Here is a 144,179-nt window from a genome sequence, read left to right as displayed (position 1 = left end):
CATTCGGTCCCTAGTCTGTAGCAGTGCATGGGATTCTTCTGTCCTAAGTGCAGGACTCTGCACTTGTCCTTGTTGAACTTCATCACATTTCTTTTGGCCCAATCCTCTAATTTGTCTAGGTCCCTCTGTATCCTATCCCTACCCTCCAGAGTATCTACCACTCCTCCCGGTTTAGTGTCACCTGCAAACTTGCTGAGGGTGCAGTCCATGCCATCCTCCAGATCATTAATGAAGATATTGAACAAAACCAGCCCCAGGACCGACCCTTGGGCCACTCCGCTTGATTCTGGCTGCCAACTAGACATGGAGCCATTGATCACTAACCGTTGAGCCCAACAATCTAGCCAGCTTTCTATCCACCTTATAGTCCATTTATCTAGCCCATACTTCTTTAACTTGCTGGCAAGAATACTGTGGGAGACCATATCAAAAGCTTTGCATAAGTCAAGGAATAACACATCCACTGCTTTCCCCTCATCCACAGAGCCAGTTATCTCATCATAGAAGGCAATTAGGTAGTCAGACATGACTTGCCCTTGGTGAATCCATGCTGACTGTTCCTGATCACTTGCCTCTCCTTGAAGTGCTTCATAATTGATTCTTTGAGGACCTGCTCCATGATTTTTCCAGGGACTGAGGTGAGGCTGACTGGCCCATAGTTCCCCAGATCCTCCTCCTTCCCTTTTTTAAAGATGGGCACTACATTAGCCCTTTTCCAGTCATCCGGGACCTCCCCCAATCACCATGAGTTTTCAAAGATAATGGCTAATGGCTCTGCAATCACAGCTGCCAACTCCTTTTGCACCCTTGGATGCAGTGCATCCGGCCCCATGGACTTGTGCTCGTCCAGCTTTTCTAAATAGTCCTGAACCACTTCTTGCTCCACAGAGGGCTGGTCATCAAATAAAGAGGAAATTCTAGTCATTTGGATAATCTTTTATTTTTATTTTTTTTTAACAGGGCATGTTTAATAATTATGACTGTCACCCATGTTTTCTTGTTACATTACATTCCATACGGAGTGGTGCACAGTTCCTGCAGTCTCTGCTGCCCATTGGAATTATGGGTTAAGCTCTCAATGCCTAATGGGGCAAAAACATTGTCGCAAGTGGTTTTGGGTACATGTTGTCACTCTCCCCTCCCTCCCTCTCTCCGTGAAAGCAACTGCAGACAATCATTTTGCACCTTTTTTCCTGCGTTACCCGTGCAGACGCCATACCACAGCAAGCATGGAGTCCGCTCAGCTCACCATCACCACTGCTGTTGTGAGCATTGTAAATACCCCACACATTATCCTGGAGTATATGCAGAACCAGGCTAAGAGATGCCAACCTGAGGATGATTGTGATGAGGACATGGACACAGACGTTCCTGAAAGCACGGGCTGTGGCAATTGGGACATCATCACGGCAGTGGGGCTGGTTATACAGTGGAACGCCGATTCTGAGCCAGGCAAACAAGCACAGACTGGTGGGACTGCATAGTGTTGCAGGTATGGGATGATTCACAGTGGTTGTGAAACTTTCGCATGCGTAAGGCCATTTTCCTAGAACTCTGTGAGTTGCTTTCCCCCGCCCTGAAGCACGGGAATACCAAGATGAGAGCTGCCCTGACAGTTGAGAAGTGAGTGGTGATAGTGGAAGCTTGCAATGCCTGACTGCTACCGGTAAGTTGGGAATCAATTTGGAGTGGGCAAATGTATTGTGGGGACTGCTGTGATTCAAGTAGCCAATGCAATCACTGACATTCTGCTATCAAGGATAATGACTCTGGGAAATGTGAGGTCATAGTAGATGGCTTTGCTGCAATGGGGTTCCCTAACTGTGGGGGGGTGACAGATGGAACGCATATCCCTATCTTGGCACCAGACCACCTTGCCAACCAGTATTTAAACCACAAGGGGTACTTCTCAATGGTGCTGCAAGCACTGGTGGATCACAAGGGACGTTTCACCGACATCAATGTGGGATGACTGGGAAAGATGCATGAAGCGCGCATCTTTAGGAACTCCAGGCTGTTTGACCAGCTGCAAGAAGGGACTTACTTCCCAGACCAGAAAATTACTGTTGAGGATGTTGAAATGCCAATAGTTATCCTTGGAGACCCAGCCTACCCTTTGCTCCCATGGCTCATGAAGCCATACACAGGCAAACTGCACAGTAGTAAGGAGCAGTTCAACTATAGGCTGAGCAAGTGCAGAATTGTGGTAGAATGTGCTTTTGGACATTTAAAAGTTCGCTGGCACTGTTTGCTGACTAGGCTAGACGTCAGCGCAACCAATATTCCCATTGTTATTACTGCTTGCTGTGTGCTCCATAATATCTGTGAGAGTAAGGGGGAGAAGTTTATGGTGGGGTGGGAGGTTAAGGCAAATCACTTGGCTGCCAATTTTGAACAGCCAGACACCAGGGCAATTAGAAGAGCACAGGTTGTCGTGCTGTGCATCAGAGAGGCTTTGAAAACCAGTTTCATGACTAGCCAGGCTATGGTGTGACAGTTGTGTGTGTTTCTCCTTGATGCAAACCCACCCCCTTTGTTGATTTTAAATCTCTATAAGCCAACCACCCTCACCCCTTCAATCACAACTGGCAAAGGAAATAAAGTCACTATTGTTTTGAAACCATGCATTCTTTCTTTATTAATTAAAAAAAGGAAGATAACTGATAAGGCATCCCGGATGGGGTAGGGTGGGGTGGGGGAGGAGGGGAGGAGGGAAGGACAAGGCCACATTGCTTATTGTAGCCACACTACAAATCAAAACTGTTTGAATGACAGCCTTCCGTTGCTTGGGCCATCCTCTGGAGTGCAGTGGCTGGGTGCCCAGAGCCTCCCCTCCCACGTTCTTGGGCGTCTGGGTGAGAAGGATATGGAACTTGGGGAGGAGGGCAAGCAGTTGTACGGTGGATGCAGCGGCAGTCTGTGCTCTTGTTGGCTTTCTGCAGCTCCACCAGATGCCTGAGCATGTCCGTTTGCTCCCCCATTAGCCTCAGTATTGCATCTTGCCTCTGCTCATCACGCTCACTTAGTGCTTTCCTGGACTCTGCCACTGAATGCCTCCATGCATTCAGCTGTGGCCTATCAGTGCGGGAGGACTGCATGAGCTCAGAAAACATGTCATCACGAGTGCATTTTTTTCATCTTCTAATCTGCGATAACCTCAGGGACGGAAATGATAGGGGGAGCATAGAAACATTTGCACCTGCGAGGGGATAAAAAGGGAGAGTAAAATTTAAGATGATACATTTCTGAGAACAAAAGGGAGACTCTTTCACAGTGAATCAAGCAATTCACAGCAGACAGCACATGTGCTTTAGGTACAAGGTCGCATTTTGCCTTTTATATTGAATGCCTGCTGGTATGCTGACACATCACACACAGCTGGGCAACAGAATTCGGTTTCCAGGCAGCCATGGTAAGCCAAAGGGTATGCGGGTTTGGCTTCTAACGCCTTCATAACATGTGGGAATGTTTTCAAACTGCAGCACCCTCCTTTTCCATAGCAAGCAATGCCAGTTGGGTTTGCCATTTAAAAGGAGGGGCTGCGGTTTTCGGGTGGATGTGCAGCACATACTTCCCTCCGTGTGGCTATTTGGGATGATCCCTTCATCCCTCCCCCTGCCATGTGGCTATTCTCAGGGATGATCCCTTTTAGCCAAGCACAAACAGCCCAGCATGAACGGGGTCCTGTTAGTGTTCCCTTACAAAAAATTCCCTATTCAGGTGACCATGAATGATATCACTCTCCTGAGGCTAACACAGAAAGATATAGACTGAATGTTGCTTGAAAGCGACCAAAACCCAGGACTATTCGCTGCCATGCTTTGTGCTGCAATGATTCCAGACCACTTGCTACTGGGTTGGCATGGTAAAGTGTCCTACCATGGAGGATGAAATAAGGCAGTCCTCTCCAGAAACCTTCTGCAAAGGCTTTCAGTGTACCTCCAGGAGAGCTTCATGGAGATGTCCCAGGAGGATTCCTGCTCCATCCCCAGACACGTTAACAGACTTTTCCAGTAGCTGTACTGGCCACAAATGCATCCCAAGTCTTCAGAGCAAATCAAACATTAAACACTATTGCTTTTAAACCCTGTACTGTAGTTACAAATGTGCACTCACCAGCGGGGCCTTCTCCACCTTCAGGGTCGGGGATCCCACCTTGGGGGGTATTGGCTCCAGGGTGATGAAAAGGTCCTGGCTGCTGGGGAGAACAGATTCACCACTTGCCTGTTGTGCATTCTCCTCCTCCTCCTCTTCCTCATCCACAATATCCTCCTCCGTGTTGTGTGAGACTCCCCCCTTGCAGGTGTCCATGGACAGTGGTAGGGTAGTGGTAGGATCTCCCCCAGAAGGCCATGCAGCTGATCATAGAAGCGGCATGTATGGGGCTCTGACCCAGAGCGACCGTTTGCCTCCTTTGTCTTTTGGTAGGCTTGCCTGAGCTCCTTGACTTTCACGTGGCTCTGCTTTGTGTCCCTGTTGTAGTCTCTGTCCATCATGCCCTGTGTGATTTTGGCATATATATTTGCATTTCTTCTTTTTGATCGAAGTTCTGCCTGCACAGATTCTTCTCCCCATACAGCAATGAGATCCAGTGTCTCCTGTTCACTCCATGCTGGAGCTCGTATGCAATTCTGGGGGCACTGCATGGTCACCTGTGCTGCTGAGTTCGCCACGCTGACCAAACAAGAAATGAAATTCAAAAGTTCCCGGGGCTTTTCCTGTGTAACTGGCTAGTACATCGGAGTTGAAAGTGCTGTCCAGAACGGTCACAATGGAGCACTCTGGGATAATTCCCAGAGACCAATAATGTCGATTTGTGTCCGCACTACTCCAAACTCGACCCAGCAAGGTCGATTTTAGCAGGAAGGAGTACAGAAGTTGATTTTAAGAGCCCTTTAGGTTGACAGAACAGGGTTGCTTGTGTAGACGATTATAAAATCAACCTACCCCGGCTAAATTCGACCTAACCCTGTAGTGTAGACCAGGGCTAAGGGGAAGAAATTTTGGAGGCCCTGGTGTACAGCATACTGTTTCTGCATTTAGTTTTGAACTTCCTATTAGAGAGGGTGACCTGTTTGAGAGGCTTTTGGAAGAAGATAAAAATTATTACACCACTCTAATTATGATAACTTATAGCTACATCTTTTTTGTTGCATTTATGATTAACTTTTTCTGTGAAGCCTACAAACACTAACACACATTACCAAACATAAAAGTTGCTGTAAGACAGAATCTTTACTGGGTCTCCAAGTGTATTTTCATGTTGTCCAGCTATAGTATTTAGGCCCAGATTTTTAAAGGTATTTAGGTGTTGCTTTGCAAGGCCTAAGTGATAGCTAAGTCCCATTTCCACAATTTACTTAGGTAGTTAGGGGCCTAAGACCCATTGAGTTGCAATGACCCTCCTAAGTGCCTAAGACCCAGATCTTCCAAGGTATTTAGGTGTCTAACTCCCACTGAGTTCGATGGGTGTTAGGTGCCTAAATACCTTGGAGGAACTGGGCCCAAGTCGCTTTTGAAAATGGGACTTAGCCATCTAAATCACATAGGCCTGGCAACACTGAGCAGCACAATGCCTACCTCTGGGCCTTAGATTTTAAGTTAATTGTAGCAGAGGCCACATTTTCTCTAGCTGTAAATTGTATGGTCCCAACCACTTTTTTTAAATGCTTGACAAATAAATTGATATTCAGATGAAATTTTTGTATGTAGAAGTGAGGGGAATTGGCTGTTGATCTTGGATTTAAATAACCCTGGAAAAACGAGGTGGGAAAAAGGTGATACACATTAAAATGAAGAAATACATTATTATGACTAAAATACTTAAAAATAACTTAAAAATACTTAAACTTAAAAATAATTTGGGTTCACAGGGTTGAAAAAGGTTCCTAATGTGTTGCAATATAGCAATGGTGGAACAAGATGGCTGGTGCACTTGGAACAAAGAACAGGGAGGAGAGGAGCTTAGAGGAAAACACTAATGTATGTAACTTTTGGCATTTTGCTTATCTGTTTTTTTTGTTTTGTTTTTTGAATGTCAGTGTTCGCTCGTTTTGTCTCTTTAGAGTTGTAAGTTAGGGACTGTCTTTGTTTCACTCACTTATATGGTGCCTAATCTAATAGGGGTCTGAATATCTGTTTGGGACTTGTAGACTCTACTGCAATATAATATAAATAATAATGACAGAGTCCTTAAATGATACAGGAATGTAAATATTAAACAATATATTTTTCCAATTCATATTAAAGTATAAAAAAGCCATTGTAAAAATGCTGCCATATAACATGGATGGTACCACGTAGCAGGAACAGTCACCGAGAACTCTCACACCATTAAGTGATATTTTATTATAACATTTAACATTAGGAAATTGTCATTCTCAGCACTAAGAAACCAATCTTGCAAGCCTGACTTCAGTGAGAAATGTACCTAGAGATGGATTGCAGGACTAAGAATAATGGGGTTAATGTGGTATTATACAATTACTTTAAACATTTCTAATATCAAGAGTAAAAGGCAGGAGAGAACTGTAAATGGTCTAGACCCAATAAAATTACTTTAAAGCCATCCCAAGATAAAAGTTTGTGTTTTTCATTTAAAAAGAAGTTATTTCCAAATAATATACAGTAATTATTTTAACTAATATTCAGCTCTCTATTTCCCTTTGAACCTGCTCTAAGCCTTGATGTCTCGTTCTGATTTTAAATACTCTTTAAGGTGATATCAGCTTACAACTAAACTTTATTAAAAATCAAAAAAGCAGCCTTTGGATAGAAAGAGTTTCACATGAAAACTATACATAAAGTAAAGTGCTTAGGATTTAGTTATCAGCACTCTAGACACAAGATGAAAGATGCGGAAATATATCTCTTCCTAAAAACTAGCTTTCTGTGAAGAGGCTCTACAAACCTGGAATAAAGAGTTGCTTTCACTCCTCTGACCATATAGGTTAACAAGCCTGAAGATGATCTTTAGCACCAGCTATCTTTATTTCAGTAGCATTTTCCCTTCTTCCAATCCAGTTGAAATGTCCTCAGCAGGTAAACAAATTGTCAAAATCCTAAATTGATTGCTGGACAGTAGGTGGTATACAGTATGAATGGGTGGAGTTCCAGATTAGTACAGACTGGATAAAATCTTCAAAAGTGCCTAAATGATTTAGGAGACTAAGTCCCACTGACTTTCAGTTTTGCCCAGCATGGCACACCCCTCCCCCCCAGCTTCAAAGAGAGGCACTGGAGGTGACCACTGTCCACTAAGGGTTGCAAAAAGATGTTCCTTTTTTATGGGATTAATTTTAGCACCTGAAAATGTTCTGTCTGACAGAGCTTGAGAGAGTCAAAGTACAGTGCAAATCTGTTTTTCTTGGATCACACCGGTGAGGAGCAGAGGGTTTGGAAAGAGGTCTGGAGTGTTTCTGGGCCTGGGGTTCTACTGCATGTCCAAGAAAGCTGATGCATCTTTCTCACTGATGGATTCAGGGAGAACCTCCCTTGCAAATTATTTCCTATGAGAGAGAGACTCCATTGGATAGCTAACAGTGCTTCCAGATGGACCAGCAATCGAGAAGGAATGAATTTTCTTTGTTTTATTTTTGGAGTAAAGTCCAATTGCATGAGAAGATTCAGTGAACTACCAGCTATGCTTCTGGAATGATGGCGCCTTTACCAGTCAATTGTCCAAATAAGGAAGGCTGTGGCTTTTTCATTGACAAAGGGCAGAAGAGTATCTTTGACAAAACACTGGGGGTTGAAGCAAAGTCAAGGGACAAAGTACTGTACTGAAAATGTTCTTGAGCTAGATGGCACCTCAGGAATATCCATTGTTCTGGGGCAATTGATAGAAATGCAGAAGTTTATTGATGCTAAGACACATCTTAGTTCAACTGCAGCTTCAATGGATTGAATTATCTATACCTCACAAACAAATTGAACCACTTCAGGTCCAGGACAGAACCAGCTTCCCTTCTCTATATCCTCCATAGGAGCAGTAAACAAAAGTGTATTCCTGAGCGCCAGACCTGTTGTCGTGAGACAGGACATACTGGCTTCACATCTGTTGAATCCTTAATATCCTGCCATTGTACCTCTTGCGCCTAAGAGTAGTAAAAGATGGAAAAGGCACAGATCTCTCTCTTTGCTGGCAAAATTCAAGTCCACAAAACATCTTACATTGATCACCAACAATAGCCAACAATCTTCCATTATACAATCTCAACGTAATCTCTCCCATGGGTGAGAGGAAAGGTTTACATTTCCATGGCAAGACGTTACAGAGGAGAACATGCATTTTCTGCAAGAGGTATTGTAATGAAAAAGTGATTTTTCTTGTGGGGGGGGAAAGGGCAGAGTTAAGGAGCACAGGACTAGAAAAGCAAAAAGATACATTGCTATGAAAAAATTGTGGACAGTAGTTTCTAAAATGTTTATTTTCAAAAGTAGTAAAAAGTTGAATGAAGATTTCTGGGTAGTGAGAGAACTAAAAAGAAAAGGAGAAAGAAGAAAAATAATCTTAGATCTTACTTTTATTTCTTGTTACATTTGTGGGAAAGAGATGAAAGTCTTTTCCACAAATGTAACAAGGGGAAAAAAAGGTAAGTCCTAAGATTAGCCAGCTGTTCCCAGGTTCAGGTTTTGTTCAGTTCAATGAATTGACTTGCTCAATTGTGACTAAAGTAGATTACTGTTAATGGGTTTCTTGGACAACAGCACATCTTGATAACATTTTAATTTAAATGAATATATGTGTAATTTGCTTTTTGGAGTCTCTTATGTGATATTTTAGAACATCTACCCTGTTAGATGCCAATTTTTTTATTAATTGGTTTATAATTGTACATGAGTGGCTGGGAAGAGAGCAACTTTTTTTTGTTCTTGGTGCATTTATTACTTTGATTTTTAGTCTCAATTGCTGTCAGCAGGTGCAAAACGAATACTTTCCCCTTGCAGACAGGATACTATGTTTAACTTACTAACTGATATTGTGACTTTTCTCAGACTCAGGATGCCTCAGAGCATTACAGACTACATGTACACAAGTAGAACTTCACTCACCATCAGAATACAAGCACCCTTGTGGAGGCTACTCCACAGCCATTACAACACCACGCAGTAATAATCCATAACTGTTTAGAGCAGGAAATACAGAAGAAAACATTAACCAGTCAAACCCATATGGAGATTTAGGGAGAAAAATCTATCTAAAGCAAATTTGGCCAGTACACCAAGGATTATTGCCCTACTTTTTGAAAAAAAGTTCAATGGAAACGATACGTCTGTCTTGCTTAGGTACTTGTATGGCCCCATGACCACAATATCTGAGCACTTCATAATCTTTAATGAATTTATCCTCACAACACCCGTGAGATACATAGGTACTATTCCCATTTTACAGGTGGGTAACTGCAGCACAGAGACTTGCCCACAAGAAATCTGTGCCAGAGCAGGAAACTGAAAGTGGATCTTCCAAGTGCCAATCTCATTAACCACTGGCCCAACTTTCCTTCCAATTTTAACAACCACAACTGATCAGAATCTGTTTTATGTCATCCAAAGGATGCCTTTTGTAAGACACATCTAGTTAGTGTTCATCTCTTCTTGGCCTGTTCCTACAACACGACCTTTCTCCCAGATACACAGTAAGAAAAACAAGATACAAGCGATGTGGTTTAATTTGGCCATAACTTTATTAACTTAACCCAGCTGGGAACTATCTAGTGAGAACTAGGACAGTACAGGTTATCATTCTTCCTTAATTGTTTCCACCTGGAAACATCAGCCCCCCACCTCCAGTGCTACTCTGATCCCCAGGGTGGGAGGTGGGAGCACCAATCTAGTTGTTAGAGGGGGCTCTGGCCAGAGAAACAGAGTTTATAGAGCCTCTTTCTATGTACAAGGGGGTTAATGGCTTATCTGAGGCAGATCAACTGATCCTTCCAGCGCTTTCACAGCTCACCCTCCTCCCAAGTCTAAGAGAGGAGGGGAATACCACAAAAGTTGCTGCTACCCTTTTTTCCCAGCACTCCAGTCAAAGACTTTGAGGTTGCCGGGGTGCATGCTTTCCCTTTCATAGTTAATTGTATAGTGCTAAAAAAAATTTCCTCTGGGGGTACATCTACACAGCAGGTCCCAGAGTCTGGCTCTACAGACTTTGGCTTGCTCTACAGTACTAAAAATAACTGTGTAGATGTTTGGAGTCAGGCTGGAGTTCAGGGGCTGAAACCAGGTTGGGCAGGGGTGTAGAGGTAGAAAAATCAATCTTGAAATCCAACAGGGATAAATGCAATTTTTAAACACAATGGTTTCCTGAGAAATGATAAATTAATTGAACCTAAATATTTTATCATGGATAATGTTTTAGTTCACTGTTTAAGAGTTTTATGATTCTAAACCTACAGATTTGTAACCAGATCTCCTATTGAAATCAATGGGAGTGAGGTTTTCAAAAGACGTGCAGAATTCACCCTAGGATGATATCAGACTGTGCCTGCATCACAGTTAAGAAATATGCAGAACGCTACTCTCTGTTGTGCCCCATCATAGATGTAGGTTCTAGGTGACCAGTTTATCTTTAAAATACTTTTGAAGTGAAGCAGAAACTTTGAAGATTCTATCAGAATAAAATCATGTTCTCTACCAAACATCTGCATGTGCATTTGGCAGATGCCACACACCAATAATTTAAATTAAGGCATTTTTCATTCTTCTGCACTGTAATAATTTCAGGGCATTTTTTCCATTATATTTATAACCTATTCATTATGTCATTTTACTACCTAATGACGATAAATGCCAACAGTTTAGCAACAGATTCGGGTAATGACAACATGTACAGTAGTACAGAGTAATATGACCAGACCTCCACGTTCTAATTGAATATTTTTTCTGATCCTTTCTCCATTAATCTACTTTCCTCCTGATTTATGTTTAAAACCATGTTGCTTTTACCCTTTCAAAGTGCAGGTACAAAATGTTTTAAAGAAACAGATTCTGTGTCTATTGTGGAACTGGGTTTTTTCCTTATCAATATATGCTGTTTATCTGACGATGAACCATTGAATTTCTGAGGGAGGGAAGAGCACATAACCTAGACATGGCACTTAATTGGTATGCTAGCCCACACAGAGCTATCTGATTGCATTCAGTAACTGGCAGGGACAGAAAGCATTTCCAAGGGAAATAATATCTAGCTGTGAATGTGGGAATATGTGTGCAAGAACTGAACAGTAAACACTAGCCTTAATTTTAATATCTCACATTATGCAAAACTTAAAAAAGATGAGTGCTCTGATATTCGAGCAGACCCCTGTGGGATAGAAATGTTATCATAAGAATATTATCGGAACCAATGTCAAATACCCAACTGCTGTGAAAAGCACTGAGCATTTTAGTGGCATCAAACATTCCTGAATCACCATTTTCTTCAATAAAGGAAAGTATTTACCTATTAAGAGCAGCAAAAGTCTGTTTCACTGGGCTATATGACTGCAGGCAACAGTGCCTTTCAGGTTAGGCTTTTGATAGGTTAGCATTTAATGGCCTAAATAGCCCTTAAAAGCGGCAAGGTGGAAATGTAAAACCATAATCCAGCTCTAAATGGTCATTTTACAAGTGATCAGCCAAAAGCTCAGGAGTGCCTTTAGCTGTTTATGAGGCATTCCAGTTAAAATAGTTATACTAGAAACGTGTGGAGGACGAGATCTATTTAATTTTATAGTGATTTTGTTCCTCTACAAAGAAAAAAGATGGTTAGAACTACAGGAAGAGCCAAATTCTGCTCGCCTTATTCACACAAATAATCACATTGACTTACAATGGGACCGCTCATGTAAGGCAAGCAGGATGTGGCTTGAACTCTTATTGCAACCATAATTTACCATCAATTATTTTACCTTTCAAGCAGATTCTCCTTTTGTCCTTTGAGCTAATTATGTTTTAGCCAAAATGTTACTGTTGTATTTCCAAATAAAATATGCAGTAGACCAGTTGTTCTCAACCAGGGGCCTGGGGTCCCCTGGGGGGGCCATGAGCAGGTATTGGGGGTGGAGGGGCCACCAAGCAAGGCCATCATTACACTTTCTGGGCCCAGGGCAGAAAGCTGAAGTCCCAGAGCATGTGGTTGAAGTCTGGGGGCCTGAGCCCTGCCCCCCCGGGGCTGAAGCCAAAACCTGAGCAATGTAGTTTTGTGGGGGCCCCTGTGGCACAGGGCTCTAGGCAATTGCCCGGTTTGCTACCCTGTAATACCGGCCCTGACTTTTATATGCAGAAACCAGTTATTGTGGCACAGGTGGGCCTGGGGGGGGGGGTGGGGGGAGGCTCAGAAAGAAAAAGGTTGAGAACCACTGCATAGACACCAGCAAAGGTTGGACAACAGCAAAATGAAATGAAAGTTTAGAGCTGTAGTTTCATATTTAAGCCTAAAATAGCCTGCTGAACACCATTTTAACCTAGACTTCAAAGGAAATGGTAGGGAGAGATTTATATACATAGAACAATACAGACCATACATGCACGACAGAATCTTTAGACATTCAGATGTAATTATGTGGAAATCCTGACACATTCCTAAAGCTATTGCAAATGTCAGCAAGTATTTATAAACTTTGGTTTTGGGGCTTTTTTTTTCTGGATTGTGCAACTAAAGATAATTAAGTGCTTATCTGATTGGACAGTACTTCAGACAAATGAAACAAGTAAGCACAAACTGCCTGCAATATATAACTTGTTATTTAAATCCTGCCTTCATACCTGCTCATGCTGTGAGCTTTTCACTTCTTACAAGCTAAGTAAGGGCAGGCTAGGGCAGTACTTAGCTAGGACACCTCTAAGGAAACCTATGTGGTACTGTTGATGGTAGACTGACTCAGCACTTAATCAATGCTTCAACATAGTTGCAAACCCCACTTTTTTGAAGCACCTTACATCTGAGGTCTTTATCACTTTTGATAATTAAAAATCTCACTGTCCCTGGTTGAAAGAGTTGGGGTGTTAACCAGGGTCCTGGTAAATTCCAGTTTGGGTAGCTTCAACTCTACCTGTCTAAATTCCCTCTGGAGCTTTAGCTGAAAATGGAAAATTTGTTCCTTGAATCTTTCCTTTTTAGGAGTGGACTCTCCCCCAGTCTAGCACCAGTGGGCTTTGACTCTCTGTCTGTTATTACTGGATGAGGAGAATTGCCCTGGTTTGTACACTTTTTCTTCAGACTTTTTTTATTTCCTTGGATTTTTGGGGCGGTAGGAGAACCTCCACATCCTGGGGAGAGGAGTGACTCCTTTTGGCAATGTCTAGTTCCCTTGTGGATCCTTATGTTGGGAAGAAATATTATGAGCCTGATCCCCTTCCTCTGACATAAAATTAAGAGAGGAAGGCAAGAGGTAAATTTCCAGAAGAGCCCCAATCCTTGTCTTGAGAGGATAAAGAGTCTGATAAAAAGATGGGCTCTTCTCTAGGGATGATGGGAATGAGGCAGACAGCACTCTGGAAGTTTTTGCCCTTAGAGGAGGGTTGGTGCTTGGTATTGTTGAGGATTTCCAGACTTACCTCTGTAGAACCACTCAACTGAGCCTTAAAACCAGAAAAGGACCAACCAGCTGAAAATTTGAACAAGGGTATCTAAAGAGTTTCTAATTTAAAGGATTTTTAATATTTCAGATTATTCATTTCTTTAGGCAAATCTATTAGTTTTTTGGGGGGGAGGTCCAGGGCCTCCTCAGAATCTCTTCTGATATCTAAAGCTTTGAGGAGCACCCAACAAATCTCCCACTGATTACAAGTCTAATAGATTTTAAGGCCTGAAGGGACGATTATGATCATCTTGTCTGACCTCCTGCATATCGCAGTCCACAGAACCTCACTCACCCACTCCTGTAATAGGCACATAACCTCTGGCTGAGTTACTGACATCTTGAAATCATGACGTAAAGACATCAAGTTACAGAGAATATACTCTGTAGACTCTACACTAGCAAGTGACTCATGACCCATGCTTCAGAGGAAGGTGTAAACCTGCAGCTTCACTGCCAATCTGAACTGCTGGAAAAGTCTAGTGGTGATGGAAAAGATCCTTAACTGATATCATAATGGGGAGTTCTTTAGAGGATGGGTGAATAACAAACCTCTCCTTTTCTTCTAAAACTGTACATTAAGGTTTACTGGAGATACTATTTTAGAAGCGAATATTTGCCTGAGAAAAATTCAAAATGTCAGGCTGTGTCAAGGCAAAAAGGAACAGAGATAAATGGTCACCCTGCGTCATAACTATGCTTATTGCAAACTAAGCACAAGTACAGTCCCTGTATTCCATGTAGTGCCCTGACATTTCAATAGGTTAGGTTACACCTTTGAATAAAAGAAAGTTTCCATAATTAAAGGATTATAGAGATGACAGAAATTCTTAACCTTCTTGCAAAACACTTTTAAAAAGGCTGAAGGAATGCGAGATGAGATTTGTCTAAGCATAGATGTACTATACGTTATTTGTCTGATGTTTCCCTCATGCATTTTGCCATGGAATGCCCAGTAGTAAATTGGGAGAATATGCTAATCTTGGTGCATGTGGCACCCCATACTTCAAGATAAGATAATATTGTTCCTTGGGTGATTACTTTTGAAGCCAAAGGAGCAACATTTTCTCCTGGAACATCTGCATTGATCAAGTACATGCATTTTACATAGTTTAAGGTACCTTCCTGTCTTGCCCAGCAGAATCCTGGGAGTATTGTGGTTTTAAAAGGCAATTTCTTTCTATTCTATGGGCATATTAACATTTAAGAGGAAAACATCCTTATAAAGGTCTTCAGAAAATCCATTAATCCCAGACATTTTTGTCCATAGTTTCTTGCTGTCTTATCAAAGTGTCTAGCTATTGACCTATAATCCATTAATAGGATTTTTAAGAGTTCTGTTATGGTCACACTTCAGGAGACAGTGAACAGATGGGTAGGATGGTCACCTCATTGCTGTAACCTTTGCCTAACAAAGCTGATTAATTCAGCCTTTCCAGTTGATAAGGCATCACGTGTGGTTTTGTCTACAGATAATTGACTAAGATATGGGGCAGGGAGAGTCAGAGAAGGTGGACAGCAAAGTTATCTAGGTTAAATCCTTGAGACTGAGTACTAAAAGAAGAGGTGATTTGTATGGTTCAGGAAGTAAATCACGATACATTGGCGTAAGTGTATGTTAGCTTACGTTAGTATAAGCTACACAAAGGGGTGGAAGGGCAGAATGATAACTAAAAAAAACCCCAGAGAGAATAGGAAATGACTGTTTCCAGTTACTGGAGTTCTCCGAACACATTACCCTTCCAGCCTCACATTTCATTTATTATTTATCTTGTTTGTTATACTAGTGCAAACTGAGAATCAGGAGGCCATTGTGTGAGGCACTGTACAAACATGTAATGAGACACAGTCCCTGTCCCAAAGATCTTACAAACATAGGGTAGGGAAAAGAGAGAGAACATACAAGGAGAGTGAACAATGTGATGGCTGCAAACATCATGTTAGTTCTATGTTTGGTTGGTGGTTGGTGGGTTGTTTTTTTTTTTTTGCAGGGGGTGTTTGTTTGTTTGTTTTATTATTTACATCATTTCAGTGGGATTTATGTTAGAAATGGGGTTAGCAGTTTTATGCTTGGCCTTATAAGACACGAGCCATTTATAGCAGTGGGGGGTGCATGCATTTGCCACTCTTAAAACAATCAGGGACACTCCCCTGCAAACAGGCTCTCAGTTCCTCTGAACTTCAAGGGAGGCAAAATACAATAAAGCCTGAACAGGAGGGAACTGTGTAGATCTGCAGAGGATATATATATATATATTCAAAGCACTCACTCATAAATAACCTTCCTATCTTCCTCATAAACTTACCTCTATGCGCCCCTTTAGAACATATTAGCTAGAATGTCCTAATAATTTTTTTATCGTCAAGACAAACCCTAGGAGACGAAACAGTCACAAATCTCAGGAGGAGGGCTGAGGAAAAATCGCTGTGGAAAAATGTTGTTTGTTGTAGGTGTTAATGATATCCCATTTATTGTAGGGGGAAACAGAATATTAAACTCATATCTTGGCAGGTAAATGGAGGACAAACTGATTTTGAAATATTTTGTTTTACAATATACCTTATAAATATCCAATCCAGCAAACTGCTCTGCACAGGTGACGACCTGAAAAAGAGCCCTGTGCAAGTTGGAAAGCTTGTCTCTCTCTCGCTAACAGAAGATGGTCCAACAAAAGATGTCACCTCACCCATCTTGTCTCTGCACAGGTAGATATTTTTTGCAAAAAATGCCATTGAACCAAAATCACAATTGTCTGTCAAAAAACAGTTTAGATGGAAAAATTTTGACCAGCCCTAAAAAACAAAACACACCTATACAAAGGCTTTGGGTGCCTGGACGTACCATTAAAGTACAATATCCCTGGCAGCAATAAAAAGCATATATTCTGAAAGGGACAACAACTCAACTTGAAGTAGATGGCTTTTGCAGCATAGATGGGCTACTTCAGACCAAGAGGTCAGGGAGCAAATTCCATAGCCGTGGGGTCCTTTCTGAGAACACCCTGCCAGCTGCCTCTTTTATAACAAGGGGAATCCAGCTCAAGCACCATTAAGGTTATAGTGAGAGGATAAGCCATTGCCCACATAGTTTACTTTGCTCACCTCTGAAGTAGGAGTGGGTGCTATAATTGGATTTCTTTGGCAAGGGTTGTATTTCCCTGGGTCCATCAGACATATACTGGAATGGATCTGAGTATTCTTTATCCATTCTGAGCAACCGCCTGGCTTTTAAATACACCAATAACATAAAAAAAAATCATAAATGCTAGCACTATTTGGCCATAAACTGCATCCTGCAAGCAAGAAAGCTTATCTGCAGACCAAGATCTTGAAACTTATACTTTATTTATTTAAGTCGCTCTTATCGCTTATATCCATATTGTACCTTACTAACTGTAACAAAGCCAATTTCCAAGACAGAGGTTAATATTTTGGCATATTGCCATCTTCATAAGCAGAGAAATATGCAGTATTTTGAAATGTTTAACTTAGCCTTAAAACATTTACATACCTCGATTTCATCTAGGAAAACAATAAAATGTCTTTGTCTGGCAAACATAGCTGCACTCCTTGTGTTACAAACTATTAACTAATTTGTGTCCAATCCTGCCATCCACTGCATGTGGGCACTCCTAGGTACAAGTCAGTGGGACTCCACGGGGGACTGCAGCAGTGTACCCATGCACTGTGAATTGTAGGATTGGCGCCTTAAAGAATGATGCCATTTGGTAGTGGATATTTGTGTGCATTATATTATAGTGTGTGTGTGTGTGTGTGTGTGTATTAAAAGGGGAATTTTAGGAACTAGAATTTCAAGAAATATGCATAGACAAGTAATGTTGGCTAGTAAGTTATGTATAACATGTTTGGAAGGGGGAGCATTTGGAGAAATTTTGTTCTCTTTACTCAAGTGAGTAATACCACCAATGTCAGTAAGGCTACGCGTGTGAGCAAGGCAAGCAGGATTAAGCCCAGTGTCTTCATTTTAAAGCATGTAATAATCAAGAAATGAGCTTGAAAATTGGGGTAGACTTGAATATTTATTAGCACAATTATGTTTGCAACCATTAATATATTAACCACTGTTTTTGCTGCAATTTTCAAATCATTGGCACACAATTTTAGTAGCATCTTATCTTGGCTATTAGACAGACTCTCCTTAAATGGAAGTCATTAGCAAACACTCCACTATAATATTGTTTTGCATTATGTGCTCAGTGTATTGGCTTATTTTGTAAAGTAAATAACTACATACAAAACAAATCACCATACATCTAGAAAAGGTGATTTAGAAGTCTGACCTAATTTAGTCCATTTTTGTATTATGTTAACAAATATTTTCAGCTTTTCAACTAAATAGTGGAGTTTATTGTAGATCATTAACTATAGCAACTGATTATTCTCAGACAGCCACACTAGAATATGATATTTTAATCTTCTAAATCACATCAGGAATGAAATGATTATCCTGTCTAGAAATTAGTTTGAGCCATATCTTTACTGGTTCCAAGCGTGGCTCATAACTTATTTTGAATTATATTAAACTCATCTAAAGTCCTACAGCAAAAGGGAAACCAGTTCAATGCCCTGTCCTGCAGTTCTCCTTCAGGCAAACCTCCCACTGATTTCAATTTTGTTGGAGTTTTGCATTCTAAGTAGTTCAGGAACAGCACCATATCACTAGGTTTCTTTAGAAGAGCAACTTGAAGTTGCCAAAGATTTTTTCAGGAATAGTAATTTTCTTGGTCATTACCGCTCCTATATGATTTATTTGTCAGAGCTTCTTACAGAGATCCAAAATGATGCATGGTCTCACATTCTGAACTTCACTGAAGGACAAGTTCTCAGTCAACAGCTACTCTTTTCTATTTCAGTGGTTTCAAACATTTCCTTGCTGGGACCCCAAAACCACCAGCTTTGGTTTCTTGCTGAGGCCCACCCATTTCTCATCTGGTGGCTGCAAAGGACTGCGGAACTGTGGTCAAAATAAGAAAACATGGCTGTTGGGGTGGGGTTCTGTGGGGTAGCTGGGGGCTGTTAGTGGGGTGTTAGTACATCCTGAATACTATGGCTGCTGGTGGTGTTGTTGGGTAGGAATATTAAGGGGCTAAGGTTTAAGGGCATGGGAGACAGGTGGTGCTGAGTGGGGGAGGGTGCTTTCTCTTCCCCTCCCCCCCCCACCACCTGCTTAGCACTCAAATTTAGGTCAGTGCTGCTTCAAGTGGATGTGGCACTCTCCTGAAGTGCCTCTTTTCCTCCCCTAAGGCTGAACAATGTGCAGACAGGGGAAGAGTGAAGAGGTGACAGCTTCACTAGCATTAGTTAGTGGCAGTAAAGGGTCCAGGGACAGACTGAAGCAAGTCACCTCTCCCCTGGTTCCTGCTAGGCCCTGGCACCTATAGGACTTTGGGGTGTTGTTTTTTTTTGTTAATCCATGTGATTTGAAAGACACCTGTGGGCCATGCCCTACTGACTGAGAAACACTAGGGTGACAGTCTGTGCTGTGCCGTAAGAAGTGTAGCACAGAACTCGCAGCTTAGGGGAGGGGAGTGGCTAGTGTGGCTTTAAGCCACCTTTGAGACCTCCCAATCCTGGGCTGCTCTGGGACCTGGAGAGACCCTGGCATAACTTAGACAGCCCTAGGGGCCTAAGTTATGGCTGTCTCCTTGGGTTGCCGCAGCACTGCCCAGAATCTCTACTACAAGCTGCAGCTCTGCCCCCAACATGCCCCTAACTCCAACCTCAGCACATCTTCCATACCAGGTCTTGTGAGGGGATCCTTGGCAGGCAAACTTATGGCTGTCTTCCATAGAGCCTGCTCCAACATTTCTCCCCTGGCTCAGGGCTCAGGGCTCAGGCTGCTAGGCAGTACAATTGCTGTGTAGATGTTCAGGCTCGGGCTGGAGTCTAAGCTGTGGGATCCCGCGAGGGGGGAAGGTTGTTACAGTTAAGTAATAATCAAGTTTCAGGAAAGATGTAGACAATTTGGAGAAAGTCCAGAACAAAAATGATTAAAAGACTAGAAAACATGAACTACGAGGGAAGATTGAAAAAACTGGTTTTATTTAGCCTGGAAAAGACAAGACAACGTGGGGTCATGATAACAGTTTTCAAGTACATAAAAGGTTGTTACAAGAAGGAGGGAAATAATTTGTTTATATTAACCTCTAAAGATAGGACAAGAAGCAATGGGCCTAAACTGCAGCAAGAGCAGTTTAGGTTGGACATCAGGAAAAACTTCCTGTCAGGGTAGTAAAGCATTGGAATAAATTGCCTATGGAGGTTGTGGAATATTCATCATTGGAGATTTTTAAGAGCAAGTTAGACAAACACCTGTTGGGGATCGTCTAGATAATAATCCTTACTCCTGCCATCAGTGCAGGGGACTGGAGTATATGACTCTTGAGGTCCCTTCCAGTCCTACTGTCATAACTATAAAGGGAAGGGTAACAGCTGTCCTGTGTACAGTACTATAAAATCCCTCCTGGCCAGAGACTCCAAAATCCTTTTCCCTGTAAAGGGTTAAGAAGCTCAGGTAACCTGACTGGCATCTGACCCAAAGGACCAATAAGGGGACAAGATACTTTCAAATCTTGGGGGGGGGAAGGCTTTTGTTTGTGTTCTTTGTTTTGGGAGGGCGTTCGCTCTCGGGACTGAGAGGGACCAGACTTCAATCCAGGTTCTCCACATCTTTCTAAACAAGTCTCTCCTATTTCAAACTTGTAAGTAAATAGCCAGGCAAGGCGTCTTAGTTTTCCTTTGTTTTCTCAACTTGTAAATGTACCTTTTACTAGAGTGTTTATCTTTGTTTGCTGTATTTTGAACCTAAGACTAGAGGGGAGTCCTCTGAGCTCTTTAAGTTTGATTAGCCTGTAAGGTTAATTTCCATACTGATTTTACAGAGATGATTTTTACCTTTTTCTTTCATTAAAAGCCTTCTTTTTAAGAACCTGATTGATTTTTCCTTGTTTTAAGATCCAAGGGGTTTGGATCTTGATTCACCAGAAGTTGGTGGGAGGAAGGGGGGGGGATGGTTAATTTCTCCTTGTTTTAGATCCAAGGGGGTTGGATCTGTATTCACCAGGAGTTGGTGGGAGGAAGGAGGGGGGATGGTTAATTTCTCCTTGTTTTAAGATCCAAGGGGTTTGGATCTGTATTCACCAGGGAATTGGTGAAGGTTTTTCAAGGCTTCCCAGGGAGGGAATCCATTGGAAATGGTGGCAGCGGACCAGGGCTAAGCTGGTAGTTAAGCTTAGAAGTTTTCATGCAGACCCCTACATTTGTACCCTAAAGTTCAAAGTGGGGATACAGCCTTGACACCTACAATTCTATGATTCAAGTTCCCAACCCAGTGCTTTAAATACAGGAGAACATGCTCTCTTTTCTTCCAATGGTTTGTCTCATTCACTGACTGGCCTATGCCTTGAATGAGGCATGGGTCTCAGAGAGCAATATGTGATTGTGTAATTAAATACTGTATCATAATGCATATGCACAATAAAACCTACCTCTTATATTGCACTTTTCATCAATAGATCTCAAATGGGGATAAATTACTGATAACCTTAATTCTGTCATTTTCTGAGCACTTCCCTTTGTAACCTAAACTTTATTTTAATAGCATCTTTAGTTTATAATTTTCCAAGTTTATTTTTTTAAAGCAAACTGAAAATGAGAAATCCCATCATGTAGAACCACAGTGATCCTAATAGTGGTCATCAGCATAGTGGAAGCCAGAACATTTAGCTTCATAGCATGGACATCTGCCACCATAGGCGCCGACTCCATGGGTGCTCCGGGGCTGGACCACCCACAGGGAAAAATTGGTGGGTACTCTGCACCCACTGGCAGCTCCCCAACCTGCCCCCCTCGCCCCGCTCACCTCCTCCTCTGAGCGCACTGCGTGCATGCTTTTCCCCCAGCTTCCAGCGCTTTCGCCGTGAAACAGATGTTTCGCACGGCAAGCGCTGGGAGGGAGGGGGAAGAAGGGGAAATGCGGCGCGTTCGTGGAAGAGGCAGGGCTGGGGCGGGGATTTGGGGAAGGGTTCCAATAGGGGCAGGGAGGGGGTGGAGTTATCCTCATAAGAGATGTATGATTATATTAGTAGTTTTACTTAATTCCAGTTTGGGTTCCAGTTTGCTTTCAAGCACTTTATACTCTTGTACAACATGGATATTGAATCCATTTTGACTCTGCCACCAGGCAATTTAATCCAGTAGCTACACAATGAGCTCATGAAGGTTAACAGTCATGTCAGATTTTTTTTTCCTAGGGCATCCTCATGAACTTCCTACAGAAGCAGGGAAAACAATATCACATCAAATTACAGGATATTGTTCTGTTACAATATCTAGGGGTTAGAGTCTCAATCTCTCAGACATCAACAAGTGTTTAATCATCATTTACTCATTAGTGGCTTTTTTTGAATACATTATATCCCAGACAGCTATATTTTTTCTCTAAGAAACAATCCATTAGAAATTTTATTTCAGTTGTTTACTCATTCATACATGATTTAGCTCTAAGCTTTCCTTCCTCAAAGGCAAAATTGGGAAGTTGATCTAGGGATGCAAACACCACCATTTAATTCCACATGATCTATTACTGCACTTCCCCATCTGTCAAAGCCACTGACTGCTGGCATTGCTTGTAAGTGGGATTTTGGAATCCAATCATGAATTTCATCTCCCTGGGGATTCCCTAATTTTCCCCAGGTCTTCCTTCCCAGCACTAGTTTAAGAGATAAATTTTGCTATTGCACAAAGTTATTCATTTATAAACTTTTCTGCTTGGCTAGAAAGGCTCTCTTAATTTACTGGCCTAGAGATGAAGCATCATCCATTAAAGTTTGTCTTAACTTAATCAGATACACCCTCCCTTTGGAGTGTTTCACACAGACAGATACAGGCTTACCATGATAAATGTACTCTTGCCTAGGATGACCCCAAATGAACCACTACAAGCAATTTTATTTCTTCTTCTAATAACATGAGTGCAGTATTCAATCTTTGTTTGGTACATTTTGAATACAGCTAAACAATGATCTATGATTTTGGTTTTCTATGCTACATAAATTGCATATGATGTGCCTAACACGGCTACTTCTCAGGACTTCATTTTCCTTTCTGTCATTTCCAACAGGTCTCCCAACATCATTATCTCCTTGGTGCTCTATTCTTCATCTTATTATCTTTGCTACACTAATCTAAATAGTATGTATATAGTAGATAGAACAAAATGGAACAATTGTTAGTTTTAAAAAAAATTATAAACAAACAACAGTCATTTTTCAACAGAAGTCAGCAATTTTCCAACTCATCCTAAGGGGGTGGAAGTTACAGTCTTTAACTTAGTGAAAAAACAAAGGCCAGATCATCCTGTCCTGTGGTAATAAGGCATGGGAGGGACTTGAGGAAGGCCATTTTCATAAGTAGGATGAACAATTTTGCACATCAGTGTCTCCCAATTAGCCAGGTGAAAAGGGCTGGGGCGGGGGGTGGAAGGGGAGGAATTATATGTTTAAAAAGAAGGAAAGTATCTATCTCTGGTGACAAAAAGAGATCAGTGGTGTGACGTTGCACTCCATATGATTTTATGAAAATATGCTTATGAGTGTGACTATAATGTAACTGGAATATGCTTCATGCAAAAGGTCTTTTGTAAGGTATCATTATAAAGCTCATAGTTTACTGAGGGTGGTTATCCAATTGGTATAAAAGTATCATTCTTATATCTGAAACTAGAAATATAAAATATAACTCTGAGGTCCTATTGTAATTATGCAAAGTGTGGGCCATTAATGGTGGTTTGGAATCTTGATGGCTCCCATCAACCGGGAAAATTGACTGTAGATGGCTCTGTTTACTTGCAGGCCTTCCTGTGAGTTAGGCCGGGAAGAATGAAGGCTTGGGGTCTCACAGGACATGTGATCATGTCACCTGGTACTGGAATCCATCTTAAACCTGGGGCTTTTCCCTTTAGGAGGAGGGGTAGGGACCCAGAGAGACAAAGGATTCCCACCTTGTGCCAAAGCTATATAAGGGGGTGGAACAGAACAAAGGAGGCTGCAGTCATGAGAAATCCCCTAGCTACCACCTGAGCTGGAACAAGGACTGTACCAGGGGAAAGGATTGGGTCCAGACTAGAAAGGAGTCTAGACTGTGAAAGAAGCTTATTGAAACATCTCTGAGGGTGAGGTTTCATCTGTAATCAGTTTCTTACTGTATTAGGCTTAGACTTGTGTGTTTTTGTTTTATTTTGCTTGGTAATTTACTTTGTTCTGTCTGTTATTACTTGCAACCACTTAAATCCTACTTTTTATATTTAATAAAATCACTTTTGTTTATTAATTAACCCAGAGTAAGCAATTAATACCTGGGGAAGCAAACAGCTGTGCATATCTCTCTATCAGTGTTATAGAGGGCGAACAATTTATGAGTTTACCCTGTATAAGCTTTATACAGAGAAAACTGATTTATTTGGGGTTTGGATCCCATTGAGAACTGGGTATCTGGGTGCACTTTCTAAGCTGTTTTCAGTTAAGTCTGCAGCTTTTGGGGGACGTGGTTCAGACTTGGGTCTGTGTTTGCAGCAGGCTAGCATGTCTGGCTCAACAAGACAGGGTACTGAAGTCTCAAGCTGGCAGGGAAAATGGGCTCAGAGGTAGTCTCAGCACATCAGGTGGCAATCCCAAAGGTCTCTGTGACCCAACCAGTCACAAGTGGCATTTACAACATAGGTAGTACTGAGGCAGCAGTCTCATTGGCTAAATGTCCAGTTTGTGCAAGAATAGGTTGGCTTGAATCTGTGCTACTTGTAACTACTTAACTTTTAACTATTTTTTACACTGTCATTTATATAGTCTAATGGGTGGACTATCATATGCCATGGCATATCACAGTTGGTAGATAACTTCTCAGTCACTAGAGGTACTAAATATCAGCACACCAGCGCATCTGTTACATGCTATTACTCACAATGAGGACCTCCAAAGTGTTTGTAAAAGTACAGTGTTCTGTACTTATTAGACAAGCACTGTATGGCAGAGCAAAATATCACTCAACTGTAATCGGAAACAATGTACTCTGTTGGCCAGTGGTTAACCTAAATATCTAAGGCTACACTTTATCAACTAGTTTAAATCAAAACTGATCAAAATTTGTTTTCTTCATTCAAGCTTTTTAGCCACCTCACAAAAGAACCCCGAAATATAGCAGTTGATTGAGAATGCACAGGAGTGGATGGGATCAAATGACAAGAGTCTGTTTTCATGTCAAGATTGCCATCCCCCCGACACAGCAGTGTGACGACACTTGAACTGCATCTGCCTACGCTATGATTGAGGCTAGTTAGTAGTAGCAATCTCTCACTGTTATAAGGACTAAATTGGCACCAACACTAAAGGAACAAAAATCATTGTGACTGATCTGATTGGTAAGGATTCCAGTGTCTCCGCTGATTAATTTGAACAGAGAAAAAAGAAGCTAAATACTAATATTGTGTGTTGACTTGGCATTTGAATTTCTCTCGGCAGGTGCTGTATCAAAAAGCAGCGTTACTGGAGAATTAATAACACATCATCATTATAACAACTTTTTGCAAGTCTCATGAGAGTGTGTAATTAACAAGTTAAGCTGTACTTAAAATGATATAAAGTATCATTATACTCGGGATAAATAATTCCTAATTACTGAATTATTTGTCAGTAAAATTACCGAGGTAATTTTCCAAACTTTACTAATAAAAGGTTTCATGCACTATCATTTATACTGGATAGACCGAGAGCTTTCACAATTATGAAGTATTGCCTTTTAAACCTAAATCCACACTGCAAATGCTATTTAAAAAAAAATATTAACACTGGGCTAAATTCTAAGGCTATGTCTTCACTCCAAAAAGAAAAGTCTCTATACATTGAGATAGCTATCTAGAGTTAATTATCTCAGTGTAAAATCCTAGTGGAGATAAATCACAGGTAGCTTTTACCTCAGTGTAACTAGTCAAGGTCAAACCCAGCTAGGGCTACAGGGTTGATTGGCTACATAGAGATAAAAGCTACCTGTGACTTGTCTCCACTAGGATTTGATACTGGGAACTGATGACAAAAGGGTGTGGCTAGCCCAAGCCCAGCCAGAATCAATGCTTATTCAAAGGCTCCCTGAAGAGGTTACCAGGATTGACTGTGCTGTACGTTGCAGCTATGGTGGAAATTAAAGTGGCAGCTCCTCCTCTTTCCTGAGTTTTTGAGGCAGACGACAGGTAGAAATTCTGCCTGCTCTCCAGGTGGGGGGTGAATTTCCCTCTAGAGAAACAGGCTTAGCAGGCACAGGATATGGATACACAACTGGGGAATACTTTTCACCTCTTTACCCCGGCCTTCATGAATTTGGCAGATTAAATATATTTTGCTAAAGGCATATTTATAAATATTCTTTAAACTGTTTGACAAAAAATATGTAGCATCTGATCTTGTTATATTTAAACTGCAAAAATCTGTGGTTGGGGTTGCTTTTTTTTGTGTGGTGGGGCATATTGCTTTTTTTACAAGCCAATAGCTATTTTGGTACAATAAGAAAATACTGTATAATGTTAAAATATGTAGGACCCATACACATACAACTGATACACCTAAAACTTGATTATTATTTAACTGTAACAACACATTAGGGAAGACACCTGTACCTTATCTGTAAGTCATAAGTCTGTCAATACACAAAGGTGGTTCTGTACATTATATAGAAAATTGCATGCAAGAAACTTTAAAAGAATGATAAGGTTGCAAAGTCAAGTACTTGAAAGTTAGGAAATGCCAGAATTAAGGTTGTCTATGCCACACATACCCCCCACCATCCCTTGTGTGTATGCATTATGATACACTCCTTAATTCCACAATCACATACTATTTTTTCCACAGAACCCCTTCCTCATTCAGTGCACTGAATGGACTACACTTACTGAATGAGCAGTTATTCAATATTTCACTTCATCCCCATTGTTTGATGTGTGGCCCTATGCTTTATTTACTTTACACTATTCAAGCCTCACTTTGAACGCAGGATTATTAACTTCCTCATGGGATTTTCTCTAGTGCTCACCACTACAGTATCTGAGTGCTTCACACATGTTAAATAAATTGATTTTCACAACACTTCTGGGAGGTGAGGGGGTGGTATTGTTATTCCCATTTGACAGATGGAGAGCTGAGGCACAGAGAGATTAAGTCAAAAGTATCCACTAATTTTGGGTCCCCTATTTGAGACACCTCACACCTGATTTTTCAAAGAATTTAGCATTTTATATCACTTTACATTTCATAGATTCCAGGCCCAGAGGGAACCACTGTGATCATTAGTCTGACCTCCTATATAGCACAGGCCATGAAACTTTGCCAACATAATTCCTAGAGCAGAGCTTTTAGAAAAACATCCAATCTTGATTTAAGCATTGTCAGTGAATCAGAATTCACCATGACCCTGGGCAAATTGTTCCAATGGTTAATTACTCTCACAGTTAAAAATTTGCGCCTTATTTCCATGCTGAATGTGTCTAACTTCAGCTTCCAGCCATTGAATCATGTTCTACCTTTCTCTGCTAGACTGAAGAGCCCATTATTAAATAGTTGTTTCCAATATAGATGCTTATAAATAAAGCTATGAATATGTCACTGAGATAGTGGAAGTCACAGAATCTGTGACTTCCAGAGACCTCTGTGACATTGGGGTCCTGCAGCAGCCCAGCCATGGATGGCAGCAGCATTCCCCCCCCTTCCCCCGCGGCCAGCAGTGGGGAATCCTCTAGAGCTCCCCAGCCCCAGCACACGGTGGGGGACCGCGCGGTTCCCAGTCACTGCAAGCGGGGGGTGGGACCCCCCCAGCCCTGTGGACCTGCAAGCCCCATAGTCAGGGGCTCCCTCCCAGCTCCCAGCATTGGGCAGGGGTGGGGAGCCACAGCTCCCTGTTGCTGCATGCAGTGGGGCAGGATGCTGGACCCTCCTCCCACCCCATTTTGTCAGGGATGTTTTTAGCAAAAGTCAGGGACAGGTCATTGCCCGTGACCTGTCCATGACTTTTACTAAAAATATGCATGACAAAATCGTGGCCTTACTTATAAACTGAAATCCACATTAACATCTTTTGTAAGCTAAATAGATCGAGCACCTTGAGTCTATCACTACAAGCTGGGATTTCTAATCCTTTAATCATTCTTGTGGCTCCTCTCTAAATCTTCTCTAATTTATCAACATTCTTTTTGAAATGTGGGTGCCAGAACAGGACACAGTATTCCAGCAGCAGCCATACCAGTGTCAAACAGAGGTAAAATAATCTTTCCATTCCTATTCAAGGTTCCCTGATTATGCATCCTAGGACTGCATTACCTCTTTTGGTTATAGTGTTACACTGGGAGCTCATCTTCAGCTGATTATCCACCATTACCCCAAAACTTTTTGAGTCACTGCCTCCCAAGATAGAGCCCCTCCCCCCTGTGTAAGTGTGGTCTACATTCTTTGTTCCTAGATGCATACATTTACATTTAGCTTTATTAAAATGCATATTGTTTGCTTATGCACAGTTTACCAAGCAATTCAGAATGCTTTGAATCAGTGACCTGTCCTCTTCATTATTGACTGCTACCCCAATTTTTGTGCCATCTGCAAACTTTAACAGTGAGGATTTTATGTTTTATTCCAGGTCAGCATTGGAAACACACCTGCTTATTGATGATTCCCCATTTACAATTACATTGGAGCTATTGTTTAGCCTGTTTTAAATCCATTTAATGTGTGCCATGTTAACTTGATATATTTCTATTTTTTTAATCAATATATTGTGTGGTATCAACTTAAAAGTCTAAATAGATTACACCAACACTAGATTACACCAACACCCTATCTTTATCAACCACACTTGTAATCTCATCAAAAAATGTTTGTCAAATTAGTTTGACAAGATCTATTTTCCATAAATCCATGTTGAATTGCATTAATAACATTACCTGCCTTTAATTCTTGATTAATCAAGACCTGTATCAGCTACTCTATTATCTTGCCCAGGATCATCAGGCCGACAGACCTAAAATTACCTGGGTCATTCTGTTTACCCTTTTTAATCATTGACACATCATTAGTTTTCTTTCAGTCATCTGGAATTTTCCCAGTGGTCCAAGACTTACTGAAAATCAACATTAATTGTCCAGCGAGCTCTTCAGAAATTCTTGGATGCAAGTTACCTAGACCAGTTGGTTTTAAAAATGTCTAATTTTAGTAGCTTCTGCTTAATATCCTCTAAAGATACTAGTGGAATGGAAAGAGTATTATCACCATATGAGACTATATCTTCTGTTTTTCCCCCCAATACAGAATAGAAATATTTATTAAACACTTGTCTTCTCTGCATTATTATTGATTCTGCCATTTCCATGTAGTAATGGATCTATACCATTGTCAAGATTCTTTTTGTTCCTAACATATTTGAAAAACTCCATTTTGTTGTTCTTAACTCTGCTGACCATGAGTTCTCCTTGTGACTTTTGCTTCCCTTATCATTTTTCTGGAATGGACAACTTCTGATCTATATTCATTACTCTTTCTTCCATTTCTTCTATATTATTTGTATAGCTACCTTTACTTCCCTTCTAACAGATTGGTTTTTAACCATTATGGCTTTCTTCCTCAGTTGTGGGATTGTGACTTTTTGGATATCTAGTAAGTAGTTCTTATATTATTCCCAATTATAATTCAAATTTTTCAGATTAAATTCTTCTTTGCAACTGTTTTGGCTCATAATTGTTTTCAGCTTTCTGAAAGCACAGCTCCCATTAACTTCAGCTACAGCTGTGAGTTCTCAGCACTTCTTCAAATCAGACCTCAGGTGTCTCACGTGAGGCAACCAGAAAATAAGAGCCCTCTGTCAGAGGCGAGGTTAAAATCCATTCTCCAGGGCAACATTCAGCTGCCTAAACCAGGAGGCCAGCCTTTCTCTTCCTACAATCCCATTTCATTCACATTCACTACTTCCAACTTCTGCAACAAATGAGGCAGGGATCCTACCAATACCTAGATCCCATCCTCTATCCCTCATCCCAGTCTTTGTCTGCTCCTCAGCTCCACATCCCAATCCTCCCCTGACCCTCCAAAACTCCTTATTCCAATCCCCTGCCATCAGCTCTACAACTTTTGGTCTGTCAGCAGCATATGACACAGTCTGGAAGGATGATCTGCTACCGAAGCCGGCCCCTGTGTGTGGATTCTCAGGCTTCTGAACACTATGCTTAGAGGCTGAACGATGTGCATATACAGTAACTCCTCACTTAAAGTTGTCCCAGTTAACATTGTTTCATTGTTACGTTGCTGATCAATTAGGGAACATGCTCGTTTAAAGTTGTGCAATGCTCCCTTCTAATGTCGTTTGGCAGCCGCCTGCTTTGTCTACTGCTTGCAGGAAGAGCAGCCCTTTGCAGCTAGCTGGTGGGGGCTTGGAACCAGGGTGGACTGGCAGCCCCCCATCAGCTCCCCACTCCCTTAAGTTCCCTGTGCAGCAGCTGCCTGCAGTTCAGCTGTGTCCCCCCCCCACTGCCATGTGCTGCTCCTGCCCTCTGCCTTGGAGCTGCTCCCCGAGACTCCTGCTTGCTGTGCGGGGGGGAGGGAAGGAAGATGGGGGCTAATGTTAGGATGTCCCCCTCCCTCCTGCTCCTGCACCCCGCTTACCCCATCTTCCATAGAGCAGGGGGGACAGAGGGAGCTTTCAGCAGCTGCGGTCTCAGCAAGCTGATCTAATTAACAAGGCACAGTACTTAAAGGGGAAATGCACATATATCTCTCTCACACATACGGTGTGTCTCTGTCTGCGATGTCTCCCCTCCCTCCATTCCTACTGCCTTGTGGAGTGAGACAGTTAACCCTTGAGGGCTCAGCCAATTGCTAGTTCATCATTTAGCAGTAAGGGAAATATCCCACCCTCTGACTCCTCCACCTCAACCAAGCTTCACAATCATCATCACTGTGTACCAGTATTAAATTGTTTAAAACTTCTACTGTGTGTGTGTGTGTGTGTATATATATATATATATATATGTATAGGGGTCAGGTTCCAGGGAAATTTTTTCACCAGATATTAAGCAGAAGCTACTAAAAAAATTTCCCTGGAACCTAACCCCCTCATTTACATTAATTCTTGTGGGAAAACTGGATTCGCTTAACATCGTTTCGCTTAAGGTCACATTTTTCAGGAACATAACTACAATGTTAAGTGAGGAGTTACTGTACCTTAGAGGTCAAACCAGCAAGCCATGCACTTTGAATAATGAGCTACCAAAAGGCTCTGTACTTATTCTGACATTCTTCAATGTATGCCTGAAATGATAGCTCAGTACTTTGTGTATGTTGATGATTTGGCACTTGTAACTCAGGTCCATAGCTTTAAAGAACTTGATGTGACCCTTACATCAGACCATAAGATCCTGGAGGAGTACTTCCAAACATGGGAGCTGAGAACAAATCAGTCTGCAGTCTGTACTTTCCACCTTGACAATAGAATCGCACAAAACACTCCGTCAATTTTTTTGGTGAAGCTATGTGTTATGACCCAAAACCAACATAGCTTGGTGTCATTTTTGACTGTACACTGACCTTTCATGACCACCTCAAGAGAGCAGCCTCTAAAGTGAAGACTCATGTCAACATTATTCAAAATTTGAGGGAACAAGCTGGGGATAAACTGCCCCAGTGCTATGAACATCGGCTTTGGCCCTGGTGTCGTCAGTGGCAGAGTACTGTGTGCCAGTGTGGACAAGAAGCTGCCATATCCAACTTGTGGATAGGCAGCTGAATCAGACCATGTGAATCAGCACAGGAACTTTAAAATCAACACCTCTACGAGTCATTCTGTATTAGCAAACAGTGAACTTCTGTCGAGATAGAGCCACATCATAAGAACTTAAATGCGTCGAAGACCCAGAACTTCCCATCTGGCAGATTATGGATAACATACTCCAACAATGCCCAGAACTGTGAAAATCACTATGGACCACATGTGACCACATATCTCTGAATCCAGCCAGGGAAGGGCAAAGTATCTGAACCTCATTTACTATTCCAAACAAGCAGATTGTTTCTGACCCAACAAGCTGCCTTCCCAGTTTCCACCTGCCCCGCAGACTTTAGACCAGTGGTTCTCAAAGCCAGTCTGCCGCTTGTTCAGGGAAAGCCCCTGGCGGGCCAAGCCAGTTTGTTTACCTGCTGCGTCCACAGGTTCGGCCGATCGTGGCTCCCACTGGCTGTGGTTTGCCGCTCCAGGCCAATGGGAGCTGCGGGAAGCGGTGCGGGACGAGGGATGTGTTGGCTGTCCTTCCTGCAGCCCCCATTGGCCTGGAGTGACAAACTGCGACCAGTGGGAGCCGCGATCGGCCAAACCTGTGTATGCGGCAGGTAAACAAACCGGCCCGGCCCGCCAGGGGCTTTCCCTGAACAAGCGGCGGACCGGCAAAAGGCATGTCTCTGATAGCAGGGTGCCCTCCCTCCCTTGCCAAATTTCAAATCACTGCTCCAAAGCATGGAAGCACTAGAGCATCTGAATGAAATGCTTGTAAGACATTTTTTAAGATGGGAGGAAACAATGTATTGGTCCCCAAACTCATTCTTTGAAATGGCTGAACCATTTTTGCTAAACTAAAATAAATGTAAAAATAAATCAGCATCAGGCAGACACTGAACATGGAAAATTTCAGCCTAAACAGTTCAAAGTTAGCAAAGTTATTAGCAACTGAAAATCGGGTCTTATCATGTAAAGTGTACAAAGGCTTTGCTACCTGTGCCGTTTATGCTTATAACAAGACTTAGCTCTTATATAATGCTTTTCAGCCTTCGATTTCAAATCACTTTATATACATTTGTGTGGCCCCTATTGGTTGGGATATGTTTTCACTACAAAAGAGGCATGTTCTTAACTTGGTTAGTGATACCCATAGAATTCTTTTCAAGACTTGTGAGACATGGCAGATAACTTCCTCAGTGGGGAAGTGCAGAGGCAATTTCATGAGGGTGATGCATGAGACTCAAATAGTTTATTAATGTTAGAAAATCCTTGAGACTGGGATTAGTCCTTCTACACACACTGCCGGGGAGTTTCGTCATTAAAATGTACGTTAACAAGATTCTAGTGTCAATTTGTCTGTGCTCTTGCCACGGAGCTCCAATACGCCTGTCTCTGAGTAGCACTCTGAAGCAGAGCAGTGTGTACAGTTAGGCATCTTCAGTATCTGCAAGTTTTTAATAGAACAAGACTTCACAGCTGAAGTGAGAGCAGGAGATCTTTCCCCAGCTGCTCCTCATTACCTGATGTTAAATGTATTTTGATGATGCACTGGCTCATCAGTGTTGAGCTGGTAAAAACAAGTGACCTTCAACCCATCTTGCAACATCTAAGCTGGACCCATTACGTTGTCTACATAAACACTTGACATTAAGTCACCTACTTCTTCCAGTGACAACAGAGGACAGCGAAAATTGAAGTTAAAAATTGATTCACAGACACATATGCACATCCCCAAGCATTCATTTGACAGGAAGCCTGGAAAATGCCAGTGATGTAAGGGTTAAGAACATTTCTGACAACATATAGTGAAGTTCAATTCTTCTATCAGCACCGAGTGATATGAATATAAATGTCTGGGCATTTTTAGAAAACCTCTCTTCATAGGTTCTATTGTAATGATAGAGAATTGCATTGATACACCAGGGGAGGTTTAGAAGGAATGTGACACTACCGGTAAAAATGTGAACTGAAACAAAAATTACTCAAGAAAGAAGCATCTACAACCTTTGTTTCAAAGAATCTGCATTAAGCCTGAAGAGAGCAAATAATAAGCAATGAAAGGAGTCTTTGTTATGCAGTGATTTCAAAGCTCTGCCAAAATGTCAAATAATCCATTTAATCAATCAGAAAATTAAAGAATGTTGTAAATTCTCAAGGTAGCTTGAGGTTATAGCTCTGCCAAGTAATTCCACTACTTGTGTCAAACTTATGTCACAATACCAATTATTTAATAATTCATTTTTGTCTAACTGCACTGATGTAAAAATACAATTCAGTTTCCAGATTATTTGCAGCTGTGCTCAGATTTGAATCCAGCACACGCTACTCTAAGGAGAGTTTACATCAACTGCTTGGACCACTGCTGTAATGAATTTGATTTTTATTAGCAAACCACACCCATCAGAAGTGCTTGTTAACTGAAGAGAACAAGAAAAGTATTCCTTAAAACATAGCTTCAAGTGATCATATTACAGAAGGGAGGCATAATCTGCTTTGTCAATGTACCTTTTGAAATCAGTGGTAAACACCCATTCTACCCTAAGACCAGGCCCTCCAGGAATGCTTACATTTCTAAATAATTTACTCATTTATTTTAAGAAAGAATGTATATCTGAGTCTTGTAACTGTCAGAATCCTAAACTAGCCTTTATACAATACGCCGAGTAACACTTTTATTATGCACTGAGCCCCCGACTTGGTAAGGCAACTCCCATCTTTTCATGTGCTGTGTATTTATACCTCTCTACTGTATTTTCCACTCCATGCATCTGATGAAGTGGGTTTTAGCCCATGAAAACTTATGCCCAAATAAATTTGTTAGTCTCTAAGGTGCCACAAGTACTCCTCATTGTTTTTGCTGATACAGACTAACACGGCTACCACTCTGAAACTTTTATTATGAGAAATCTCCTGAAAGGAACTAGCCTCAAATAAATAAATATTGGCATATAGACAATTTTTATTTTCATGTGTATTTTTTAGTTTATTTTTGCACTATCCCAAAGGGCAAATTGTACAGACTGGTTCCCAAAGTGAACTGTTGCTTCTAACATCCCCAATACAGTTACAGTTCTAATTTGTCAAACCTTTAGTTAAATACAAATCGTCTATTAAAATAAAAGGGTCAATGAGCAGTTCAGACTCAGTAGTATATATAAATTATCATAACTGTTGACCACCCAAATACTCCGCTACTATTGCCACAAAATAAAATTTCCAGCCTACTTTTCCCAGGTCTTCCCCCCCCCCCCCCCGCCGCAAGCTCCCTTCAACTTTAAATTAGGTTTTGTTATCCAAACATTTCTGAATATGTTTCCAGGGAGTTTCTATTTGAACGTGTATTTGTTAGTTGCATGGAACACATACTGTCTTCGTATTACAAGATGGCTATAATCAATCCTTCCTCCCACACAAAAAATACCCCCAAAATGGCACTACAGTCAGAAAAGAGCCATAAATTCTGACAATTGCATAACTCCGCTTGAATTTTTAAGGGAAACCATTTCAAAACCAAACAAAGCCTGACCTGAGTTCATAGCAAAACTCATAATTTGTCCCAATGGCAAAAATGAAAGTGAACCTAAAACTGTAAAATACATGCATTGAACATATTTAATAGCAATATTACCCCCGTCCTAAGGTGTTAATGGAGAATGGGATTGTCTCTATAAAAAGCCAAAATAAATGTTAATTGAAAAATAACAAATGCACATGTGGTGATAAAAGTTGTTCGTGCCTTCTATTAACTACAGTGGTTCCCAAACCTTTTTAGTTGGAAGCAAACTTGCTACAGGTTGGTTGATGGTTGCTCCATCTATAGAATCCCTCTCCCCGTTACTCTTATCTGATCCAACTACTGTGCCTCTACTGTGCCTCTACCTTTTTATGTCCATTCCCACCCCCTCATTTCCCTTTATGTCTCTATTCGTTTTTCCCCTCTAATTTTTAATTCATTTTTCATGTCTTTCTTTCTGTTTCCCCCTCCCCACCCATTCTCTCATGACCGGCTTTGTGCTGCTCAAGGCTGGGGTGGCATCAGGGCCGGCTCCAGGCACCAGCAAAGGAAGCAGGTGCTTGGGGTGGCCAATGGAAATGGGTGGCACGTCCAGGTCTTCGGTGGCAATTCGGTGGCGGGTCCCTCAGTCCCTCTCGGAGCGAAGGACCCGCCACCGAATTGCCGCCGAAGAATGAAGCGGCGCAGTAGAGCTGCAGCCGAAGTGCCACTGACCGTGGCTTTATCTTTTTTTTTTCCCCCCGCTTCGCTGCTTGGGGCGGCAAAAAAGCTGGAGCTGGCCCTGGGTGGCATTCACTGGTAGCGCTACAGGGAGCTGTGTGCTGTGCTGTGCATTGTGAGAGCAGAGATACAAAGTTCAGGCTGGTGAGCTGCTTCATGATCCCGTAGCCCCATAAATGCGATCTGCTCCTGCGTCTAGTTTTATTAGGGACCTCCATAGCAGCCACAGTGAGTGTTACAGGAGCACATTTGTAGGGGCCAGTTGGACTGGATCCAGAGCCATGCAGCTTTCCCCAACTCCACTGCTCCTTTCCTCTGCCCTACATCCCTACAGCTCTCTCTCATTTATCCCCCACATCTTTTGGACTAGTCTGGCTTCCACCGGAGAAGGCCACTACTTTGATGATATCAAAAATGACCTACAGTAACCTGTTGAAACTGTACATACAAGTTGAGAGCTACTTGGGGCTGTCTTACACTTACACATCACAACTTTTCCAATAATTCATGCCAAATTTGTTTAGTTTGGCTTGTTCTTGCTTTGATTACATGTAGACACAAACAATCTCCTAACACTGACAATTTTCTTCAAATGCATATTTGTTTCCAGCTGGAAGAATAGCAAAGACCAACGAGAAGCACTTTTACATTTTTCTCATTCTAATTACTTGGAAAACTAACATATTGAATATGAGGCATAGAACTGGAAGGGACCTCGAGAGGTCATCTAGTGCAGTCCCCTGGACTCAAGGCAGGACTAAGTATTATCTAGGCCATCCCTGACAGGTGTTTGTCCAACGTGCTCTTAAAAATCCCCAATGATGGAGATTCCACAACCTCCCTAGGCAATTTCTTCCAGTGCTTAACCACTCTGACAGTTAGGAAATTTTTCCTAATGTCCAACCTAAACCATCCTTGCTGAAATTTAAGCCCATTGTTTCTTGTCCTATCCTCGGAGGTTAAGAACAACAATTTTTCTCCCTCCTCCTTGTAACAACCTTTTATGTCCTTGAAAACTGGTATGTCCCCTCCCCATCAATGAGAGCAGGTAAGAACAATACCTGTTATCCCAAATGAAGTTTTATAGTCTTTATGAGCTAACCAGTCGTCTGTAGGGGTTGTTCTGATGGTACTTTGATACAGTTTCAGAAGTGACCTAGAAGTATTATAATGTAAATTACATCATAGCAAAAGTTTTAGTTTTATGTGATACATGAGCAGATAGTTGAGGTGTAGCAATCTAGAAAGAAAAGCTTCACATCTCTATTCACAGAAAGGAAAGACTAAAATTAACTGCAATACTTGCTAAATTGTCAAATTATAAGCAGGGTGGATTGATTTAAATCAAAGTGATTTTAATCATGATTTAAATCAGCAAGCAGGAAGCCTTTATTTAAACAATTGATTTTAATCTCATTTTGTATATGGACTTTTTAATTATTTCCATAAAAAAAGGTTCACTCTCATTGCCTGGAATAATCCTTAAAACATGTTGATTTGCAATCAAATCTAGCATTTACATTAAATTTGATGTTTCTTTTTGTTAACTAGAATATACCTTGTCCATACACATTTCTTTAAGCAATCACCTAGCTTAACATACATGTAAAATTAATCTGAATACATTTGTTTATGTTTGAAAATGGTCAATGTTGCATTTCTTATTTACTAGACAATTTTTTACTTGGGATTTGTGTCAAGCTGCCTTTGGATGGAAATTGGAATTCAATTCAAAATGTAGAAAAACAAAAAGCATTTAAAAAAAGCAAGTCTATCAAAACGTTTTATGTTTAAAACTAACTGACTTATTAAACACAAGAAATATTAACTATGGTTTGTGAATTGACAAATTGTTTCTGGTCACCATGGGCCAGATTTTCAAATGATTTTAGATGTCTAAAAAAAGCAGACAGCTACTTAACACCCATTGAAACAAATAGGAATTAGATGCCTATCCTGCTTCTTAAGTGCTTTTGAAAATCCCACTAGGCACCTATCTGCATCTTTAGGTGCCTATATTCCTTTCCATCTTCCATTACAAAGAATACTGGATACTGAAATCAGCCCCAGAACAGCAAGAGAGAAAGACACATTCTGGCATCTGATGAGAAGGGACATAAATCCAAAGACTACATTCCGACTCTTAAAAACTTACATTTGGTCTGTGTTAAATTATGACTGTGAAACACAGACGTTCAAACAATCAGTAATAAAGAAATTACAGTCCTTTGAATTATGGTGTTATAGAAGAATTCTGAAAACATCATGGAGAGACACATAACCAACAAAAAAATACTGGAGATGTTTGGGCTTGGCAAATGCTAGTCGGAGATCTTATGAAAAAATAAAGATTTGATTTGCAGGGCATATTTTAAGGAGTTCAAGCAGATGAGGAATGTTTACAGGCACTGGAAGGGAAAGTTGATGGCAGAAGAACACGAGGCAGAAAAACAAGGTCTTGGATGGACATGTAGTATCTTGGGTGGATCAAAATGACTAGTAATCCACAAAACTTAACAGAGAATGTACAGAATGGCCTACCACAGTTGGAAACCTCTAGTAATGAAGATGTCACATAAGAAGATGATCCTTTTGAATATCTGGCCTCATGTCCTTCAAGTTTTCAAAATTACTGGTTTTCATCCTCTACCAGATCGTTTTTATTCATAAATTGGAAGAGGAAACAAGCTTTCCTGACTTTTCAGCTCCAAATTGGCTTCTCAACTTTGAATGAATTAATCCAAATGATGAAAATACTCTCTCTAAAACTGCTAAACTGAAACTAAAAGTAGTTGAGGCAAAAGATTTTCTGCACAACAGAAACTGAAAGTACTTAAATTTGGAAAAATGTAAATACCAACATTTGCTCCATTGTAAAGACTGAAAATAATAAATATATTTAATATAATACATAACATTGTGAAATATTTAGAAGGCTTGAGTTGTCCTCAAAAGTAAAAGAGGTTTTCCTCTGTTTTTGTATATAATTAAAAAAGCAATACCCCTTAACTCATTAAAATTTGAGGATGGTTCATTCATGCAGCATTTTTAATTGTTATTTATTTACATTATTTTAATAGATTATAGTAAATTTAGACCCTAACATAGGTTGTGATCATTTCAAATTTAATTTTAAATGGGATTATTTGTATATACATATTAAATAAAATATTGATTTAAATTAAAGAAATCATTGATTTGTATCCACTCTGTGAAGGGGTAATTCACGAAGATTACAGAGTAGATATACATATTATATATCATACACATTATTTTAGAAAATGATTTAAGCAATATAAAGTTTCACTGTTAAATAATGCCAAGAGCAGTGTCATATCAAGCTTACAATGTAGCAACACCACTCAAATTAAACCCATTAATGAATAAAAGTCACTGAATAGACAAATCATAAAACTTCGGATCAGTATTTTAAATATGGTATATATATTTTATCATCAGTCATATAACTGAGATACCATATCAGGGGTCGGCAACGTTCGGCATGCGGCTCGCCAGGGTAAGCACCCTGGCGGGCCGGGCCAGTTTTATTTACCTGCTGACGCGGCAGGTTCGGCCGATCGCGGCCCCCACTGGCCGCGGTTCACTGTCCCGGGCAAATGGGGGTGGCGAGAAGCCACGGCCAGCACATCGCTCGCCCGCGCTGCTTCTTGCCACCCCCATTGGCCCAGGATGGTGAACCGCGGCCAGTGGGGACCATGATCGGCCGAACCTGCCGTATCAGCAGGTAAATAAAACTGGCCCGGCCCGCCAGGGTGCTTACCCTGGCGAGCCGCGTGCCGAACGTTGCTGACCCCGTACCACATGAACATTTTGTTATATAGTGAAGCGCCTAGTTTTCCAGTATCTAGCCAGTATAGGGGTTTGGATGGGTTGGGGGGATGGAAATTATTCCAGGCAAGATACAGGTAATGATAGTAGGGCAATGAAATAACAAGGTAGTATCAATGGCCAGAATTCACCCCTTCAGTCTGCATTTATATGGATATTTGCTATGCACACACCCCTCTCCCAGTATGGTCCTTCAAGCCATTAACAATGCCTTTGTTACATCCGGCTTGGATAATTGTAATGTATTCTATATGAGGTTACCCTGAAAGGCTGCTCTGAAGCTACAGCTAGTGCAAAATGCAACTACCCTTTATTTAGTGGTGTTGGTGTGACGTTGCATTCCATATGTTTTTATGAAAATATACTAATGAGTGTGAATTTAATGTAACTGGAATATGCTTCATGCAAAAGGTCTCTTGTAAGGTATCATTACAAAGCTTATAATCTACTGAGTGTGGTTATCCTATTTGTATAAATGTATCATTCTCGTATCTGAAACTAGAAATATGAAATATAACTCTGAGGTCCTATTGTAATTATGCAAAGTGTGGGCCGTTAATGGTGGTTTGGAATCTTGATGGCTCCCATTAACCAGGACAATTGACTCTGGATGGCTCTGTTTACTTGCAAGCCTTCCTGTGAGTCAGGCCGGGAAGAATGAAAGCTTGGGGGTCTCACAGGACATGTGACCATGTCACCTGGTACTGGAATCCATCTTAAACCTGGGGCTTTTCCATTTAGAAGGAAGGGTGGGGACCCAAAGAGACAAAAGATTCCCACCTTGTGCCAAAGCTATATAAGGGGGTGGAACAGAACAAAGGGGGCTGCAGTCATGAGAAATCCCCTAGCTACACAAGGACTGTACCGGGGAAAGGATTGGGCCCAGACTAGAAAGTAGTCTAGTCTGTGAAAGAAGCTTATTGGAACATCTCTCAGGGTGAGATTTTATCTGTAATCAGTTTCTTAATGTATTAGGCTTAGACTTGCATATTTTATTTTATTTTGCTTGGTAACTTACTTTGTTCTATCTGTTATTACTTGGAACCATTTAAATCCTACTATTTATACTTAATAACATCACTTTTGCTTATTAATTAAACCAAGGCAAATAATTAATACATTGGGGAACAAACAGCTGTGCATATCTCTCTATCAGTGTTATAGAGGGCGAACAATTTATGAGTTTACCCTGTATAAGCTTTATACAGAGTAAAACGCATTTATTTGGAGTTTTGATCCCATTGGGAACTGGGTATCTGGGTGCTGGAGACAGGAGAACTTCTTAAGCTGTTTTCAGTTAAGCCTGCAGCTTTTGGGGGACATAGTTCAGACCTGGGTCTGTGTTTGCAGCAGGCTAGCATGTCTGGCTCAACAAGACAGGTTCCTAAATCCCAAGCTGGCAGGGAAAACAGGCTCTGAGGTAGTCTCAGCATATGAGGTGGCAGTTTACAAGGGGGGTTCTGTAACCCAACCCCTCACTGTTGGCCTCAGAGAGTACATTACACTTTCTTTCAGAGATCTATATTGGCTTGTTCTTCACTTCCATGTGAACTTCATGCTGTTTTTAGTGATTTAGAAAGACCTATAGGATAGTGTTTAAATCCTGGACACTTATAAGATTACCTAACATGAACGCTGGATCACGACTTATTTACGTATTTTGAACAGCATGAAATATTGTTGATATTAAATCATTATTAATAATAAATATTCTGATAGGTCACACTAGGTAAGAAATACATGCTGGACGCTGTCAGCATGCAGAACTTGCATTTACATCAATAGATTTTCTGTGAGCCAAATAAATATAGACTAGAGCTAAAAGTCTTTATATTTCAGATCCCCAGTAAACTTTTTTCAAATTAAACTTGTGTTTCTACTGGAGAAGGCTGGGAAGCTCTAGCCTAAGTAATACTTTTCCTAGGTTCAGGCTCAGTAATTAAACTACATGTAATAGACAGAATGTGTACACTTATGATATAAAAAACAATGTTCAACAACTTTCAGTCAGCTTTGAATTTAACATTTCACCCCAATGACAAAACATTCCTTTTTTCCGACAAGAGACCACATTTCAGAAAATTGACTTGTTACTCAAATTGACACCAAGGAAAATACTTTATTTGCCATCAGGCAAGGTGTCGCCTCGGACTGGAACACTGAGCCCTTAGAGTGTAAAATTAAAAGATGGATTCTGATGCAGACCTAAAGGATTCATGAACAAACAAATCCCTTCCTTTGGGGGAACCAAACAAATATCCACATCCTTGCCAGAGATGTGGGGGGAAATAATTGGGTGAAAATAGTAAATTCTATACCGTAGTTACCCACTTCCTCTCTTCCACTCCCCACAATCCCTTCTGAATGGATTACTAAGGTATCCCAAAATTGTCCAGTTTGAACTTAATTAAAACCTACATCTACAAGATAACCAATATTTTGCTAACCCCTGGGATGGTCACTTAAAATTAGTTTCATTCCCTATCCACGGGTGAGTTATTTATAAACCACAATCACAAACAAGTAAATACAAGAGACTCTCTGCTGGTGTAACTCCACTGACATCAACGGAATTATGCCAGCAGACAATTTGGCCCATGTATGTTACAGAAAGGGGAAGGTGCCATAGTGAAAAGATACTATAGGGTCATTCTGGTAGCTTGGTCACAGGAACTAATTTAAGATTAATGTTGTTTCATTATTTTATAACTCTCTTGGCATTCCTCTGTATTTATTTCTGTGGACAGCTTTGTAAGTTTAATTTGGGGGAACACAGCATAGATTTTCTTTAGGTAGATCCAGGAAACCACCACTCTCACTTTTTAAATTTTGTGCTATATCTCAAATGGCACAAACAAACCTGGCAAGGTGAAACCTTCTACCACTTACAGGAAATACACCGTCTTCTTCCTATTGCATAAACCTGCTCCATGTGTCAAGAAATGTATATGCATTTTTCTAAGAGTGTCTGTATCCCCTTCTGTGCTCAATCCACAGAGAACGAGAGCCTGTTACATGCCCCAGCTGTAGCGCCTGCCCCTTTAGCTCAAGCTGCAGGTACTTTCTGCTCCGGAAGTCCTGAGTTCTGCCCCTCTTGTTGACAAAAGATGGAGAGAGGCCATTACATGTACTGAGGATTATACTGCACTCAAAGCAGAAAGTGTCAACCTTGGATTACCATAGTTTTGCACTACACCAGATTGCCTATTTAAAAATGACATATTTTTACTCAACAAATCTGTACCCTGTGTGTTTTCAGAGTCACGTGTACTTAACTTAATGACAAAAATAAGAGTTCACGGCTTTTCACCCTGTAGAGCCAAAACAGCTAAGAGAGACTGATCTGGATTCTATTCATTCTTGTGAGAGTCATCAACAGATTTATTTATGAAGTTCCAATTAGTCACACCTGTGCAAACCCACTGAGAGCAATGTTTTTGCATAAGCATTGCTGAGGATATAATTTGAAAACAATGGTGGTAGGGGGTTGTACTGCTGTAATTGAGGGTATAATTTAGCCTAAAAAACCCTTTGTTACTGGTGATGCTGAGTGTGTAAAGGAAAATACTCTGCTTTATTTTCAGATCCCAAGTTCAGTCTGCAGGGTTGGCAGTTAGAAAAAATATATTTGTACTTGAAAACTGAGCACATTTAGATCTTAGATCATTTGGAGGCAATAAATATAGAGCTCCATAATGTCATTTGTACAGTTAATTTTCAGAGTATAAGCACACATACATTAAGAGAGTCTGCCCTGTGGTACTGAAAATGAAAACAAATCCTCAATTTGCATATTATTTAGAAGTGACAAAAAAGAAATTCAACTAAAATTTATTCTTAGGCAGGGAATAGGGAGGAAGAGAGAAAAAGAGGCTAATATGTTAATGATTAGTCCATTTGAAACAATCTTCTTCCAGATTACCAAAAATGAGCTGCTATATCCAAAGTACATTCTGAAAACATTTGGGGGTAAATGATGAAGACAATTTTTTTTATCTGTATAATTTTTCTTCTATTTTGGTTAACAAGCTCAGTTTACTCTCTAGGTAGTACAACCTCTATAATCTTGGTAGCAATTTCATTAAAACACAAGGAAGCAGATATTTTGTCTTTTAATAGAGGTCTGATTGTAACTTGCTTTGCAAATTCCACAACTATTGCTCCACAAGACAGTAATGATATAAACAACCTCTAAGATCTTTGTAAACCAAAACGATAATTACCAAATGCAAACTGCACTTGTGATTTAATTAAGGTTAACATATTTGGGGTGTTATTTTATTCACACTGACAATTATTTAAAAAAAAAAACATGTAAGTTACAAGTGAGAAACCTATTGAAATACAGGGGGAAATATCTTTTCTACTTAATTGTCGCCAGTGTTTTATATCAGAATAAGATTTGCCTATTTATAATTAATGGAAGTATAACCCTTTTTTGAAAACAGACAAGAAATCCACAGTTTTTCAGAGAAATAAAAGAGGCAAAGTAACAAAAATATTTTTATTAATTTGCATTAGAGAAGGAATACAGAAAGAAGACTGTAAAAATAAATTAGTTATATAAGAATGACTCACATTCACAGAAGTGTCCCACAAACAAAATGACACCCAAGACAGAAAGATATACAAAGATTGACAAAACTTGGATAGTAAAGCAATATATGGGATGTTGGCACTATTATGAACATTCTCACAGGTGATTTTTCTGCCCTCGGAGCTATAATCCCTTGTTTTATTTCCAGAATAGGAAAAAAAAGAGAAGAGAATGTATATTTTCAGAAAAACATGTCAATAGAAAAAGAATTATTATTTACATGCTAGCTCATCATTCAGGTCTATTATTGAGTGTGGGAGTAAAAAAACCTGGACCATGGACTAATGGGATACCTTAGTTTGTTTCATTCTTAATTTAGGTAGCAATAACATGAATTTGGAAATTCACAAGTTGGGTTTTTGTTTCGTTTTGTTGGTTTTTTACAGTATTAACTAATTAGTTTAGTGTTTCATGTACAGTGTTATCTTGAGTAGAAAATTTAAAAAAATGTATAAACAATTTAAACATTTAACACTGATGTAAAGGTGAATCAACCTGTTATAAACTAATTTCCTTACTTGCCAAATTACATGGGTGAGGGATGAAGAAATAAAATGCAAACATGGTAATCAACATGGTGACATACTAAATCATTTCCCAACAATTTTCAATAGCTCTACAACTATACCTTTTTCTATACTCATGGCCCCATCTTAGTTGATGATTTTTCACAATGTATTTCATGGCTTCCATCCCTACATGAGACTTTATTACTATCACATAGGAATAAAAAGCCATAAAACACTAGAGTGAATTTATCTTGATCAGATGCAATACTTATTTTCTTCACATGATTTCACAACCATTTCAAAACTAACCAATAATTTCATGCTACATTACTGAACATTTTAAACTACATTTCAATGACAAGAAACACACTGAAATTGTTACATCACAAATTAACAGAACTTTAGCCTTTAAAGACATTCCTACCTACAAAGATCAGGAAACAATCACAACACAAAACCAATTAAGTCACTGAAAAAGACAGGACACCACAGAAAAAGATCACTTCCACATACATCTTTAAACACAGACGGAAAGACAAGAGACAAGAGAAGCACTGGCACAAATCAAAACTATGAGAAACACTACCAGAATCCCTTGTTTAAAAAAATCCTTTCCCAAGTAGCTTCCTGGCATGACCATCACAAGGATGGACTTTGCATTGCAAAGAATTCAGACACCAGCACCATGGAATCACTAGACATCTGAGCTTAATTGGGGGAAAAAAGCAATTTTCCCCATTATGGCACTTTACAGGCACAATCACAGGGCCAGTAATGTGGCAAACTGATCTCTATAACTTGTACATCCTGCCTATGATAAATGTACTAGGCAGCCAATGCTCATATTTCTACTGATCAAATACTGAATAAGACAAATTATAATGTACTATTATATTCTAAACCAGACTGATTCTCAAGGTCCTGGGCTGAATACCATTAGTTATTAATGTAATTACTATTCATCTTCTGATTATCTTATTACTACTATTACTACTAATTGGCCAAGTTGAAACACAAGTCTCTAGGGTCATAGAAATGTCAATACAATAATTTAACTGCCTTTCATGGCCTTTTGAAAATAATTTTGCTTGTACACTTACAAGCATACTAAGCAATATCCAAAGTGTCTGAAAAGGCTAAAAGTATATACTTTAACTAAAATATTTTACATTAACCCAATTAAAGTAACACAAATATTAATTTTTATTTACAGTTTACATTAGACCTAAAAATTAACTCGGTTTTATTTATATACTCCTATCCTTGCTTGACTATGAAATCCTATTTCTTGGATAGTACAATGTGGATAGCACAGGAAAGAGCAGGAAATTATTAAATGAAAGGAAGTGCATAAATAAATTCAATTATCATGCATAAAACATGCAAATGATTTAAAGACTGCATATGAAACTCTATTTTATATTCATCAATCTCAGGTTGCACTTTTGAGGGAGAAAGAGATGCTAATTGGGTCCAGATTAATGCACTCCCAACCTTTCCATTTGTTTTTAGGTGAGGGTTAAATGAGATGTATTAAAATAAACACAGCTGCTCATCTCCCTCTCTCTCTCTTTCTCTCTTTTGTTGGAGAGCGAGAGCGAGAACTAAACAACATACTGCAGGTTTTCCGGTATGGTGAGATCTGCCTTTCCTAGGCTCCTCATAACTGCATATCTCATACCTACCACAGCTCTCTAGCTCCAATGTTTTTCCAAAGAACATAACGTTGTGCTGAAAATGAGTACAAAAATGAAGTGTAATAATTGTCTTTGGAGAGTAGGGAAGGAGGTATTTGTGCCTAAGTAGGCTCTGTCCTTACCCTCCCCTGACTAACTGTGATGAACTGTTTTAAATTGCGTGCAGTCACTTTAAAAAAGATTAATTCTAAGTTGGCATGGTGATATGTGGCTCAGTTATGTGGGAAACATGGAATCATGAGAGGACTTGAGCTGTTTTGTTTTGCTCACCCAGCCAGCAGAAACTCGGCACATAACAGAAGTAATACTCTTAGCGAAAGTTCACTCTCAGTTCCTTTGACAAATTTCTCCTCCCCTCCTTCCCCCCGCACCACAGAATCCACCTTGGAAAGAACATTCTCTCTGTGTTTTTTGTTTTTGTTTTTCCTTTTCTCCCTTTTCTAATATAAGGTATTGCTTTTCTCAGTTGTAGACCCTGGTTGGCTGATAGCCTGAAGTGAGAAGAGGCAAGAGGTAAAGGGACAGATTTAATGGGGTAAAAGCAGTGCCTGCAATAACAACAGAAAGGAAAGATGTGTACCTGGGGCTGATTCTATCTTGAAAGAAGGAAGGAGGGATTGGAAGTGGACTTGGCCTAGAATTGTATATCAGAGGAAGGACCCACTTTGATTGTGTAACAGAAGAAGGTAAAAACAAAGCAAACAATAAAGATCATCAAACTAATTTCACACTGAAACTGATTAATTTGGATCATAGGCCCAAAGGGGAAAGGTTAATATATTGTCAATTAAATATTTCTCTTCCCTTTGCTTAATATTATTGAAAATTAAGATTTTTTGGGGAAGGGGGCGTGTAAAAAAATCTCTTCACGTTCCTTTAAACTGCTTTGTAAAAAAATCTCTTTTTCCAAACTATAAAAATTACAGGGAGAAGACAACAAAAATACATATACATAGAATTGAACATATAGTCACATATATGGTTTCAGACACACACACTTTTATTAAGTGTCTCACACACTGATAACCTCTTTATTAAAATTAATTTGTGCATGTTTGCACGTGTCAATTAGTTGTAATAAATAACAACAATGAGGCTGATATTCAATCTGTCAAATAATCTGATAAATTCTCAGAGAGCTATTTACTTAGGAAATATGCTTATGATATTCCTTGCTCCTAAAAGAGAAAATGATTATACAGTAACTAAACCCTAAGTAAGAGCTAAAGATATTCACCTCATGAAGCCATTTCTCAACTAGCCCCTTGGCACTTGCTGGAATTATTCGCAGCACGAGCTCTACTTTTTCATTTTCTGCTGACTCCATGTGAGTAATTTCTTTCTCATGATTAAAAGTGAGCTTGGCAATTCCTTCAAAGCATTTCTTCAGGTGTGGTTGGTCTCGGAGTGGATCCTTTGTCTCAGAAAGGATTTCTAAGAGCTCATCGTTGCACAGAAAGAAAAAAACCTAAAGGTGATAAAAAATGAACTTTATAGATATTTATATAAACACATTTTATACCAATGCCCACAGCCAACAGATGAAATGGACTGTTTACCTTAGAAAGAATAGTCTTTTCTTCTCCAAATAATCATTCAGGCCTTTCTGAATGTCATCCAAAAGCGATTCTGCCTCCTTCAACTTATCCAGCATCTGGGGCTGTGAGATAACCCTCATGCCATTGGCCTCCTTCACTGACTCCTTCATTATTAGCCTCCTGGTGGGTGAGATAGAATACAGTGAATGTAATAACCATACTTCACACAACAGGCTCTCTCTCTCTTTTAAATTGAAAATCCCCTTATTACAAAACAAGGGGTGTTCTTTTTCTTCTACCTTTAAGTAGGACTGCCACATTCATTGCTTTTTACAAAAACGCAGCTGCTTTTTAAGCTACAGATAAATAGAATCTGCTAGGCGGTAATTCCACTCAGTCTGAATGCATTATTTTCTAAGACACTTTGGTGAGGGACTTTTTATTATAAACTGGAATGAACAAGGAAAGTCCTTTTCTCATCTAATTATGACTGTGCTTTGTTCTGTACTATTAACCTACAATGCCAGATTGATCTGCTATTTTTTTGCTTCAGCCAGTTCAATAAATCAACATGTTTTTCTGGCAAATTACAGAGCTAATTATTAAGACTTCATGGACTAATGATAAAAATAGAAATAACATAAAACAATAGAGAATGCTGTATCAACAACAAAGCTAGACAACACATCAATCCTTTGCTGTGCACAGTGCAATCTCATGTTTTAGCATCACTGATTAGTATAGATGGATGCTATTTGAACACAATCTACAGAATTTTCTTTCAATAAAATATTGATCCACTATGTATATTCTTCTCTGGACTGAAGAAAAAAGGTAAAACTGAACTGCATTATTTTGCATATATATATGATTGTCCATCATTTTATCGCTGCTGCCACCATCACATTTCACTATTGTAAAGCAGGAACCAAAAAAATAAAATCAGCTCCAGGAATATACTAAAATAAATTAAAATCAAGACTACTTATATTGCTTTTTCCTTAAGAATATATTTATATAATTTTGGATTTATAACAATATTATGAAAATATATTCATTGAATTTAAAGAATGGCTTAGTTTTGAAAGAAAAGTTTGTTATTTCCAAATAATGCCCTTAAATAGGCCATGACCCAAGGCTCCTGAAACCTAATTGATCCAGAATGTTTTACTTTGACAAATTAAAAATATATAACAGCATTTCAACTGCACAAAAATAAATTCTACTCTAGTACTGGAAATAAGTCAAAGCTGCCGCTACACAAACACCTCCAATAAATGAAATTTACAGATTTAGACATCACTGCAAGTTTTCTTTTATGCAATAGACACTGTCAACAACTGACAAAATGTGATGAACTGTGTGAAAATGAATGAGAAATCCTTTCTACTTATTAGTGTAAGTTTATTTTCAATACTTATGAGGTTGAAAACTTTCAGAGTGGTAGGAAAAGCTCAAAGACACCTCAGAACTGTACCTGCACAACATTCCCGGTTATAAACATAAAAACAAGTTTGATAACACACATGTGCAGTAAAAGAAAACTCATATTGTGACAGTCTTAAAATCTTATATGCACTCAAAATAATGCCACCCCGATGTATTACAATTTAAAATATTATGAGAGGGATCATAATAAATAACTGAGATGTTGCCTACATTTTTCAAAGCATATATTGCAAGACGATCTATAAATACAGCCAACAGTGGGACCTTACTTTGAGATTCTAAAGCTTCCTACTGCAATAAGGCATTTCTCAGTGTTCTGATATTCTTGGCAAACAATGGGTCCTTTAGGTTGCTGGTCTCAGTATCAGAAGGCAAATCTAATGCTGTAGTACCAAGAGAAGCCTAATTTGCTCAGAATAAAGAATAGCAAAGCCTTTCCATGAAGAAATAAACCTAAGTGTATTACAGAAGCTTCAAAACGGTGAGATTAAACAAACACCTCAACATAAAAATCAATTTAGCTGACTGCACTGAGCAAATATTATCTTAAATGAGGAAGACATTCAGTTGTATTTGTTTTTTAAAAGTTTCAGGTTAGTACCAATTAGTTTAGGGTGGTAAAATACATTTACTGTGTGTGTGTGTGTGCGCGCGCGCGCGCACACGTTTGTGTGTACACACATATATAACAACTGTATTTGTTGTTATATTTGTAGCAAGGATATTCACCACAGAGTCTAGATTTAGATGAGATAAACTTTGCAGTGAAAAGAAAAAATAAGATGCCACTGTGTAATCTTGTTTCCTTACAAAATAATTTTGGACTATCCATGTACCCAGCCTTCTTTTCTTGGACAGGAAATCAAGGCCGTAAAACAATTACCATGGAAAGGAGAAAGTTTTACTCAACGGGGGCCGTTATTTTGTTTAAACTACTTTCAAAATTTAAGAATCAGTGTGAATGGACTATTTTCATCATGTTTTCTGACTGTTTTCCAGAGTAATTTGGAAATATGACTGTCCTACAGATTAAAATATACTCCACATATCTCTAACATTGCAAACATCAGTACTATGCAAGCAATTGGATTAAAAAGAAGATGTAAAATCTCCAATTTTTCCACAAAGCCTCAGCTAAGCTATAGAGAATGAACTGGTTAGGCTATACTCTACATTAGTCCAGACTAAGCCCTATTTAGTAGAAATTGACAGATGCCAAAACATCCAGTGCTCATTGCAGTGATAGTTTTTAGATATTGACCACAGTTTACTAGATTCCATTTTGAGACCATTAAACATATGTTATTGGACATAAAAACATAGTAAGATTTGACTTGCGGTTATAATGGTGAAATATGAATACTCAGTCTCTCTCCCTCTCTTTTGACATGTCAAAAGAGGCTTCAAAACACAATTGATTATTAATCATGTTTATTAAGGCAGTGCCTCAGGGCCAACCAAGAATGAGGTCCCATTGTGCAAGGCACTGTACAAACACAGCGCAACAGATAGTAAGCTCTTTGGGGCCGGGACTATCTAAATAGACAAGACACAGGGGAAAAGGGGATAACACACAAGGAGAGTGAACTATGTGATGCCAGCAAAAGATTCGTTATAGTGAAGAAAAGTTTAGGGCAAGGGGTTTTTTTTGTTTGTTTTTTAATTTAAGAAAATATTTAATCTGAAATGCTTTAGAAAAATCATGTTCCTCAAAGAAAAATACACACTTTTCCTTATAGTAACTTCATATTTTTTCTTCAAACTTTTACTTGATATTCTTATTTTTTTAAGTTATTTTGTTTGCAAAAAAAGGGAAGTAAATTAAACAATTGGACATGCAAAATATTTTCTTACAAATCAAGAATGCTTTATAATACTATTCTACTCTTCTATATTGCCTTCCAACTGAGGATCTCAAACCATTTCAAAAATATTAAATAAGTAAGCCTTACTACATCCCTTTGAGGCATGGGAGCATTATAATAATAAAAACAGTAATAAGAGTAATACTAACAGTAATGATAATAATAACTATATACATCAGTAAAAGTATTATACCTGTTTTTACTGATGGAAATACCATGGCACAGAATGACTAAATGACTTAACTAAGACACACAACCACAGACCTAGATACAAAACACGGATTTCCAAATTTCTAGTCCTGTGCTTTATTCAGTAAACCGTGTTTCCCTTCACTTCAAAAAAAAATCACCAAGATCTCCTAAAGCAGTGGCTGTCAGCCTTTCCAGACTACTGTATCCCTTTCAGGAGTCTGATTTGTCTTGCGTACCCCCAAGTTTCACCTCACTTATAAACTACTTGCTTACAAAATCAGACATAAAATACAAAAGTGCTATTACTATTACTGAAAAAATGCGTACTGTCTCATTTTTACCATATAATTATAAAATAAATCAATTGGAATATAAATATTGTACTTATATTTCAATGTATAGTATATAGAACAGTATAAAAAAGTCATTGTATGAAATTTTAGTTTGTACTGACTAAAATATCTTACAGTTTTAGGTAACTTTTTAGGTTGAATCATTTCAGCTTGTCCTTTGCTTTATTGAGAGAATATGCCTTATTTCTCTACGGCAGACAAAAAGGGAGAGAATGCATATGTCCCCTAGTAAAAAGCTAGTGCTTTTTATGTTGCCTGTTGTAAAACCAGGCAAATTTCTAGATGAGCTGATGTATCTCATGGAAGACCTCTGCGTACCCCCCGAGGGGTTTACTAAACCACTGTCCTAAAGAATGCCTCAGAAAAAATCATGGTATAAAGTTTAGAAAACTACTGTTCTATACTATGAACTAGCTATACTTACATTCAAGAGAAATTCTATCATGACTGAAAATTAAGGTAAGAGTAGTAACTGTTTTAGACTGATACCATTAAAGATTAAGCAAAGCTAAGGAGGACCTACTGCAGTAAGGGCCCAGTTCTTCATACCCACTTGCATGCAGAATTTTCATTGAGTCTAAAAAGCAGCTCTGGAAACAGAGGATGTGGAGAGGGAATCAGACCCTAAGTAGCTAACAACAACAAACTTACCAGTTCCTACTGACAACTTCAAAGTGCGTTCCTTCTACTGATATTTGGTTACATGTATCTTGTGAGCAAAGCATGGGTTCCCGGCATCACCAGGGCCTTTTGAACTTGCAGCCAGGTTTCCATAATCTCCTGCATTAGTCGCGCTGGAGACAACAAACATGAAATCTCATTTGTTGCAAGCAATGAGGAATGTACGTGTTCCCTTACCACATCCAATAAATGCCATTTATACCACATATTAAAAATAAAGTGAGCTGTTACCAGATATAAAATCACTCAACACCACTATATTCTTACAAAGTTAAAAGAAAGTGGTCTCAACTTCTGTTTTCTGCTCTACTTTGTGAAGCATAATGAAGAATGGGCCAGCACAGCTGCCTGTTTGTGAGTTTCACTTGGATGATTCACTTACTTACCGGATGACTGTGTCTATTGCATTTGGGCTCACATAATAAAAACTAAAGTGAAATCAATTTAACATAAAGAACTTTATGCTTCCCCCCCCCCACTTCTTAACATTCTACACAGTGCAAGTAGCACCGCAAACTTTGAAAAGTTTTATATAATGAAAATTACTGAAGCATAAATCACATAGGGTGGTGAAAACTGAGATGTAGCATGGAGATGAAATCTAAAAGCTAATTAAATTCAACAAGAGCCTCTCAAAAGGCAACATACCAGCTTAGCCTCCCATGCTAATATTTCGTTTTTGAAGGGTGCAATAAATGGAGGGACTTTCATGGCTGTAGTTTTCACAATGTGATCCTCCAGCAGAACCTGAGAGGGGAGAAAAAAAGATTAGATGCATGGATTACAGTACTGAATGGATGCCAAGGCCATGATAAAAAGAATAGATAAGTTAGGGCTTCTGAGGAGCTAAATTTGAAGCCAACCAGCAAAACGGATTGAACCTTATTACCTCTAGTCACTGAGAAATTCCCCAGACAGTTGGATGTAATTTGAAAAGGTCAGAAAAAAATTTCCTGCACAGTATTACGGCTTTATGGTTTAAGGGTGTACATTTGTGAGATGCCTGCTCTAATCATTTTTATCGACTTGGTATAGAGAGATAGACTGACATACGAGGAGGCAAGACAGATGGATCAGATAAGACCTACCGTTTGTTTCCTATTCTAAAATATCTTACAGTTTTAGGTAACTTTTTAGGTTGAACCATTTCAGCTTGTCCTTTGCTTTATTGAGAGAATATGCCTTATTTCTCTACGGCAGACAAAAAGGGAGAGACTGCATATGTCCCCTAGACAACCTGCTGTAATTTTTTTTGTATTTGTATTCAGTGAACTCCCTATGAATTGGAAATATACAACTGAAGCCCAGTACGTAGAATAAGATTTTCTGGACAATTTTAGGTAGATTTTATTTTTTTTGGTTTTGCTTTAAGGTGACAGTCCTCCCTGCAAAAGATTATAACAATGACCTTCAACATATTCATAGTACAAGCTTTGTTATCAATATGGCTGTTTTGCAAAAAAAAAAAAAAAAACCAATCAAAACATTTAATTCTTTGGTTTAGCGTACACAAGAGGCTTGTAATCAATATGAACATTTGCTAACATTACACAGTCCATTTTTCATGCAATTAAAATGACAGGCGATTTAACACCACAAAAGTGGTATTCACCCAAACCCTGAAAAAGTTTTAATTTACATTAGACTTTCTTTCACTAAGAAGTCATTCATCTTCCAGTCATAACACAAACACTATTCACTGTGCACTTGCTTGGCATCCACTGCAGAGACATTTTTAACAGGCTTTAAAGTACGGGCTGTGAGAGTTCATCTACTGTATTATGTTTATGGGACCTGCTTAAAGGCTCACTAAAACTGTTTCCACTTTGATCAGGAAGATATTTCCATATGGCCATATTCCCTCCCCTTAAGCCCAAAACATTCAGAACAACAAGAAATTGCAACTGAGAGTAGCATACATCTTCAGACCAACAAAGCCTTTAAAGCAAGTCAGAAAGGGTTAGTTGTAGCAAGGAATGAAAAGGACTGTGAATTGTTCCGCTAATGGAAGTTGATACTCTCAACTGAACTGGGGCTGTTCCTTAGAGGAAAAGAGATACATGGGTTCCTAAACACAACACTTTCTTCAATAATTTAGGAAGCTTCAAAGGAAGACAAACACTCTTGCATATACTGGAGGAAACAAATCACATACTAGGGTTTAAAACAACTTAATTGGACTCCTCAAATTCAGCCTTAAAACTTAAATTAGTATTTTATTAGCTACTGTTGTCTTCTGGGTCTATGGAATACAATGAGAATCTAACACTTTAACAGGATAGAAGTGTAAAGGCATGGGAGCCCCCCCCCCCCAAACATTCTTTCTGGGCTACATAATAATAATAATAATATATGGAGATATACCTATCTCATAGAACTGGAAGGGACCCTGAAAGGTCATCAAGTCCAGCCCCCTGCCTTCACTAGCAGGACCAAGTACTGATTTTGCCCCAGATCCCTAAGTGTCCCTCTCAAGGATTGAACTCATAACTCTGGGTTTAGCAGGCCAATGCTCAAACCACTGAGCTATCCCTCCCCCCAACAGTATTTTGATTTTCTCGAACATTATTTTGCAAACAGAAGGACTGGCACAGAAATTAAGTTTCTGTTACTCCCCTGCTTTGAACTCATCCAATGATGAGGTCATCTAGTCTCGAAATTTCTCCACAGGAAAGCTCCTGCATGCTGAAAATTAGGACTATTTAGATATCACAATTTGAGGAGCCAAGTCTCAATTTTTTAAAAGAGTGTCCTGTCTACATATTTTAATGCCATATGCTGGCTGTCCCTACTTGGTTCCCTCTTTGCAAAAGTGGCCGCCTTCTAGCCTGCTACTTCTGGTTCCTGTACATTTGTCTTGACTCCTCCAACAAGCAGTGTTAGTAGCTGTGAAGAACAACAACTTCTAGAGGAGCAATTCCGTGCACTAGATGTATTAAAAGAGCTCAATGGCATTCACTATTTTTAGAATTATTTGTTTTGAGAGCTTTGATACCATCAATAATGAGGTACTGACTTGTCTTTGGACTTCAGCAGGAGTAAGTTGTGCAGCTCATTTATAGTTTTGTTCTTTTCTTGTTGAGCATTCCCCAGAAGGTGGTGTGGGGCAATTGCTCCTATTCCTGAAAGGGTACTATTATGTGGAGTTGCATACAGTCCCATCTCTCCTATTTCCACAGGTATTTGGCACAAGATAGGCTTATGACATTTTCAGTACGCTGACAGCATCCATCTTTCTCTTTCTCAACTGAGCAAGCTAGCCATTGGGAGACATGGATGGGAGCCATCTTGCTGAAGCTTGATCCAGAGAAGACTGAAGTGATGCCATCTATCTAGGTTTTTACATACTTGCCCATTGCCATTGTATCTGAGTGTCCCCATATTCCGAGAAGCAACCAGAAGAAATGGTGAGTGTGAAACTGTGCCTGCCATTTGTGATTCATACTGTGATCCCAGTGTTGAGGGCTGGAAGTTGAACTCAGCAAAGTTCAAACTGGAAATAAGATGCGACTCTTTAACAGTGGGCTTAATCCATCACTGGGATAGATTACTAAAATTTGTGGAAGATTTTCGATTAGTTTGATTCTTTAAATCAAGATTGAATTTCTTTATTTTTAAAAGATATGCTCTAATTCCCATGCAGAAATTAGATTGGTCCCTTCTCGTCTTCAAATCTGTGAATCTGGGAGCAAAGTTAGCTCCCCAGATGCTCCCAGATGATCATATAGGATCAGTGGTCAGGCATTCTTTTTTCACCTGTCAGGCCAGGAGATTGCAACCATTTATTTCACATGCCAACCTTGTGCTACTGTGATCTGTGCCTTTGTCTCCTGAAGTCCGGATTACTGAAATGTGCGTTACATGGCACTTCACTTTAAATCAATCCATAAATTTAAAACGGTGGAGGTGGTGAAAGTGAAGGTCTGTTTAGTAGGTCTGTTTAGTGCTTGGCAATCTGCATTCGCCAATTACAGGTTTCCAGATGGAGTTTAAGACATTGGTTTTAACCTATAAAGTCCTAAATGGCTTGGGACCTTCTTATTTGAGGGATTGCCTCTGTCCTTTTGATCAGTACAGATTCCTGAGCTGGATCTATCTTGATTACAGCGTCCTCCATGAGAGACCTGTGGCTTGGAACCAACTTCTTCCACTGCTCTAGCCCAGTCAAATGTTGTTCACCTGCATGGCTCACTACAAAGAATATCCACTTACTCTGCATGTAGAGGCAGGGGGCTGAGGGTTATGTGCAGGTGGAGAATCTTTGTTGAGAGTTGACTCTAATGATCAGGGTTTGCTGTTAGGTGCTAGTTTTATTTTTGTCTCTTGTTAAAATCCTATAGATGGAAATAAATAAATGGCAAACCTTTTCAAAATAAAATGAAAAATGCTCAAGGAAAGCACAGAAGAGACATGCAACTCTGGGTATTATACTGGGGATAGCTCAACCAGACTTGATGCCTTCAAAATATGTCCATTCAAATATTCACCATCACCAAACCATTCTATTTTAAAGATCACTCTGAGAAACACAGCTTTTTGAATCCCTTGTTATTTTTTATCCGTGAGAGTTGACTGCTCTGAAAAAAGTTATCATTCACTAGTTAGTTGTAATGTTTATGTTTTAAACAGCAACTCACTCTTAAAAATAAATTACATCTTCCTAAAGACAGATAATAAAAGTAGTTAGTAAAAGCTGGTGGACTTATTGTGTATAAAAATTTCATTTTACCAAATCTCTCATGTAAGCACTGATTCAGCTCAGGCACTGATATCATTAGAATTAACTTCCAACAAATTAGGTTTGGGAACAATGAAATGCAATTAAAATATTGTATGTACTTCAGCGGGAGCTGATAATGTTTCATGCATGTTTAGAGGGGAAAAAAACCGAGAGAAACCTCTCTCTTCCAGTCATTAAAGGAACTAATTAAAGCTCTTCTAACAAGGTAAAATAAGATTTTGTACAGTTTCTTCAGCATTTCAATTTAAGATTCATATGCTTTTATATGCATACCACAGCTGTGAGAACAAGAATTCCTCCATCTATGTAAGATGAAAAACTAAAATAAACACCTTTCCAATCCATTTTCATTTTGTTAAGGATTTTCTCCAAAGCATGTTCTTTACTGGCTTGGGAGTTAAAATGGCTTAAATCTTCCAAATACTTTTCAAGGGCAATCTCTAAAACTTCCTCCAAAGAAGATCCTTCCTGGAGGGTCATGTTGAATCCAACCTAAGTAGTACAAATTGAAACTATAACATCTTAGCATGAAAACAATTGGAACTCTCTTCAATCTAAAAAATAGTTATTACCAAATACAATGGACAGAGAAAAAACTTTAGAGATTCACTGCTTTTCACTGAAAGCAAAGAAACCCCCAAAATGTAAGACCAGAAAAAAGACTAGCTAAGGGAAAAAATCCTATATGGAGATCTGAAGTTTGGCCCTAAATTTGACGAACTAACAGGTAAATCATTTTGCCCATTCATTGTGGGCCATATTTTCAGAGACCTCAACTCAGCCTCTAAATATATGCACCCAAACTTGCACAATTATTTACACACGTAAATAATATAGTTTGTGAATGCAAACTGGATGTTCAGCTACCCAGTCTGTGTGCCTCTATCTCGATTGTATGTCTAAATTCTATTTGCCTATGCAAGTGAATGTGAATAATGGCAGATGAACATTTAGAGGCCATTTAAAAATTATCTCTCGGGGCTATGGGTTTGCATCTTCACCATGTGAAAAAAACTAAAAGCTTCAAAAATGATAGAAATTACTGGGCTTTGTGTTCTATTGTGAGGGAACCTGAAATGACAAATTTTAAATTATTCTTACACTATGAAATGTTTCACTCACACTGCCACTGCCTTACAAATTTTTTTAAAAATTCATTTTTCCAATTCTAAGCCTACTTTAACTACCTGGAATTGGGTTATTAGTTCTATCAAAGTCCAAACGATAACATTTTACATCATGTATAGTATTATTTACACGCGTGCAGCCTGAAATGCCGGCCTTTTATAAAATAATTTGTGGTTGTGTAGTTTTGACTCAAATTCATGGGTCAGATTTTCAAACACTCCCTGCATTGGCCTAATTCTGCTCCCATTGAAGTCAGCAGAATTCTTACCCTGGGAGAAGAGCACATGAATGTGACACGTACCTTGAATAAGGCACAGAATAAATACATGTGGTAAAAATGAGGCCCTAATTTTATTAACTCTGAACTGCCACTTAGAATCAGAAAATGCTCAATCATCCCTTCATCCCATATGCTAGCAAGCAGGTAAATACCACTGCACTCCAAAACTGGCCTGTACACCAACTGCAGGATCTGCAAAACATCAAAGAGGGGGCAAGCCAGCTGCACCCCTGCAATGATAAGGAAATTGGCCTTGCAGCCAAATTCCTACCTCACAGTGAAGTGATGGCTGAACTGATGAAGGGAGGCCTTAGAATGCACAAATCCTAGAGAAAAACACCCTGCTTAATATACCAAGCCTTCCAGCTGCCAGAGCCTAATGGGTCTGTCAACCTGCCAGCTGGACTTTCCAAACTCCTATATGCTGGACTCCTGAAAATGTTATGATAGAAACATTTAATATAAAACGTCAGGAAACCAAACCTCATGGGTCCGAAAAAAGATTTAAAAAATCCCTTCCTAACCCCAAAAGACAATTAGCAAAAGCCCTCCGAACAGAACAGGAGAGCACCAAACCAGTCAGGATCCCTACAGCAGCCAATCAAGGTGCCAAGTAGGGTGAGAATCAGGGAGCCCAGACCCCAGTTCCTTCCAACCCAAAGAGGGGGTCCATAGTAGGGGAAGGAAACTCTGTAGCCAGATCAACCCTTACCCTGGCCTATAGCTCCTGGAACTGATAGCATAATGTTTTTTGAGCCTTACTTTTAATCTAGATTCTTATGCCATGTCCATCAAGGTGGTATCTGAGCATCCAGCTTGCTGTTACAGTTTTCTACATTTATCAAAACAAATAAAGACCCAAATGCTGCAGTCATTACTCAGGCAAAACCCCCACTGAGAACATCAAAACAAGACAGAGAGTTCCTAGTTCCCATCAGAATAGCAGCTAAAAGTTACCTTTTGAAATAAGACTGTTGCTGAAAAGGTTATGGATTTTACAAAGCATACCACTACAGATAAAACAAGTTTGACTATGCAAACCTTCACACAGAGATCTTAAATAGCCTTTTTGTCACATTTTATGTGAAACACACTATCAAGTCCAAAATGGAATTCCTACTGCATTCACTGTGGGGGAATAAGGTAATATTAAAATCTTGATGATATTCAGATTTATTATTTATTTACTAGTTTTTCTGATGCTGTCCATGATCATATTATCCAACTTAAGGCTCATATCACAGGGTACAGATGTCTTACGTTTCTTTCTTAAGTTACATACAGGCAAGCTGGAAATCTTGTTCAGCCCTCAGATTCTCAACTCAATCTCACTGCTTTCAAGACTTAGAAGTTAACTGTAGAACCATTTACCCCGTAGCTGTGGCGAAGAGACCTTTTTTATCCCAACCTTTCCTCTATCGTCTAAATTAGCGGAGGAATTTGATGTTGATGACTTCATTTCTTTAATACTGCTGAAATACATTGCTTTTTGTGCCTTCTCAGTTGATAAAACATTGGCTCCCGGTTTAGTTGTATCATTATTTCAACAATTGTAATATTTATTTCCTTTTAGCCAGCCACCCTTTTTTCTTCATGCACAGCCTCCAATCTTTACTAGTATTACATTATTTAATATTTGTATTACGACAGCACCCAGAGGCAATGATCAGGATCAGGGAGCTGTTGTACTTTGTACTGTACAAACAGAAGTAGACACGGTTCTTGCCCTGAAGAGCTTGCGATGAAATTTAAAATGATGCTGTTAGATAATTTTCCTATTGTTCTTGCTATTCTCATGTCATTCCATTATTTGTTCATGTACAGTATATTGGTTGCTGATATGCAAGCATGAAGTTTAAAGTGGTACTGTTGGCATTTAAAAGTATTTATACCTCTGTTCTATATCTCCCCATTTATGTTAATTATCATTATTTTTTATTATTTGTATTTCAGTAGTGCCTAGACCCCCCTACCTAGATTACTGGCCCATGGTAGCAGTGTACAAACTCATTAAAATATATCCTTTTTTTCAACCAGCTCTACCAAAGAGCTTACAACTTAAATAGACAAGACAAAGAAAGGATAGAAGTAAAAAAGAGAAGTGGTGAAGTGACTTGCCCAAAGTCCCTTTTTAACTGAATGAAGGAAATGCCCTGCAGGGAAAAATAGTATGTGATCATGTAACTAAAGACCATATAATGCATATCCACAAGGTGCAGAATTAAGGTTGCGTATGTTTATTATGTGTTACTACACTCGAGTCCAATTGTACAGGCCATAAAGGGAGATGACAATTATAAGCAACCGCATTTACAAATCTCTACAAATTAACAAAAACAGTTTGTTGTCTATATATTATAATGCCCAGTTTTGTGTTTGACATCTCAGGGCCTGATAAGGTTAGAAGCAAGTATTTTGCATTCCATTGGGAATCTCTTTTTTCTACTATCTAAAGATATAACTCTCACTTGGTAGGCCTGGTGGGTGGAGAGATGGAGGGGGAAACCCCATGTAAGGGGGAAGGAAAAACACTTCTCTGGCAGGTTATTTTGTGAAAAGAAAATGGTTGCTCTGGAGCACTGGAATGTTAGTAGTCCTAATTAGATGAACTAGAGGAAAAAGGGCAGGTGAGGTGCTTAAAGGGACAGCATAAAAGCAATTTTTCACATGGTTATTACGGTCACATATATGTTGAGGGTGGGTGGGGGTGCACATAGGTATATCACAGAGAGAGGAGAACATTTGCAAGCACAGGTTTGTGAGCACGTACACACACACACACACACACACACACACACAGTACACAGTGTAAGATAGCAAAGCTACTTAGACAGTTCTTTCATCAGTCTAAACACACCATAGCATAATTGAATCTATTCATGCAATATTGTTTTTGAAATTCTGTCATTTCAGAAAATTATAATTATACTAAAATGGAAAAGTCTGAGCCTATCACAGTATAAAAATGCTACACCAGAACTGGCTCACAACTGAAAAGCAGTTCTTTATAGAGATATGGTATGTAAATCTCTATAGTCTGATCAGCTACTAAAATGAAAATTCAAACCATATGCTAACAAACACAGCCAGCTCTAATCTCAATTCACTGAGCTGACAGAGGAAACATTTCAAGTGTTTCATTATTAGACATTTCAGTCTATGGATGTCTGAATCAGTGAAAGAAAGAAAGAAAGAAAGAAAGAAAGAAAGAAAGAAAGAAAGAAAGAAAGAAAGAAAGAAAGAAAGAAAGAAAGAAAGAATTTGGGGGTAGTGAAGGGAACAAGAGGGTAACAATAGGAAACAAGATAAAGACTGGAATGGTGTTATGTGTGGTCTAGAAGATGAAGATGCAAAATCTGAACTTAATATGGTATGCAAAGGAGAGCCAAATAGACTGATTAAAGAGGGCAATTGTGGCACATTTAGTTACATAACTAGTTTACTTTGTACTACACCTTTAAATACATATGAACACTGCTGCCTGCAGACACAGGGAGCCACTGTGAAAGGCAGAGTTGATGCAGAGTCTTAGGAGACACTTTCTCTCATGGAGACTCTATTTTTGTTCTTTCTTCCCGATTCCCATAATCTAAAACAAAAGTATGTTTAGATTGAAAGCATATGTTTTCCTCTGTGTACAGAAAAGCAACATGAATGGTGTGGTCCGATCAACGGCTGAAGAAGATAATTTTAGAAACTATCTTTTGAGCTGGCTGTGAGGTCAAAGAGGACAGAGAGGAAGAAGTTGCAGTAATCAAGATGTGAGATAACCAGGACATGGACAAATGTTTCATTTGCACAGAGTTGGACCAACATTATGCAGATGATACACAGCTCTACTTATCCTTCACTGTATATGACCATACCCCCAAGATGGCCCAAAGCTTGGACAAGATCAGCTCCTGGATGAAGAACAGGTGGTTGAAGCTGAACCTGCACAAGATGCAGGTTACAACACTGGACAGAGAAAAGCATTTGGAATTGTGTGCGTCATGGTGCAGTCTCTTCTCTTTGAGGGCACATGCTCCTAGTTGGTCAATTCAGTCCATAGTTTAAGAGAGTTCCTGGATTCAGCATTGATGCTAAGCTCTCACATGGCAGCATCCCAAAACAAACTTTCTATCGTCTCCATCTGGCCAGGAGATTGTCCGATCCTGGCAGATGACTTGGCCTCAATTACACATGCCTTCTTCACTTCCCATCTGAACCACAAAGATGCAATACACCTGGGCATAAAGCCATCAGCCCACAGGAAACTCCAACTAGTCCAGAATATTGCAGTGAGTAACCTCAGCAATACAGGCTATCGTAAGCACCCATCCTCCATTCCCTACACTGAATATCGAGTCAAGTTCAAGGTCTTGGTCTTTAATTTCAAGGTGCTCAATGGCCTGGGCCCAGCATTTTTAAATCATAGCCTCAAGCTCCAGGACGAGGACCATGGTCAACAACCCCCCTGAGGAGAGGATGAGAGAAAGAATGATGTTAGTCATGCCATTGAATTCACTAGTGGAAGGCACCCAGAGACTACGGTGATGGGGCAAGCATAAGAACCTATATAGAACAGGCAGATAGGAGGATTTGGGAGTAAAGGAGGGTACCAAGAACAGAGGCCACTCTTTCCTCCTTGATATTCTGATCTCCCTTGGCTTTCATGGCCCCATACTCTCCAATCTCTCAGATCACTCTGCAGAAAGATTAAGGAGGATGAGTACAGAGTAGAGGCCCTCAAACTCGTCCAGAAGAGGTAACCAAATATTTTGCTGAGAGACATTTCAGTGGAACATAAGGAATGCTAGGAGGGAATCAGGAGAGAAGGAAATGCCTTGTGACAAGGTCAGTGCCTTCTTTTAAAACTATTAGGGTGCTAGCTAGCAGAAACAAACAGCAGTAATACTGGTAAATCAAGACAGAGATTATACATTGCCTGCCAAGGAGTTTAAAGATGAAGGGAGGAGCGGCAGCAGTTTAACAGACAGGTGGGTTCAAAGCTCAGCATTTGGAGGAGGGATACTACACTGAGGGTAAGGAAAATGGAGAGAGGATACTGAGAGGATTAGGGTGAAGGAGAGGGATGTGGTTAGTTAGTGAGGAGGTAAGGTCAGGGGCATGTAAAGGAAATGGGGTGAAAGTAATTGTGAGATAGCTCAAGGTTAGCAACTGGAGTGAAAGGAGAAACACAGTATTGAAGGATGTTTCCAATCTTCTTAACGAAGTTGAGGAGATCCTGGGAAAGGAGGGGCACAGGTCTGAGGATGGACTCGCAGGCATAGAACTCCATATAGGGAGAAGGAGAAGTGTTGTTAAACAGGCATACTCAGTATTATGCACCTCTCAAATATACTTGGAGAAAGGATGGTGATAAAAAAATGACAGGAAATAAAATTTTAAAAGTCCTTATTTTAATTATGTAATTTTATTCATTAAATCCAAGAGTAAGAAACATGGAAGTGCCTAAAATTATATAAATTGCAGGAGGACTATCTCTATTCCCTCACATTAGCAAGAAGAACCTATGTGTTTACTTTGGAAAAAGACAAATTTAGACCCTTATAAAAAGACCCTTATAAATTTAGGAGAGAATCCCATGGAAAAATTAATCCACAGGGACACAGCTGTTATTCTTTTTGATACTTCACTGTGGAACAAGTTATTAATAAAACTACAACAAATACATGATGATGGATTAACCTGTGTCTTGAAGATCTGAAAGGTTAAAAACAGAGGAGTTGTTCTATGTTGTATGTTACCAATAAAAGCAAAAGCTCAATACCTGTAGCCTTTGAATGAACAGCTGTAGGGCCCAGTTTTCCATGGTGTTGAGTGCCCTCAACTCTAATTGTCTTCAGGAAGTGCTCAGCACCTTGAAGGTTTGGGCCATTAATGAATTAAACTTCAATACAGAAAAGCCTTTATCACTTTTGTCTATCCTGCTGCCAATGAATAATTATTTCCAACAGTATATTTTTGAGTGCTATGGTTCAATCTAATTTGAAATGACTCTTGTAATAATGCTTCCAACACTTCCCTCAAAAGACTTCTTCACAGGTTAACTAACCTCACCATTTGGAAACATCCCCCAACATCTGTCTATAAAGGTACTTCTATCTGATTGCCATATACAATACTCAAACATTTCATCCTAAGCTTTGTGAGATGCATTTGTCTTGGTGAGCCATGGATGAAAAGTAGTCACTGATATAGCAGAGTACTGGCCCGTTTCTAGTTCTGAAGATCACAACCAAGGCAGTGAATTGGCATAGAAGAGGCCTGAGATCCAGTGGGGGAGATCAGAACACAGTTATAGTAATGCAGCCACTAGATGACAAATACAGATCATTATGGTCAGATCCTTCTGTGCACAGAAGGGATGAAGAAGGCTGTTTTCTGCAACTGACGCAGGCTGGTCTCCTGCACATATAAAGAGTCAAGCAGGACTTTGAGAATGCACATTGCTCAGTGAATGGATTGCACTTTACAGGAAAGTTGCCAGGTTCAATTCTCTGACGGAGCCACTGACAATTTCCGTTAGCAATGTACACACTTGTTCTTTCCTGGCATTCTCCAGCCTGGATGAGCACTGATGTGTTTTAAAGGTGGTGGGTCAAATATTCCTAAATCTTCTTGAGGTTCACCTCACATGATGGTAGCAAACTGCACTGGGGATGGTGGCGGGTTATTGCCAAAGGGTCTGTTATGGACGTCTCTAGCTCTGTAAATTCCTGTCATATTTGATTTATCTCCCCTGCAAAGTAACATAAGAGCTCTTCACAGCAGTGGTACCAGTTAGGAGAGGTTGGGGGAGGTGGAAAACATCTCACCTTCCCCCAAGTTTTTGCACTTGCTCAAAGTTCCACAGGCTGCGGAGCCAGGGGGCCAAGGCCCACCGCTTTAAAGCAGCGTTCCCATGCTAAATCAGTACAGCTGCTGCTGGAATGGTCGGAGCAACACTCCGTCTTGCATGGTCACAACACCACTGAAATTTGACTCAGCTGCCCCTCCATACAGATGGAGGGGAGGCCAAGCTAAATTGCATTGCAGCCTGGTGCACAGGATCTCAACACCATTTAAATTTGGCCTGGCTGCCAGTCTGACCAGACAACAGAGGGGCAGCTAGGCACACAGGGAGTCTTTTCCTGTACAACAGAACACAGGGAAGCCCTTTGAGAACTTGACACCAGGGGGCACAGACTCACACACTGTGTGGATAAGAGATTCCCAGAGTCCTTGTGGGAGGTGCAGGGGGGGCATAAGCAAAAAACAGAATGGGTTCCCTGCTGCAGGGAGGGCTGGAATTTTCCCCCCTCCCCAAGTAATATCTGAATTTTCAGTAGTTAGTGCTTAGGTCAAGTATCTAGATTATAGAGTCTGGATTGAAGAGCCACTTCACTATACAGAATAGCTTAGCTAGTCATGATTTTGCAGTGATGGTAGTGGAGTAGAATTTTTGTTTCACTTCTATTACTGCAGTGGCACAGACTTGGCTTGCATCATTAGCGTTCTACTCTTTTGCCTCAGTAATTTGTCAGTGGAAATCTTCATGGTTGGTGAGAAAGGAGGGCCTTGCAGCTGGATAATTTGCATTTCTAGAAAATATTACAAGATAGATGGATTCAAGAACCTTCAGGGTGACCCAGCTTTGTTGATTTTCTCCCCTAATGGAAGAGAGAAGGTAATGATCTCCAACTAGATGAGGTAGTGGATCCTAGGCTAAAAGATCAGTCCAGCATGTTAAACATATGGGATCAGATATATTTTGTGTGAACCCTATTGGCTCCATGCAGGAGAGGAGTACAGATGCTATAGGCTACACGATGGCAATCATCAAGAACAATGTACTGGGAGTTTACCGGTTTTGGTTTTTGTATTCATTTTAAGACTAAGTGAAAGTATACATTTAAACTTGCCAGACATGTTTAGAGTATTATCTTTCAACTCAGTCTCTTAATTTTTCATACATATACATTTATTGCTAAGTTGCTTGTAAAATACTCAGTATATTAAGCACACACTGAGGAAAAGTATAGGAAGTAATAATTAGATGTGCTGGTTTTCATGTGAGGAGAGCCTACCTAAGTAAAAGAAGGCTTGACTGAAGTTTCCTGGTACAACATCTAGTAAATTACTAGAACATACAGTGACGTAGATAATGCCTGCCTGGTTGACAACATAATTAGTAGCACACATTTACTTGTGCAAAAGCAAGACTGTTGTAACTTTGAAAATAATATTGTGCATCCAATACACATACAATACTAGGGACAAATTTTGCTCTCCATTACACTGCTGTAAATCTGGAGTAACTTCATTGAAATAAATGGAGGTACACTATATTTACCCTGGTGTAACAGAGGGTACGTCTTCACCGGATCGGCGGGTAGTAATCAATCTATTGGGGATCAATTTATCGTGTCTCGTCTAGACGCAATAAATCGATCCCCGAACATGCTCCCCGTCGACTCCAGAACTCCACCAGAGCGAAAGGCGGAAGCGGAGTCGACAGGGGAGCCGCGGCCATCGATCCCGCACCATGAGGACCCGAGGTAAATCGATCTAAGATACGTCGACTTCAGCTACGTTATTCTCGTAGCTGAAGTTGCATATCTTATATCGACCCCCCGCCCAGTGTAGACCAGCCCAGAGAACAAAATCTGGCTCACTCACCAGGAATAATAATTTGGCAACAATTTTAAAAAATACAACCCTACATGCGTAAATGTACTAGTCCTATTATCAAGATTGAGAAAATTATGGCAGAGATGTCTAAATCCGTCAGGCCATTACAACTGTAATAATTCTTTTCATATTAATAATTAGACACAATATTTGTAATCTGTGCTTTGCAGTTTGACAGTGCATTGTACAGAAAGCTTATGAAGAAATTTTGGGGCTTTGTATTGAAGCTGATTACAGACCTGCTGACATTTTAGCTCTCGCGCAAACACAATAATAAATAGGTTGGAGAATGCGCCTATAGAGTACACACATTATTCTGAGATTCATTCTTTACTTTGGTGTAAGTCATTCCATATGTGCTTAATGCTCTTTGGTACTAGACTGCAGGATAGTTACATTGTAGTATCCACTATAAACTAATGGACAATACATTGTCTGTACACCAGATTCTGCATTATTGAAATTAAAATAAAACAACATATAAAAATACTCTTGTGTGTGACTTTTGGAATATAGTTTAATCTAATTCCATTTCAAGGTCTACAATTGAAATCAGTCACCCATGTTGTCATTACTGGTATTCTACCATTTTGTTTCTCAGGAATACAAACTGTGATATAAGAAAGGGGCGCATATTTATAATATTAGGGGTCTCTGCTCCAACTGATATATATAACTCCTATTAACAGTAATGGTAGTTATTCTCATTATCAGTGGAAGAGAACCTCAGACAAAAGGTAAGCACAGAAATAATGAATTTTCACTTGTTTGTGATATTAATTCTTCAATACTCTGTCCTATGACAACAATTTTAAAGACAAAGAATGTGTATTTGCTAGCACACAGCACTCCTCCTCTTAGGCTGAAAGGTTACAGGTTGTTGTTACAAAAAATGAAAAAGAAAATTTTTTCATTGAGAGCAGCCTGTTTAACCTTTCTGTTACATGGTGTGATTAAATTTACTAACTGATTTTATTAAATTTGCAAGATAGTATATTTATCTTCATTTTGGGACAGTGGGTGGATAAAATTTGCAAATACACTGGTCAAAAAATAGACCAGTCTCAATGCACTGGGTTGGCATATGGTCAAAGCACAGAGTGAGTTTCTTTCTCTCTCTCTCTCTCTCTCTCCCTCACACACTCACAAACACACACACACAAACACACACCATGAATGTTGCCAATAGAGTAAAATTTTCACATTAATACTGGAAGCAACTCAAAAGAACCCCGGCCGACATCCCATCTGTTCCCAGGAATTAAATTTAGAAATCATATGTAATATAGACATTTCTGTCTGAATATTATAAAGCTCTGACACATCCAGGCTTTCATTAAAAAGCTCTGAGATGTGACTTGAATAACAATTTGTCTTAGTTAATTAGTATTTTCAGTTTAGCATATTCACTTTCAGACGTATTGCTGTTTGCACATGGTAATTTAGGTAAACAGATCCCATCCACAGCTGCATCAATTAACACTGCTAATCAAAACTGAATTCAGGTAATTAGGCACATTTATGCAAAAAGTGTGTAATTTGGGGGGAAAGCTAGATTCTTCAGTAATATTCCAATAAGCATGAGTCTCTTTTTGCAGATAAGATGAGGAAATAAGGGTAAATCAGCACTAATACATACCTGATGCAGCCTCAGTGAAAAATACCTAAATTAAATCTCACTGTTTAATTGGCCTGTATTTTCAGAAATAGGACTGTATTTTTTGTATAAATGTATTCATTAATGTTTCCATATAGAACAGTTGTTTCATGTCTGAGTAGAGGTTTAATGATTATCAGACAGGACTTACAAGGTTAATGTTTCTTCAAATATTTGTGTATTTATGGGCTATGCTGGTCAAACATGCTCTCATATCCTGTCTAGCAATTTCTTAATGAAAATGCCCTCAGCGCATTTTCATTTTCTTTTCTTCAGAGAAGGTATATGTTAGTTATCTTAAAGAAAACACCACTAAAAATGTCTCTCTTTTTTCCCATTCATGTAAGAGCTCTCTTACCATGTTCATCTCATCTTAACAGTGTAAAATAGTAAATACCAGATTACACCAAAATATTCCCTGTTACAAATTACTTAACTTTAAATTTCTACAGCTCTGTTTTCAAAGCCACTTACTAAATACCAGTTCCCCTGTTTTTTTTCCCTCTACATTTTCACCAAACAACATTTACTAAAGTATAGGGACAACTGTATATTAATGTCAAAGGCAATATTTAATTTGTATTAGACAACACATTCAAAGTAGGAACACGCATTATGACAATAAATACATAGTCTTTTACCTTTTGACTCATCATATTCCAGAGTCTTGGCTAAATCCCAGGCGTACACAGAGCTTTTATAAGTGACATGTTGATTTTAAAATTTTCAGCTTTTGTTTTCATAGTTGTGGGCACTTTCAAAAGGCTATGCAAGTCTAGTTGACAAAATAGCTTTGTCAGTTTGTAGCTAGTCTTCCATAAATTCTAAACCTGATGAAAAAAATTGACAAAGAGAATTATTGATTTTTAACAGATGTCTAAAATTAATCTACCATTCTACCTACCTCAGGCTAATTCTTGTTCTCATAAGAGACCAATATAAAGCAAAATTGATTTCTCTTCAAAATAGCATGTTATCATTTCTTAGACTACAGCAAGTCTCTCCTATCCTGTAGCTCAGAAATACTCACTTTCAAATAAACTTTTTAACATCCACAATGTATAATATGAATATTATAAAATTACTCAATTCTACTAAAATATTTATGTTACTATATTAACTCTTTGTAATTATCAGTGTAAAGACTCACCCAATAAAGGCTTTGAAAATGCACAGCGTTTATTTGAATCAGAAATATATATATATACACACACACACACACACATACTGTACTGCGTAATTTGCTGTTGTGTAGAACTTATGAAAATGCTAAATTTTCAAGTATCGTAGTTAAATGGGTTAACAAACCTCCAGTTTTAATTTAGCTGTCTGAGTTGAATACCACTAAAATGTATTAGTACATTATCGAGTGCACCTTACCCACTTCACAAAGAATTCAAAAGAAAACAAATTAAAGTGTATGGTAGAAAATAGGATTCTGAAGTATTTGGCTGTTAAAATATCAATTAGCCACAGTGACTGCTGTTACTATGATCAAATCTTGGAATTTAGGATAAGGCAATTTCTAACTTTTATCAGAACAAACTAAAAGCATATAAAGTTCCCCCTGCCATCCTGTCTGAAGGCAGTATGAAGCAACAATATAACCTCACCTCTTTTCCACTTCCTCTGCATTGACTTGTAAGAGAAGGACATTCACCCACTTGTCATACAAATGTTAAACTGAACAGCAGTTGTCGTCCATAGTCTCTCAAATAGTTCCTTTACATTGACATACAGTGTATTTCATCAAAACAGCTGATTTGACCTGTCTCTGAAAGAACTTCCTTCTACTTGATTAATGTTTTCTTAAGAGAGCAAAACAAAAGCTGTAGTCACTAATGCTGCTTTAAACAGTACACACTGTAGCGAAAACACTACAGTAGCAACATAAAACCCAACTGGTGCTTTCCCCCACCTTAAAGTCATTACAGAGCTGGTTTTGATGGAATGTATGCAAGTACTGTACACAGTTGGCTTGGCTGTTATGCCCTGACTACATCAGTAAATATAAACAAATACAGTTCAGAGCTTCTCTTCACTGAGCACCATTATGGCACAATTCACCATTCATTGGAAATACCAATATTTGTTGCATTTTGCATTTATTAATTGGTATTGAGATTTACTGAAATTTAAGCTGGTATTAACTAATATTGATCAAAGAATTATTGCATATTTAAATAACTAAAGAGGTTCACATTGAAGTTGACTAGTACATGAAGAATTTCTCACACATACACGCTTAATTCGTCTCCCTCTCATTTATCACTTAATTTTACAATATGGGAGGGAATGGGCATATTTAATGGTAATGAAAAGAAAAAATGCATGAGATTATAGAGGTACCCTTTATTAGCAAAATGTGATGGATACCTAGCATTAAAAGAAATCTTATTAAAGAAACTCAGGTCTGAGAAGACCAAGCTTGTTCAATTTACAGTAGGTAGTACTAAATATCATACTCCATGTATTTAAATGAATTCGGACATTATAATTTCAATATTTATTTGGTATACCTAGTGTGGATTTGATTATTCATGATATTTCAATACAAATTAGTTTGGCAAACCTGGGATCATCATTTTTATACGGTAAGTTTAAGGTTTGAGAACTGCAGAGGCAAAAGCTGATAGCTAATAATTAGTAATCTACACCCTCACAAAAGAGAGACAATGAGTTGTTTATAAAAGTGGAATGGAATGCAAGTCCCATAATTAAGAATCAGGCAATGATCCTTTTAGCAAATGGATCTCTTAGTTAAACATGCTGCTAATCCAAGCCTCAAGGTATAATTCATTACTCTGGAGGATCCCCTCTATAGTTTTGCCAGCTGTTCCATCTAGGTCACTCCACCACAAGTGTAGTTTTCATCTCTCCTCACTTTCTTCCTGGGGTCCCACAAGCAGAAGCCTGTCTTTCTGAAGGCTGTTTAAAGTGTAAATGAAAAGACTAGACAGCAGTGAGCTACTACCTCAGGCTCCTTAATTTCTGCACTACAATGCCTTGGACTGCTTTACCTTGGCAGATTCAGTATGAGTTATTCTTTGATGAAAGAGGAAGAAATGAATATGGAATGGAGATAGCACATTTATTATCATTTTAATAGTGTAGAGCTATAGAAAAGGATAGGAACGTTTTACTATGCACTGAGCCACTAAGGGATGGGTTAGTGAAGTGGTCCTTACACAGCTGATCCAGATACCTGCACTGTGGCTAGCCATGGAGGAGAAGCAGATGGCCAGGAGGGGACAGAATAGGGAAGGGAATGGGGGAAGACTTGAGCCCTGCAATCTACTGGCACACCAGAGAACCTAAGATGCACTGGATGTTAACCTGGTACAGTTTACTCCTTCTCCAGATGAGTGGGGGGAACTGGGAGGGAAACAGTGACCGTTTGAGGGCTCGTCTACACACAAACTGGATCCAAAATAACCGTACTGGTTTTAATTCACACATTTTGATATTTTGGTGAAAGCCTCTTATCCAACATGTGAACATCCCACATGCAGATTTATACTGAAACAATGGAAGGTATGAATTTAAATGGATTGAATTATTTTGGTTCCAGTTTTTGTGTCAGCAAGCCCTCAGACAGTCATTATCTTCCTCCTGAATTGCTTCGGGGCAGCCCAGCAATACACAGATCCTTATCATGGGTGATTTGTTAAGGCACAATTTAGCCATAAATAACTACAAAATTATTCACTAACTTGGAGTTACTGTTTATTTCAAAACTAAATAAGAAGAACAAGTTAGATAGTTCTGAAGCCATTTCTGAGCCAAAGAATTCCTGAGAATGCAATGAAGGTATGTAAAAATCAAGATATTACCATTTTATACAAATAAATTAATAGGGTTTAAAACTCTTTGTAACATGTAATTTTAATGTAAAACTAATCCAATGTAAAACCCAAATCTATCAGAAATTATATTGGAGACTGCTGAAATTGTCTAAGGCAGTACAGTGGTCCTTGTAACCCAACCCACAATCCTGCAAACAGTTAAGCAAACACAAAAAACTTTATGCATGTGACCAGTCCCATTGGTTTCAATGAACTACTCAAGTAACACATGTGGTTAAGTGCAAATGTACTTTTGGGATCAATCCTGCTATATGATTTTGTACTCTTCAGCACTTAAGCATATTCTTAATATTGCACAATGTGAGTAGTACCACCGAAGTCAAAGCATCTAAGCATGTGAGTAGATCTTAACTTCAATGGGACTATTCATATGCTTATATTTAAGCAGGCGCTTATGTGGTTTATTGATCCAAAACCAGAGTTATCAGTCCCCTGCAGGATCAAGATCCAAATGCTTGTGTGTTAGATAAAAGTATGTTTATTACTTACAGACCAATCTTGCAAAGGGTTGCGCAGGTCAGCAACATTACTTATGAGAGTAGTCCTGTTAACTTCAATAGGACTACTCACAAGAGTAATGTTGCTTACTTGTGTAAAGTCTTTGTTGGATCAAGTTCTAAGGGAGACAAAACACATCAATATGACTTATATATCATACCTCTTTAATGAGTTCCCATTTTTTCCCATTGATACCATCTAGCTCCTGCATGTAAAGATTAGCTTCAGACAATGGTTCTTTATTCCGGAATTCCTTTACCATGACAGCCACATCAGTTCTGCACTTTGCCACTGGACTAGTTTTGCCAGAACTAAATCCTCCTCTTTCTGCAATCGCATCTCACTGACATGCAAAAATGAAAATTAAAACATTTTTTTAAAATCGTGAATGACATACCACTCTTTTCTGTGTTTGCATTTAAATTGGACGGAATAATTTAGCCCTGGCTTTTAATTTCAGAAGGGTTAATCACCCTAGCAAAGGTCAATAAAACTTTAATCTACAATAAAATTGCTGCAGCTCCAATCACCTGCAGGAAATTTATTATATTCTTATTTCCATGCAAAAGAATGCATTACTAATCTTCTAACTCTTTACATTAGCACATTCACCATTAACATTTTACTAACATTATTAATTCCTCTAAAACTATTACAAGAGTTCATTTCTTCACATCTCAGGAGATAATCCTGTTAAAAACCAGGCACATCTGCTGTGACACTGCTTTAGTGGACCCCTCTAATCCTCATAGAGGTTTGATACTCCAACTGAGTTCTAACAATGCACAAAGTCTCAATTACATAAAATATTATGGGGTTTAGGTTAAAACAACAATACACTGTTTTAGTAACTTAATCTTGCCTATTGTCTGCAATTACATCACTAATCTATTTTGCTGCTATTCACTACATTTCCTATTCGAAACAAAATATTGATTTGTAATTTTTTTAAACTGCTCTTAAATAGCAATAGAAATACCAGGCTATGTTAAAACCACTGACAATAGGAAATTGATGATAGGAATAACATTTTCCAGCCAGAGCAATGTCCTATTCTGATAGGAAGGCATTGTCCATTAAAAATGAGGGTTTCAGTTGCCACTTCTTATGTTGTCTATTAATTAAAAGTAATATCTTACTGCATTTAATTAGGCTGAGGACTGCAAAATAGCTCTCTAAAATACTATCCAGAATTACGTTTCATTATTAATGATTTTAACGTATCTTGAAAACCATACAAGACTTAGCTGCTAACAGAAAGGGTCTGCATAGATATTTCCATTTTTTATCCAAAATAAATCAATCATATTAGCTAATTTGTAACACAATCCTTCCAGCTTCCAGTCAAACAATATAATTTGAATGCTCCTAAGGTAAATTTTACCTTCACTGTTAAGTATGTAGAAGTCCAAAAGAACACCTACTGAAGCCTTGATATAAAACTAGAGTGCAATACAAGGAATTTGCTTCCAAAATTCCAGAAATTGATGTTGAAAAGTTACAATTACTTGTGCACACAAAGAGTAATAAGCAAAAGGCTCCTACACTGGCCTTACTAATCCCTGCGAGGAAGTGGAGGAACCTTTGTATACTACCCCATTTATATTTCAAATTTATTATTTAACTATAACAATAGCATTGTCACACACTGTAATATAAATATAATATTCTTTTACCTCCCAGAATTTCCTTTTCTGTCTCTCTCTCTTCCTCTTTTGGTTTTTTTATATGGCACACAGACACACACATACAAACACTCCTGTCACTGTCAATATTCACACTCATTAGCAATATGTCAGGCTGGCATTTCAACACATACTCCGGCGCATAACTGAACAACCAAGTAGAGCACACAAATATAAAAATACAGTTGCAAAGAAGAAAAGGCTCAACGGAATAATTTTTAACTCTGAGAATCAAGTAAATATAGAAAAGAATAAGTGAAATGCTTACAGAATGTTTTATAAATGCAATGTGAATTGGGTCTCTAGATAGCAGCTCAGACATTGTTCTCAGTTTTTACATCTAGATGTAAATACAAACATGTATATTTTAGCAACACCATCTATTTAGCAACAACATTCCTTAACATTAAATTACAAATGGAAGAGCCCTGTGCTTTAACTGTTTCCTTTCATCTTTTAATCAGATTCAAACTAAAATAAAAACCCTAAGAAAATATCACAAAATACAAATTGAACAATATTTTTAGTTTCTAAATGATAAGCAGGCAACATTTTTGTAATACCTATAACTGAGAAAATCAGCAATGACAACAACCACATTCACGGTTTTGACAATCCGTGTCTGATAAGATAATGACTAGTATAAAAATAAGGTGCACAGTGCCCGACTATATTTTTGATTATTCATCTTTTTATTTTTGGGTAAAATTTATTTTTGGTTTCTGTTATAACTGCTTTAAAAATCCAATGATAAAACAACCAAATTTCTCCATGTGGCACCATGAAATGGCACCTCAAAGTCATAAGAACATTTGCCTAAATTAACGAGAGACAATTAGAGCAAGTGCTATTGTGCAAAGAACAAACATACCTTTAGCTGTACAAGTGCACCCCTTCTCAGCACATCTACATAGTTCTGCAGCTCCCGAGTGCAAAAGTTGACTCTGCAGTGCTTATGATCTTTGTGACAATGGCATCACGCTGCTGGTAAATTTTTCGATTATACTTCTCAGACGTGGTAGCAACTTTGTTAATTATGATATTAGCCAGCTGGCGGGTATGATCAATCATCCACTGTAAGAAAGCCAGACAACGAGACATCTAATCATTGCAACCAGAGCAGATAAATTTTGTTCCTTTCTTATACGTGTCACAGATTCTATCCCTCCTGACCCTCTACACAGCCATCGACTGTCAAATTTAGATTCAGCAAGCTCCCAGCTTTTCTTTATCCCTGCCTTAGATCTGAAACTCCTGGTTATCAGGAAGACAAGCGTCACCAGCTGTCTCAGAGCAGGAAGGCAATCAGGTGAATAGTACTTATTATCTTTCATTGCTTTCTGAGGAGTGACAAGATTGATTTGGGACCAAAAGCACATCCATATCTCTAGCACAGTGACTAGGGCTTCAAGTTCGGACTGTGGTGCATATGTAACGCTGCAGAGAGGAACTTCAACCCTGACCTTATTAATAATGCATCTTGAAAATTTAAAGAATCGAAAAAAATAATTTGAAAATTTACAAAACTCCCTTTTTTAAAGCTACACTGGATATTCCCTTCCATCCTCCTCCCCCAAAATATGGGTAGGATGACTGCACTGTTACCCAAGGGATTGTGTTTCACAGTTGGATAGCCTTAATTGGGCCCATAGAAGCAGTTAGCTGCCATTAAAGGCTTCTCTGTAGACATCATCCTTCTCAACTAGTTTGATAGTCTATAAATTCCGATTAGTGGAGCCTACACTGTGAGAAGGTTAAAAAATGCAAATAAATTATAACCTCATAATATAAAAGCACCCTAACTAAATTTAATCTGATAGTTAATTTCAGCCTTGCTCTAGGAAGCAACACTATGTTTGACCTTTTTTATTTACTAGAAAATTGGACAGTTTTGCATCCTGGCTTCAAGATTGTTGTTAAAAACTAAGCATATTGTGAAGTACCAAAACGTGAATTAAATATTGTGGAATTGAAAAAGTAAACAGTATACAAGTAGTGAAAATAAAAAAAACTAATACTAAGCACGGTTGTACAATAACAAAGGCATGGTGATATTACATTTAACAAATTAGGCGTAAGTACCGTCCATGAGGCTCGTCAATTTATAATAACATGCAAACATTTTTGTGAACTCTTCTTTTTACTTTGTAGCATTTACATAGGAACTATAGGATGGACTTCAGTTTTGGCCGAATTGTTTGCAGTGAACATTTGACTATTTGGATCAGAGCCTGTTTTCCAAAAAACATATCCTTTCAGAGCTCATGTACTTGTTTGTTTATTCACTTTCAGTGATCATATTGAAAGTCATTTCTTTGTTTTTCTTTAAAGTTTTCAAAGATTGATAAAAATTTCACACGCTTTTGAACACCAGGGAGAAAATAGCTGCGGATAGAAAATGTAACAGCTTATGAGAGCGTCAGGTATAATCTGGTTATGTTGCCTTGAAATTACAATGCTATAAGAGCTTGCTTTGTCCTTCTAAGTGTGAAATTCTGCTTTTATGCCACTGTCTGATGAGGAGAGTTTAAGGGGTCTGGATGAAACGATCATTTAGACCTATCTTAATCATCAAAACACAAATTGCCCAAATTGATCCTTATAATAGAATTTTATTCTGCTATTTATTGGACTGAAAGTAGGCAGGAAAATATTTACAGCCATACAAAACGCTGAAACAGGGACCTCTGCTTATAGAGGTAAACCTTGAAGTAAATGGCAAAACTCCCTTTGACTTCAATGGAGCCAGGATTTCACTGGTTATTTAAGAAACCATTTGTGCACTATGTCTTTTATCATTTATATGCATTTCCCTACTGCATATAGGCCCTAATCAGTATCAGACCCTACTGTTCTAGGCACTGTACAAACATAAAGATGAGGCAGGCGCTAGACCCAGCATACAGCTTGGGTTTAAGACCAGATGCAACAAGCGAGTGTAACAAAGAAATGGGGAGTGGTGGGAGGCTGAGACAACAATAATATTACTTTATTTTATTCTTTGCACAGATGAGCTATATTCACCATATGTTGGTAGCTAAGTCTTTCTCATTTTTAATAATATGAAATATACACATATATCGGTAGTGGCATCCTCACTTGGCTACTTTCCTAGGCATTGTCAGCTGAGGAGGGATGTGAAGGAGAATAGGTAGTGGTTTAATTGCTTAATTTGGGGAAGCTGTACCATCCATAAAGGGCAGCATGAAAGAATGTTCAAAGTAGTACATCACCGGCATTTAAGTTTGGCCATTGTGTATAAATGTGACAAACTTTTTGTTTTTTTTCATTCACTACACAACTGGACTCTAAGGCTGGAATTCTCAAAGGGGCAAAGGAAGTTAGGCACCCAACTGCTATTGAAAATTAGTGGGATTTAGGCTTTTAATTCCCTTAAGCCTTTGAAAATCCCAGAATCAGTTGTTCTTCCTATTGATATCTAATGTAAAATGGTATCTCAAGAAAATAGCAAATTGGCAAGGAGTGTATAGGGCTTGGGGGGAAATCACAAAGGGAATGCACAAGGAGGAAGCAGAGGAAGAGAACTTAGTAGAAGGTGCTAGACGTTATGCCTAGAACAGGAGGAGAGAGAAGTATGGTGGAGTAAAGGGCACAGAAGATGCACAGCAAGAAAATAATTAAAGAACAGACTCTAGGGAAAGAATCCTCAACCAGGAGGAAGCACAGCATAATTACTGTGCAGCAGCTCCAGGTTCAGAGAGAGGAAGACACCTCCACTAACATCTCACAGGGACCATAATTGTGACCACCCAGATCCAACGGAGACACCTGCTCTGAGCAAAACACACTCCCGAACTTTCCACAGAGATTGCTGTAGCAAGCAAGATCCCAGATCACAAAGAAAAGGCAAAACAAGATTAAACAACTTTATGAAGGAGCAGGAACAACCAACTAACGCAAAAAAACTGTGATGAGTATTTTAAGTTGTTTGGATCAAGATACCTGTCAAAACTGCACTGCGCAAGCCAGTTTAATATAAGCTCATTTACTTTTAAATAAAATAAATGTACTTGGTGGTTTAACTGTAAAAAGACAACTATAATAAACTTCCATTTGTTACAACTCAACACTGTATTACAGAATATTAAGTGAAATGTAAATGATATAAAATGAAGTATGTAAATGTTATATTCAAATAAAAATGAAAAATGTAATTAAGGGAAAGCTCAATATTCAAATACAGTACACCTCTACCCCAATATAATGCTGTCCTCGGGAGCCAAAAAATCTTACCACGTTATAGGTGAAACTGTGTTATATCAAACTTGCTTTGATCCGCCGAAGCATGCAGCCCCGCTCCCCCAGAGCGCTGCTTTACCGCGTTATATCCGCATTCTTGTTATATCGGGTTGCGTTATATTGGGGTAGAGGTGCAGTTTTAAAAATTATGTCTTTTTGTGTCAAGTGTCTGCCAATTAATAAGAACCCTAAGATGCTTGACTATGATAAAAGGTACAGAGGGGAACAGAGGAGCAATATAAGGGCAAGAAGCCAACGAAGCATGGCGCAACTCTGTAGATTTGGAGGAACATATGGGGCAGGAGCACAGACAGACCTAAGAAGGAAGCATCTCTTCATGGTAAATGCCTTTCCAACCCATCAGAAGTTAGAACAGCTCAGTGCTGCATTAATTCCCCCCTTTAAAGTTGCTATCCTCTATGTGCAACTGCAGGGAAACAACCTATTAGAGGTGGTCAGGACTTTTTTTGACAAAAGTTGAGTTTTGTTGTCAGAAAATGCCAATACACTGAAATCACTAAGTTTTGTAGAAATGTATTCATTTTGACAAAATTTTCATATGCAAGGTTTCTCAGGTCTAGGATAGAATTTCTGGTCAAAGTGGGAGAGAGATGGCGACCCACCTCAGAATAGCCAATAGCCAGTGGGTAGGGCCCATATTTAAGGGAGATGTGGGAGACCCATATTTAAGTCCCTGCTCTCATGGGCTCATATTTCCCTTATATTGCTCTGTACCTTGTAGCTATTCCAAGGTGGGTCTCTGTCACACAAACGCAAATGCACACACTTTTTCACGAAAAATTTCAAAAGATCTGTTTCATTCTAGAACAAAAATAAATGTTAAAACTGACATTTTTTCAAAACGGAACTATTATTTTTCAGCCATCCCTAGAGCCTATAGCAGTTTGGTTCCTGAGTGAGCCAAGAATCAGGCTTTTTTTGGGGGGAGGGTATACAACAGTATAGAAATTGATATTGTTTTTAGTACTGCAGATCATGAATCATCTTGCATGACAAAATGTTTGTGTATTTTATTGATCAGAATGAAAACTTCAAATGTTTTACAAAACTCAACCACCTCTGAAATAAATCACTCTTGGCATCGTCAATCATAAGCGCTGTGAGGGAGGCTATATGTTTGGCTAGCACCTAGCCCATTGTGGGCATTACTGTAAAACAGATAAATCATAAGAAAAATAATAATACTTACATTCTAGGGTTTGTTTTATAATGGCAAAAGACTCAACTTTATTGAGTAAGAAGATTGTTGGCTTGAAGGGCTTTGATTTTATTGGGCTGTAGCCAAGATGATAAAGGAAGAGACGCACCTGAGAGCAGTAAGAAGAACTTCCTTTGCCTCTGTCAGCCACTGCCTTTTTCTTGCATTGATAAACCTGTTGAAGAGATCTCCTTGGTTACTCTGGATATTCAAACACTGTTTGCACCAGACACAATATCAAGTTCTACTACACTGGAGCTGAATACCAGCACCAACTGTACTACCCCTTCTGGCTTGCAGGCCTGGGATAGGGCCCATCTATCCAGGAGGTGGATGGACCAATGTCTATTCAGCAGGTAGAAACAACATACACCTTTTCCCCAACAGGGTAAACAAGCAATCTCATTCCCATTGTAGTTATCTGCAGAAGCACCTTCTTGCCTAAGTCACTGCATAATGCAAGAAGGATTTTAATAAACCCTCGCTATGGTAGAGAAAGACAAAACTCAGTAACAATTGCACACAAGAAAGCAGACAAGTCAGCACATACCTGTGTTATAGGAAGATTCCATGTGATACAAAAAATGAATGGATGCCTACTAAAATAAACACACCCAAGCCAGAAAAGGGAACTCTAACTTCTGATTCTGCAGACACCAAACAGTCTTGCACAAAAGAGACGCTACCTGTGCCTTATACAATGAAGAGTGGATGGAAAAGATTTGCATCATCCTCAGGAAGAAGAAATGATGCTTTCCACATGGGGAAAACTTTTCTTGGGAATCAAGCATCAGTCCAAGTCAACTTGTCACAGTCCTATGACTTCTTCCTATAATGGTAGGGCTTGCAGCATTGTGTGTGGATTGGTGGGTGGAGAGTCATTCTCCCATGCCCTTCCCCACAACTTTCGGGTTCTGGCACACTTCCTGAAACCCATGAGCCTCTCCTGATTAAAGGCCAGGCCCACCCCATTTATAGAAAACTGGAAAGAATTATACTATGTGATAGTAAATATGCACGGTGAACGATAGCTGCACCTAACCTAAATTAAATGGATATTTTTACAGAGATAATGAATATAACCCATTTTGTTGGGGAAAAAATACTGAGCTGTTCAAGCAACATAGTATTCCATTTTAGATATATTACTTAATTTTCAAAGCAGCATTTTATATTTTTCCAAAAATAAAGGTGCATGTACAGCAGAAGCCTCTTCTCAAAGAAGACATTTGATCTCTACTAAACTGGAACATGCATAATAATACAACAGAAACATGTTCTAGTACATGACTCTTAATAAAACAGTTGAAAGAACACATCTGCAGTGTTCTGAAGCAAATCAGTATAAAACTAAAATACCCAAACCATCAGGAAACAAAAATGTATTAGAACAGCACATCTGTTGTTCACAAGGATTATCCTCTGAAGAGAAAGTCGAGAAAGCCCAACTACTAATATTTAGGACCTGGATGCACCTAAAGCTGCATCTCAATTAAAGGATCAAACTGCCCAGCTCTGACCAGTCAGGGACTTAATCATTTTCCAAGTTATTTTAATGGGCTTCTTAATTTTAAGTCTATTATTTAATTTTCTTAAAGATAATATACTGCACCTGATTATTTTCAGAGAAGTTAGAGCAGCAGCACCAAAGGCACAAAAATGACCAAATGGGCCAACTCAGTAGCTATTTTCTTCAAAGCCTCATTTTCCTTTTCATAAACTCTAAAATGAGGCTCACTGAGAATGAACACATCTAAATTACTCTTAGTGACTGGGGACAGCAAGCATTTGTAAGATTCCAAGGTCAAGCAGTAACTAAAAGATGATCAAACCAAAAAAGGAACAAAATTGGTTGAAAGAGGTTTATTATACTGTGGGAAAATACACATTTTTTAAGCATGTCTAATTTCAAAATAACCACATTACAGCACTTTCTTTTCTACAGAAACTATTCTTATGATCAACTCTACCTATCCATGACACAATGACCTCAAGTAAGCACAAAGCAAAATATGATTATCTACAAACGTTTAGAGAGATATATAAGCATTCAGAAACATTTGTGATGTCTGACCAGTTTTATAAATGTGTGTACTGCAAACAAGGTCCTGGCATACACATAATGGACGGTTCATATGTATGTACTATGTGGCTGAGATTTTCAGAACCACCTAGAAGATTTGGATAGCCACCATCCATTAGTATTAAAGTAACAGGTGTCCTAATCGGTTAGGTGGCTTTGAAAATTTTAAGCTATCTTTTTAGGGAAAAACATATCTGAAAAAAACAGTAAAAGTTTTAATTTAATTAATTTATTTGTGGTGTATAAAAATGAACTGTTCATAATATCACATGTACAAAAATATTTAAAGAAGTATCAATATTCAGTTGATATACTATACTATACTATAGGCAACATTACTGAAGGACTAACCCATTAGTCGTAAAAAAATCCTCCCCCTCAGACAGGAGCCTGGGACTTTACAGATAGAGCTGATGGCTGGGCTTTGTCAGACCAACCGAGGAACTGAATTTCAGCATTGGGAGCACTCCACTAAGAAATGCAGTCCACAGTTGTTGCCTATTTCCAAGAGATTTCTTAAATCAAACTAGGTTCATCATTCTGTGTGGGTGGACAAAAGCAGTAAGTTCATTACCCTGTAGGTGATACCTGACTTCAGGTTATTCAAACATTTGTATATGCTGTTTGTGATACATATTTAGGATGTGCATGACAATCAAATATGCCAGTAAACCCCTCATGAGAAAAGACCCTTTGAAAACTCTCTTGAGTTTTTGGCTGTGGAAACCCAACAGCTTCTTGCTCACTTGTAAAAGCTCTTGCAGCACTGTACATTACCCACACACACAACAACTGGACTGTCACAACTGAACATTGACTAAATATTACAGAAAACAAAAGAATTCACAAATTCTCTGGTATACGCATAAGAATCAAACATACAATTACAAAATGCTTCACTTCTACAGTCTTTCAGTTGAACTAAAAGAATAATTGAAATTGCACGTTTCTTGGTTTCATTAAAACAACAAAACTGCTACCAATTATATGCAATTTAACAGAGCTACTACATGGTTTTATGAATATTTTTAATCAGAATTGTCTGACGTAGATTAAAGTCATGATTCAGAAAAACGTCCCTATTCAAGACAATACTTAAGCACTTGCTTAATTTTAAGCACATGTTTAAGTGTTGTCCTGAATAGGGAAGGACTTGCATCTAAGTGCTTTACTGAATTAGGGCCTATAGCCTGAAATGTTAATGGGAAATCTCAAGAATGCATTACATGATATTAGTTCTAGTTATACTTCTAAATACTCTTAGAAATCTTAACTTACGAGACTTTTTAGTTCGAGTGGTGGGCTTTTCCAAATATGTATGAAATTACATCTTCTTCCCTTTCACTATTGGGTCTGTTAATTACACACATTGTATACAATAATTTGCAAACTTGTAAAGATGTGTATGTCTTATTTAAAGATTTTGATCAAGTCTCTGGAAATGTTTCTAAATAAACATGGTTGTCTTGGTCTTCCTCTGTATTTTTAAATACAAATACCAACTTAATTATCATTATATTAAAATTATGCAATCAAGTTCATTGCACATAAAAAGGAATGCCAAAAAAGGAGAACAAAGTAAAATTGATGGATTCAAGTGGAAAAATAAATAAATAAAGCGCTAGCTGGAGTTGTGAAGATCATGCATTAAGATGAAAGATGAAACAGATGCAATACACAGAAAGATCAAAGAGCTCCATCAATTCATTCTGAGAGTCAAAATCCAGCTGAGCATCAGAGCTCTGTCCGCATAATAAGAAAGGTTGACTAAAACATAAGGATTAAACAGATGAGCTGTCTCCTGTGAACGCACGGCAGAGAAGCCCCGCTGAGCCACTTTTAAAGACACTCTGGAATTGTACACCTGCTACTCCACAGTCAAACCAACAGGAAGCCAGGCTGGCAGGGAAAAAAAATCTACTAATGGACTAAATAGCTATCTTTAGGAGAAGGAAAAGTGTCCCGAATGCACACTTTTGATAAGAAATGTTCAGTTCAGGAAAATTACAATTTATAGATTTGTTCTTTTTATCCTTAGAGTTAGTTGGTTTACCAAACATTTTCATTCAAACATGAATGTAAAGCAAATATTACCATCATCTTCACATTCACTTATAAAGGAAACAAAAGCCTACTAAGTATTGTTCCTGTGACAGAAGCCTAAGAAACTACATAATAGGGTCAGCCTAGGACTATGTATAGAAATATCAGCAACAATATTTCTGGTTTAGAATCCATTTGCTTACTCTGTAAATATGATGCTAACTGGCAAAACTATCAATGACTTCTTTGGGGCAGAATGAAACTTCAAGATCACTGAAAAATGACATAATTTCTAATAAAGGAATAATTTTAAATAGTATCATACATAGTCTCCTTTCTTGTCTCAACCATCAGATAGACTAAACAAATAAAAATTAAAAATCCCAGTATAGGACAATGATTATTTTGCTCTTATTTTTTCTCATTGGTAATGAGAAATAAAACCAGGAAAAATATTATAATGTTAAATAGTGGTCGTGACAACAAACTAATTAAGATAACGTTTTTCAAGTGATGCTGGAATAGAAACTAGATTAATTTTAGTATTAAAAACCTAATTTTAAACTATTTCCTATATTGTCCACTACTTTTAGTTCCAAATGCAATCCCTATATATAAAAAATTAAGTAGTAACAATAATTTCAGTACTTGGAACAAAGGGTAAATTGCTGAGGCTTTACAAATTTGTGGCATCATCAACATGCTATTCCGGGTCTTACTCAGAGTAAAGCCTGCAATCCATAAGCTGAAAGTGAGTATTGTACAAAGCAAAATAAACTTACAATAAACTTTTTTAAGGCTTTGATTTTATTTTCACCAACTTTTCAATTAGATTTCAACTGGTTGCCATAGGTGGCTTCTCTCCCTTTTTTTCTTTTATATAAATGTCACTAACTTGTTTGGCCTATGAGTGTTATTTACAATCACCTCTTTTACTCTTGTTTTAGCTGACAGGACAATCTCTTCATGGATCTGTGTAGAGCTGATATATTTGATTTCCAGGTTATCTACTGCCTGCAGATACAAGCACTTCGATTGTTTACAATGCAGGAGTAATTGGTAACAGCTAAATAACTCCACAGAGACTGATTTAAGAGTGCTTCACCTATTACATGAATGTGGGGCTTGATCCTGCAGTCCCTATTCTGGCAAAATTTCCATTGACTCCAATGCAAAACACAATTAATTAAAAGAAAGAAAGAAAGAAAGAAAGAAAGAAAGAATACAAGTTAATTATCAATCACACACATTCATTATTCATAACTTTACTTACGATATGTAAAATGGATTTATATTTACAAAACAAATTAAAATAAATGACCTGCAGTTTCCAAAATTTCAACAGATTTCAAAATATGGCTGTAAAAATAAGCAGCTTCTGTATGAAACCATTTCATAAATAAAATGGAATATTGACAGTTTCTTTCAGAACACAGCCCCAAAATTAAAATGTTCATGATGAATTACAGCAAGAACAGCTGCAAAGGATTAGACGGCCCTATCCTCATTCTTCAATAGTTTTGGGTAGGTTTCTATCAGATCCCTTAAACACAGAATATGGTTTTTTACACCTCTTATTATTGAAATACCTACATTATTCAGTTTCAGATAAATTATACCAAGGGTTAGATTCTATGGGTAGTAGATAACACTTTTTTTTCTTTTGCCATTTAATGTATTGCTTCCTCATTGCAGGTATTGGTTCGAAATTTAATTTTAAAAATAACTTGTCACTGAGGCATAAGCAGCTAAATATATTGCACTGCTTCTGTTAAAAAACAAAGTCTCTATTTTAAAGGGGAGCAATAGAGCTTATTTTAACTTTCACTCTCTGTAGCCATTTTATGACCACCAAAGTTTATTGCTTCACAAAATGGTGTTGATGTGCAATTTTTTGAAGACAGTTTTTATGGAATTATATTCAGAGGCTATTAAAATAAAAAAGGGCACACAACATATTGTACTGTATTATCTGAGAAACAGTAGGTGATCATGTAATTACAGACTGCATAGTAACATGTATATTTAAGGAGGGATAAACTAAGATTGTGCCTGCAACCTCAATATAATCATTTCCTGAGTTTTCAGAGCGTAAACGTGCAATGTTCATCATATAATTGACTAGTTTAAGTTTTTCAGGGTGGAAGAGGGGTGTATTTTAAAGAAAAAGATTTCCTAATTTTGGCTTAGTAGAAGATTATATTTGGCTACTTTTACCACTAAAATATCCATCCATTGCACCCTGTCTTTCTTCCGGTGTAGCCAGACAATGGATAAATTCTTTCACTCTTCTCTCCTCTGAAAACAGCAGGACTTTCTTGTTTAAACTTAAAAAAAATCCCCTTTGGGCAGAGACCAGGCTTGGAAAATGTCAATCTAATATGTGAAAAGAGTGGCTAAACACAAACTGGCTTCATTGTTATTTTTAATTATTACTGAAGTACCAAATAGGGGTGTTAGGAATAGTGGGGTTTCAGCTCTTGGTACCTGCTACTTATTGACAACCAAATTTTCCATTATAAAATTATATTCGTGGACAATTTCTTCAACAGATGGGGAAAATCTGACATGTGACTCTTTCAATAGTAGTTCCTTTACAGCAAAAGAATTTGAACTTGTTAGTTTTAAAGTTATGTTTTGACTATATTGTGAACAACAAAAAAGAAAATCCGAATCCACTTTTTAATACTAAAAATTTGAGAAACATTGTTCATCCATATACCATAGCAGGCTTTTCTTTTTTTATATTTGGTATCTGACTATAATACCTCTATGTACCAATGGTTTTTTAAAAAACGCACATTGATTTTGTTTGACAGAAAGTAAGAGCCATGATTAGCCTTCAGTTTGTTAGGCAGACAAGACTATACTTTTTTGAAACCTCATGTTTTCCCGTGTCATATGTGCAAAATGTAAAATTTCATAATTTGCTTGCACTGTGACCAAGTTTGCACCTGTATACCACGCACATCCTTTTGAAAATTTAGCTTAGTGTCTATATTTCTAAATGTAAAACTTTATTCAAGTACAGTTGTTATTCTTTACATATTTTTCAGACAACCAAACAAATAATACACATGCGAAATTTCAAATCCTGTTAAGAGCCTCACCTAAATGCCCAGCATAAATTTTGTTGGTATTATCATTCGCTTTACTGTGGCGTCAGTGCCATGAATAAGCTAACTGTGTGTCAGATTTAGATGCCCAACCTCATTTATACACCTTGCCCCGCTATGGCTCCACTGAAGTTAACAGTGGAGTAAATTGCTAAAGTGTGAGGGTATAAGGGTTCAAAGTTAACATGACAATCAGTAAATCAGTATGTAAGAACATTTGTCTACGGCAAATTGAAAAAGCCTTAAAGGAATTGGTAGTTCTTTTTATGCTTAAAACGAATCACACGGCACAAAAAGCTTAAACTATTTCCTCACTTTTTCAGATTTATTTTGTATCAATAAAGATATGACTTTGGTCCTACATTATATAATTACGTGTGCTTTAATAGACAAAGAAGATTTTGAAGTCACGTTTAAGTTTGGGTTCCTAAAGATTGCAAATGATTTCAGACACCAGCTGCTATAAATACATTTAAGCTCGCCTCCCCATTCAGCAATGACCATGCATCTACAATATTTTCATTATCTCAAAAATGCTTTGGCTTCATCAGCAACAGATGAATTCATTAATTTCTTTATTAATTCAAATGATTTTTTTCAATTTTTATATGCCCCAAGGTTGTCTCTGCAAGATCAGCTCCCTCTGTGTTCCATAAAATTGTAATCAATCTCTATTATAGTCATGAAAATGGTATTTGTCACTTTGCTGAGGAAAAAAATAATCAATATGTCTTGCAGGGCAGAACAGGCATTTAATACAGCGAATTGATGCCTGTTAGAGAAATTTAGCTTGCCAGCAGTTTGGGACAAGCTAATAGAAATCCAAAAAACTCACCCAAGGTTGACAGATGAATATACAGACATGCAAAAAAAATTAATATTTGGGCATTTTGAATGGCCTGTCATTTCATATGTTGGAGAGAACATAGATTTAGACACTCAAATCCCAAAGACAAAAACCCAAAAACATGTACATAAAAGGAACTTTTGACTCTGTTATCATTTTCATTTTGTATCAATACTGGAAGAATAAATAGTCTCCTGTATTTTAAAGCATAGCTCCAGACTAGAGAGAGTATCAAAAGCACTGTTGAGTTTTAAGCAGTAAGACAATACAAAGATTGTGTGGTGGCACTGAATACCTGAACGCTTTGGAGTGCACTGCAAAGAGAGGCCTGCATATTCACGAAATAGCAACATTCTGCACTATGGCACTGTTCAAAGTCTTCTGGTGGACCATATGAAAAATCCACAAGTAAAATTGTTGTAACTTAAAGATCTAGAAAAGGTCCAGCTGTAAGTTTAATAATAACTAGTGTCAAATTCTCAAAAGACAATATGTAAAACACTCCTTAATTTTAACAAAGGTACCAATAACTACTTTAGGAATGTGGTCTCCCTTCTTCCCTCCCTTCTACTGCCATGTGCAGAACTGTCTAAAACACGTCACCCTTGATTATGACTGTCTGTTTAATTCCCTTGTTTTGTTGGTTTTAATAAATAACGTTTAAAGTTGCAGCATAAAAAGCAAAAACTGCAACTGCTTGGAACATTGCAGTGGTTTGAGAATTGGCCTGCTAAACCCAGGGTTGTGAGTTCAATCCTTGAGGGGGCCATTTAGGGTTCTGAGGCAAAAATCTGTCTGGGGATTGGTCCTGCTTTGAGTAGGGGGTTGGACTAGATGACCTCCTGAGGTCATCTCCTGACCTCCCCTCCAACCCTGATATTCTATGATTTATGTGAAATAATATTTGATTTTCAATGTATATTAATCTGTCCCATCCTTTGATTTACTCTATCAGGCTATTATTGCCATCCTGTTTAATATTGAAAGTTGTATTTCAGGTTGCAGTCATGTTAGAGATTTTGTGCCTCGTAGATAAGTTTGTACAGTGGGTTAAATGTTAGTAGAATTAGCAATGTATTTGGAGAAAAGCATTTTTGTCTCCTTGTACGGCCAACAAAACGAAGAAGAGGAATTTATGTGATGGCATAGAGAAACCTACCAGAAAATACTGCCAGAGTTGGAGTGATGGCAACCTGATATCCTCTACAATGGTAATGATTTGCGAGTTTACAGTTTAAAGCCCCAAAAATGGGAAACGGGCAGACTTCTGAGTATGGGTATGGGGGTCTGCCTAGGCACATGCACTTGCAGGACTGAGGCCTAAGTCAGCGATACAGGCCTGAGTAGGCTGAATGCGTGAGGCAGTCTATCAGGAACTGAGGATCTCTTTAATTGCTTGATTTGGACAACTTACCCATAGTTGAGAGGTAGACCAGGGTCACTCTTGTGGTAAGAATTAATTGTATTATGTCTTCTTTTGTCATTAAATCTGCTTCTGCAAAAATTGTGACCACTGTGCCAAAACTCATTAGAAGGTGCAAGCATTCCATTTATGGCAAATCTGAAGCATCATCCCATACATCATGGGTAGAAAGACAAGACACCAGGAATGTGGTTTAACCAGGCTGCAACTTTTAAGTAACACATCTGGGAACTATCTGGCATTAACTTGCCCAATGCAGGTAATTCCTTTGTAATTTGTTTCATCTGGTGGAGATCTGACAGCAGCTAACCTGGTCTCAGCGATGTTGCTGAGACCCCATCATCCTCCCTTTGTATGAGGGCTAAGGAAGGTGGGGAAGAGGGGGCTGTCTCCCTACTGTAGCCAGACGTTAGGAACCCATTCCCCACTTTCTTTAGGAGATGTCTTCTAATCTACTTCCAATTCCAGTTCAGGGAACCAGCCTTCTGAACAAGTACCTGCATTGGGCACCTACCAAGTTGCAACAAAATAAATTTTACAACCTAACCTAGCCGCTGCTGAGAGGAAGATGAAAAAACCTCACACCACTCTGGCCAACCTGGCAGTCAAGGGATAAATTCATTCCCAGCACCCAAATGGTTACTAGCATGATACCACAGCAAGGCCACCAAACCCAGTGCTATTCTAATCCAAGGTTTTCTTCCCTGTGCAAGTGGTGCTGCTGGGGCACGAGGAAGGGTCTATTAGCCCTGCGTGGGAGCCAGGAGGCTTATGCTGCTTCAGCCAATGAACCACAGTATCCCACTCAACTCTAGACAGGGGGCACAATCCTTTATGAGAACAACAGTTTTCTTCCCTCTGCTGGCCCAGAGGGAAAACCCAGCACCTCCAAGTCTGCCGGGCGAGAGGCATGTGTGCTAAAACCACATCATAAAAGTCCTTAATTATTATTTTTTAAAATATATTCATAGAATTAATACTTTAAATGTGAGTCTCCTATGACCCCTCTTCTCTTCACCCTTGTGGCAGAAATACTCAAAGACACCTGTACATGTTAGGCCCAATCCTTCTACTATTGAAATTAATGGGAAAATCTCCCACTGAGTTCAATGGGGATAAGATTGGGCAAAAAAAGTATCTGACAATATGGATATGCCCCTTTTTTCCTATTTATTTATTTGTTCTCATTTTGTAAAAGAATTTGATCCTAAGGCTGAAAACACATCAGTCAAGTTTCTTTGTAGCCAATAAAAAGTTCTTGAAAAATCAATTTACGTTGAACATGATAATTGACCGTTAAATAGTGCAGTTCTCACAGGAAGCTAAAAATAATTCAATTAAAAATATCTCTGCATTCTTAAACAACAGAAGTCAAACTAAACAGAAATCCAGCAACACCAACATATGTTTCCCCCCAAGCAATCTGTGTAGTTTCTATTTTACAAATGAGCTTCACCTGCTATTATACATGTAGTGGCAAGCTATTGGTAAGGATGACAGAAGTTAGTGTTGCATGACACTGTCAACATTTATATTTATGCTTTGCATGAGCGCAAACATTTGTAATTCAGCCTAGGAAAGCTGAAGTTTTATTACAGAAGATGACAAAGTGTTACTACAGATAGTTCAAAACATAAGATATTCCTATCTACATTGTCAGGTCTGCTGTGTGTCAGATTTACACATATGGTTACAAAATGGTTATGTGTATGTATATACAACGCCTTCAAAGATAGACATGAATTTGCATTCAGCTGTCTTTCCCCTTGCCCCTCTTGCACTTTTGTCCAAAATATAAATCTTCTCAAACAAACCAGCATTTGAAGGACTTGCACACATCCTGTATTCCTTATAAATGGATAAGATGGATCTTTATATGTTTCAGTTGCAGAGATATGAGAGTAATAAAGATATTAAGTATTAATATTTTTATAATCAGTATGCTAGGCCCTGAGGGAAATATTCCCATTGATTTTTCCTTGGGTTTATTGACATAATTTGCACACTACTGATAACTGAGTTTTACCTGCTTGAAAGCATAAATCCCACTGAGAAAAGGGAAAAGGGTATTTTTCAATTAAACTATCTTACATGAGCTTACTGACAAAGTGAAATAAATGTGAACATACCATGAAGATTAAAAGAAGATGAGCTTTAACTGGATGTCCTCAGTTTTCAGATGGATAATCCCCTCCTTCTCATTTCATCTGCCATGTTCTTCATTCATCTCAACGAGGTCAGCCAAAGATTCGTCCTAAGTAGAGTGGACACATATGTTACAACAACACAAGCAAAGAAGTGGTTCATCTTTTTTCCTCATCTTTCCTTGGGTATAAAGCAGTATAGTGAAATGTGATATCATTGCAATGTTTCTAGAGCTTGTTAGGTAACAATGCAAATACCCTGGCCTCTGCAGGAGTTACAATCTATTTAAAGAGTTTTCTTCTCTTATTTTATAAGAGAATCTAATATACCTTGTTTTCTCTGTATTATTAAATTCTTTCAACTTCTAGGTCATCTATTTCTTAACAAGAGCAATAAAATTACAATATAAGGGCTGGATTCTGCTTCCATTACAGTCAATAAAAAGCTCCTGGTGATATGAATAAAGCAGACTTCAGGCCTAAAGTTTTTTCAAAATGCAGCCAAAGTGGCTTAGAAAGTGCTCAAGCTTAAACTTACTTTTTTCAACATTTGGCTTGATTCTAAATGAGCAGCCGCCGTTATCATCAAACAAGGAGTGCCTTACAAAGTCTCCAGCCCCACTCAATTTACCATAGCAAGCATGCTACAGATTCAGAGCGTGCATCCTGCTCAACTTATTTCCAATGGAGAAAAGTGAAAATCTTATTTTCCCATACTCTATATATTTCATGTGACTTTAATATTCCAAAATGGAGGTTTTCCTGCTAAAAACAACTGCCCTGCCTCACTGTTTTACTCCGACGAGAAGTCCTTAATCCCCATTTTGCTATTGACCAGGTAGTGCCCAGTCACAGCTGGTAACAACTTTTGATCACTACCAGTCTGGGTTGGATTTGAACTTGTGATACATAAATGAAAGACTTCTGTAGCCTATCCCTGAGTCATTAGTTTCCCCTTTGCTTACTATTTATTAACATAGCCTATTCACAGGTAGAAAGAGTACTTTATGTATAAAATTAAAACCTATGAAAACCATTTTCGATTACTCTTTTTACATATTGTATACAAAGCTAGGTATAATTGTGACTTTTTAGTCCTTTTTAATAATTTATTTGAGCAATTTATTACTTTCTCCATGTAGGGTCAGGTTCTGTCACCCATACCCACAATGAAAAGGGCCCTGCTCTACTACAAGTCAAATAAATGAAATAAATGTGACTGCTTACAGAGTAAAGGTGACAGAATTTCATTTTCTGTGTAATTCCACCCACAGAAACAGAGAGTAAGAAACATTGGTGACAAAATCCCTAGCAAAGCATAACCCAAACCAGATTAGTCTGACTGCCTCTCAGACTATGACAATACATTTCACTCAGTTTTCCCCCAGCCTTAGTTTTCCTTTTCCTACATGTTCCACCCAATCAAAAAGTTTCATAGTTAAGAATGATACTTCTTTTCCTATGTTTTATCATTTTGTGTTAAGTCCATTGCAAACTCAATTTACTGGCTTGAGGCCAAAGGGTACTGAAAGAATAAAGATGGATATGCAATATCACTGATATTTCACTCTAATGACACACACAGCAGAACTTCACTCATTCACACTAGCAGGGGACATACCAGTACAGATTAGTTAGGATGCAGAATGGCGATTGCTGAGAGTGCCAGTGGTGTGGGTGACGCTCATTTCTCCGCAGAGAAGAACACACATTTCCTTCAATATCTCTTCCTGGCACTCAGCAAAGACCTGAAATAGGGTTTCTCTATATACTATTGATCCCTTCCTTCTCTGGTATGTGCTACTGCTCAAAGAGGCAGGATGAGGCTTTCTGGTCCCAAGGTGGCCACAGGAATTGGCCAGCAACACTGAGCTAAGTGGGCAAGCTTCGGAGAGACACTGCTACAACCCCATGCCCTTCCTTTGCAGCAGTGGCGCTTAAGAGACTTGTTTCCATTTCCACCTCAGTTCTTCCTTCAGCATGGAGTCCAGATGTGGGAAGATATTATATCTAGTCACAAGTCCTGTTGCTGATATGAAAACAGAACAGCTCCCAACTCTTCCCCCAGGGTGCAGCTTTAATCTCTTCCTTTGTTAGGACTCAATGCCCTGGGCAGAATGGTAGACCCTAAAAGAACTGCCATCACCATGAGTGAAGAGAAGAGGGGCAGGGCAGCAACCTCAGCCCTTGTGTAGACCCTCATGCACCATGCCACAAACGGGTTTCTGAGGCCACAGTAGGAATGCTATAAGGCTGCTCCATCTGCCTGAGCCACAGCAGCACTACTAAACTGGGAGAAGGCCAGAGTCAGAGGAAGAAGAGCCAAACCTAAATAGAAAAAATTCACTTCAGAGCGTATAGGGAACTTGACATGACCTAAGCTGACCCTACGTATGGCACAGCAGCAAAACTTTACATGAGGTGCTCCAGTAAACTGCAAACCTGGAAATCTGCGTTCATTGTGGCTTTGTGGCTTGCCAAAGAATACAGTAGGTGAGCTTTTTGATGTTGCTGGTATTGACTACTGAAATAAGAGAACCTCTCCCACTCTTATCCACAAACTGAAAGAGTAAGATATTATTTATACAGCTGAAACTAGGACCAGGCTGTTATTCATGCTGTATATGGATGCCGACCACCTAAACACAACTAAGTGTGAGCCATTACAGTTGACATCTCTCACCCTATCACTGTGTTTCATTTTTTGAACAACACGGATTGAAACCCTTTAAAACGGGGCAGCCATTACCTTCTTTATTATTAAATTAAGTTGTGTGGAGTGCTGACCCACAAGGAAAGTTTTGATTTGCAGATAAAGAAGTGATTCAAACGGTTTTGAAATGTATGAACATTGTATCCTTCCCCCTCTTGCTTACTCCATACTCTGACTATAAATTTTCTGAAAATGTACAATATGCTAATTAATGTATGAGTTAAAGTTAATTAAAAACTGGGTCCTTTAGGAATTTTCTTCCATATAGTTAAAAATAACTAATGTGCAAAGGCTATATTTGAAGAAAATAGGTTGCAATTAAACTAAGTTATTAATGATTCTTTTTTCTACTTGTCATGATTATTTAGGCCGCAGACAGGCTCTGGTCAACAACCATTGTGACAGTATAGGTAATTGAACCAATCTCCACCCTTCCTCTGCTAATGTGCATGCAACAATTCTATTGACTATAATGAGTCAGTAGTATAAGAGAGTGGATTTATGACTCAAGGATTCTCACTGGTTGATTACTTGGCCCAGTCATCACTGCTCTTTAAGGGTATGTCTACACAGCAAAGAAAAACCCATGGCTGGCTCGAGGACCCTGGGGGGTAGGAGAATCCCAGAGCTCAGACTGCAGCTTGAGTCCAGAAGGCTATACAGCAGTGAACCAGCCCCACAGCCCAAGCCAGAGTCAGCTGGCACAGGCCAACCATGGTTTTTTTTTTGCTCTGTAGACAGACCCTAAGTGTTCCATGGCTGCATGTTAGCTTGGACATCAGTGTTTGAAAGGCTCCTCATGGCACTGTTGCCTTGGCTCCACTGTGTACTGCCAACAACACTGCTGGGGAAACGGAGACAGAAGCATAGGGGAAAGACATTAGGACTGAGGGAACTGGCTCCCTCTGCCCTTCCTTCACATAGCACTGGTCTCACTCAGAAAGTCCTCTAAGCCAACAAGTCAATTGCAAGATTCATTAGTACACTTTGGCCGCTTTGTGCTGCTGCTCTTAAAAGTTAAAATTAATAAAGAATTTAAGATTCGTATTACAGTCTTCAAACCATTCCAAATGTCACATGATAGTATTTTTTTCGTGCTGTTGTTTAGTGCTCATTTATGCAACTTTTAACAATTAATAAACACTCCCCCAGGGTATCTAAGAGATGGAAACTATGTTACAGTGGAGCTAAGGTTGAGAGTACATATCAATAATGTAAAAGTAAAAAAAACAACAACAGGGATGTAATAATAATCCCCAAACCCAGCATTATAATTCCAGGATTTTCGGAGTTAAATTAAGTTAAAATACAGAAATCTAAACAGGTTAAGAAAAGCACAAACAACTTCAACTTTGCCCTAAAGTGATATCCTGAAGAGGAAAATATGAAAAAATGAATACAAATTTAAGAATTAGTTTAATCTATTCTGGGACCACAACCACTGAATGATTTAATCATAATTATATGTTAATTGCATGGCATCAGTAAAGGGCAGAGTTAAATTTTTGGGGGTGTCTTGATTCTGCATTTCTATAGTGTTTGGATTTCTTGTAAGTATAATTTCAATTCTGAATTTCCTGGGTTTGTAATGCTTGGTTTTGAGGTAATTATACCATCCATGCAATGTTTTTAACCCTTACATTACTGATACATACACTCAACCTTAACGCCATTTTAAAGGTTTCTTGTTGGTTTTGCTGCTGGGTGTGGGTGTGCGCGCATGCATGTGTCTTGGAATAGAAAATTATAGAAGTCATAATAAAATATTTGTTAAAATGATTTACCTGAAACAGTGAAACAACACAAACAGAGCACATACATAAATTTGTAAGTGATAAAAAGCTCTACACAGGCAGAGATATGTTATACAATTATAGCACTTTACTGTATTCCCTTAATGTAAAAAGCAGTCATTACATTGACATATGTCCTTCATTGTTGCACTACAGGTTTGTTTTATTTATTCTAAAGAGGAGAAGGTTGCTAGAAGTTATGTACTGCGCTTGCGATGAAATCTTGAAATCCTGGTATACTATACTTATCTTTCATGATGATTTTTTATACGATTGCTCTAGTAAACTGCTAATTATATTATTCCTCTATATTAAACCCTTTAAAAAATCTAAATATATTCTTAAAAAAAAACATTTAACCACACACACACAAACACACACCCTGTTATGGGGCAGCTGCCCTTTATGGGGAGCTAGGGCTCAGTCTGCCTGTGACTGCCATGTGAAGGCCTCTCCTGGGGATAGCTGACTGCCACAGGTGGTTGATTAGCAAATGAGCCCCTGGAACTAATAAAGTTTACCCAAGCTCAGTGAAGTGGGGACTCCCAAGGGAAACAGGAGGCTGTTGTGTGAAGAGGCAATCCCAAAAGATGCCTGAGTCAAAGGGCCAAGCAGGGAATCCGGAGGGCGAGCTCTCCAGATAACCCACTAGAATGGAGAGCCTATAAGAGGTGCTTGTAGAGCGGGGAGCTTCCTAGACAGAGGGCTGCATATGGCAAGCATCCAAGAGGGCATAGTTTGAGCCAGGGGTCTCCCAGACACTGGCCAGCAGCCCAGCCTGGCAAGGATCACCTGTTGTTCCCTGGAAGATTCACAGTGGATGGACCTGCCTGGATCCCTGACTCCAGAGCAGGATCTTACTCTATAAGAAGCAAGAGGTCTAATACCAGGGGAGAGACTGGAACTGAGAGAACCCCTAGTGAAGAGTCTGGATAGAGGTGAACACTAGACTCAGTTCAGGGACAAATGAACAAAGAATGACCTGGTAAGCTAAGATGCGGGAGTGAGCATTTTGTTTATGGGTTTCAGAGTAGCAGCCGTGTTAGTCTGTATCCGCAAAAAGAACAGGAGTACTTGTGGCACCTTAGAGACTAACAAATTTATTAGAGCATAAGCTTTCGTGGACTACAGCCCACTTCTTCGGATGCATCCTGTTCTTCATTTTGTTTATGGTTTGCCTTGGCTTTTCTGTTAAGAAATGAAACCCTCCAGCACGTGGTGCTCTTTAGCATCTAACAGTCAGTCCAGATGTGTTGATACCCTGGGTAAGGGAAAAATCAAGTAAGGACTCACCTGCAACACCATGACTGCCTTTAAGGGGCACCCCAGGTCAGCCTGGGATGATGACACCCCTGCTATCACTACTGTTGGTTGGGCCTCTCTTTCCTTAAAAGGTCTATCTGCCCCAGCCCCAGAAACTGATCTCAGCTGCTGACTTGCTTTACTGTGATAGTGGATGTTACTCATAGGGAGATTAAAAAAATGCTTATGACAGCCAGGGATAAAAGGCGCAGATGAGGATTTTTCTTTTGTTTCTTAGCAACACCTTCTAAGAAGAGATCAAATAGCATCCAGTAGAGGCCACTGAGATTGCTTCCCTGTATGTTACTCTGAGTGAGGATGAAATCAAACTGGGGAAGTGGCAGGAAGGAGCTCTAGGGGGCAAGTAAATGCTAGGTGGTGACTGGTCATCATTCTGCCTGTCAGAGAGAGTGAGCAGTAGGAACCCAGAATCTGCGCTGTCCTAAGCCGAGCCATAGAAGTAGCAGTACAGAAGCGTGTGCAAGAAATATATATGGGCAAGGTTGGGGAGGAAGAACCTAAATTAGACTGTCATGTAAAAAAACTGAATGACAGAGGCAACTTATGGCTAGTCTGGATGCAAAAGTGACTATCAAGAGAGAAGAGCTAACTATCCTGAGAGAAGCTGCTTGAGAAACTGGAATTCTCCCTGTGGAGTGTGAAGAAGAGAACAGACAAGGAGAAGACTACATGGAGAAGGCCAATTATCTATGCTAAGCATGGCACTGAAGTGATATATGTAATATGACTGACTGATCCATGTAATAATGGTTCTACTTTGTTCTGTCTACTGAAATATTGACTTTTACAGCACATGCTGAAAAATCAATATTCCACTAAATGTAACTAAGTGGCTGTAGCAGAGTAGAGCCCTGCCCACCACCTCAACACAGAAAACTTGCATTCAAAAACTGGAGTTTCGGATAACAGAGAAGATAAAAAGATAGGGACGAGATGTTGTAAATGTGGGGAAATGATGGGAAAAAGGAGAAAACTGAGGGTGACTTCTTATTTAGCCCGTCCCTTGTATTGAATATCCCATTATATACACAGAGGTGTGGAGTTGCCAGTACTGAAGAAAAAAAAAAAAAGGACATCGTATTTGATGTAGCCTGTAAAGCAGTGACTCTGAAAAGGATTTAGAAGACATAGTGGACAAACAACTGAACATGAGCTCCTACTGTGAGGCTGTGGCAAAAAGGGCTAATGCCATCCTTGGATATATAAATAGGGAAGTAATGAGTAGGAAAAGGAAGATGATTTTACTGCTGTATGCAACACTGGTAAGACATACTAGAATAATATGTCCAGTGCCGGTATCTACATTTTAAAAAGGATTTTGAAAAACTAAAGAGAATTCAGAAAAAAGCCATAAAAATCATTTGAGGACTAGAAAAAATACCTTACAGTGAGAAAATTAAGCTTCTCAGTTTGTTTAGCTTATAAAAAAGACGACTGACTTATTACAGTGTGCGAGTACCTTCACGGGGAAAAAAATTCCAGGTATTAAAGAGCTCTTTAACCTGGCAAAAAAAAGCACAATAGGAACCAAGGGATGGAAATTAAAACCAGATAAATTCAAATCAGAGATAAGGCACTGATTTTTAACAGGGAGGGCAATTAACCATTGGAACAAACTACCAAGAGTCTGAATACTTTCCTGGAAGGTATGGTTCAGTCAAACACAAATTATTGAGCTTAGCACAGGACTATCTCGGTGAAATTTCATGACCTGTATTATACAGAAGGTCAAACTGGATGATCTAATGGTTCTTTCTGGAACTAAAATCTATGAATAATAAGGGACAGATATAAGGTGAGATTTTTTTTTTAAAGAAGCTGAATGGAAACAGAGTTCAAGAAAAGGAAAACTTTATTTTAAAGCTTAATGTAAACATGCTGTGCTATACAGGTTGGAATTCAGATAATTGGCTTTTTTTGACATGACTTCTTATTTAGCCCGTCCCTTGTATTGAATATCCCATGATATACACAGAGGTGTGGAGTTGCCAGTACTGTCTCTATATTCAATAACATTGTAGTCTCATGTACATATCCGACTGGCGTGGAAATAGAAAAGAGGGAAGAAATGACTAAGGAAAAATAAAAACAAAGGATGGAAAGGAGGAGCTACTACTAGCCTAACTTACACATACTCATGTTATTAAAGATGCAGCAGTGATGAGGGGAAATATTTCGCAGCCATTTCTTCTGTACTCAAAAGTGAAAGAGAAAATTATTTGGCAAATCTAATAATTCCAATACATGGAAGAATTCCTGACTTTTTTCAACTCAGTCAGTTCCATTCCTGATCTTTTCTGGAAGAACATCACTGGTACTCACTGGACTGAAAAGAGCAGAGAAAGCCAAATAAAAACAAATTTTAAGTTAGTTATGACCGTAGCTACAACTCACCAGTATTACAGTATATACACAGCTAAGGTACAGGTGGTGCAGTGACTGAATATACACTGAGCATTGTCAGAAATTCTCCCACTACTGTTCCAGCACTGACACTGATCCTCTGGTATTAGCACTAATGGGAGTGACACAGTAGACTGATCACAGGCATGTTTATTACTATACCATCTAACTCTACTCAGTGCAGATCTAATTGGCATGCTGGTTGAAAATGCCAGAAAATGCTCAGTGAGGAAAAGGCCAGTGACTTAATACAGCCATCTTTCACCTGTGCAGAACGAGATTCAAATTTAGTTTACTTCATAAACATTTAGAGAAATGTGTCAGACTTTTAAAAAACTCAAATTTCCTTTTTGAAAGTTTTCTGAAAATGCCCCCCATATGAGAAAATTATTTCTCTCTAATTTTGCTTCTCTGAAGTTATCATTTCACTGGTCTTGTGCACTTAGTGTGATAGGAGGAAGCTCCTACAGTGCTTTGACACTTCGGAATGCTTAGTTAGTTCTCAGAGTAACAGCCGTGTTAGTCTGTATCCGCAAAAAGAAGAACAGGAGTACTTGTGGCACCTTAGAGACTAATAAATTTGTTAGTCTCTAAGGTGCCACAAGTACTCCTGTTCTTCTTTTTTTAGTTAGTTCTGGGTCTTTAGTGGCAAAGGTGAATGAAAAATCAGATTTATATGCATGAAGCTGCCATTGAACTCCTGGATTCCTGATTCACAAGGCTATAGCAACAGCAGCCATCATTTGTGTGATTTCATTTTGTCATTTGCTTCACTTCACGCAGTGATCCAGTGATTAAAACGTTGTTCATTATGGCAATATGCAACTTGACAATCTGCTAGGTCACTTTACGCAAGTACCGAATGAGGAGGAAAGGAAGAGTGCCCTATCTATGTCTATGGTGGCCTCTTAAATACCACCAAATCCACAAAATAATGGCAGTACATAAACGTATTTGAACAAAGCTTTTAAGTACCAGGCCACCCGCTTGACAGGAAATATTGCTTTTGGTGGAAATACTGTTCTCACTAAACCAAATAAATAGTAGAATATGGGGTTTTCTCCAATTAATTTAGTCAAAACAGGCCTACATATTATATATACAGACAATTAAACCCTTCCAAATTAAGTTATCTATGTTTTGTTTATTTCTGTTCCCAAACATTCATCAGAGATCCCAAAGTCTTTCCTGTTAAACTGAAATCTCTGGTGCAACGCTAACTATGGTCTCATGACCACGCATGTATGCAGAATCGCAAAGGACAGGACTTCATGCAGATATGGGTGATACTGTCTAGCCCCATCAGGCTATTTTTTTTTAAGATTATGTTTTGCTCCTGGCTTGAAGGAGGACCAGGAACAAATCTTATCAGTGGTTAGAGTCACAATGAGCATTCCATGGCAAAAGGTAGCCCCAGTGGAGGATCAGACTGGTGGTATTCTGTATGATCATATCTAGATTTCAAACTAGGTGGTTATTATTTATATTATTATTTAGGTATTAAAATTTGTACTTGAATAGGAAATAAATTACGGCAAGGTCCGTGTTCTAACTGTCAGTCTGAGACTGATGGTGGCCGTGACATTTTAATTTAGATTACAATAATGATAAACCTAGACATAAGGTCAAGTGATTATCATACACATTAAAATAAAATAATAATAGCCAGAAATCCTTGCATAATAATCCCAATTAGAATAAGCAAATACAGAAAAATACTAGTAGTCAGTGACAGCAGCAAAAATCATTTTAATTTACTTAACAGAATGAGAAACCCCATCTTGAAACTGGCACAATCATATTTTCTTATTGGAAATCCAAATGTAAAGGTGTATATGTCCATGGACAAGTGATTAGAATTGTTCCCTCAGAGCCAGCTTCCCTTATGAGAGAGAGGTAAAGAGCTCCCCATCCCCGGAGCATAATTTAGAACCCAAATAAATACACACACACGAGAGAGAATGAGCATAAAGTAAGTCACTGGAAAATATTCAAGTATGAAGTATGAGGAGAAGGCATGATGGCAATTATTAATCTTGCAGAGTTATCAATATGGTGATGATGTCAAAGTGTATCAATCTCACCTAACCTAGACACTGCTGTTGAATGTCTGGTCCAGTGTTTGGTTGAGATTAGGAAATGGATGAAACTGCTGGTTGAAATCATTGGCAACTGGTTGAAACTCAATCCAGATAAGACTGGTCATGGTAAGGTAATGCTGGTAACTTGAGGGAAGCAGCCAGTAGATATGGCAAAGATACCTTCCATATTATACTGAGCATGTTTGCCTACTTTATATTGAGGATGTGTCTCAGCCATTTGTTAATAGAATTCAAACTGGTGGGATTGTTAGATTTCAAAATGCTGCTAGATTAACATACAGCAGCAGTTTCAAGAATGACAATTTTTCATCATCACTTGGCCAGGAGAATGTGACCACTTCTTTCAGATGTAGATCCTTGCTACTCTGATGCACGTCTTTGTCACCTGGAGATTAGACCACTGCAATGTGCTCTTCTTCCAACTTTATCTTAAATCAACCCAGGAACTGAAACTAGTGTGGAATGTGGCAGCCTGCTTATGAAGTGATGTAATTCTCTGAATTGACTACCTGTTGGTTTCTAGGTGGATATTTAAGGCATCACTTTGGATTTGTAAAGTTCTAAATGACTTGCAACCTGCCTACTTGAGAGAACACCCTCTCCCCCTATGCAATGCTGTAGCTGCTGTAGCATGTAGATGTGTTCAAGTTGAAGCTTCTTTGGCATAATAAAAGAGAGAGAGCTGCTGGCAGTGTGCTTCCCGGGCTGGGCCCTCAATTTTGAAATTTACTCCCATCCTTGGTCTGAAATAGTCAGGATCCGCTAGTCTCCATGGCAAGTTGCAACACCCATCTATTCATCCATCTAATCCCTTAACCACTGGCAATGATCGTTCAAGAAGGTTAACTAAATTCACTCTAAAGTTTAAAATTGGGATCTCTCATAGTTAATATAAAATATAAACATCTCCTCATGAGTACATTCTACAAATATGTAATGAAAGTGCACAGTAAATACATGCTGGAACATAAGTAAGATGTTCTTATAGTGTGTTTCATGCTGCACTAGTATGATATAACACCAAATAATTTAATAACAGTAATTAAATGCCTGTCTTAATTTTCATGGTACTGTGGCAATTGTACTCCCAATAACCTTGGAACTCATCATAGTTAGTGGTGTAGTCCAAAAAACCAACCCACACACAACCAACTCCTGCTGCTTCACAGGGGTCCCTCCAGTTACTGATGTGATTCTGGCACTGGAAATTAGCTAATTACTATATTAGTAGGTTTCCAAAATCCTGTATGTCATGGGAAGCCCTTTATTTGCTTCATGAAAAGAAACAGAACATTAACAAAATCTATATAAAAAAAAAACTAGACTTTTTTTCTCCCTGTTTAAGGCTTCTCCCATCTAATGGGGCTCAAAGTGAAAGTTCTTGTTATAAAAGTGCTACAGCACTAGTCTATGGCAACAGCAGCAAAGTGCCATTTGTAACTGTGCTTCTTCAAAGGATCAAAGTGTAAAGGAGCAGGAGGCACACGCCCCACAGCATTTTTAGTCCCACAGCATTTCAGGGGAGCCTCAAAGGTCCATTGGTCTGACTGGAAATCCAAAGATTACTGTTTTTTTCTAATTAAAAACAGTGATAGGCTTTGCATGGCCTTTCCCACCCACACCTAAAGACATCTGGAGCTAGACATGGGGGAGACAATGCTATGATTCCTACTCTGAAATGCTTTACTCATCTCCCATGCTGCGAGTAAAATGGACTGGGTTTGCACAAGATTAGTCAGTTTAACTTACAGCTGGTGTCATAGGCTGCGGGTGGCTAGGGCTAGAGAGAACTCAGCCCTCTCAAATCTATTTTTGAGCCACCCTGCCCACCTATGCACCTGCCCAGCTCAGCAGCTGAAGCCCCATGTCTGGTGGTGCCAGGGCCAGGAAGGGGGTAGGAAGGGTGTCACGGTCCTGCCTCTATGCTGGATTCCATTTCCCACCAGGTATAGACATAGGCGCCGACTTCCCCTCTTTCACATGGGTGCCCGACCCCCACTTTGCCCCTGGCCCCGCCCCTACTCCACCCCTTCCATGAGGCCCCACCCCTGCCCTGCCTCTTCGCACCCCTTCCCTGCCCCCATTCCAACCTGTTCCCCGAAGTCCCCGCCCCAACTCTGCCCCCTCCCTGCCAATAATCCAACTCCTTCCCCAAATCCCTGCCCTGGTCCTGCTTCTTCCCTGCCTCCTCCCCTGAGCGCGCCACGTTCCCGCTTCTCCCCCTCCCTCCTGGAATATGCTAACGCTGCCAAACAGCTGTTTGGTGGTGGCTGCGTGGGGGAAACACTGGGAGGTAGGCGGAGGAGCGGGGACATGGCGGGCTCAGGGGGGAGGGAAGCTTGGCTGCCGGTGGGTCCAGTCCCGGTGCACCCATGCAATCGGCACCTATGGGTGTAGATAGATTCTGCCATTCTGAAAGGGGCACTGGGTCATGGTTCCTGAGTGGCACTTCCCAGGAAGATTTGCTGGGATGGAGCAAGAGTCCTGGGGCAGGGGGGATCCTGAGGTGATGGGCAGGAGGAGAGTTCCATGGGAATGGGGCCCCATATTTGGCAGTGCCAGAGCCAGGAAGACAGAGCGGCAGAGCATCACAAGTGGAGGGCCCTGCCTTCCTGCAGACATGTGCATCAAGTGATGCTGAGGTGGACTCCTCCAAATCTGAGAGAAGCAAGACTCAAAGAGCTGGAGCAGGGAGCCAGGCCCTGCCCTGTGGCACAGGAGCCGCTGCCTGCAGCAAGAGTGCAGGGTGGATTCAGCCCCCCTCTCTCCCAGCCCCCAAATATTTTCACCAGCCTCTTATTAGACTAATATAGATGGATGCAGAAAGAAGAATGGGCAGACACTTAGAAAGAACATAAGGGGGAAAGAACAACAGTGATCGTCAAAAAACATTCCTCTTCCCTCACCTCCAGCTTTGGGATTCCTAGAGCTGCCATTCCAAAGACTATGCTGATTACTTAAGTTTAGACCGAGGATATCACAGTTTGCCTTTTCACACTGAACTGGACTTTGGCACTGCGCTACAATTGGATTAGTTCATCCCATGACTTGATTAAATAAATTAAACTACTCTAAATAATACCAGGGTATTTACTGTCAAATCACATTTCAAAAGAATGACGTTTTAATTAATTTTGTAACATAGAGGACAATGGGTAAAGTGCCTGACTTAAGAGCCTAAGTTCCTTTATCCGATGAGACCAAGGCACTTAGGAGCCACAGTTTCATTGACTGCCAGTGAAACTTGTGTGGCCCCTAAAGGTATGTCTACACTGCGATTAAAGATATGCAACTGACTCGGGAGTGCAGGGCTCACGGTAAGGGACGCTTTAATTGTGGTGTAGATGTTTGGGCTCACACTGGAGCCTGAGCTCTGGGACCCTGCCCTCTTGGTGTCCAAGTGTCCAGGCTCCAGACCAAGCTCAAATGCCTGCACCACAATTAAACAGCCCCTTAGTCCAAGCCCTGAATCAGCGGGCATGGGCCAGCCTCAGGTGATTAATTGCAGTGTAGTAGACATACCTTAAGCGCCTAAAGATGTGTCTTCACTGCACAGTTAACCTGGGCTCTTACCTGAATTTTAGCCCAACCCTCCCTACTAGCCACACAGAAAAACCTCTGACCCAGGTTTGGAGGTACTTTAAGCCTGGAGACAGGTTTCAGAGTGGTAGCCATGTTAGTCTGTATCAGTCGGAGAACACTTCAACCTCCCTGGTCACTCAATTACAGACCTAAAAGTTGCAATACTCCAACAAAAAAACTTCAGAAACAGACTCCAACGAGAAACTGCTGAATTGGAATTAATTTGCAAACTGGACACCATTAAATTAGGCTTGAATAAAGACTGGGAGTGGATGGGTCATTACACAAAGTAAAACTATTTCCCTATGCTAATTTTTTTCCCTACTGTTACTCTCACCTTCTTGTCAACTGAAGGAAATGGGCCATCCTGATTACCACTACAAAAGTTTTTTTCCTCCTGCTGATAATCACTTCACTTCACTTATGCCCGTCACCCCAGTTGGGGTATGGGCCGCCAACCACAGATCTCCAGAGTCCTTTATCCTGGGCCATTTGCTCTAGCTGGTTCCAGGTATAGCCCATTTTTATGCTATCAGCCTGAAGGTCACGTCACCAGGTGTTTCTTGGACGGCCTCTTTTCCGCTTGCCTTGGGGGTTCCACCGCAATGCCTGTCTAGTGATGTTGGTTGGCTGCTTGCGTAGTGTGTGTCCTATCCAACCCCACCTTCTCCTTCTAATTTCTTCCTCTGCTGGAAGTTGATGGGTCCTCTCCAAGAGGTAGATGTTGCTGATGGTGTCTGGCCAGCGGATCTGGAGAATCCTTCTAAGGCAACTATTTATAAAGGTCTGGATCTTCCTGGTGGTTGTTTTAATTATCCTCCAGGTTTCAGCTCCATATAATAAGACTGATTTCACGTTGGAATTGAACAGTCTAATCTTTGTTGCCAAAGACAGCTCTCTAGAGCTCCAGATGTTCTTGAGCTGTAAGAAAGCTGCTCTTGCCTTACCAATCCTTGCTTTGATGTCTGCGTCCGTGCCACCCTGTTGGTCGATGATACTGCCTAGGTAGGTGAAGGACTGCACTTCTTCCAGAGGGAGAAGTCCTTATCAGAAGGACTGCTGATAATAGCTCACCTTAATTGATTAGTCTCATTATAGTTGGTATGGCAACACCCATTTTTTTATGTTCTCTGTGTATATATATCTCCCTACTGTATTTTCCACTGCATGCATCTGATGAAGTGGGCTTTAGCCCAAGAAAGCTAATGCCCAAATAAATTTGTTAATCTCTAAGGTGCCACAAGTACTCCTCATTCTTTAAGCCTGGACTAGCTTACCTGGCTGAGGGTATAGGTTAAAACAGAGCCTGGGCTCTAACTCTGTCTGGAACCCACTCATTTTGAAGTGAAGATGCACACATAATCACTTGAGTGCTGATAGTCCTCTAATACCTTCCCATAATTCCCCCCAAGTTCTTCCACAATTGACTGGGAAAGAATCCTAGAGCATCTCAACACAGAGAACCATGGGATATGCCTCTAGACACACAAGCAAATGCAGAAACAGTGAGAGCACAGTAATGCATGTAAGGATTTGCTGCAGGGACACACACACCAGGCTAAGTTAACTCGGGTGCTAAGAGCCACATGCCAATCACCCGGGTTAATTATGCACTGAAGCCATAACCTAAGTCACTTTTGAAAATGGGCCTTAGGCTCTAAGTCACTGAAATGCTTTTGAAAATTCTGCCCTATACCAGTATGCAAGCATGGTTTAAAATACACAGAGGTTTTATTTGGAAATATGAGCCTTTGACAACCGAGGCATTTAAAAAGAGACTGTGAAATAGTTAAAACCCAAAGTTTAAGCTTTAAAAATATTACAAAAGTTAATATTAAAAAAAATTATCCTTTTTTTAAAAAATTGAAAACAGTTTTGTGTTTGGATTTGAACATTTTCTTGCAATGTTTGCTCTGAAAAAAAAAAGTAAATTGTATTAGTGAAACTGGATAAGAACGTTTTTCTTCTGCCAGAGTGAAGTATAAAAAGTAAACACACAGCAAAAAACGTGGAAGAGTAAATTAGATCATAAAATATAATCTAAGGCAAATACAAGTTTTACATGCTTCATTTCTAACTTGATAGTGTCCCAGTAAGGCAGAAAAATAGCACATTATATATTATATTCCATTATATTATTTTTTCCTACTAACGCTCCCAAATGTCACCTACTGTACTGGACCCTTTCTAAATTATTTTATTTCTGCAACTAAAGCTGTAATTATAGACTGAGTGGTAAAAATAAATGTTTGTACAACCATGGTCCTTCCTGGAAACTCCCCAAAACCTCAATGACTAAAATATGTCATTTAAAAACAATATTGTGATTCATTTCAATATTACATGATTACACTGAATACAAGATATATATTTTTTCCTAAAGTGCACTTTTTACCTAATTACCTAAGACATTATGATCATGGCCCAGAAATTTCAATAACCTGAATTCTATTGATATTAGACAACATAATATTAACGCAATATGAAGATTTACTATGTTATCGTGAACAATGTTAGTGCCATATGATATTAAACAGTAAATATGAAGACAACGTAATACAGTTCAAAAATAATCGGTCCCATTTGAGAGACGTGTCAGTGAAAATAGATTCCTTGTAAGCTGAGTCAGAAGGGTAAGAATATTGAGGCCTAGGGACTCCCATTTGCTTTATATCTCGCACACATTAGGTCTCCTTGCTCCATTGCCTGTTAAATATTACTGGACAAATTTGCTAGCCTTTATTCTCAGGCTTGGCCACTACAGCATTAAATGCTAATTCAATAAATAGACAGCGTGACATTATAATCTAAGTACCATTACATGATGTTTGGATGTTAACTTTAAAACACCTCCACATATGTCATTGTCAGGCATATAGTATAGGTATACTTATCAATTTCATGTTTAATCCACTATCCATTCTTCTGTTTATAGCTATTGATTAGTAATGATTTTTTCACAAGAATAATGCTAATCTTGCTTGATGTTTCCTCTAAACTATTTTATCTTATACTGTTTTTCACTTGCATGACATAGAACATTATGTACATCATCATGCACTGTGCGCTACTAGTCAAAGCTGCAGAATAAGCCTATGCAGATGTAATACAAAACAGAAATATATGAATGAGATAATCCATTCATATGACATTGAACACTTCCAATCATTTATTACTGCAGAACTGCTGTATGCATTTCAGATTCCACACTTTACAGTTGCCTGTGGATAAGGAAATGCAAAACTAGCTGAAAAAATAAATAAAATAAAACTGTTTCCTAAGGGACATTACAGTCTCACCTTATCGTCCTGAGGGATCAGGAATTCTGTGTTATCTCTATTTTTATTAGTAATGCAACAATAGTCTTTCAACCATTCTTCCTGCAGGATAAATGCTCTTTTTTGGAAACTGAAGACATGTGATTAGCTCATATGCTAAAACCTGACAGAGGTTCCCAATATTTACCAGTCTATCCATCTGGTACCTCAAGAAGAAGTAATAAATGGGTTATGTATCTATTCAAAGGGGATTTTTATATCCTCCCACAAAGTCATTACTTTAGTAATATGAACTTTGCTCTCTTGCTCACGATAAAATGAAACCATTCTGTTACTAATTTAATTCCTATTTAGCTTCGATAAGACAATTTTCTATACCTGGAAGCTGCAAACTAACTAGAATGCTCAATGGGAGAACAAGACTTTACTGACATACTTGCATTAAAATAGACAGCATGTGCATCTCTTGAGAGTAGAAAAGCACTTTGCGCTTAATATACACAGCTTTTGCTATTCCTTATATTGTTTTCTGAAGAAAAACATTTTGACACTCCCATTTTTTTCATTAAAAATTTATAATTTTAATAAAGGAGCATTATATCTTTTCATCTGTATGTAACTGAAGCTAAATCGGTCTCTTACCTTATAGGGAAATGGATCAGCTTCATGGATGTAACAGGATGAGTGATGTATAAAATGTTGTTCAACTAACTTTGTGCATGATTTACTTTTTCATGCCAGGAAAACTTCTCTCTATTAGCATTTTCAGAAAGCTAAAAAAGATGATGATATATTCAGTACAATACCCAATAGAAAACCAGAGGAAAAAATTAGGGCTGTCAAGCAATTAAAAAATTTAATCATGATTAATCGCACTGTTATACAATAATAGAATACCATTTATTTAAATATTTTTGGATGTTTTTTACATTTTCAAATATATTGATTTCAATTACAATACAGAATACAAAATGTGCAGTGCTCATTTTATATTGATTTTTAATTACAAATATTTGCACTGTATAAAACAAAAGAAATGGTATATTTCAATTCACCTAATACAAGTACTGTAGTGCAATCTCTTTATCATGAACTTACAAATGTAGAATTATGTACAAAAAATAACTGCATTCAAAAATAAAACAATGTAAAACTTTAGAGCCTACAAGTTCACTAGGTCCTACTTCAGCCAATTGCTCAGACAAACAAGTTTTATTACATTTGCAGGAGATAATGCTGCCCGCTTCTGATTTACAACGTCACCTGAATGTGAGAACAGGCATTCGCATGGCACAGTTGTAACCGGCATCACAAGATATTTATGTGCCAGATGCCGGTTACAACAAAAATAGATTTATTTAAACAAACATAACAAAAAACCAAAAAAGGGTAAAAATAACCCAAAACTAAAAAAATAGAGAAACATACAAAAATTAATTTCAGGTAAAATTTAAAGGATTTTTTTGTTTAATTTTTTTGGTTTGTTCACCAAACTGAAAAAACAATTATCCACTCAGTGTTAATTATAGTGTGACCAACTTACAAGAACAAAATAATGGAATAATACTGTTTCAAGCAAACCTGCTCACTATTCTATTTCTAATCAACTTAAATTGTAGTTTGTATTTTATTTCTTCAGGCATGAAAAGAATCAACATTTTCTTTACTAACCTTTGGAGGTATTTCAGTGCAAAGCCTCTTTTGTTCTCCAGGACCTATGTGATGTAGTCCAATATTCATTTATTTATCGTACCTGCGTAAACGTCCCGTGCTTCCTATGCAACAACATACAGCAACAAAGAACATGCAGTCATTAAAAGCATTAAATAAATGTCACTTACTATATCACAAAATAATGTGTGTAACAATCTTTCAGAATTTGTTGACAATAGATGATGGAACGCAATCTTTGTTGTTTAAGTTCTGAATATGCTACTTACGCAAAACTTTGAATATGAGGCCAAAGTATAACAACTCAGGCTTAGTTTTAAGCATTTAAGCATAAACATTTCATATGTTTCTATATTATCTCAGATTATCTCATTTATCATAATTATCTAAATCTATTATCTCAGATTGTATCACACAATTGGACTGATAATCACTTGCTTAGTGTTCAAAGATGAAAAGTAAAACACTGAAATCTAACTGTATCCTAAAGACAAGGAGACACTGTAAGAAAATGAATATATTTACATTCAAGGGAACATCATGCTTCCTTCCTTGATTCTTCAAGAGCACCGTATGCACAAGGGAAAGAAAAGCCTAATAATCCAATGCTCCTGCCCATTCATGGTAATCTCGTTATTGTAAAAAATTTAGAGAATACTAATGGGGAATGGACAGCTTAGAGGAGAGGTAATGGGATTTAGGTCTTGATCCGACAAGCATTCCTTTGAGGTGCCCAGTTCTCACAACTCCTGCTGATTTAAATGAAAGCTAAGAGGACTCAGCACTTAACAGAATTGCGCCCTCATAGCTTTTCACTTCTAGACTCCAGGTTGGAATGAAGTCAAGACCAGTCGTGACCAAAATATTTTACTATTTGATGGGGCTGTACTGCAGTGAAAAACCAGTTGGATGCCTTGATCCATTTGTCACTGAACATGTGTCTCCACCACAAAATTGGTGTTGATTGTCACTCATGTAGAGATTTTTAGAAAGGAACTGGAAGAGAATCTACATGGAGGATCTCTCTCCACTCTAATGCTGGTCCTATAACAAATCTGAGGTTCACTAGCAAAGCAGAGTAGGGAAGCTTGCCAGTTTCCTTTCTGTGATTCACATCTTCTGTGGATGGGGGACATCACGCTCTAGAGTTGCTAAGTAGACACTTTAAATTAATACTAAATTCACATGTAAAAATCGTAAAAAACAATGAAAGGGGAATGTGTGTTCAGGTTTTTCTCTATGAAAGGCAACAAACAAGGAGTTATGGAAGAGCCACAGTCAATCTGAAAATCCCCGGTGAGATTTCCAAATGTGCTTATTAGTGACCTTTCTCTCCTCCCATTAAAGGCAATGGTAAAACTCTCATTGACTTCAATGGGAGCAGTGGTAGGCCAACACAAAGCATGCTTCTGAAAATCCCACCCAAGATTTTCTGCTGAAAATGTTGTACCCAGTGTTGCAGAGACTCTCAATATTATGCTGAATCTTGTGATATTTGGCATTTTTCTCAAACACGCAGCTCCTGGAGTCAAGTGATTACATGAGAATCTAAGCTGTCATTATTATTATTTTTAAATAAGTAATCTCTTAGCCATCGTGGTTGCAAAGAAAAGTTTGAAAACATGACCCGAGTGCACCCCAAAGGCTCAGACCACCAGAAGACAAATACATTTTGTGTTGGCTTTGTTATGTTTTTAAATTTTCATCTCAAAATTTTTTTGAGGCTTGACTCACGATTTGGGTTTAGCAATGCTCTATAGCTATTACTGACATGAGTGGCCTCTGTGATTATTGCAAGTGAAACAATATTTTCTCTACTTTTCCAGCTTGTTTACTTTGACATATGGTCATAGCCACTGTTCTCTTGTTGCCGCTCACCCCTCAAGTTACAAGTGCCTCCAACAGGGCACTTACCAATAAGGGCAACAGCAAAGCTGAAATGGAAACTGAAACTAAGGGGGCAACAGACAGGTGTGTGCAGACAGAAAGAGCGAGTAGGGTAAAGTGGATCTGAGCATTTTGGCCCACCCAAGACACTTCTAGTTCTAAACATCTACCAGGAGCAGAAGAAAACCTTATGTATTAAAGGGATTTTTAAATATTCCAGGACATACTAATTAACGTGTGCTCTGTCACAAAACTTCACATTTCAAAATCTTCAGGTTAACAATGTCCCTTTAAACTCGGGGTTTTCAGAGGGGTTAAGCTATGACCATTATTGTATATAATGGTATATTTCTCAATGGCAATAGTCATTAGAATACTCCCCCCACTGTACTTGTCAAACATTAGTGTAAAACCAATAATGAGTCATCTTCCCATCATTTTTCACACACCTGCGTTAAATCCTGAAGGGATTTGTTCCAATCGGGATGTCTGAATAGTTTCCCTGCAGCCATTCTGCACTAAGTGGACTCACTACAGAAGGGTCGATGGATTGTTCAATAAGCCTGTAGTATCTGCAGAATGAAAATGCAGTGTGAGAGAAAGATGATTTCTGGTAACTTTGCTGCTCTGTCAGCAAATCCTGAGAGAGAGAAAAAGCATAAAGGTTGTTTTCCGCAATATATGTGACATCCTAGTTTGAAATGACACAGCTCATGTTATTCTGTGACAAGCCCTGTATTAAGACATGACAGATATAAACCCATAAGAACAGCTATCCTGCCAAATACAGATCCACAGATTAATAGATTCCAAGGCCAGAAGGGACCTCTGTGATAATGTCACCTGACCTCCTGTATAACAGAGGCCATCGAATTTCCCCACAATAATTCCTAGAGCAGATCTTCCAGAAAAACATTCAATCTTGATTTAAAAATTGTCAGTGATGGAAAATCCACCATGATGCTTTGTAAATTATTCCAATGATTAATTACTCTCACCATTAAAACTTTACACCTTATTTCTGGTCTGAATTTGTGTAGTTTAAGTGTCCAGCCATTGGACTGTTATATGCTTCTTTACTAGACTGAAGTGTCCATTATTAAATATGTGTTCCCCATGTAGGTATTTACAGACTGTAATCAGTCCTTCTCTTTGTTAAACTAAATAGATTGAGCTCTTGGGTCTCTTACTATAAGACATGTTTTCTAATCTGTTATTCATTCTCATCGCTCTTCTTTGAATCCCCTCCAATTTATCAACATCCTTCTTGAATTGTGGGCATCAGAACTGGACATAGTATTCCAGCAGCAGTCACATGAATCCCAAATAGATAAAATAACTTCTCTACTCCTACCTGAGATTCCCCTGTTTATGCATCCAAGGATCTCATTAGCCCTTTTGGCTACAGCATCACAATGGGAGTTCATGTTCAGCTAATTATCCCCCATGACTCCTATCCCTTTTTCAGTCACTGTTTCACACAATAGATTCTCCCATCTTATAAGTATCACATACATTTTTTGTTCCTAGATGTATACATTTACATTTAAGTGTATTAAAATGCATATTATTTGCATGCGCCTAGTTCACCTTGCGATTTAGGTTGGTCTGTATTAGCAACCTGTCCTTTTAATTATTTAACACACCCCCAATTTCTGTGTCATTCACTAACTTTATTAGTGATGATTTCATGTTTTCTTCCACGTCATTGATAAAAATGTTAAATAGCACAGGTCCAAGAACAGACCCCTGCAGGACCCCAGAAGAAATACATGCACTCAACAATGATTCCCAGTTTACAATTATATTTTGAGACCTATCAGTTAGCCAGCCTGTAAACCATTTAATGTGTGCCATTTTAATTTTTAGATTGAGTTGAGCTCATGATAAAGCTTTGACGTGATATTTTCTTGCTTAACTGTTGCCAGAGCGAGTGTTGCTTCATTTCAAACTATAAATTAAGTTATTCTTCACTTTATCATCAATTTAAGTCTTGAACACTCTACAAGTTTCAAAATGCTAAGCAGTTTACCTTATGATGAAACTCTGCAGAAACATTTTGATGTAATCATAAGAGTCACAACTATGAAAGAATATTAGTTGTTCTCTGAGAAAATGCAACATAAAAGATCACCCACTCCTGCCTCCACATCCCTACAACAAGGCCAAGGTGGGAACTCCGTAAGCTCAACATTCTGAAGCTCTGGTCCCACAAGGGGCATGCTTTACCAGCTACTGCAATGGAAGGCATGCACTCCCTCGTGCTTTAGTCATCAGTTCCTTTTAAAGCAAGATGTGAAGTTACTCACACAGGTAGCAAAGGGATTTGAATGATAAAGATAGAACAGGTTATCAAAGCATCAGCTCTCTTTTGGAAGGAGTGGTAGAATGCTGATCTGTTATGATGTTCAGAGGAGAATTATTATAGGTGAGTCATCCTCCCTTACAAATACTCTATAAAATAGATTCAGACTCCTGCAGACATAAGGGCTCTAGCAATGAGTATGAACGAAACGCCAGCAAAAGGCAGTGGAAGGTAAAATCATGTGAACACTGCTTTTTTTTTTCTTCATATTTTTTATAAATTTTAGGAGTTGTTGCTCTTTAAACAGTTCCCGCAACAACCAGAAAAAAATAAACACAGAGAAACAACCTAAAAAGAGAGAGAGTTTGTGTAACCTTGCTCCTGGACCCTGTATGGAAAGAGGTTCTGTGATACCCCAAACCTCGACTCCTATCTCCATACACAGCATGGCTAAGGAGTAAGCTTTACTTCCCATCTGATTTAGATTCTTCAATTTTCTGTTTTGCGGAGCAGGGCTAAAAGATTTAACTCCCTTTAGATCCACGAGAGGTTTCCACCACCAAAAACTGACAATTTGTTGGAGCACCTAGAAAAGACAGAAGATTTCCAGGCCACAGATGGGGAAAAAGGAGATTGTAACCACAGCTCCTAGCCTAGCTGTAATGTCTAAATTGACTGGGAGAGCTGTCATGTCGTAGTACTTCAATGTTAGGATACCAAATAGTTTGTGAACCTTCTCCCAGCTAAACAAGGCAGAAAAGTTCATAGCTTGGGTCAATCAGACCCCCAACTTCCTAAAGCACTTAGGAGATGATAAGGAGGGAAATTACCACTGAGCTATACTACATTCTAGACAAGGTAGGCACTGCCTCCGTGATCCATCCTCTCTCCTCTACCTCAGATCCAGAGAAGTTATCCCTGACAGGGGCACACTCAGGAAACTTTTTTTTGGACAGGATAGCATATTATATTCAATTTTTTTATCCTGGGGAGAAGGGGAGAGAGGATTATTGTGGTATCTAACAGTGATGCTGGAGCCCTACAGAGAAATGCTACTTGAGTCTATTGACTCACTGTGGCGGGTGTAGCTACTTGCGCCCCTGGCTACAAGGGAAGAGCAGAGGAACGTAGGGTCTGGGACTAAGCAATCTTCGTGGAGGAACGGTAGGAACAGCCAAGTGTAGGAACATGGCTAGGGCTGGAGTTTACTGTTTTATTGTTAATAAAAGCCAAATGCCAGGAAGGGGTTGAGTTTTGAACGTGAGTGTTTTGGAGCGGAGCATGGGGTGAAAGGCACCTGATCACAAAGTCACTGGTATTTCTATTTCCTTAAATGTTGATCATCGTCTTAGATTTGATTAATGCTCATAATGTCTCATTCATACAGCATCTTTCATGCTGAAGAATCACAAAGCACCACACAAACTATAGCATATAGGAATCACTTGCATGCTGAAATGCAACCATGTTTGGGGTGGTTGATGGCAGCCAGCTGGCTAATATTATGCAAGACGTAGAAGTTTGGCCAAAGGGAAACTTCTACTGTTTTGAAAAGAGCCATGGGGTTCTTTCATGTCCACAAATACCAGACAGGACCTTGGTTTACAAAGGCCTTACCCAGATGCCCATCACAAAGAAAATTTAATAGAGCTCATATTACACTCCATTGAAGGATGAAAGAGTGAATGGTCCCTTCTGGGATTCAAACTCATGGTTGCAGGGAATTTAGGTAGTTCAAAAGTAATGCTTAGACCACTAAGCATTTTCCTCCAATATTAACTGATGAATAATCAATGTTATGCTGAAATGCCAGTATCCTAGCAGCTACTTCTAAAGAAATGTACTCATTGGAATAAACTATAAAAGAATTTCGAGAATCATTATACACTAAATATAGAACAGATATTATGTAAATAAAGCACAGAATATTCAATCAATTTTAAAATAATTAGCACTTATACATCTTAGCTTTATATCTTCAAAGTGCTATATAAACATTAGCTAATTAATCCTCACAACACCCCTGTGAGCTGGGAAGCTATTACTATCTACATCTTATAAATAAATAAATAAATGGAGATATCCTATCTCCTAGAACTGGAAGGGACCTTGAAAGGTCATCAAGTCCAGCCCCCTGCCTTCACTAGCAGGACCAAGTACTGATTTTGCCCCAGATCCCTAAATGGCCCCCTCAAGGATTGAACTCACAACCCTGGGTTTAGCAGGCCAATGCTCAAACCACTGAGCTATCCCTCCCCCCATCTTACAGAGAAGTAACTGACTTGCCCAATGTCACAGAGTGAGCAAGTAACAGAATCTAGATTTTTAACTCAAGAGCTCCTAATGCCCAGTCCTCTTCTCATTCTTCTAAATATTTCTATTGGGATCTTATTATTCTCTGAAAACACTGAGATTATCAGAAGAATGCTATTTACACTTAAAACATGGTCAGAAATTATTCTGTCACACAATATGCATCAGCTACAATACTAAAGTTTTTGACAAATGTGAATTACAAAGAAATGTATATCATTCTTTTATAACTGTGGAAATGGAAGTTATAGGACACTTATTATAATTTCTCAAATTCTGATGAGATCTACTTGAAAAGGTAAAACAACGTTTACTTTAGCTCATAAAATAGAGTTTTCAGATCTTACTGCCACATGCTTGCTAAGCTACTTCCATTTTACATATTTTTGAGTTACTGAAAATTAAGGCAAACACTGTAGAATCAAAAACAATTTTCAGTGCAGAAAATACAGTATTCAGAATAATGTATGTTCATAGGCTCAGAGCTCCCCAAAGTCCTCAAGAGAGTATAACAAATTCACAGGTATCTCCGAGTCCTAAATTTTGCATTCTGATCTTTGATTCAGCTTGCAAATGTTTAAAAATGCATGCAACCAGACAGCTCCCTTTTGGCTACATGTCTGAGTAGGCTCAAACATCTAAATTATTCTATCAAAGGTCAACTGTAACAGATACCCAAAACTGGTTTCAAATCCACCTGGAAAGAACTACGGAATACAAAGACCCTTAGTGTTTGAGCATTTTTCTCCATTTTTGACCAACACACATTTCTTTTAAGGGATCTGCTCCCACAGGTAGACACCAGTATTTTGAAGAATGGAGGTAACCTGGAAGCGTGTAAGAAAAGCTTATATCTTATATGTTTTCAGAGTCACATTCACTTAAAACCCACATCACAAAAGATACACAATGCAGATATGATAGCAGAATTTCAACTTAAGCACCATATTATGGTATTCAAGTCATAACCGTACTAGAATTTTTCAGGTCATTGGGCGTAGATGACATCAAATACATTCATGTCTCAACACTGACATCAGAAATGAGGAAAATTACAGCCTTAGGGGCCTTTAAAAAAATCTCATAACTCTACCCCATTTAATATCACTAAAATACTTATGGCAGACCTCTGAGGAATAAGGGACAATCTCTATTCTGTTACACTGGTGCAATTCAAAAGTAATTCCATGAAATTCAACAGAGTTCCTCTAAATTTCCACAAGTATAAACCAGAGCAGATTTTGGCCCAAATTCAACACTGGAGTAAGGAGGAATAACTCCGTTGACTTTAATGGAGTTGCACTCATTTACTGCTGAAATAATTTTTACTCAATGCACAATTCCCAACATTATGAACAACTCGTGACTCAAGGAAAGTTTTAACATTCACACTCAAAAATAACCTCACATATAATATGAAAGGTTGCTCAAACTGAAAAATGTTTCCAAATGGTGGATGACATTTCATATGGTACCAAATCTGTTGACATAAGCATAATGCCAGGGTAAAGGAAGAGTCAAGCAGAACTCAGTAATTTTGTTTTTCAAGGATTCATGTGAACCATTATTTCAGTATTGATGTATATACATTCACATCCCTTGAATTTACGATTTGCATGAACCCCAAAACCTGAAAGTAAACCTGGATTTATATTTCTCTGAGTGTACTGTGCCCTAGCACTGTGCCAAAAGGAGAATTACCACTGGTAAAAGATAACATGAAATACAATTCCCCAAACCTAAAACGATCATCATCCTGTGGTGAACATACCACATTTCAAAACTATTTAAATTGCTATCAAACATTTTAGGGCAATTGCAACATCTAAAGAAAAAAGCAAATAAACCATCTGTTTTCTCCAGTATTGTTAATTAAACACACTCACACAAGATACTCTTTCCAATGTTACTCTAATGTGCTAAGTTCCTATTTAAATACGCTGGTAGGATGTAACATATTTTACTAGGGACATATGATATAAGAATGGATGAAAGCACATTCATTTGCTTGTTTTTATCTCAGCAAACTGAAGAGGTTAATCATATTTTGGCTGTATTATCAGTATAACTTAGTTGTAGCAGGTCTACATTGGAGGATTTTTTCAGCCAATACATTACTACAAATGTTAGAATACCTGCACTAAATACGCTTTAATCATTTATTTAAAAAAAGGATTAAAATGACTGCCATTGGCCAACAATTTACAGAACAAGTAAAGCATTTTATAAGAGGTGATTCCTACTGGTTTGAGTATTTCTTCCAAAAATCTCTTAAAAAACAACAGAATATACTTAAGAAACCCCCTCCCCCCAAAACATAATTTAAAATTAACTAACAACTACCTCTATTGTTCTGTTCCTCCAAGTTGTTGTTATGACACAGATTCTTTTAGTGGTATCTTCTACCTCCATGGCAGAAAGCAAAGACAACTGTGATGAAAATGTAACAGTGTGAGTCTATCAAGAGACTCAGATCCACATTTTTAAACATGAGTGCCTAAAGTTGGGCACCTAAATCTACAGCTTGGACCCATTACTGCATTGGGAACCTTCTAGTATGGTCCCAGTGACTTCCATGGGACTCTGCACAGGCACAGGGGAGCTACACTACCAGATCCCAGATGCTGTATCAAGGCTTTCAGCACCTATGTAATTTTCAGAGGCACTGAGCATCTTGCAGAGCTCCCACTGCAGTCTGTGGGAGTTGCAGGATGCTCAGCACTTCTGAAAATCAGTATAACCTTAGGTCCATAAGGTGGACTGAGTACCTATGAACTTAGTTGCACAAATGTAGGCATCTAGGTCTGAAAATAGTGGAATCTGATTCAGTTATATACATATTTCTGAAAGTAAGTGTCAGTGTGCAACTGTAATGATTCTTCACTGGCTACTCAAAACAACTTTTGTTTCTCTTTTTTCAAATTAGACTAGTAATTAATTAGACTAGTAATTGTTTGAAGTTGCTTAATAAGTAGCAAATTTCTACCCCAATACGGTATTTGATTCTCTCTGAGAAAATGAAGTAAAATCCACAATCTATTTATGGTAAAAAAAATTCTTTTTTAGTCTTTCTGAGCAGATTTATAGACAAATAGGTTTTTGGTAATTTTTTTCTACATCATATAAAAAAAAACATTGTCCTTTCTGAGAAAAAAAGACTAAGTACATTATTAGTACACAATTAAAGAAATCAAACCAGCAGCTTAAGATTTGTTACTTTTTAAGGATTTAATCCACCATAAAAGATGCACAGACTATTCGGGCACATTAGATCTAGAAATCTGTCTATGCCACTTGTGGACCAGTCTGACCTATACAGGAGACAGACTGTGTAATGGCAAATAAATAAATCAAATCACACCATGACTGAGAGTTGCAAAGTTGTTCTGGGAGTGAGCTCATATAAGGGATTCTGGCTCAATGATCACTGTTACTCCCCATTCAAATCCGTGCATTTTCTCCTCACACAAACCACAGGAGGGGAAGACTGAGGAGACCAGGTCAGTTCTTTTGGTGTGTTATTAAAAAAAAACAAAAACATGCAGTTAGAGTGAAATGGAGATCTCCCATCACTGGAGAGAAGAACTGACCGGAGGCAGGAGGCCCTGGGTATGGTGTCTCTGAACAGCCCATGATGTGAGGAACTTGATGATCTTGTCCATTTCCTAGTTTGTCTCATTCCCCACTTCATCCATTGCCATAGGTGTTGTGTTGGTGGGGAATCAGCTGCTTGATAGCTCCCCTCCCAAAGCCCCATGAAAGAGCTGTCAACTGAAGAATTTCTTTGGGCCATGGGACTTTAACATTTTTCTTGACTTGACTGACAGATGTATTAGATATTACTATAACCAAATTAACTATAGTAACTGTAGATGTTGTAACTACTAATTAGGTATAATTACCTCACCAGTTATTTGGTTTTCCTGGTTTAAAATAATTCAGACATCTATCCTGCCCCAAGCTTAGTCTGAAGTGGTACTGCCTCCTCAGAAACCAAGTATCCCCCCACATACACTTCCCCCATCAGGGAAAGAGTACATAAAGAAACAAAGAAATTGACGGTAATGTTTAATTTATAAGGAAAGATTAAAAGTGGTAAATATGCATCATTTGTCTAAATGATGATTGGATGGACCATAATAGTCTGTAAATATTTGAAGGGATTCAGCACTAAAAGATTAGTGAAGAATTATTTAGGGTGGTACAGGGAGATATAACTAGTAATAATGGGATGAAATGAAGAAAGGGAAAATTAAGGGGAAAATGTATTAGGACAGCAGGTTCTATTAAGGTATGGAACCAGGTAAAAGGCCATGGTAAAAGCTCAATTTCTGGGGATATTAAAAACTAAATGCAAGAAAATGCATTAAAATGCATTGGCAACAGGAACTGGAATAGGCCACCTAATAGATTTGTTTCCATCTCCAACCCCAATGATTCTGTAATAAGTAGCTGACTCTAGCCTTAGACAGCCCCTCAGCAGAGTTGCAGAGTCTGACTGATTACCATACATATAGCACTGTATATGGCTCCAGCACAATAGAAATGATGTTGAAGGGTGCCTGGGATTTATCCTAGAAATCTAAAAGATCTCTTCTCTCATTCACCATAACCATTACCTCCCATGATGGCTACATTCCACTGGAAAAATGAAATGGTTGAGCAGTAGAGAGAGACTAAAATCTATGGAAGACAGAACTTTCACAGGAGCATAAGAAACCCATTCCTAGCTGAAATAAGAATGACCATTAGCTTTGTTGCATTCCAGAACTCATGCGTTTGCACTAACTGTACTGCAATAGCACTCTTATATGCTGACATTGCAAGACTATCGCACTTCATATATAAATACATTCATTTTAAAACTACCCCTGCTGGAATGAGTCACACTAAGAAGAAATAAAAGATTGCAGTTTTGCTCCTGGGAGGTGCTCAGATATTATGGCGATGGGTGCTAATATAAAAAAACCTAGAGAGGTATATAGATCCCCAGACCACATTCGTAAAGGTTTAGGTACTTCTACCAATCTCCCCTGACATTAGTCCCATCATTGCCACTTTCCAGGAGCCTTAAAAGCAAACTGGGCAGAGTCAGTGAGGTAAAATTTTCAAAAGTGGCTAAGGGACTGAAGAATCTATGTCCCACTTTCAAAGGTGCCAGGCACTAAGGCCTAGTTGCTCAAAGGTATTTAGGTGCCTAACTTCACCAATGGGAATTAGGTAACTAAATACCTTTGAGGATCTGGGTCTTAGAAGCCTAAGTCTCACTGAAAGAATCAAGAGGAAACGGTATCTTTAAATATTTTCACAGAGCCAGCTGCAGTTTTATGCAAACCCTTCTGAGAAAGGAATAAAATATAAAAGGAAGTCCTTTTGTGGACAGTACGCAAGGTGGCAGTTTTGGTAAAGATTATTTTAAAGCAGACAAATCATATGATTTTGAGGTACTTTCACCTATTATAAGAGCTATATTATCACTGCACACTCGAGGCTATTCAGAGTACTTTACAATCATACCTGTGTGTATGCAAACACAGTACGCTATAGAAACTGATGTGTTATTTAGCATCTAATGATGTTTATAGTTTTAGAAGCATTTCAACAGCTATAAGTACAATATTTCAAAAACTGCATGTCAAATTTTCCATGCCTCTGGGAGGACAAATCAGTATGTAGAACTGGAAGCACAGCAACAGCTAAATATATTATAATCAGCAGTAGGAAGGCAGACTAAATCAAAGGTAAAAGTAAAGTTAATACAGTAAACGGAACTCAATTATTTCTTTTCTGAAAAATGCTAAAGACACTGAAAAATGCTTACATTAAAACTGTACATTTATTTATGCTAAGCTTTTTTTCAAAAAATAAAAATTTAAATTATTATCTGTATCATTGGAGGTGTTGGTGGAGTCTCCATAGCAAAGGTTGCTTTGAAATTTGCACTGAAAGTGGAACTAAAATCCCTTTGTTTCACACTTCAATGAAAACACTGAAGATCTTTAAAATTTGGCCCACTAACTCTTCAGAGGATTAGTATATTTTCCATGTAAAATTTTAAGAAAAAACATTTACTAACTTGTGCTGAAGAAATATTTTTAAATGCCACTTTTTGAAATTTTGCCCTGTTTTTCTCACAATACTTTGGGTTCCTCTAAGTAAACAACCAGAGTCCCCACCATCTCCAAATATTTCTCCCTCCCTCTCTCTCACATACAGACACTCAGATATCATGTTAGACCATAGGTACTTCTGCCGGTTTTTTAATTAGAGACACACATTTATTCCTCTGAACCTGAGTTTGGCCAAGATAGCTGACAGAATTGTCAAGTTCCACTGGCTATTTTGAAAAACAAAACCTAAAATATTAATTTTCATGTTTGTCAACATTTTCTCACCAGTTTATTCTAGAAAGCTATGCTATGCAAATAACCCAGCAGGCTGGGAAGCAGAGGGTCTGAGAGTGGTCTCTGGAGAAGATACAGGCCTCAGCATGGCCACAGGTGGGGTGAGGAGGAATGTATGTGTGTGACATGGGGGACAGGGAAAGTGGAAATTTGGGGAGGTCTGGACGCCCAGTAGCTGAGTGCCAAGGCACCTCTGGCACATCAAGGCAGCAGATGAGGCTAGAGATACATGGCTGATATAAAGGAGGTAGTTGAAGCTGAGAAGCAAAACCGATGAGTAGCACAGTTATTGCATCACTCAGCTGCTTATTTCACTATGTTTTAGGGTTTTCACTGGTGGATTCTGCAATAATAACCTTAACACTAAGCTGCTGATATATTTTGTGTGGGGAGAGAAAGACAGCTTGCTCTTGCTCTCTCCCCCAGCCCACCCTCAAATGTCCTGATTTCTTTTGTTTCAAAATCTCTATTTAAGTGACTCAATTATTAAAGAAGGTTGACCATTAGGAAATTACATCATCATTCAATCCCAAACTCACATTCTAAAAGTAAACAAAAAATAGATTTAGCAGCACTCATCTAGCAAAATAATAACAGGAGCAATCTACCAAACTAGAAACAGTCGCTACACTTAATTCAGCCCTGTCATATGCAAGTGCATAATTCTCATTGAACTAAATGGATGCTGAATTTAATCTATAGTCAGTTTTTTAATTTTATACAGAAGATTTTTTACTATAGTCCCCCCACTGTAAAAATATCTTAAATAAAAAAATCTGAACAATTAAATAAACAAAGGTTTAGTAATGAATTCTCTTTTTTATCAATACTTAGTGACCTTCACATGAGATATCACTTGAAAAACTCCAGAAAAATTAACTTGAAACACTATGAAACTGGGGTTAAGAGACCAAGACATGCTAATGCAGGGATGATATTGGCAAAGATGAAAAGGAATAAGACAAATTAAAAGGAATAACAAATTAACCATATTCCTTCTTTTCCACCCAGGCACATACACAGTTAAGAGCATGGATACATCTGGGTTTCCTCTGAGAATATATGTTATATCTGTATCTATTTGTAAAATGCCTGTATTATACAAGAAGAGATTTCACAATCTGTGAAAAATATTCTGACCGTGCTGGTATCTGGTGTAACTTCACAGGTTGGAAAGAGCTAATATGCCATCCCTGAAGTCATTCTATTCAACAAAGGGGCAAAAATAGTAGGGGAAAAATACCTTTAAAATGCCTTTCACACTTTTTTTTCCTTCTGAAATTACAATTACTACACACTTTATGAGCCTGCAGCTGGTTTTAGCAAACTGGCATTTGCAGGTCTCGCATGACAGACAGCTGATGAAAGTGACAAGCAAGAGTTTTCATTCATTGCTGCTGGCAACCTACTGCCTTTCTGATCCCTTTCTATGGAAACAGAGATTGGATGTGGGGGAATAAGGTAAAGGGTTATTTTTACAAGTCCATATTATCAAATCAGCATCCAGCAGCTGAGTCTGAGCTCTTGTTAGCTGCCTCAGCTGGCTCCCATCATCCCCTTCTGTTTCCATAGAAACCGTAGCAGCAGCATCCCCAATCTCACCAGGACTGTTCTGGAGTTTGCACATTCACTCATTTCCAAATCCGGCCTGGCCATAACCCTGGGGACGTTGGCTGCTGCAGTCTGTTAAAGTCTGCATTGCCGGCCTCCCCCCACAAGGGGAGGCTGTGCAGATATGAGGTCAACTAATGATTCTTCCTCTCACTCTGTGAGCACAGTGGGACAGGATGGTGCTCAGAACAGGGGCCACCTCTTGAGTGGTTGGCCTAGCAGCTGCTCCTTCCCTTCCGCTGCTCCCCACTGAGCTACAGCAACCAACTGGGGTGAGTGTGACAAACAGGGAAGAGATGACACATTTCTCTCCTCCAAAACTTACAGCACAGGGGACAGAAATGCAATATCTTGGTGGCCAGCACGATGAAGGCAGCTGTGCTGTGGCTCCCTAAGTCAGAGCAGTAGGAAAAAGGGATTTTTTAAAAAACTATTTCTCCCACCCCCTGAAGAGAACAATGATCAGTCATGGAAAGAGACATAGGGACATTCACCCACTCGAGCAATCTGATTGGCTGGCCATTCCTAGGTGCTTTGTAATAGCACTTTATTATGGTAAAACACCTTTCTAAAGCAGTCATTACTGTACTATCTAGCTGCTCTACATCAGTTACCCCTAGAAAGACACTCCAATTTAAGACACTTTTACACAGTGAACAGGTGCCAGTGGTCAATTTTCGAGAAGAATTGCTTTCTCAAAGGGGTTGGGGGGGGAGAGAGAGAGAGAGAGAGTGAAAGTGTATGTGTGTGTGTTGGGGGGGGGGGAGATTATACACAGATGTTCAATTTGCTGCATTCTCCACCAGCTGCCTTTAGAGTTGACCCAAAGATGAATATATTGTGAAAGTGGAGTCTTGAGCTGACAAATATGAGTCACTGTCATTAAATCAGCAATAGAGTGTGACTGCAGCAGAGTAGCTAAAGGTAAAAGAAGGCCTTATTTGCCACTCGTCCCTCCTGGGATTCCAGAAGCAGCAACGAGTACAGCAGGATGCAGAGACTGCATCCCTCTGATCAAACGGGAGCAGACACATTCAGTGAGGTCACTGTTTTAGCCAGTGCCTCAAAATGGTTTCCTCTGCCAACCAACATCACTTCCATCTTATGTAGATTAAACTTGAGCCAGTTACTCTTGACACAGGTCTCATTTTCTCTCGGGCAGTCTGTCTTCGGGGGTTCTGCACTGTTTTTCTGTCGAAACAGAGACACTGAACGTCAAAGGGTATCATCTGCCTATTGGTAGCAGTGGAGTCTGTACAGCTCACAATCCTTACTAGTGTTCTTACATACAGTCAATGTTGAATAAGAGGTGGCAAGAACCATCCTTCTGGGAATCCTCAGGGAAGAGGAGCAACTCTCCATCACTAATGTCTGGGAACTTTTTAAAAGAAGTGAGTAAGTGATCTCTGTTGCAGATTTTGCTGCATTTGAGTGAAAAGTAAGGAGGATTTGTCTTCTTTTGGTAGCAGAAGAATCATACTTGGCCCATTCAAACAAATCATGATGCTAAGGGAAGAGGGACTGCCAGCCTCTGAGCTGACAGACCATCGATCCTTCAATCTCTAAGGTGCCAATCTTGCGGCTGAAAGCATGCAGATGTACTGCTGTGCCATGTGGAACACCACTGAAGTCAGTTGCAGAATGGGGGCCCGAGTCACCAGCTTAGGGCTGAAAGTTGTCACCACTTGATGGCTGTTTATAAATTAGTATCATATGTGAAAGTAATTTATCTTAGGCTTGCTGAGCAGAGAGGTGTCTGCATCACAACTGGCATAAGTGGCACTCTGGTTTGAACATTTAGGATCAAATAGTATGCAGTCTTATTTCAATTGGGGCTCCTTTGGGCCAGGTTCGAGGCATATTGTTTACCCTGCTGCTGCCTGTGTCGCACCTGTTCTGTGACCAGAGGACGTCAATTTAGCTAGTGGTCTAGTGGTAAGGATAAAATAGGGACAATAGTACTTCCCTACTTCAGAGGAGTGTTGTCAGGATAAATGGATTAAAGATCGTGGAGCATTCATATACTGCAGTAATGGGGGCTATATAAGTACCTAAGATAGACAGATCCTCTCTCTCGCTTTCTCTCAGAAAAGCACGTGCATGTTTTACTGGTACAGGATCTCCTCCCTTTGCTGTCAGAATAGTGCAATTTCTGAGAAGTAGATTCAAGTATTTAAAATGCCAAAAGGCATGAATAAAACTGAGAAAATTGATTTCTTTATATTCAAGTCTATGCCCTCAGCAATGAGCATGCTGCTGCCATTTTCTGCTGCTGCAGGCCCAGAGGAAGATGGCAACTGCTATTGAAGATAAAGATTATTTTGTAGAAGTGCTTCAGGAATTACGAGTGAGAAATGAAAAACTGCAAACTTCTCTTACCTCTCTAGAGGAGAGGTTTGAAAGCAATGCAGCCACAATCAGCACACAGGATAAGAGAGCAAAAGAATCTGAAGGAAATGCCTTGATGGCCTGGAGGAAAAACCACAAGACATTAAAAAGAGAGAGAGAGAGAGAGAGAGAGACTGGAAATTTCACTCAATCCATTTTACTAGTGTTTTCACAAATTGAATATAGAATGGCATATTGAATATGCAAATAACTGAATGCATATCAAGCACATCTATATACATTGGTTATGAACAGGGAAAGAAATTCTGATCCAAAAGACTGAATTGTGGATGGATCTCCATTTTAATGTGATAAATGAACTCAGTACACTGTTTGGGGAGAAATCTGATCAGATCCTTTTCAAGATGGAAAACAGAAAGTGAGAGGAGGGGTTCTGCTGCTGCTGTCTGACACTAGGAGCACCAGGAGGTTTGAGGGTAGGCACCTGGGTATGCATAGGCTGAACTGCAGGCAACCCTTTATGCAGGGACAGGTAAATTTCAGTCTTAGGGCATAAAGTATTGTAAGGAGTTTATTTAGTTTGCACATCATCTGTTACAGATACATTAAGGCTAAGGAATCGTGGGCTAAGCACAGATGGATTCAGGAGCTGTTAAGATGAACATCTCTGGATTAAAGAATTTATAAACGCCAGAGGGCAAATATAGTCAGAATTATTTCTTCTTTTTCTTTTGTGGACACAACCTTAGAGCATGTGATGTTTGAATAGTCGGCAGTCATGCAACACTTGAGAAATTATCCAGCAGGCCACTAGCCAAAACATGTTTCCTACTCACCTCCAGCACATACTGAATAGGTGAGGAATGAGAGGAAAGTTGCAGTACTGTGTTACACCGCTTGCCAACTGTTATTTTTGACTAATAAAATTATTTATGTATTCAATTTATAAATCACATGGACGCTAATAAGTGCCCATCCAATCATTCTAGCAGCTTTTACATTTAACACTCTCCCCCCACAAAAAACACAAACATTAAGTGTGAGCAGAGATGCAGATTCACCAAGGATTGTTGCCATGTAATAATAATACCTAGCTCTTATATAGTACTTTTCATCAATAGGTCTCAGAGCACTTTAAAAAGGAGGTTAGTGTCATTATTGCCATTCCAGAGATGGGGAAACTGAGGCACAGAGAGCCAAAGTGACTTGCCCAAACTCACCCAACAGGCCAATGGCAGAGTCAACTAATGTTGGCCAGTGGCAGGGGGAAGGAGAGAATGGGGAATGAGAGGAATAAGGGGAAAAAAAGTAGGAAAACAAAACAAACAACCTTGACAGTGCAACATTATAGTTGAAATTTTACGTGCACAAAATTCATGATATTGAAAGCTATAATTCTCATGGAAACTGTAAATTAGCTTCAGTGTGTGTGTGTATAAAAACCACACAAAAATGACATTAAAATAATATTACCAAGGGAAGTCAAGCATTCAAGATAGGAAATGCCAGAATTAAGATTGCCTGTGCAACCTTAGTTCTGCCCCCTTGTATGTATGCATTATGATATTGTCTTTACTGACATGATTACTTACTGTATTTTCCTGAAGCCCATTACCACACTTAGTGCACAGGATAGATCTGTGCTAAAATGGTAGGGATACAGTAGGGCTATTGTACTGAAGGATATTTTAAACAGAAGACCTTGAGAGTAGGGGTTTGTTCTGGAGAATGGAGGAGCAGAGTGATAGCAGTGGGCCTGGCTTGGAAGCCAAATCAAATCCAGCACCTGCACTAGTGAAGGGGCAAGGATCTACAGCAAGCAAGAAAAGAGGGGGACAGGAAGCAGACTGGTGATGCTGTGGCCATACAGCCACCAAATGGTAATAAATCTTTATCACCAACCTGTGCCAAGTTCAAGCATTTATCTGCATGTGACATACCAATCACTTGATCTACCCAATCCTCTGCAAAAATATCCTATTACAGTGTAAAAGAATCCAGGACGGAAATGACCATGTTCCAGTAAGTTTTAGGAGAAATTTGTTTCACACAAGTGTTTTATTTTTCTTACAGATAAGTTGACTTTCTGTGATGGAACTTACTCAGGGGAGGAGTCTAAAGAACATGCAATCACCCAATAGCACATGTATGTGTCACAGGATAAATATGAACTACATTACACAACTGACAATTTTCAATAAGATTATTTTTTTATTATTTCTATATTCTTAAATTTCTCTCTTAAAAATACAGACTCAGAGTCAGATTTTCAAAGCAGAGCACAATGGGTGTATCCAGAAAAATCCATGTGTCTAAGCTAAAGGTTACATACATTTGCAAGTGCCTACCCATTTATATATACAACTAGATGATTTGAAAAAGCAAATACAGGTTTTGACGGTGCTACACCCAGATTTCAAAATCTGGCCCTTAATATACCAGTTAATCTAGTGTGAGAGAGAGAAAAGAACAATGATTAACTTTATTAACAGAGCAGCACTGATTTTATGAGTTTTTAAAAATATTTCCAATTTTCCTGCATCTATCTGCACCTTTGAAACATATCTTGATTACATTATATTTCCAAAGGAGAAAGTCAGTATATTGCTACAGATATTAAAACCATACACCAAATAAAGATGACCTGGTTCATAAGCTCAAGGGAGCCCCAAGCACAGAAATCAACTCTCTCGCTATGGACCAGTGGAAGATGAGTCAGTGGTGAAAATGATGCACTCAGTCTCCAATGGGAGTGTGACAACTGAAACACTTATACAGCATCTCCTCTGATTAATCAATACTGCTGTATTTGGCATCAGTGAAGTAAGAAGATAAAAATGTAAAGTGGAGGAATTCTAAGTAGAAATCTAGAATTTTGAAGCAGTGGTATCAATGAATACTTGTATTTAAATGACACCGGAGAATTACAGGTATAATAAAAGTTGCAGAATAAAAACATGAGTAAGGATATACTGTAGGGCCTGATTCTGCTACTCCTGTGAGTCATGGTTACCCAAAAGAGGAGCCCAGTTGACACGCAACTTGGTTTGGGTGTGGTCACAAATATACACCAGAAGCATTCAATGCAACTATTCTAATCTCTGTTAAATTGCTGTGGACACTGTGAAATACAAATTTTACATACAACTAATAAACTGGCTGTATTTTTCTTTTTGAATTTTTTTTTTTATAAATACTGTAATACCAACATGGGCAAACTGTAAACTAGAAAGGATGATGTTCCCATTCCTGTTTTGAAGATGAGAATATTACAGATTAGTTATTTAAACTATGTTTTTACATTACATTCTGCTTTTATTACATCTTAAGTGAAAGTCATCAAAATGTCATTAAGGCCTTTGTGCTTGGTACTGTTTGAATGTAAACATTTCAGCAAGCTGGTTCTGAGCCATGCAATACTGATTTTTACAGTTATAAACATCCAATAAATGAAAATCTGAGTGTTATGATTAGACTTTAAAAAAAAGATTAACCCGTTTATTTTCTGTCTCCTGTCTTTTAGACCATCTTTAGCATTAACTACTAACACAGTGCTACTCCTAGAAGCACTGAAGCAGTAGCATCATTGTAAACTAACCCCAAGGAATGTCCTGCCAAATTCTACCATCAATCCAGTGCTGAAAAGCAGCTCAATGGTGCTGTAAAGCTCCACCTTACAAATTCCATTTCTTTGGGCATTGATTCTAGTTGCAATTATTACCTGCCTAATCTATTGAGAAACTTTCTGCCATTGCAGTTAATTCTTATTTGAAGCTCTGAGATTAGGAAAACTAAATAATAGTTCTGTGTGTTCAAACAAAACACTAACGCCCTGTTCTATTCTGTAACTGAAAGCTACATGAGAAAAACATGCATCAGATCTTAGTAACATGAAAAGATCAGCATGCACTATTTTGGTTTTAAAACCAATATTCTAAAGACAATAAACAGAAATTCTCAAATTGTTTGGGGAATTAATTTTGTTCTATCCAAGTAGCATCTGGGCCATTGTCAGGACTGCTGAGAGGAGGTGAAAGGGGGACAATTGTCACAGGGTCCCAAGCTTGCCCACCCAACATGTTTAACGTCTGTGTAAATAAAGTGAAATGGCAGGGCATGGAGCCCCAGCAACCCTGATGTACGAGGCCCCAAATTTCTCTCAACGGGCTGTGGTTTAGCCATTAAGCCAGGCTATTATGTTTTTTCTTACACTTCTTATACAAGAGAGATTTTTTTTAAAAAGAGTAATGACTTTCTTCAGAAACTCCTATTTTAAGCTATTACCTGAAGAGAAAGAGGAATAGCCTCAAACCCACTTTCGGCTTAAAAATGTGTAATTACTGATTAGGTTTCACTTTCTTTAACAATGTCAACTACCAGGTACAACACTTGATTTGTCTCATTTTCCCCCCTCATAGTAGTAATCTAGGTAGCCAATTTAGTACAAAAATTAACAACTCATTGAAGAAAAGTACTATGAAGCATTATTCTGTATTTGAAATATGCTATAAACGGAAAATGATTTTGCCTCTGCTAATCTGGGATCATTATCACATTAGCCTAGCATGCATACTCCAAATGACAAATCAAACCAGTAATTTTAATATAAGAAACATTTTACTATTCAGCTCCTAAAACCCACTCTGCATTCAATAACCTCTTAATCACAGTAGTTTCTTTTGAAAGAGACTCCATAATACATGAAGGTGCAAGTACCATTAAGTATCACACAAGGAGAACATTTCTGGTAGTAACAAAAATCTGATACTATTTGAATTCAAGGTACTTGCCTCAAACTGAAACTGGGAATTTCCCTGAGCTAAGTCACAGTTTGTTTGACTGCATGTACTTTAAGAGTTAGTGATAATGAAGTGGCAGACAAACACTATCAGAGAAAGCACTTCTGACTTTTTACTATCCCTATAGAATAAATACATTCAGAATCTATCCATTATATATTCAGATAGGGAAATGGAATGCTAGCCTTTCATTCTCAATCTACATAGAGTCTCATCATCAGATAGCACAAATGAAATGCTAATGTAAAAAGATGAATGCCAATTTCCTTCACTTTGCTCCAAGTTTCAGTGGCTCTCTACAATAAAAGATAGCTGTTTGTGGAGACTGGCTTGTTCCATACCATTAACTCAGAACAAAACATATTTTTAGTGGGACAGCAGTGTTTACTTGTAAGAACTGATGAATTGTATGCCACCATTTATCACTTGCAGACAAAGACATTCAGGCTCAATTTTGGACATAAATCAAGGTACATGCTCCTAAATAAAAAAGGATTGCTTAAGTCCCTAAAACTGCATAGATTGAGGTCAGATTGGCCATAGCAACCACGAATGGTACTTAGGCCTCCAGTAGGACTTAGCAACCAATAAATGAGCTTAGATCTCTTTTCATCTCCACTGGTGTGAAAGCCAAAATTAAAAAGATTAGATCACCCTGCACCCATCACAATAGGCTTCACAATGAAAAAGTCATTTCTAGCCTTTGAATCACATCAAATAAATAACATTCATCCCTTCTATAATGAACAACTTTCAAAGTAAATTGAATCTCCATAGTGCTGCTTTCCCTTGCTGCACCATATTTACATAACAATATATCACAGGAAGCTCAGAATCGGTCTTGTAAATAGGAGACTCTGAATAAAATGAATCTTTAGCACTGATTCCTGTATATTCAGCTTCAAAATGCCTTCCATTTTCCCTTCATTTAAACAATGTACTGTAGATTATAATCCATATAACCAATGCTTTAAAGCTTGCAATATGAAAGTTTATTTCAATATGGGAATTGTACGGTAAATAGATTCCCCCCTCCTCCCCATTTGAGGATTAGTTCCAAATTCTACTTTTAAGTGCTGAAATACTATCTGGTTAATATTTGATTGAAAACAGTGGTACATTATTCCAGTTTATCACAACTGCCTCTCATGCTTCACTTTATTCTTTAAGTTATTCTATCCGTTCTTTTAAATCCGCTACACAGTGTAGTATTTTAATTTTCTATTTCAACATGAAACATTGTTTTTTGTTCTTGTTCCAGTCTTTGGAACATTAGTTATTTGTAAACATTTAACAAGTGTACAATATCATTGATCGCAACTGTAATAATCTAAACCATTTTAATTAAAAACATTCTATCAAATGTTCTCGTCTTGTCATTACAGGAAAAGCATTTTTCTTATACTCAACTTGTCCTTATTAAAATGGATCACTATCCCCTTTACATTGTAGAGTGTATAAACTACTGTTTAATGGAAAGTGTTCCAAAAGCAATATATTAAAGTCAGAAGGTTATACCTACATTAAAAATATGCTGGAATAATTTCAGCCTTCTGCAGCAGTAGCTCACATAGATAATACTATTTGAACTCAGCAGGCAACCTCATTAATTTTTAAAACTCTCTGACCCCAGTACAGTTAACAGTGTAAAAATAATTACAAATTAGGGTTGAAGGAGCACTGTTTTAATATTGCATGGGTACTGCCAGCAACACACCATTTTATTGCATCCATGTATTTATTATGGCTAAATATAATTTTACCTTACCTGAAATGAAGCTTCATGGTGAATTTTAAAAAGGTGAACATTAGAAGAAACCTTCATTAAACACCAACTGTAATAGCTACTATGCCAGTGAAGAAACCTTGCCTATTTTCTCCAATCATTCTAGTAACACAAAGCACTGCAATTACTGGTTTATAGGCTAGTAACAGCCTGGATACAGCAGTAAAGTAAAATATTTTAATAACAAGGCACATTTTAAACCTAACAACTTCTAACTCCTCTAGAAGGATATAAAATACTTGAGTGATGTATAAATAGTCTCTCTTACCTAAAACTTGTCAGAAGAAGAGATCCTTCTCATTGTCGTCACCTCCCGTGCCCCCTCTTGCCACCATGGAAATTGCTTCTGCTATGTTTATTGCTCTGTGCCTCAGTTACAGCTGTGACACTAATCTGCCTGCACAGACCAGCAAACGTACGTGTGTGTGTGTCAGAGAGAGAGAGAGAGAGAGAGAGAGAGAGAGAGAAGATAGCCTACTGTCTTCTAGGCTGAGAACCTAAACCTCAGGCCAAGTCAAGGCTGAATGACAATGATCAAAGCACTGTCCTTCATCAAGAGAGAAGACAGGATTTCCCCCCCCCCCCCCGCCCCCAATGAAAAGTGGGACTGTCATTAGGGATTCTCACTAAGAAACCTCTAACAGAGACAGACCTTTTCCAGATTGCTAGTGCCTGCCCAGCAGTCCGTGCAGAATACAGGTAGCTATTGTTCCTGAGACAGATATGTAGCCAGCCACTCAGACTCTGACAGATCTCAACAAACCAGTGAGCCTGCCTTCACTTTAACTCTTTATTTACTAGTGCTTTACTTTTGCTGAAATACAAAGATGTCCTTATATCCCCACGGGGAAAAATGAATTGTAAATAACTACATTTTGGTTAAGAAATGATCTTGGTGTCTTATACATAGAAATGTTCCCATTTAAACTTAAAAAATACTACCTTCAGTTCAGGCTCTCTTGTTCTGAAATCTGATTGAGCCCAATGTTAGACATGGTATAGCAATATTAGACTCCAGTAGTAATAAAGAATTCAAATTATACCAGGTCAATAACTGATGCCCTGTGCTTTATGGAATGTTCATAATTTAAGGCTAAATGAAATAGTTCTGGATAATCACCACCATGTTTTACAGATATTATGCAAATATTCTAGTTTTTAATAAAAGTGAATTGTCTAGTGATAATGTGACATAGTGCTACATGTGTTATCTTTAACGTACAGAAGATTTTCCATTGGAAGTCAGCTCCCGGTTTTAATCTGGGGTGACTGTAGAAATCCCCAAAGGAAACAATGTTAGAAAGGGTTATCTAGGTAGTCAACAATTTCACTTTAGGGTAGAGGGATAACCATCCTAGTCCCCTTCCAGTTCTGTCACCTAGGTTTTCATACACAAGTTTTAGCAAATCAAGCTTCATACAAAATAAGTTAAGAGTTTAATTGTAAAGACAAAAATCAAGAAAACTCACAACCTCATAAATTAAGGATAATATTCTAGCTTTTATGCACCCACTTAGGCCTACAGTAGACAATACAATAATCTGTGAACAACTATTGATTCTACATACCAGGCACCCAGTGAGTGCGGTCGGGTCAGTATTTTAGCCTTTAAACTCAATTTCTTTTTTCCTCTGTTTAAGCCAGTCTCGACTTTATTTTAAACATTGTATATGTGCAAAAGCAAGTGAGTAAATACTTTGGGGAATGGGAGGGAGCTTGTTTGTTTTGTTTTAAAAAAGGCAAAGTTAAAGGATATAAAGGGTGGGGAGCAGAAAAGAAAATCTTTCAGACCAAGATAAAATATGAAATATAAGATGAATAATTTTTACCACTGATCATAAAAATGCAAATGAGAGATATCACTTGAAAAACATGGATTTTTAACAGGAAAGAATATTGGTTCTTACTGTCTGTGGCACAAGTACAGTTTTTTCTCGTGTGTGCTCCATAAAAGTACACTGCACAAGCTTTATGAAATTTCTTTGAAAAACAGTCAGTGGTCATTTTTTAAAGGTGAAAAGTAATATTTTCTACTTGAGTGAGAATTTTATTGTGCTTCCCCACTAATGATAAGGGTCAAGTGGCCTTTTAAGATTACCCCTGTCCAGCAAGAAGGGAGGAGTGACTTTTTAATAGGAAATCAATGTCATTCATTGGAACACACCCTGCTGGGCAGAAAATCCTCTGCAGTGCAGGATGCATTTTACATGGCCAGGACTGTGGATTCTCATGCTCTGCTGAAGGTTTACTCCTGAACGTCTCATTTTAGTTTTTCAGAATATCAGTATATAAAGAAAATGTTGAAAGAACTTATCTATGTCACCAACTGAAGTATTTGCAGTGGTACGTAAAGAATGTTTTACTATATACATGTGTTAAAAGTGAATATTGTCCCCATGTTAAAAGGGCATTTTATTACCAATTTCGGAGAGTTTTAAGATGATTCCCCTTTCTATCTTATGCAAGTTTATAACAAACAAGAATTTGCTATTAAAAGGAAGAGGTGAAAAATGCTGGGGAAAGATAAAGGGCTTACATCCTCATCTGGCGTAAATCTGTGTAGCTCCATTGACTTCAGCAGAGCTACACTGATTTACATCCCTGCAATTCCAAAGAACAGCTTGACTGTATGTACCATAATGTGCCAATTTCTTTTCTACGCAGCGTGAGTGCTACTTCTGGGAAAAGCAAAATGAAGACCACTAACTTTGTATTGTAAAAAGAGCACTCTAAACTCCAGCTGTTGATCATATGACAAATGTCTGAGTGTGGTCACATTCGATGTCAACACTTGATTAGACCCTACCCAAGCACATTAGCCTTGAATATTTCATTTTGAACCAAGTCTACAATACTTCTCCCAATACTTGGGTACTCAACAGAACAAGTCTTACAGAATTATTAGAGTATGTTTTAAACAATTGCATCTTAGCTTATATAGATATACATGTCAAAAACATCATAACTGAAATGATAAAGGAGGAATGTGAAAAGAAAAATTTTCACTATTGAGATATCACTGTGCTGGGTGCATTATAGGAAGATAAACTAGACAGATTAGTCTACATTTCCTGCAAATGCATAATGGCCTTCCCATTATCCTTAATGATATTATAGGAAGAACTCTCTTCACCATGTCCATTAAGGAGAGAATATTCTTTATGGTATGAGTAAAAGGGGAGAGAAGTTTCTTATGGAAGTTTTACTACACTTCCTTAAAGCCACCTTAGATATAAAGGAAGGCTCTTCATTCCAGCCAAGTCAATCACAAGCACCCAATAATATGCACTTTACTATAGATAAATAAACTCCACCTTTTCTATGTGACTTTTCACTGATACCCAAGAGTTTGTGTTTTATAGCAGTTTCCAATGAGAATCTTTTTTTGTAAAAGCACAAAATATGAGAAATTATGTTTAAAGTGTTGTATTTTTCTAAGGAGGGCATTTTCAATAATATACATAGGGAATTAGGTGCACAACTCCCATTAAAGAACCAGGAGCTATACACCTATAATTCGCTAGACACAATGTCAATTATTTACCCTCAAATATCCACATGACTTGATCTGAAAAATTTGATTATATTTCCCCAAAGAAGACTGTAAAGAAAACAGAACTCCTACTGTATATTACATAATAATCTAGTGTCTGAGAATTTTACCTGAGGACACATTGCTACAGTATTCTCTTTCAGCTAACTCAGAGTGTTATACATTCAGACAAAAAGCCACATACCAATATCAGGTATCCATTTCCCCTCAGGGATTCAATGTTTTAATGGTTTTGTAGTAAACAGCCATGTACTAAGAAATTATTCATATCAAATATAACAGAATAAAAAATTATATCAACTATATGTAAATGTTATATACGCAGAAATACATATAACATCTCAGGGCATGTAACCTTAATTAACCTTTTGTCTCAGTTTGTACAGAAATTATGTGTAAAAATTTAACTTTACCAGGGACATAAACACTTACGAACTTAACATTTGCTAGTAGATTGCTTTGCAAAATGAATGGAAAGTATTCCCAAATGATATAATTTACATTGAACATAATGACTTTGATTTCTTAATACAAAGCAGAACTCTTACTTTTCACTTGTTTATTTTCCTTTTAAAGTTACTTGTTGCAAAACACACACATATGTTTAAAATATTGGTCTTTATTATTGCAGCAAATGTTTAAAATATAAATGCCAACTACAAAAAAAAAAACATGTAAATATTAGAGTGGAGCCAGTGCTTATTTTGCTTAGCATTTGGGCAATTACAATGAGTAGTTTAGAAAAACTGATGAATAAAAATATGCTCAATTATATTTGTAAATTACGCTATAACAACAGGTATTCAAAAAAAGTATAATTAAACTCTCCAAAGAGACACTTCTGATATTAAAAAAAAGTTATTAACATAGTACAGGGCTGAAGATCATATAACATCTTTCGTCTGAACTGTTTTCATAGAAACATAATTAGGGTACTGAATTATCAACTAGACTTTTTGTAAAAGCAAATGTCAAAGATTAGAACTCATCAAGACTATTACAAAACTTCTACATAACAATGTAGCACACTAGTTTGTATTTCATCAGTTTGTATTCCTATATCAACAAATTATACATTTGATACATGATCTGTTGGTAAAAATTCTTTTTAGCTAGCCAGTTTTTAGACTTGTGTCAGTGTACCCCATCTTCAAAAAAACCAAAGCTTTTCTTTGCAAGGTTTAGGATTCTTTAATTGCAGAAAATATATTTTACATCTTGTTCTCAGTAAAAAAGCTTAATTTAAACACCTCGTTCAGCATTGTGCCTAGAACTCATATACAGCAAAGTGTTACCACAAATAAATTGCTACAAGGAGGCTGTATTTGCAGTTTTTTTGGGTAAATGAAACAGTTTCTTTTCTGTGCATTTGTATGTCAATTCTAGTCTTATTCATTTCAATAGTTAGTCAATAAATAAATACATAACCCTAAACATCATAAGAAAAAAATAAAATTTTCAAAAAAATAATTCAAATGTGATAAACATCAAAGGACAATATATCACTTTCCCCTTAAATATTGGATATAGCATGTTTAAGCAGCGTACTACACATTATAATTTGATGATTCATTTATTACTGTCATTGACTTACAGCCAATTTTGACCTACCACAGTAAGTGCTGTTCTATGGGAGTTGCTCATCTTGAAAGGCCATGTGTACAGTAGCTTGATGAAGGGGGGAAAAAACAAAACAGTCAGAGCTTCTCTTGTAGCTGCATTGTGCCATATGCAGTTCCCTTCCTCTGAATCTTTTGATAAAAGGCAGAATGCAACATGATTAATTAATGTAGCAAAGGCATTACAATTCAGAGCTAAAAATATTATTGAACTTCTCCCTAGCTAGTGCTGTTTAAGTAAGTCTTTTAAAAAGCAATTTAATTTCATTCTACCAAGTCAAATTTTCTCCACAGATAATTAGTTTTCATTATATGCATAAAAAGCTACAAAGAAGCCAATTTTTAGGATTTATTTTTATTACAGAAAGATTTACCAGCGTTTGCAAGAAATTTTATTGTCAGTGTTTCCCCGTTGCTAATCTACAAAGCTTTATCGTTAATAATATAATACTCCATAGTAGCATTCACCTTTGTACCTTAAAATCTGAAAGTACTTGAGATTTTTTTTCTGTATTCTCCCACATCAATTATTTTTCTGTAAAATAATTTCAAATCATACCTGTTATACATTTAGCATCAATATTTTAAACTGAATCCATAGAAGTTAAAATACCCACCATGTGTTTTGAAGACTTGGAACATGTGGTTTGACAAACATTTGTGCTTCTCTAGCCATTTATCAGCATGTTTAATACTATGTTATTGAGATATACATATTAGGCTTAAATATATAATATGGGTACTAATACCAAACCTGTTTACTTTCATTTAATCAAGGAGAACTATTTATTCATAAATGCCTCAAAACAGCAGGCTAGCAGTGTTTATAAAATGTCTAAAACAGCATGGGAACACACACACACACAACATGAAATACAATGGACATTAATACCGGAAAAGCAAAAATTTACAGGAAATTTGCCATAATCTTAAAAGAAGAACACGCTGTCCCCATCTCCTCTGCCTTTCCTCCCAAAAAACTTTGTCTTACTTGCACTAGACACATAAGGCAGAAAAGTATCCATATAAGTTTACAGCAACAAATGTAATGGTCGAGATCTACTTACCAAGAGTTTCATCCTGCTTAGACTTCAGGGTATTTTCTGTGACATGAAGAGTTTTGAATTAGAAGATTTACTGCTGTCCTCCTGTTCCTCTAGTTCTTCAGTTGCAGGTACAGAGAAAGCACGACTAGTACTGTTTTGAAATAAAAAGACCGTGGCCTGTGTAAGCCAAGATACTCTGCACTGCCTGAAGATCTCTGCAGTGCTCTTAAACTCCTCCACTGAGACAGGTATTTGTTGCTGTCTGGTGTCCAAACAGGTTCAGAGTAGCAGTCACCTTCATTTTTCAGTCCTAGAGGCCCTGTGTGCTGAAAGAAGAGGGGGTTTCCTTTTCTTTAGTATTTATTTGCTTCTGCATTGGAGGAAGAAGGTCGGAGATTTTCAATTTGAGATCAAAGACAGGCATGTAATGGAAACAAAACATAAGTTTTCTGAATTGCATTCAGCTCCGTCAGTTGCTGCATTACTAAAAACCTCACAGTGTTCCTGACTCTCTAAGCCTTAAGGTCTGTGTGATTTTTTTTTTAAAAAGCCACATTTTAAACAAATTAGTTTCCCCCCCTTGCAGCACTGCAGTCTTTCCATTGTTGAATAGTAACTATTTCTAAAAAGGAAGCTCTTAATAAAGCTAAGGTCAGGCTGCTTAGACTTGGCATTTGCTGTGATAACAAATCAGAAATGATAGCATCATACAGATTTATGAATTTTGTGCCCCCGCAGTCACAAACATCAGACATTTACTTTATAAAGAAAGCTTTTAGATTCTTCCTGCAGTTTCCATAGTGATTTCATTTTTTTTCTCTTTTATCACAGATTGGCTGAAGAGCTGCTATTCTTTGTGCTTTAAAAGGCTTGTGCTACCAACTGTCGATATAAAAGTACTGTAGCTAAAGCACACATGGAATACATACCGTCAAAAATAATTGAAATGGATAAACATTGGCAAAAAGGTTTCAGTAATTTCTCCCCCTGCTTCTGTAGAATAGTTTGGTAGAATATTACTTCATCTGAATAAATGTAATTAATTTGAGCTGTACTGCTGTTCTATTTTACCATAAACTATGATACTTCTATTAAGGCACTCATCATACAAAAAATAATCTCTTCACAAAAAGCTTTAATATAGCTTAGATCATGCAAAATGCCTGAGCTTGTTAGTCATAAATGAAAGCAATTTCACTTTAATTATTTTAGTCTCATCTACAGACAATGTTTATGCCAGTGATATTTTTTCTGCCTCTTTCATAACAGTTTATTCTCTTTAAAAGTGTTCTGTAAAAAATAATTACATTGTTTTTGGCAAAGTATGTTATGCTCTGTACTGCAAAAAATAATAACCTTACCAAACAAACATGAAGAATATTTTCTGTTTAACCCCTTGATGTAGATGTCTCCTTCACAAAACTGATTTCAATTAAGTATACAATTTTATAGTTATCTGCCCTTTTAAAATGGAGTTTTAGTTTATAAAATGTATATAAAGTATTTCACTACTTCTCTCTCAAATCTCATTTAATAGTAAGAGGATACATGGTTAATCCCAGTCATAGTTTGCTCTAATCCTATGAGAATTTGTGTTCTTCTGAGTCAAAGACTGTCTAACTTCTTAGAGATATTGAATTCATATCACGAAGTGATAAATGTATTGCAAATAAACTCTTAGCACTGAAAATAATTTTCTAGTTGGCTATAAAAATAATGATATTGCCAATTCAGTATGAAAATAAGAAAAGTTAATGCAAAATTCATATGAACAAATATAAAAAAATCAAACATATAAAATGTAGTAACAGTAAAACAGATGTTCTAATTTAAAAAGGGAAACACAGGCAACTTTGTTTTGCATATGTTTCAGAAAATAAATGCAAACTCAATATATTATCTAGTGATGCACTATCAAACTCCTTATTTTTAATGTCATCTATTTATGAGGCGGATTGTGCATCTGGCTTTGGTTGATGGCTATTAAAACCTACTGGTGGGTATTCAAATCTATTAAGCAAGCAATAACTTTGAACATGAAGTATGTTAATACTTACTGCCAATACAGGTTGTTGGCACAAAGAGGGTTTTTACCACATGATAAGTGAAACATTACGTTTGAATAGTTTCCCAGCACAGATTTAGAATAGAAACAGATGATTGGTCAGATTCTGCACCCTTACTTACGTTGAGTAGTATCTTACTCTGCAAAGGTCACAATGAAATCAATGGGGCTACTCACAGAGTAAGGCAGCACACACTGTGAGGAAGGATGGCAGAATCTGCCCCTAACTTTATAATAATTTTCCACAGCAACCTCCATGAGGGTCATTTTATTGACCACTGAAGTACTGTATGCAAATTAGTGTCAGGTAACTCTCTGATTCTCAATATTTAGAACAACAATACTGCCATTGTTTAGGTTCCTCAGCCTCTCTTCCTAAACTGTAAAAGATAACCCATGCCAACACAGGTGACTAGATTCCTGTCCTTCCTGTAAGGATTTCAATTTTTCAGTTTCATATGATTTAAAGATTAGGACTATAAAAACACACATAGCCACAAGCAAAATATTGGTCCCTTAACATAAGTTTGAATCATTTTATAGACAGCTTCCACATGTCTAAAAATAAATCAGCAAAAAGAGCATTTGTAATGGCTTTGTCCCAAAACTGTAGGAATGAGCAAATTAACTTGGATAACACAAGAGCCAGCTGAAACTGAATAATTTTTAAGCTTCAGATCACTTTTTTAAACAAAAATTATAGTTCATTTTCACACACCTCTGTTCTTCCTGGTTTGGCTATGATCAGAGATGGAAATCCTAATACACTTCAAGAAAGGCTGGTCTCATGGCTAGAGGCCTGTGTGGATACAACAACCTGCAAACATGGCCTGCGGATAGCTGCAGATATAAAGTGGATATCTGCAGATTTGTAGGGCTTTATTCATGGAAGCAACAAAATACCAGAATTCACAGAGAAATCAAGTTCCCGTGAGATTTCCAGTCCAATTTTCCACACTTTAAGAAGTTTGGATAGTTCATATAAGATTCACAAAAACATCTGACTTTCTGGGTGCTTATTCAAGGCTTTTGAAGTTTGTCCATTTCTTTTTAAAATCCAGGAAACTCTTATGAAATTAACATCATTAAAGGAAAATGCAAATCAAAAATTCTTGAGGCAGTAGGGAGCAAACAGGGCATTTAGAATAGATCCTTTATTAAAAGTCCAGTTCAAAAATAATTTTGTGCTCTCTTCTACATATTCCTGCACACTTGCCTTGCAGAAAACCTCAAACATCATGAAACTTACCAAATAATGAAACCCTTAGTTGCTATATGTTTGATTACATCTCTTTCCATGAAAGTGACCTCTTCTGTCATGTAGTTGATGGTTGCTCAAAACAATCTTTCCTCCTCTTTATCAAAACTGAAACATAGGGGTAACCCATGCTTACTCAATGTGGCTCTCGGTTCTCTCTAGTGACTAGACCATATAGACATTTATGAGTCTGGCAGCCTTTGAGCTAACAGAACTGGGATTTTTAGCTCAGACAGTAAAGGCTTATGCTTTTAGATCCTGAGTTCCCAGGTCCAATCTTAGCTATCTGTTAGCCCAAGCAGCAATGGCTCGTGCTTTT

The 144,179-nt window shown here is 38.5% G+C and overlaps 1 long non-coding RNA gene across 5 annotated transcripts; it reads right to left on the bottom strand.

Moving 5' to 3' along the window:
• Positions 1–43,940: 43,940 nt before the first annotated feature.
• LOC101931335 (uncharacterized) lies at positions 43,941–139,623 on the bottom strand. Of its 5 annotated transcripts, none has more exons than XR_010591354.1 (14): positions 139,484–139,623; positions 113,202–113,324; positions 110,866–110,969; positions 109,837–109,967; positions 100,074–100,155; positions 91,986–92,110; positions 80,454–80,519; positions 75,737–75,939; positions 73,341–73,523; positions 69,458–69,646; positions 52,983–53,081; positions 52,305–52,447; positions 47,816–47,974; positions 43,941–47,724 (listed from the first exon to the last, which is right to left on the bottom strand). It is a non-coding gene; the product is annotated as an uncharacterized LOC101931335 (long non-coding RNA). The 5 variants fall into 5 exon arrangements; XR_010591350.1 differs by lacking the exon at positions 139,484–139,623 and adding an exon at positions 134,588–135,016; XR_010591349.1 differs by lacking the exons at positions 100,074–100,155; positions 139,484–139,623 and adding exons at positions 70,430–70,624; positions 134,588–134,851.
• Between the last annotated feature and the right edge of the window lie 4,556 nt (positions 139,624–144,179).

The sequence above is a fragment of the Chrysemys picta genome, chromosome 1, assembly GCF_011386835.1.
Source record: "Chrysemys picta bellii isolate R12L10 chromosome 1, ASM1138683v2, whole genome shotgun sequence".
NCBI classification, from domain to species: domain Eukaryota; kingdom Metazoa; phylum Chordata; order Testudines; family Emydidae; genus Chrysemys; species Chrysemys picta.
Note: the sequence above shows the minus strand (reverse complement) of the source record. Positions and strands in the feature narration are given on the sequence as shown.